The sequence below is a fragment of the Musa acuminata genome, chromosome BXJ1-2 (assembly GCF_036884655.1).
Source record: "Musa acuminata AAA Group cultivar baxijiao chromosome BXJ1-2, Cavendish_Baxijiao_AAA, whole genome shotgun sequence".
NCBI lineage: Eukaryota > Viridiplantae > Streptophyta > Magnoliopsida > Zingiberales > Musaceae > Musa > Musa acuminata.
The window spans coordinates 18,924,296-19,055,195 of record NC_088328.1 but is presented as its reverse complement, the minus strand read 5'-3'; the positions used below and the strand labels follow the sequence as shown (position 1 = coordinate 19,055,195).

At 38.0% G+C, this 130,900-nt stretch overlaps 10 protein-coding genes and 1 long non-coding RNA gene across 25 annotated transcripts; 5 read left to right on the top strand and 6 right to left on the bottom strand.

Moving 5' to 3' along the window:
- Nucleotides 1-7,506: 7,506 nt before the first annotated feature.
- LOC103969521 (pentatricopeptide repeat-containing protein At4g14170) lies at nucleotides 7,507-12,455 on the top strand. 8 transcript variants are annotated; one of them, XM_065089040.1, is made up of 3 exons: nucleotides 7,507-8,102; nucleotides 8,187-11,729; nucleotides 11,913-12,455. In XM_065089040.1, the coding sequence occupies exons 1-2, from the start codon at nucleotides 7,602-7,604 to the stop codon at nucleotides 10,068-10,070; spliced, it is 2,385 nt and encodes a 794-aa protein (XP_064945112.1). In that variant the 5' UTR covers nucleotides 7,507-7,601; the 3' UTR covers nucleotides 10,071-11,729; nucleotides 11,913-12,455. The 8 variants fall into 8 exon arrangements, with proteins under 8 accessions (XP_064945112.1, XP_064945105.1, XP_064945099.1 ...); XM_065089033.1 differs by having other exon boundaries at nucleotides 7,507-10,241; nucleotides 11,470-11,729; XM_065089027.1 differs by having other exon boundaries at nucleotides 7,507-10,262; nucleotides 11,541-11,729.
- A 487-nt stretch (nucleotides 12,456-12,942) lies between these two features.
- LOC103969514 (gamma carbonic anhydrase 1, mitochondrial-like) lies at nucleotides 12,943-18,028 on the bottom strand. Its single transcript, XM_065088981.1, has 5 exons — nucleotides 17,808-18,028; nucleotides 17,200-17,343; nucleotides 14,408-14,533; nucleotides 13,945-14,096; nucleotides 12,943-13,399 (listed from the first exon to the last, which is right to left on the bottom strand). Exons 2-5 carry the CDS (start codon nucleotides 17,321-17,323, stop codon nucleotides 13,184-13,186), a joined length of 618 nt encoding a protein of 205 aa, XP_064945053.1. The 5' UTR covers nucleotides 17,324-17,343; nucleotides 17,808-18,028; the 3' UTR covers nucleotides 12,943-13,183.
- A 4,207-nt stretch (nucleotides 18,029-22,235) lies between these two features.
- LOC135596802 (transcription factor MYBC1-like) lies at nucleotides 22,236-30,282 on the top strand. Of its 3 annotated transcripts, XM_065088965.1 has the most exons (3): nucleotides 22,236-23,405; nucleotides 27,274-27,382; nucleotides 30,265-30,282. In XM_065088965.1, exons 1-2 carry the CDS (start codon nucleotides 22,487-22,489, stop codon nucleotides 27,360-27,362), a joined length of 1,008 nt encoding a protein of 335 aa, XP_064945037.1. In that variant the 5' UTR covers nucleotides 22,236-22,486; the 3' UTR covers nucleotides 27,363-27,382; nucleotides 30,265-30,282. The 3 variants fall into 3 exon arrangements, with proteins under 3 accessions (XP_064945037.1, XP_064945040.1, XP_064945043.1); XM_065088968.1 differs by lacking the exon at nucleotides 30,265-30,282 and having other exon boundaries at nucleotides 27,149-27,288; XM_065088971.1 differs by lacking the exons at nucleotides 27,274-27,382; nucleotides 30,265-30,282 and having other exon boundaries at nucleotides 22,236-23,670.
- LOC135596798 (uncharacterized) lies at nucleotides 28,754-40,056 on the top strand. The gene is made up of 13 exons (XM_065088958.1): nucleotides 28,754-29,188; nucleotides 30,265-30,327; nucleotides 31,738-32,175; nucleotides 34,663-34,734; nucleotides 35,252-35,377; nucleotides 35,474-35,686; nucleotides 36,551-36,598; nucleotides 37,751-37,909; nucleotides 37,979-38,140; nucleotides 38,908-39,001; nucleotides 39,067-39,185; nucleotides 39,291-39,335; nucleotides 39,639-40,056. Exons 1-13 carry the CDS (start codon nucleotides 28,769-28,771, stop codon nucleotides 39,873-39,875), a joined length of 2,196 nt encoding a protein of 731 aa, XP_064945030.1. The 5' UTR covers nucleotides 28,754-28,768; the 3' UTR covers nucleotides 39,876-40,056.
- Nucleotides 40,057-53,869: 13,813 nt separating this feature from the next.
- LOC135612368 (probable carboxylesterase 17) lies at nucleotides 53,870-55,143 on the top strand. Its single transcript, XM_065108571.1, has one exon. The coding sequence runs from the start codon at nucleotides 53,966-53,968 to the stop codon at nucleotides 54,986-54,988; it is 1,023 nt and encodes a 340-aa protein (XP_064964643.1). The 5' UTR covers nucleotides 53,870-53,965; the 3' UTR covers nucleotides 54,989-55,143.
- Nucleotides 55,144-59,056: 3,913 nt separating this feature from the next.
- Nucleotides 59,057-68,739, bottom strand: LOC103969489 (pyruvate, phosphate dikinase, chloroplastic). Its single transcript, XM_009383030.3, has 19 exons — nucleotides 68,441-68,739; nucleotides 68,144-68,377; nucleotides 67,921-68,058; nucleotides 67,077-67,239; nucleotides 66,730-66,965; nucleotides 66,142-66,270; nucleotides 65,743-65,922; nucleotides 64,922-65,059; nucleotides 63,830-63,994; nucleotides 63,381-63,542; nucleotides 62,981-63,070; nucleotides 62,506-62,644; nucleotides 61,863-62,040; nucleotides 61,474-61,603; nucleotides 60,799-60,927; nucleotides 60,364-60,501; nucleotides 59,830-59,907; nucleotides 59,612-59,703; nucleotides 59,057-59,385 (listed from the first exon to the last, which is right to left on the bottom strand). The coding sequence occupies exons 1-19, from the start codon at nucleotides 68,522-68,524 to the stop codon at nucleotides 59,343-59,345; spliced, it is 2,646 nt and encodes an 881-aa protein (XP_009381305.2). The 5' UTR covers nucleotides 68,525-68,739; the 3' UTR covers nucleotides 59,057-59,342.
- An 851-nt stretch (nucleotides 68,740-69,590) lies between these two features.
- On the bottom strand, nucleotides 69,591-85,248 carry LOC135596789 (sodium/hydrogen exchanger 3-like). Of its 3 annotated transcripts, none has more exons than XM_065088934.1 (14): nucleotides 84,906-85,240; nucleotides 84,686-84,804; nucleotides 83,166-83,263; nucleotides 81,419-81,478; nucleotides 81,279-81,325; nucleotides 81,006-81,200; nucleotides 80,640-80,686; nucleotides 78,913-78,979; nucleotides 76,021-76,121; nucleotides 72,735-72,836; nucleotides 72,071-72,209; nucleotides 71,928-71,990; nucleotides 71,775-71,849; nucleotides 69,591-70,003 (listed from the first exon to the last, which is right to left on the bottom strand). In XM_065088934.1, the coding sequence occupies exons 1-14, from the start codon at nucleotides 85,080-85,082 to the stop codon at nucleotides 69,677-69,679; spliced, it is 1,617 nt and encodes a 538-aa protein (XP_064945006.1). In that variant the 5' UTR covers nucleotides 85,083-85,240; the 3' UTR covers nucleotides 69,591-69,676. The 3 variants fall into 3 exon arrangements, with proteins under 3 accessions (XP_064945006.1, XP_064945013.1, XP_064945022.1); XM_065088950.1 differs by having other exon boundaries at nucleotides 69,851-69,990; nucleotides 84,906-85,248; XM_065088941.1 differs by lacking the exon at nucleotides 81,279-81,325 and having other exon boundaries at nucleotides 81,006-81,106; nucleotides 84,906-85,239.
- Nucleotides 85,249-85,946: 698 nt separating this feature from the next.
- On the top strand, nucleotides 85,947-104,552 carry LOC103969706 (uncharacterized). The gene is made up of 9 exons (XM_065088912.1): nucleotides 85,947-86,154; nucleotides 87,208-87,269; nucleotides 89,784-89,838; nucleotides 91,496-91,594; nucleotides 92,749-92,835; nucleotides 93,598-93,714; nucleotides 102,210-102,302; nucleotides 103,538-103,568; nucleotides 104,101-104,552. The coding sequence occupies exons 1-9, from the start codon at nucleotides 86,059-86,061 to the stop codon at nucleotides 104,307-104,309; spliced, it is 849 nt and encodes a 282-aa protein (XP_064944984.1). The 5' UTR covers nucleotides 85,947-86,058; the 3' UTR covers nucleotides 104,310-104,552.
- Nucleotides 104,553-105,058: 506 nt separating this feature from the next.
- Nucleotides 105,059-117,887, bottom strand: LOC135596769 (nuclear pore complex protein NUP98A-like). Of its 3 annotated transcripts, XM_065088899.1 has the most exons (13): nucleotides 117,708-117,886; nucleotides 117,431-117,570; nucleotides 116,439-116,720; nucleotides 112,101-112,697; nucleotides 111,611-111,838; nucleotides 110,628-111,265; nucleotides 110,426-110,513; nucleotides 110,276-110,336; nucleotides 109,719-109,857; nucleotides 109,451-109,567; nucleotides 109,144-109,318; nucleotides 106,428-106,490; nucleotides 105,059-105,938 (listed from the first exon to the last, which is right to left on the bottom strand). In XM_065088899.1, exons 2-13 carry the CDS (start codon nucleotides 117,447-117,449, stop codon nucleotides 105,259-105,261), a joined length of 3,087 nt encoding a protein of 1,028 aa, XP_064944971.1. In that variant the 5' UTR covers nucleotides 117,450-117,570; nucleotides 117,708-117,886; the 3' UTR covers nucleotides 105,059-105,258. The 3 variants fall into 3 exon arrangements, with proteins under 3 accessions (XP_064944971.1, XP_064944976.1, XP_064944967.1); XM_065088904.1 differs by having other exon boundaries at nucleotides 106,440-106,490; nucleotides 117,431-117,887; XM_065088895.1 differs by having other exon boundaries at nucleotides 117,431-117,886.
- Nucleotides 117,888-121,126: 3,239 nt separating this feature from the next.
- On the bottom strand, nucleotides 121,127-122,784 carry LOC103969439 (transcription factor MYB61). Its single transcript, XM_009382963.3, has 3 exons — nucleotides 122,373-122,784; nucleotides 122,174-122,303; nucleotides 121,127-122,091 (listed from the first exon to the last, which is right to left on the bottom strand). Exons 1-3 carry the CDS (start codon nucleotides 122,503-122,505, stop codon nucleotides 121,431-121,433), a joined length of 924 nt encoding a protein of 307 aa, XP_009381238.2. The 5' UTR covers nucleotides 122,506-122,784; the 3' UTR covers nucleotides 121,127-121,430.
- Nucleotides 122,785-124,047: 1,263 nt separating this feature from the next.
- LOC135596760 (uncharacterized) lies at nucleotides 124,048-128,354 on the bottom strand. 2 transcript variants are annotated; one of them, XR_010481025.1, is made up of 3 exons: nucleotides 128,266-128,354; nucleotides 124,561-127,378; nucleotides 124,048-124,338 (listed from the first exon to the last, which is right to left on the bottom strand). It is a non-coding gene; the product is annotated as an uncharacterized LOC135596760 (long non-coding RNA). The 2 variants fall into 2 exon arrangements; XR_010481024.1 differs by having other exon boundaries at nucleotides 124,048-127,378.
- Nucleotides 128,355-130,900: the final 2,546 nt, after the last annotated feature.

Below are 130,900 nucleotides of genomic sequence, written 5' to 3'. Positions count from 1 at the left end.
TAGCTTGGGCATGATCATATTAGGTTGTGGTCCATGATCATCTGATATGATTGCTCATGTAATGTGTGATTGCTTGTATACATATTAGATATGTATATATATTTGCATGTGATATAGATATATATTAAATATGTATGTGTGTGATATGTCATATTAGGAGATCAAATCAAAATCCCCTCTCTCGATAATATTAAGTTGGTAAATGTGAGGCAATTAGATTGACCCACATGACCTTCCATCATTATAGGTAGGGATCGATTCTTGACGTAGGTTGAGTTGGTCGAGTCCCTCGAGGCTCACCTATATCACGATTCGCTATCTTGCCTATGACATAAAGATGTCATCGATGACCTAAGGATATAGTATGATTAGTCGAGTCCCTTGAGGGTATATCATCGAATCATACTCATCTTGTAACAATGATATTGACTTAATCGAACATCATGGTTGGTTGAGTCCCTAAAGACCATGGTGGTTTGGAGGATGAACAAAACAGGAATCACAAGGAGTTATAATCGGCAAGAGTTGCATACCTTTTGGGCTTAGTGTGATTGGTTGAGTCACTTGAGGTTATACTAAGATGGTGATCGAATCTCGATCCCCACTAGAAGTTTGTTAGAGACTTTCATTTTACGTGCTGAGGGTGTTAGGTGACCTATCAGAAAAATAGTGTGAGTAGATTAAGATAAAAGTTCATATCTTATTTGTTTATTTTTTAATGAAATTTGCATGTTATTTTTTTTGCTACATGTTTATTTTCATCTTGATGTCAACCGCCTCACTGGTTTGAATTATATGGATTGGCTTCGCAACTTGAGAATTATTCTCACGGCGGAGAAAATTATGTATATCCTTGATATAGTGATGCGTACACCCAAGAAAGGGGCAAGCAAGGATAAAATCACTTACTACGTGAAGTATATAGATGAATTCACTTTTGCTTAGTGTTATATGTTGGACTCCATGACTCCAGAGTTATAAAGATAACATTAAAAGATGTATGTTAAATTCATTCTCTTACATATTCGTAAACTATTTGAGGAATAGGAAATGACTTAGTGATATGAGATATCCAAGAGCCTCTTTCGTGCTGGGATGACTGAGAGGACACCGGTTTAGAACCATGTCCTAAAGATGATTAAGTGGATAGAGAAACTCACAAGTCTAGGAATGGTCTTAGAGGATACCTGTGTGTGGATCTTGTACTTTAGTCCTTACTAAATTTCTTTTTATAGTTCATAATGAATTTTAATATAAATAAGCTTGAGGTGACTCTCCCTAAGCTTAGCAATATGCTGAAGGAGGTAGAGAGCACTATCAAAAAAGAGAAGCTGGTTCTCTATACTAGTGAGACCAGAAGGAAAAGGAAGGCAGACAAGTCCCTTAAGAAGGGCAAGGGCAAGGGCAGACCAAGTAAAGCAAATGTTGCTAAACGGGACCCGACAAAGGATAAAAGTCAATGCTTCTACTATAGCAAATATTAGCACCGGAAGAGGAACTATAAAGAGTACCTTGCAGAGAGAGCGAAACAGAAGCTTGGAGAAACTTAAGGTACATTCATGATCAGTCTCTATTTGTCAGAACCTTATGATAATACATGAGTATTGGATACTGGTAGTGCTTATCATATTTGTAATTTATTACAGGTTCTAGCAAGATCTAAGAAATTGGCAAGAGGCGAGATGGACATCAAGATGGACAATTGGGCAAAAGTTGTTATAGTAGCTATTGGCGAGGTCACCCTACATTTACATGATAGAGCTTTTGTTGCATTGGATGCATGCTATTTTTGTTCATTTTATTATCAAAAAGATTATTTCCATTTCATGATAGTTAGTATCTATAAATTAATTTTTGAGAATAATAATTGTTTAATATTATTAGATGATGTGATAATCATGAGAGGAACATTGCATAATGATTTGTTTATGCTAGACACTACTCCACATATCATGAATGTATATGTCCAAGAGGAAACAAGATGAGGTGAATAATGCATATCTGTGGCATTATAGGCTAGGTCACATTCATGAGGGAAGGATTCAAAAGTCACTAAAGGATGGATATCTAGATCCATTCGACTATGAGTCATATGCAACTTGCGAGTCTTGCCTTCGTGGAAAACTGACCAACTCTCCTTTTAGTGGAAACAGAGAGAGAGAGCCACTAAGTTGTTAGAACTCATACATAATAATGTATGTGGACCTTTGTCAACTCATGTCATAGGTAGTTGCTCCTACTTTATTATTTTTACTAATGATTTCTCAAGATATGAACATGTGTACTTGATGAAGTACAAGTCCGAGACCTTTGAAGAATTTTGAGAGTATGAGAATGAAGTAAAGAACTAGATTGGAAAGAGTATCAAGACTCTTCCATCAAATCGAGGAGATGAATACTTGAGTACGAAGGTCACTCAGTTCCTTAAAGACCATGAGATTCTATCCCAATGGACACCTCCTTATACACCTCAGCTCAATGGTGTATCTAAAAGGAGAAAACATACACTATTAGACATGGTACGGTCCAAGATTAGCTTCATCGCACTAGAGACCGCAACTTACCTTTTGAACAAAGTTTTCAACTAAGTTGGTATTCTACACCATATGAGATATAGAAAGTGAAGAAGCTCGATCTTAAGGTTGTTAAGTTTTGGGGTTGCCCTGCCCATGTTAAAAGATAACCTCGATAAGTTGGAATCGATGATGGAGCAATGCAAGTTCGTGAGATACCCCAAAGAAACTTATGGGTATTATTTCTATCATTCCGAGGACTAAAAAATCTTTATAGCTAGGAGAGCAGTGTTCCTTGAGAAGGAACACATTCTTGCTAGTCATAGGTGCCCAACAAGTCAATCATGTGAGTGATGCCATGTGTGACATGACACGTAATTTTTTTTTCTTATTATATATTATATTTTATCACTTTATATTATATGTTGCATAAATATATTATGATATTCATGGATCTGTACAATGAGAATTGGATCGTGATGAGATCATGATAATGAGACTAATTCACCTTTAAACACAAATCCTAAATAATCCCGATCATAAGTTACTTGAGAGGACTATCGAGATAACCGGACAGACTAGTGTACTGTATATTGATACATATGATAGAGGTGGCTGATCTCATAGCTGCTCGTGTGGGGACACTAGGGCTATAGTGCAAGTGCTTATTGGAGAATTAGTTCACTAATTGATTTGCTCGTGAAATGCTGGATGGTTACTGATACCTCATTGTCAGACAGTGATTCTGTTGTCCTAGTGGTGTACCTAGTTATTACACTTGAGACGCTAAGGATGTCCAATATGAGTACTTCATTTTTTGATATCGGACTTATAGGCCTAAAAGTATCCAAGTACGTCAGAATAAGTTCTAACAAGTATAACTCACGTCCAGCTCAATATTAGGCCTAGAGGATCACTTATATATGGTAGGCATTGCAACGAGTAGAGGTTCGAATATGAGATATCCGTCAGAGCTCCTATCTTATTAAATATTCAATAAGCCCCTGAATTATTGAATCCTATGAATGAGATTTAATAAGAGTCAATGAGAGATTATTGGATAGAGATTCACTAATCTAAGTGACTTGGGTAGTTGAATGTAGATCCATACTCAATAGTGTAGGATTCATTATGGTTAAGTTGATATGAGACTTCTATAAATAGGAGGGAACCAAATGCTTATAAGACAGAGGTTTTTGGTTATCATCTCCTATTCTCCTCTCTCCTTATCCTCCTCAGATTGCAGGCTTAGAGATATGAGGAGCATCGTCGTAGCCTTGCTGTGTAGATCATCGCTAGAGATGAGAGCGCTTAACTTCCTTCGTCCTCTCCTACAGATCTATAGGGATTCAGGGATATACGATCTCCCTAGGTAAAACACAATCTATTTTATATATGTAGTTTTTGATTTTGCATATTTTGCGCATAAATCTTTACATGATGATAAACACATCATTAGAAAATTTAGAGATTTTTATTTTTTATTCTTCCGCTATGCATGTGATGTCACCCCAAAATTCCCTACAATTCTTGGGGGAGACAATGGGAGCGTGATATAGTTGAGCAAGGTTGGAGAACCTAGCTCAAGCACCATTCCATAGCTTGAATCTGTTCAGGTACCTAGCACACAAGTTTCACTTTACGTAGGTCCGATAGAGTATCTCATCCTCTTGAGAGATATGTGAGACATATTAGAGGAGAAGATGTTGAGGATATTGATCCTCGGACCTACAAGGAGTCTATTACAAGTATAAACTTTGGGAAGTGGCAAGAAGCCATAAATTCTGAGATGGATTATATGTACTCTAACAAGGTTTAAAACCTAATTGAAATATCCGAGTGTATTGTACCCATCGGTTGCAAGTGGATCTTCAAGAAAAAGATTGAAGTAGATGGAAAGGTAGAGGCCTATAAAGTAAGACTAGTGGCATCGTCAAAGAGAAGGTATTGACTATGACGAAACATTCTTACCTATAGTCATGCTAAAATCTATTTGAATTCTATTGGCTATTGCAACATACTATAATTATGAGATTTGACATGTAGATATAAAAACTACATTTCTCAATAGTAACCTCAAGGAGAATGTGTATATGATACAACCTGAGGGATTCATGTTTAAGGTCTGTCCACATAGGATGTGTAGTTTGCTTAGATCCATTTATGGACTGAAGCAAGTTTCTCAAAGTTGGAACATAAGATTTGATGAGGCAATAAGATATTATAACTTCTTTAAAAACGAAGATTAACCTTGTGTATATAAGAAGGTAAGTGGGAGCGCTATCACCTTCTTGGTATTATATGTGGATGACATCCTAATAATTGGGAATGATGTAGAAATGCTATCCATAGTAAAAGCTTAGTTATCTAGATACTTCTCTATGAGGGACTTAGGGAAAGCATCCTATATCTTGAAGATTCAGATCTATATAGATAGATCCAAGAGGATGCTTGGCTTGTCTCAATCCATGTACATAGACACTATTATCAAAAGATTTGGCTTAGAAAATTTCAAGAGATGTCTCAAAGACATGAGATATCGCTTTCTAGGAGTATGTTCCCAAAGACTCATGAAGAAAGAACATCCTTAGTGTCTCAAGTATGTCATGCTATGTATCAGGCCTGATATAGTGCATGCTCTAGATGTCACGAGCAGGTATCAAACAGATTCAAGTTTGGAGCATTAGAAAGCATTAAAGTATATTATTAAGTACTTGAGAAGGACTAAGGATCTTTTACTAGTATATAGAGGTAATAGCCTCATAGTTGAAGGATACACAGACTTGAGTTCTCAATTCGATATTGATGATAGTAAGTCTAATTTGGGGTATATGTTCACCCTGAATGAATGAGCAGTATGTTGCAAGAGTTCCAAGCAAGATACTACTGCTGACTCAACCATAGAGACAGAGTATGTTATTGTAGTAGAGGCAGTAAAGAAGGGAGTCTGGATAAATAAGTTCATTATAGATCTAGGAGTCGTGTTGGGCAGCAAGGAGCTAATTTCCTTATATTACGATAATAATTAGGCGATTGCTTAAGCAAAAGAACTCATGTCTTATCAGAAGTTTAAGCAAGTTCTGAGGAGGTTTCATCTGATCAGAGAGATTGTGACCCGAGAAGATGTAGCAGTAGAAAATGTTCTATCTGAAGATAACATCGCATATACTCATATTATCTTTCAATGTCATACGGGTCTTATAGGGATCAGATACATAGGTGGTTGGCTTTAGGTCAAGTGGGAGATTGCTAATCATAGGTGTCTTACAAGCCAATCACGTAAGTGATGACACGTGTGATATGATACACTTTTTTTTTTCTTACTATATTTTAATATTTTATCACTTTATATATATATATATATATATATATATATATATATATATATATATATATATATATATATATATATTGTAATGTATATAGTTCACTATGAATCAGATCATGATGAGATCATAATAATGAGATCAATTCACCTTTAAACACAGACCCTAAATAATCCTAGTAATTGGTTACTCGAAATGAACATCGAGATAACCGAACATATTAGTGTGTTATATACTCGTCTATATGATGGAGGTAGCTGGTCTCATAGCTGTTCATGTGGAGATATTAGGGCTACAATTCATGTACTCACTAAAGAATGAGTTTACTTATTGATCTACTTATAGAATGCTGGATAGTTAATAATACATCATTATCAGATAATGATTTTATTGTCCCAATGGTGTCCCTAGTCCTTGGACTTGAGACACCAATAATGTCTTGTATGAGTACTCCACTCTCTGATATTAGATTTATAGGTTTGGAAGTTCCAAATCTAATACAGCCAAATCATATGTTCTTGCTCAAACAAATCCGCTCTCGGTACTGGACTTATGAGTACTGAGTGTCGATAAAAGATCATCCGCTCTCGGTGTCATGAGAGAAATATCTCATATGTTCTTGCTTAAACAAATATATATATATATATATATATATATATATATATATATATATATATATATATATATATATATATATATATATATATATATATATATATATATATATATATATATATATATATATATATATATATATATATATATAGAAAAAATTATAGATGAGACGTTTGTTTTATCAAATACCAAAAATTATACTTAGGCTTCTAAAATTATTTTTAAGAGTTTGGATTCACTTGTCGGTCACTTAAGTAGTTCATAAAATATTGAATGTTCTTGTAAAATGGTAGGAACGCAATGGTATAAGTTATACGGGTCGTGCAATTATCTTGTATGCATCGGGAAATAATAAATTTCATTCTAACACCTTTTTCAAGTGGCGATAAAAATAATAGAAAATAGTTTTCTAGAACAATTACATCTCTTTTGTTTTTTCTTTCTCCTTATCTTTAACAAGAGTGTCTCAAATTTTTAATATATCAATTTATTTTATTATTTTACCCCTTCTCACTTTATTTTGTTGTTTTGATTAATTGAATCCGTTAAAGTGTTAACTTATCCCCTCCTAAGCATATAAATGATTTAGAGTATGTCGAATTTTAATAATTTGATTTAGAGTTCACATTTATATTCATCATATTTATATAAGTCAATCGTAGTCTTTAAGATATTTTTAATATGAAATTAAATTAAGATATTATAAATAAATTAATATCCAACTAATCTAATCCGTTGCCAATAAAATATTATAATCTACTTATTACTCTTAACTTGACAAACTTTGTTAATCCAGTTATTGACTTAAGCATAAATTTTTTTTTTATAAAATCCCAACTAAACTCAATTATTTATCAACATCAAAAACTTGTGGCAAGTTCAGAACAACTAGGGAAAATAATTTTGATGTGATGATTTAGGAGATACAGTGCTAAAAAATTAAATTACATTATTTTTTTGGAAAATATTCTAATGGGTTCGGATCCTTAGAGGATCCTATCCAATTGATGACTGCTACGGAGCTCCTACTTAGGGTCGTGATGATGAAGGTCTCTCTCTCTCTCTCTCTCTCTCGTGCTTCGATCTCTGTCTGCGTCGGGGCCTCTGTGCGAGCGATGCTCGCTGCGGAAGGCTCTGCTCTTCCCGCATGCGCTTCCCCCGTCATGGGCTTCTCCCTGTCCCCCTCCTCACGCGACCTCCGCCGCCCTCCAGCTCCTTCTCCTCTTACTCCATCCCGTGGGATCCCGTCGCTTCCGCCGTCCACGATGGCATCCTGCGAGCTCGGTCCTTTGCCCACACGAAGCAGGCTCATGCCCAGGCCGCCGCTTCCGGCGTCCTCCCCCGCCACCTTCCCTCCGCCGCCGCCATCCTCCTCGCCTACGCCGACCACGGTGACCCCGCTGCCTCCCTCCGCCTCTTTGACGACAGCCCCCTCAGACTCCGCGGTGCCTTCCTCTGGAACGCCCTCGTTCGCGCCCTCTCTTCCGCTGCCGGTCTTCACTCCGCCGCTCTCTCCGCCTACAATGGCATGCTGCGCGCCGGCGTCAGACCCGACAATCGCACCTTCCCCTTCGCCCTTACAGCCGCCGCCGCCGCGGCTGGTGATGACGCCCGGAAAGGCCGAGAGATTCATGGATCGGTGATCAAGGTTGGATTTTTTTATGACGTCTTCGTGGGGAACACACTCTTGGCCTTCTATGGCATCTTAGGTGATTTGCTGGCCGCTAAACAGGTGTTTGGCGAAATGCTGCATAGAGACGTTGTTTCATGGAACTCACTCATTTCAATGTTTTCATCGAATGGTTTATACTCGGATGCAGTAAGCTTGCTGCTGGAGTTAAAGAGGAGCGACCTTTCAGTGAATTCTGTGAGTCTGATCAGTGCTCTCCCTGCATGTGCTGCACTGCAAGATGAGGATTGTGGAAAGGGAATTCATGGTCTTGCGATAAAGGCTGGTCTGGATTTGGTAGTCACAGTCGGTAATGCATTCATTGATATGTATGGGAAGTGTGGGGACTCAGATGCCTCGATGCGAGCTTTTCAGAGCATGCAGGAAAAGAATGATGTTTCTTGGAACTCTGTTATTGGCAGCCTTGTTCATGCTGGTCTCTATGAGGATGCTTTGGAGAAATTTAAAGAAATGCTAGCAATTAAGGTGAAGCCAAACTCAATCACCATATCAAGTCTTTTACCAGCATTGGTTGAGTTGGGCTGTTTTGATTTGGGGAAAGAGATTCATGGGTATATTATAAGAAACTACATGTATTCTGATGTCTTTGTTGCTAATTCTCTAGTGGACATGTACGCAAAGTCTGGATGTTGGAATAAGGGGTCAGATATTTTCTATAGAATGGATAATTGGAATGTGGTTTCTTGGAATGCAATGATTGCAAATTTTGCGCAGAATGGAGCTGAGTTGGAAGCCATAGGGCTTGTTAAGGAGATGCAGGATTGTGGGGAATTCCCCAATTCGGTTACATACACAAATGTTCTTCCAGCATGTGCTAGAATTGCTTCACTGGTGAAGGGTAAGGAAATTCATGCGAGGTCAATCCGTGTGTGTTCTAATTGTGACTTATTTGTTTCAAATGCTTTGATTGATATGTATGTGAAATGTGGAAGGTTTGATCTTGCTCAAAATGTTTTTAATGTATCACAGAGAGATCAAGTGTCTTACAATACCTTAATAGTAGGGTACTCTGAGAGTCCATTGTGTTCAGAAGCTTTGGATTTGTTCCTGGACATGCGATCTGTAGGAATTGAGTACGATGTTGTTTCCATTGTGGGTGCCTTATCTGCATGCGGTAATCTATCTGCACTCAAGCAAGGAAAGGAGATACACTGCTTGTCCATGAGAAAATTGTTCGACACCCATCTCTTTGTGGCAAACTCATTAATAGACTTGTACACTAAATGCGGAAGGATTGCTCTTGGTAAGAAGATCTTTGATAGAATATCAAACAAGGATGTGGCCTCATGGAATGCTATGATCTTAGGGTATGGAATGCAAGGAGAACTGGAAGCTGCAATTAATTTGTTTGATTTGATGAAAGATGAAGGTTTGGAATATGACCATGTTTCTTACATTGCAGTCTTATCAGCGTGTAGCCATGCTGGGCTTGTTGAGAGAGGAAAGAGATATTTCAACCAAATGCTAGCTCAAAACATTAGGCCAACACAGATGCACTATGCTTGCATGGTCGATCTTCTAGGGAGAGCTGGACTGATGACAGAAGCTGCAGATTTAGTAAGAAGCATGCCCTTTGAAGCAGATTCCAATGTTTGGGGTGCATTGCTTGGCGCATGTCGCATCCATGGAAATATTGAGTTAGCTCAGTTGGCAGCAGAACATTTGTTTAAGTTAAAGCCAGGGCACTGTGGATACTATATTTTGCTTTCCAATATGTATGCTGAGGCGGGGAGATGGAATGAAGCAGATCAGGTCAGAGCACTGATGAAATCTAGGAAGGTGAAGAAGAATCCAGGGTGCAGCTGGGTACAGATTGGTAATAAGCTACATGCCTTTTTAGTGGGAGAAGGATCACAGGGTTCTGAGTTAGACCTATGTTATAATGAACTGGTTGAAAGTGAGAGGATGAGTTCAGCATATCTTTAGTGGCCTCAGACTTATAACTTAGGGCCTCAGGAACTGTAGAGTCGGACTTCAAATTTGATGCAGCTTCCAGATCAAAGAGAAAGTGATGATCCACACGTCATGTTGAACCTTTGTCAGGAAAATCATATTTAACAGTTCAGGAAGTACTGCATAATCACAATTAGAGAACCTGTACGTTCTACAATCATCACTGTGAGTTGATAACTTGCTATACTTTTTTTTGAATGATTAGAGAGGAGTTAAACCTCCTTGTGGTCTTGTGTTATTTTAGTCCTGCCTTGGATTTATGTACTTGCTAACTTCGACCTTTTTATTACTGTTGTTATTCCTATGTAGATAGTTTTTAACACAAATTGGAAAGAATATAGTAAATGCAAAATTCTCAAAGCCCTTTTCTCCTTTAGATGCAGCTCTATGGTAGAACCCAGTCTGGACTGCAAAATTTTGAAGAACATATCTAGTGGAAAATCAATAAGGTTTTGCTCAGGTTTTTGTCAGTTCCAGGTCCAGTTAGAAAACTTACAATGTATAGGATGTCATAATTCTGGATTAGCTTGTAGAAGTCTAATTAATGAACTTTAACAATAATCCAAGTACATTTGTGTTGAATGGTTTTGTGGAAAATATCCAACCCTTTTTATCCTTAATGTGCTACAAAAGAAGACAACTTCTATTGTTACATCCGGTAATTTTTTGTGCACAATGAAGTATCCCCTTTCCCCAGCACTAAATAAAGCTTAGTGTATTGGGTGAGTGCATTTCCCCATTCAGGTCGTTCTATATATTTATACACTCCTTTCTTGAAGGATGTGCCATCAACAGAATATTTTCAAGTATATCTATATCTTAATTAAAGGGTGTAACTCCAGGCATGCATGTAGTCTAGTATCACTGAGCATGACCTGAAATTGATCAAACAAGATCGTCATGGAATCATCATGGATGCAGTCATTGTTGTCTGACCTAGGCTACGCTATATGTAATTTTGCGAAATTTCTGGCTAAAGCTAGAGAATGCATCTTTCAAATGTTAAGTGAAGTGAGTACTGGTCTAGCTGCTTTACAGATCAAGTTGGTAATCCAAAATATCTTGATATATCTGGCTGAGAATGAGATTACATATTGTTGACCATAGTTCACATTCGACCAGGAGGACATTTTAAAGGAAATGCTCCTGCATTAAACATGAAAGTTTAATAGGTGCAAGTACTTTTGTACGTAAGACTAAAAAGAACACAAAGTCAAGTGCTCAAATTTTGGGCTTTATTTTTGTGGCAAACAACAGAAACACATATTTAACATCAACTCAAATACATCCCTAACCTTTCAAGTTCCCTTCAAATTGAAGATAATGCCATCACTCAATCTCAAAAGACCAATGCTTTCTGAATGGTTCATAGTGCAGGTAATTTCACATCAATGTCGTATTCATTAAATCTCCAAAAGCTCACATCATATTTGTCCTCTAAAGCTTTCATGGCACGATACAAAAAGTTGTTCTGTTCCATCGATGGGGAATTGCTTCCTATGGACTTATCCTCTGCAGCCACGTTATGAATATAAGCATTCCATGTTTTCGAAGAAGATGGAGAATTCTTCACAAAAAACAGCTCCACAACTTTTGCAGTGGCAAAGTCACAGGAAGGATCTGGCAACTCAGGTAATAAGCCAATGCAAGGAATCATATCCCAATCTATCAACCACAAATTATACCCTAGTTCCAGGCATTTCTAAGCAATAGTAGCTACAAGCCAGACCCCATTTATTATGTTTGTTTCATGTTTAAGATCTATTGATTTGTCATGTATAATGCTAGATACCAACCGGTCTGTGCTGGTTTCAGGATATGCTTTCCTCTCCAGGTCAGTTAAGAAGTCCAGATTGATACCGAGGAGAATGAAAGCTCGGAAAACCAACTTCTTATTGATTTCAGATCAAGTTTCTAGCAGTCCTCTTGTTGCATGGTACAAGCGTAACGGAACTAAGAGTAGGGTATATCTGATTTCATCAATTCTTTTTGGAAACACTTTTGCCAAACAGAAATACTACCATTCTAAGTCTCTTAATGGTGGCAGCTCCCAGAGTTTGAAACCAGGAGATTCTTGGACAAGACCGGATTGAGGATCAACAATCTTCCCATAATTTACCCCTACATCCCTGTGATTGATGCTGGAGGACCTTTTCTTGCTTATAGTTTGTGTAAACATAATAGTACCCTTGGGGATAATTTTATTTGATGAGCCAGAGTCCAAATTCTCTTTTACTTTCTGTATCATCCTCTTGTGACCTATAAATATTGTACCAAAAAAGGAGTCAAGGTTCTTGCAATACTCATCATGCAAAAACGTCAAATAATAGGATGGAATCAGAATGCTGAGTTTTTTTATGCTTGCTTGTGTTAACATGCTAATGATACTCCTTTTATTTCAGAAACCTCCTGTTGGAAAAGCTTAAATATAACTTCTTTTGCTGCAAATAACTAGACAGATTACCATGTCTTGCTGAATTGATTTGATTTCTTTGGTTTTTGGTTCATCATATTATGAAAGATTTCCATTCAAGGTTTTGGAATAAGAGTTCGACTTCATGTTGCAACCATCTGGTATAAGCAAATTTGTGTTCCACTGCCCATTTGCAACTTCTTCATTTTTACCTGCAGTCAATGTACAATGAGTCACACAGATACCTTCAAAGTGAACTGCAACCTTCTCAAAGAATAGCATGGACTTGGCCTCAGAAAAGACAATAATGTGAATAGCATCCAAACTAATTGCTGTGAAGAAAAAGAAGGCAAAAAATGAAACTTCAAACACAGCATGTTTCTTTATATCTTACTTTGTGATCAGTATCCACCAATCCTCCTTGCTGATTGCTAAATTTTAACTGGCCAAAAAAACACTGACCATTGGAGAAACTAAATAACTTGATTTGATATGTGAGGCATTTACACAATAAGTACATTACAACAAAGAAAAAGACTGTGTCGATCCTCGAAGAGATCGGTCTAAGAATTATTGGGATGAAAAACGAAACATAAGCTGACTACATCAAACATTTCTCTCAACACCAGTCCAGTGAAGAAGGTTGACCATCCCACCAGACCTAAACCTATTGTCAGGGACGATCAACTCCGAGTGAACCATACTCTTCGTCCCGGCGAGCAAACTTCTTCCGAAGCATCTTCTCAAACTCAATTTCATCGAATGGTTTGGCATTCTCAACAGCATGCGCTCGGGCCAGATTGCAGTAATTGGCTGCTGACTGAGAAATGAAGGCTATCTCTTCTTCTGAGAGCTTCTTGAGGACTCTTGCTGGGTTACCTCCCCATACCTGTGATTTGTTTAGAAAAAGCCAACCAAGTAAACAATAAGAATACAACCTACATCAAGAAGGTTCCCAAGAGGCTGAAAGGAATTTGATGAATCCCCTGCTTTGACACAGCCTAATTAGAAAATACTTCAAGCTTTTCAACAGAAAGAAGTCACAGATTCCATCATGGATAACCAGATAATATGATTGAACTTCAATGCAGTGAATATAAGAAAAAACAACAATCTAACTTTAAGAAATTTGATTGCATCTCTGAAAATTTCGGAATAACAGATATGTAACTGTTATTATCCATGAGTCCAACAATTGTGACCAAGAAGAGGCAAAAAATACTAGGGGTAAACTGCAGCTAGTGCGACATAGAATTTAAAGTACTTCTCACCAATACTGATCGGCTACAGTCAGTAGTAGTGGACAAGCAGATTCAGGTTAAGATAAACTTAGGTTTAAACAACTGATAAGCAAAATAATAGCAGTTGCAGAGTAGTAACTTGTAGCATATTCAATAAAGAAGACTAATAATTTAATGAAGCAAAAGTGGGTACCTCTCCTGATGGAGTTTTTGTGTTCTGTCTTACAAGGGCTCCGCCAGCAACCATTCCATGCTTTTCCACAACCACCCTATCAAGTAGGACAGCTCCCATACCAACAAATGCTTCATCCTCAACAGTGCATCCATGTAAGACAGCACTATGACCTGTCAAATTTATGTTCAAGTTGTAGGCGTGAGCTCTTTAAGAAGTTAGCAAAACTAAGCATATTTTTTGCAGCTGAAACCTAACAGAACCAACTGAAGTTTCCCAGAGTGTCCTACTCTTATATCCAGAATCAAAATACACATTGGTACTGCCAGGACAAACTGAGATGAGGATGACACATTGGCACATATAGAAATCTTGCAACTTGATGCCAAAACGTCAATGTAGATTTCATACTATAAATTGATGCCAAATTCAAGCTTGAATTAGTTGATATAAGAAAATCAGTCAGAGAAATTGCATAACTAACCCACTGTTACATTATCTCCAATTATAGTTGGTAAAACCTTCCCACTTAGATTAGATTTTGCTACATGCACAAGGGAATTGTCTTGTATATTAGTTCCAGTTCCAACACGGATGCTGTTCACGTCACCTGCAAAGAAATACATAAGTAGTTTATACGAAGCAATTGAGAAGAAAAGATAATTAGTTGCAAGGGGTCTCTTCCAATTCTCCTTAATTATGTTCATGAGGAATCAATAGCTGAAGAAAATATGAACAGCAATCAGTGACAAGGCTTCCCCACCATTCGCATACAAAGATGTACATTCTAACAATCAAAGATTTTGAAAAAAATGATGGATATAGTCCACAAAATATATTTGGGTCTATGAGAAAGAAAAACAAGAACATGATCTTGTGTGAGATGGAGGGAGGAGAAGTATGTCTCTCTTGCAGGCCACAAAAATCATTTCAGCAAAGACATCGTACAATAATATTACAGGATAGTAATAAGTATTAGGATCAAGTCGACACTAAGAGGGAGGGGGGGTGAATTAGTGCTTTCGTTAAAATAACTGGTTTGAAAAATTTTTGTTCGATGAAAAACTATATCAAAAAGATGTTAACTTAAAAGCGTATAGAAGCATAATGAATAAGTAAGTAAAGCAGTTTGCAATGAAAGTAAAGAGCTTAAAGTAAATGTAAACCGAGTTTTATAGTGGTTCGGTCGTCGTGACCTACATTCACTCCCGATTCCTCTTCCGTCGAGGCCACCGATATCCACTAACGGTCTTCCTTTAATAGGCGAAGACCAACTACTCTTACAACTCTATTCTTCTTTTGACAAGCTCAGAAGAGAACCTTTATACCCCCACTTACTCTTCTCTTAAACAAGAATCAACACTTGGACTAGAGGAGGAGAACTCTCACAAGATTATAACATAATTTTTCCTTGTTTTTGTTTTCAGTTCTTGTGTATATGACCAGGGATGAAAGGGATATTTATAGGCCCCAGATGGATTCAAACTTAGAACCTAAAAGTGTCTCATCCTCAGTTTTCGAGGTATTGGCGGTACCATCGCCTACAGCACTGACATTGGACGGTACCACCGCTCAGTCTGGCGGTACCATCGCCCAAACTAGTGGATCTCCTGACATAGTCTTGTAGACTATGTCTTGGAGACTGAGCCTCTAGCGATGCCACCGCCTGGACTGGTAGTGTCATCGCTTGATCCAACATTTGGGCCTTTTCTTTTGGCCCAAAACAGCCCCACTTTAGGTTCAATTGGCCTCTAATTGAGATGACCTAATTACATTCTAAACCAACCTAATTACAACTATTTCGATCTAGACAAATTATTACAAACAAGAATACTAAGTTGTCTGGCACGTCATTGGTTCATCAGGCGCTTCGTTCGACCTTTCGGCGCATCGTCCTCTCCTTCGGCGTATTGCCCAATTGGCATGTTGTCTTCTCGCAACATCTGATCTCCTTGGCGTAATGTCCGATCTTCTTGGCCTGATGCTCAAACTCATAGCATGAAGCCTTTTGCCGACACGTCGACCATTCCTCCGGTCTGACGTCCAATCTTTTAAAATGTTCAATTCTAGCCTAACTTCTTATTCTTCCTGCTTCAATCAATTTGCCTCTCCTTGATCGAAGCTAGTCATGCGTCACTTAAACGCACAGTAAATCACAACAATATCAATTGGTTTTATCATCAAAATCCGAGATTCAACAATAAGGTCTTTGTGGAACTTGTCACAGAACATTAAACTCCTTCAAATCTATGATGTGGCAATATGATGTAAATGTCTCTCACTCAAGAAGCATATCTCATCCGTCTGATCAGTGTTCTAGATCAAATTACAGCAACCAAAGATCTAAGAATAAGCTGGCAATTGACTTTCCGACTGCATCAACCCTTGGCAAGTACAGTACTGGGACTGAAAGCAAGAAAGGACCTGCATCAGAACCTAGAGCACCGCATGATAGGTGATGAAAATCTTACATGGTGTCATGTTTGTATAATATTAGGAAATAAACCCAATTGAACTATCGATGAACATTTAGACAAAAATTCAATAACGGGTAAACTTTTAAAAACATGACCGTGAAGCCTCTGCAATTTATCATGAGGAACTTGAGGGTGATAGCTAGGCTAATCTACAATAACTAAGGGACTATACAAAACATGGCATCAACTTTAAGCAAAGTTGGAAACTTGGAATTTGATAAAATTAATGAAATAAAAATGAGAAGAATAGTGGGATATCTAGAGGAAGTATCTAACACCATATTTTCTTTCTGAATCCACCTGGTGGTTCTGTATTACTGACATGATATAATCCGATCAAGGATAACCATGCAGGGTAAAGTAAAAATGCCAATCTGAGACCAGCACCAGAAGTAATGCCCGGTGAGTTATCTAATCATATATTTCCATGCCTTTGTCATCTGTCCATGCATATGTCCAGATTTGCATATGGGCATGGCACACAGCACAAACCCATATGCCATACCAGTCTCTAGAAGATATTGGTGGCAATTGCATTCCATGAACAATCATTATATCCTCATTAGTTCTAATTTCTTCCTAACAAAAGGAAAATGCAAAACGTCCACAAAAATAGGATGTCATGATAACAAATTGACCATACGAATCAGACCATTTGCATATACAGGGCAACTTTTCACCCATCAAGAGTAGAAAATTAAACTGCTGAAATTTTGAGAGAAAAGTAAACGTCAGATACAAGACATATTAGCAATTGTAAACTGGAAAACGAGGATTATTTGTATAAGAAATAGCATACCTCTCGGAACGCATCCATACCAAATCGAGGATCTGTGCCCCACTTCAACATCTCCAATAACAGATGCACTTGGAGCCACAAATACATCCTTGTGGACTTTTGGTACTTTGTCAAATATGTTCATGAGTGCCCGATGCCTTGACACTGAAACGACATGATATGAGCAGTGATTACATGGCGGACAAAAGCCCCAGAATTTAAAGGCTACAAGTCTAATTCGTATGACATATATAAAGATCTGTGTGCATAAAGCTTTAATTATGATAGCAAAGATACAAGAAAAGATGATGACTTGCAGAGTCTCAAACTAAACACCAAAGGGAACAAGGAATCGGCATTGTGAAGGCATAAATTAAGGAATCACTTCTTCAAGACCTAGAAATTTCACCAAGTGGGTGAAATTCTGGCCACATCAGAGAGCACATTGATGGATAAAAAGAGCATTTTTTCGAGTCAGAGAAACCCAACGAGCAAATAAACCAAAAGGCATATGATTCTTTACAAGTTCCAACAAGAACTACAAGCACATGAAGAGAACAACTTGGTACTTCAGATGTAGCGAGGCATTTGACGGATAGGATGGGGCCAAGAAAAAGGGGAAATATTACGTTGTTATTGGAAGAGGTAGTTCCCCTGGAGGCAGCAGCCGAGGCGATCGATGGCCTGGCCGGTCCCCCGGATCCAGTACCCGACGGTGTAGATCGCCCTCCCCAGAGTCCCCATCGTCTCACCGCCGCCCGATCGATCGGTTGCGGCGTCCCACCTTGAGCTCCCGGCGACGGAGAGCAGCGGCGTCAGTAGGAAGACGATCGTCGACTCTCCGAAGGGCGAGGAGGTTTTATTACGTTGGCACTGGAATTACCTTATTGCCCTTGAAATTAATAATCGGACAGACGGGGCCCACGATGATGTGGCTAACACGAAAGCGAATGTTCTCCTTGGGTATGAATCGGAGTCAATTTTAGGTTCATTTCTTTTATTATAGGGAATTGTTTTGCCTAAAATACCCTTGATATTTATCGATTACTGTACACTTTGGTTGGCGTACACAAATCGATACCCACGTAGTACGAGGCCGAAGCGCAATGCTCTTTTTGGGTACAAGTTCGGGTTAACACGTACGTCCATTTCGTTTATTGAAACATATAAAATGCTAAGCGTTTTGACTAAAATGCCACTGATGGTTATTAACTACTCTGTACTTTGGCGAACGTACACACTAAGATACCTCATCATATGTCCGTAGAACTAAAATAGAAGCATTCTGGCTAAAATGCCCCTGAAACCCAGGAGCAAATTTCCTTCTTACCAGAAACCAGATTTAGAAGATGACTACGCTTAGAAGACCTACTCAATCACCATCTCCTCGCCCCGAAGAACCTTCTCCCTCTGAATGCACTCTCTCTGGCCTGATAGGATAATATACCTGTTAACTTGATCACTTAAGTTGAGGTTGACAGTAGTATGCGGTGGGAGTGGGAGTCTACTCAAGAACCCAGGAGCTTGAGAGAGGAGGACTGATCCATTAATGGCGATCGATCTTTGAAAGAAGGGAGGGAAGGAACTCCTGTGAGAAGCTTAATGCCTTAATACTGTTCATGAAGATTGTGAAGGCATCAAGGTGGGTGGATGCTTCTTGTTGGACTCGAAACCAAGAGAGATAAGCTTTCGAGCCAAGAGTAAGAGAGATTTCATGCATGGCTGGAAGAGAAAGGCTAATGGCTCCCCCAACAAAGAAGATAAGGTGTGGAAGACAAAGGTCACATCCGTAGCAGTGTGGCACTTCATGTTGAAGCCATTCCTCATCTCCCATCGCTGCTGCAGTCCTTCCTATACCCTTCCTTGGGTTCTCAAAGGTTGCTGCAATGTTGCATGCAACTTTAGGCTATGACAACTCATTCTTGTTGTTGCTGCTGCTGCTGAAAGCTTGAGGCTATGACAATTACTGAACTTGCAAAAGCAATTCTGAGTGGAACTCATATGGCTACAGATGGGACTTTTAATCTCTCAGAGAGCTGATATCACTGAAAGTTTTGCAGACTAAACAATTCAGATTATAGAAAAGGATTTAGCTTTAGATGAACTCTGCTACATATTTAATCCTTCTGATCCAACCAAGCATGGTGTTGACTATTCCAAGGGTCAGTAGAATCTTAAGCTACAGCTTGCAACATCTTACTGACCCAAACAATCCCCATCTGTCTCCTGCATTGAAAGGTACTTGTTTTGCTGTCTGTATTCTTCCATTGAAATCACATCACATTCAGAATAACTTGATCTTTTTTCTTGGAATATCATCCAGATGTATACCGTAGCTTTGTTTTTTCCTTCCCCCCCTTTTTTTGTTTCAGAGAGAAAAAAGTATTCAACTATGTATTTCTTTTTCCTCAATTTTCTTCTGTTTAATTGAGAGTTCAATTTAAAAAACATTTCCTCCAGACTTTAATTGAGCATGACCCACTTTTTTATTTTATATAAAAATATATTGAGAGAGAGGGATATGGATGATTGGTTTGAATAATCCTATATATTTATTTTCTATCGTAAATCTATTCATCATTTATTTACCACTTTTTTATGGAACCTAAAAGGTGATATTATTGTGTGGTGAACTTGATGAATATAAATTTTTAACCTAAAATTCTTGAACTCAAACTAATAATAGTATATCTATTAAACTTTTATAAATCAATTCAACTATTCTATATTTGTTAAGATCTAAACATGACATAATCAAAATCATACATATGCGATCTAACCTAATGATGATTTTTTTAAATCATGATGTGTTTGTAACCATATTCATATGAAATCTTTACTTACTCTGGTCTCTCATCATGTCCAATGTTAAATCCATCATTTATCATGATCGACTCATGAACTATTAACTCAAAATTTTGAAGGTCAAAACAATAATCATATATCCATTAAATCTTAATATATTAATTCAAATATCTTCCTCTAAAATTAAAATATTAAATATGTTCATTATTCTTTTTTTTTTTGTCAAAACGAACTATCCTTGCCTACTTCACTTCTCATCATCTAAATTTATACTTCAAATATCTTATACCTACAAGTCTAGCATTAGGAATAAAATACATCATAAGTACAAGTTCATCACAAAAAATTAGGTACACAACATGCTTGATAACCTAAATAAATCTTGATCTGATGTAAGATTCCCAGGCTTTGACTAGTTAGGCTTAGGATCCACATGACGACATGCTTTACAATCTAATGTAGTCCTACCTAAGTTTATGCAATTTCTTGGTCTAACTTTGCAACTTGTAGTGGAGATTACATCTCCTCTTTTTAGGCCTCCACTTCACCAGACTTGCTCCAAGTTGCAAGTCTTCTGCATCAGATTCTCCAAGCATGATATTTAAAGAAAGAAGAGACATGAAAGCTACATGTTCTTGATATATGTCTCATCAAGGGCATCAAAATGGTCAGACAGATTGATATATCTGATGAGGTGGGCACCATGTTTGTGCTACACGAAAGCTATAGTCTCAAGAAGGAAATATGCTTTGCACTGAATAGTTGGATAGAGAATGATGTGTGTTGCACAGTAGAGATATCTTGTTTGCGTTCCACAAGAGCCACAATTCTGGTGTGGATATGTGTGGCTTGTACACTTGAGCAAGCTCTTCTTTTGAGATGTAATAGGATTTTAGCATGATAGTAAAATTTTTCATGTATTCATATCTTTATTTAATTTACTTATATATAAAGTTTTTCTTTCAATAGATATGATGTGAAAAAGAGAAAAAAAAATCTTTCTTTTTTTTCATAATGTGCCATAATATGATACATGATTCATTTATATGTGGTTAAATATTTTCTTTCACTTTTTTTTCCAATCATTAGCTTGTGAGATCCACATTCTCACATTAATAAATTTAAACCCCCCCCCCCCCATATATATATATATATATATATATATAACACAACTTAGTGTTATATATAGTGTTATATCTGTGAGAATAGTGTTATTAAATATTCAAGATTTTGATGAAAGAATAATTTTTTAGTAGGCAAAAAATGCTGGTATCTTAGTTCAAGGATAGAGGATGATTATATCATGTATCTCATTTTTTATAAAAGATTATACTGAATTTATCTTATAAAATCTCTCAAATGATCAAATTAATATGTGTTTGTAAGTATCTAAAACTCGTAAGCTTATTTTGTTTCTCTTTGCATACTTGAGAAGACCACTTTATACATTTAGTGAGAGAATATTTTATTGATGTGAGATAGTATTTTGTCATCTTCCATAGTTGACGTGTTCTTATTGGACTCTACATGTGGAGTCACGATTGATCGAAGATAATAGATATACTAATAATATATTAAGTTTAATGCACTAAGATAGTATTAACAAATAAATAGAATATTTTCATTACTCAATTTCTTAGTAATTTTTTTATTAGGTTTAATACGAAAAAGAATGGGGAAGAATAAATCTGGATTCTCTGCAAACAGATGGTGACAAACTGACGGCATAAAAGACACGAAGTCATCATCATCATATTGTGCCGATCATCATCAGCCGATCATTATGCGCGTAGCGTCTCCTTTGGACGAGCGCAGACTCGTGTTTGGGACGACACAATCCCACGCACTCTGCGTGCAGAACGCAAGGAAACTCCCCAGCGGTGGGCCCCTGGGAAAGAGAACGGCCCATACCAATGGCACGGAAGCCGACAAAAGAGATGTAAATGAATCCCAGTCAGTAACGTGAAGTTTAGAAATAGCATATATATATATATATTATAGACGCCCCTACCACGTTCTATATAAGACATATGCCCCTTGAAAATATTAACATATTTTCCAGGTATATATATATATATATATATATATATATATATATATAAAACATATTTTCCAGGTATATATATATATATATATATATATATATATATATATATATATATATATATATATATATATATATATATATATATATATATATATATATATATATATATATATATGGGAGAGAGAGAGAGAGAGAGAGACAGAAAACACCAAAAACAAAACAGAAAGATCCACCTCGAACGCCTCTCTCTTCTTGCTCTCTCTCCCCCCTCTCTCTTGTGTCCCTCCTCTTTGTTTCCTATTCTCTTAAATTCCAATCGATCAGATCAGGCAGCAAGCAGGAGGAGGAGGAGGAGGAGGAGGAAGTCGATTGATTGGAAGAACGTTTCTACATCAATTACCAGTACTGCTACTATAAGTACGAGATCTTGCTAGTGATAGTAAGAGGAGGAGGAAGATGAGGGAGGAGGAAGAGACGAGCTGGTTCGCTCGCTGGGAGGAGCAGCTGCCGTCGCCCGAGGAGCTCATGCCGTTGTGGCAGACCCTCATCACCCCCAACCTCGCCGTCGCCTTCAACATACCCGTCGCCGGCGCCCCCGGCGGCAACGAGAACCCCGGACTCCCCCTCCACCACCCCCGGCCCCCGGCCGCCTTCCCCCACCCCCCGACTCCCTCCGATCTCGAACCCTCCGACCTCAACTCCGACTCCGCTGCCGCTCCCGGGGGCGACGAGCCGGCGCGGACCCTCAAGCGGCCCCGCCTCGTCTGGACGCCGCAGCTTCACAAGCGGTTCGTCGACGCCGTCGCACACCTCGGGATCAAGAACGCCGTCCCCAAGACCATAATGCAGCTGATGAGCGTCGACGGCCTCACCCGCGAGAACGTTGCCAGCCACCTCCAGAAGTACCGCCTCTACCTCAAGCGCATGCAGGGCCTTGCAACCTCCGGCGGTGGCGCCGGCAGTGGGCCGATCTCCGCCGCCGACGCCGCCACCGACCAGCTCTTTGCGAGCGCCCCGGTGCCCCACCATTTCCTCAGCCGCGGGCCCGTCGCGGGCCCCGAGCCCTTCCCCCCGTACGTGCCGATGCCCGCCCTGCAACACCACCAGCAGATCGCGGCCGCCATGCAGCAGCAGCAGTACTACCATCAGAGGCATCTTGGGCATTTTGGATCGCCAACCGGGGGCAGAGGTTTTGACCAAGGGTTCCTAAATCGGGCGGTGCCCCAGTCGGGGATGCATCAGATGCTAGCACCGGCACCGGGGATGGGGTTGATGCAATTGTCGTCCCCACGAGCAGCGTCGTTCGTTGATGATTCGGAGCCTGCCGGAAGGGAAGGCAGTGGTGAGAGGAAGGTGCTAACGCTTTTCCCGACCGGTGAGGACTGATACGGCTCTTCTCTCATTCCCATATCTGCTCTAATTATTATCATGTGTAGTGAATCTCTATCGGAAAACTATTATCCTCTATATCCATTGCCGCCATCGTCGTGTTGTCCTCATGTGTCCTTGCTAGGTCTGAGTAGTTATATTTGAAGCAGAGGAAGCTAGGAAAACAATTAATGTGGTCATTATTACATTTGAATTAGAGGCAATTAAGTCACCAGAGTTCTAAATTTGAGCTCTCGTAGTTTTTATTTTCATTCAATCTCACTTTAGCAACCAATGATGTTTGCTTCTGCAACTTTGGATTTTGCTTACTCTGGATGCCTTGGTTTAAGTTGGATTTAGGTCTTGGGGGTATTACTGATGGATGACAGCTTTATGTTCTGAACAATTAACGGGAGCTGGGGAAGGAATGAATTAGGAGATGAATAATTCTAGGTTTTTCTTGTTGCTTTTGTGTGCTTTTGTTCATAATCCTCTGCTTCTGCTAATGGGGCCTTATTGCTAAGAGATTTCTTATTCTTATTTTCCCTCTCTAGTACGAGTCCGTAGGTGAATTTTCATTGATGTAGTTGTATGTCAAGAAGAGCAACTTTGATGGTGGGGTAGTCATTGCTGTATATCACCTGACTTCAAAATTCTATTGTATGTATCTGTGCTATATGCTGAGAATCTTTCTTGACACTCTGATTATCATCTAAATATTCGGAATATATTGCTGTAGTATGAAAATCCAACTGCATGTGGAATATTCATGAATTTGCCAGCCAATTCCATATACTTTCATTGAGTCGTCTCTCTGAATTTTAATGAAATGGTTTTATGTTTCAGTTAAACATCAATATTCTCTTTTCATTTATGTTGGAGGGATATATGTATGGTGCATTTTCTGCATTTATTTCCTGGAGATTTTGCTGATTGTTTGTTCTGATAGTGTTTTCGGTATGTATAACTGGAAGGACGACACTAGAGTTATTGATTCTGAGGAGAAAAGATTATTGTAAATTTTTCAGATAGATCAATTGACAGTTCTAAGTTCTAACTCCTGGACATTGGTAAAGCCTATTGTACATGTATGGAGTCAAAACAACGTCACTAAATTTAGGATGGTTTTCTTGTCAGTCATGAGACTTCTGCCAAAACTCTTGTATCATTAGTGTAATGCTAACAACATGAGGACCAGACCATCCTTAAGGGCAAGGACTGGGAAGAAATGGCTGGGAGCACATCTGGACAAGACAAATGGCAACAAATAGCTAACTAGGATTAGATATCTGAATAAAAGCCAAGTTATTGGTGAAGAATAGTGAGAAAAGGGTAGCAACTGAGCTTGTTATTTTTTGTTGTTATGTAATGATTTGCTTTTCAGAAAATATAAACATGATCACTCTTTAATGAAGCAAGATCTATTGTTTTGTAATGATCGTGGAAGGTTAAAGGTTGTGGTTATCGATTTTAACCATCAAATGAAGCAAATGCTTCAGAGTATCAAGTGACATCAGATAAGTTTGGCAACAATAGTCTGTAACAGGACATGAGGATGATAAAATTGCCGCTTGTAAACATGTTCATGTTTTTGCTTGTAAAGTGGTGCATCATGCAGTTTTGCTGAAAAATTTTGAGTGTTGAGATGATAAATATAAGGACAAAGAGAGGTGGACATGTAGAGCAGATGGATTAGAAAGCCAGAAACTTCTGGCACTCCTGAGGATTCAAAGATTCTAGGCATCCTGATGTGTATTGTAGGTGAATCAAATTGCTTGGGGGACATGAAGAAGAGGAGGAAGAGTCAACGAGGGTTGATATATATAGTAAATGATGTGTCAAGCTCTCAAGAATTGTTCTTTGGTGGTTCTTATTTCAGGTCCTCTATTGTGGTTTTCAAAATCACATTATCATGGTAGCCATGGCCAAGCCTTTCTTGATCAATGTGGTTTATTGGTGTCTAAAACTAAAAGTTTCCTGCCAAAAGTAGATTTCTCTAGTTCTTTTTGTTTTGAGTTAATTTGTGATTTCACCTAATTTAGTGTTAAACATTTTATGTCAGAATTGAGATTTCAAATAGAGTCTAGAAATCATATTGTGAGACACTAGAAAGAAGGCATAAAAAATAGGACTAATTACATATTACTTTCTATACTTGGATCTTATTAGCATCGTGATCTCTGTACTTAAAAAATTTACATTGAAATTTCTATAGTTGTAAAAACAAAACAAATAACCTCATTTGTCATAATGTCATCAGTTGTATTGACGGAAAACATAACATGTTACATTATATGCTGGATCGACACGAAAGTGATAGGCAAAAAGATCAATTCAATATCCCTTCCGTTTTCAGCACGTGAGATGTTGAAATTATCTTTTTGCTAGTAAATTCGTTAAAAACGAAAGGGATGTTGAAATTACCTTTTTTCTCCATCGCTTTCACACCGACCCAACATATGGTGTCACATATTATGTTTTCCGTTAATGTAACTGGTAACGTCAGGATAAATGGAGTCATTGATATGAGCACCATCTACCTTCCATTCCATGTCTCCAACAACTTACTTTAAATATGAACTAGTAGATCTTTATTGAACCCAAACAAAAGTAGGATGGGATCTTGATCCAAAAAAATATCTACAAATTTCCTTTCTTGTCTTCAAAAGATTGGGATAAAGCACATGATGCACAACACCAGGTGTGGTTGTGCATTTCAACCATATTTTCTAAGTGACAAATGAATCCAGGATTTTGTGTGCTGAATGCTTCACATATTGAAGTGGTTTAAAGTTCATTGGAGATTAAAAATTAGCAAAGAACCTGCTCATTCTTTCTCCAACATCTTACATCAGAGCCCATGTTTATGGATTGAAGTTCCAAACTGAACATGGTCACCGAATAGGGACCTAACAATGTTTGTACAGGCACATGGTATCCATGGCCTTGGTTTGTGGATGCCTGATGACATGTCAAACATGCCTTTTCATTTTTCAGGTGTCCGTCTGGTTTTGCTGGGAAGGTATTGCTCAAATTATGATTCGTCTTGCATGGTTCCACTGAAATTTTAGGACTTCTAAGTTTGTCATCTGAATTGAATTGTGTCAAGTACATGTGTTCTTGAGAAGTTACAGCATTTACCTGACCATGGCTAGTCTTAGGACTTCCTAGAGGGCTTCAGAGGATTGAATGACAGAGCGTCTCACCGAACGAGTTTCTCATCTTTATATAGTTGTCTGAAGTCAGATCTGTAAATTATGGTTGATATCTTTTTCGCCCATAATATGTTGCAATCTAGATTGTTATGGCTGCAATCACAGTTAAATGGATCCCATGAACTTTATTCGCTGACTAATTCTGTATTTGGCACATACTAGAGAAAGTAAGCACGGAATCTTTTATATTCCTAGTCTTTTTAACATGCTTTTGTATAAGGTGGAATCTTGTAGCCATTAGTAAAATGACATGGTCATTGAAGATAGAACCGTCTCAATAGGGAAATTGGCACAAAATTGTTTCCTCTTGATGTCCAAGAAATCCTTTGGTTGGGTAATTACTGGTTTATGCAACTAATCCTCGGAAGTTGTTTGCAGTCTTCCTGAATGTGATCATATAAGAACCAGTTTTTGATTTATTAACGAGATGTTCATTGGTTAAGTAATTTCTGATAACTGTGTTTTTGTGTCGCCATGGTCTACAAGACATTTCCCTTATGATAAGGTGATGACTAACGAGGGTTATTTCATATAGGCGAGTGCTTTTCATGCCTAGCTTCTGTTATTCTGAGCAAAAGTTCAGTGTCTTCTATGCACTTTCAGTTTGATCATTACCTGTGAGACTTTTTTCGGTGGGTCATTATGTAAATGCTTAAGCAGATGCAGTGTTTGGAGTTCAAATAAGCTGTGGCATGTTTTCCCCAAGTGTATGGTGCTTGTACAAGTCGTTGATTGTGAGCTTTGCATGAAAATATGCCGCAGCTCTGAGGTATACTGCTAGCCAGAATCCATTTCAGAGCTTACTTCAATTGTCTTTATAGCTTGATACATTGTAAGTCACATCATTCAGGCACCTAATGCTCTTCATTACTTATTCCAAGCTTGGGATTTGTTGATTGTAGTTTTCTTTTGAAGGTATGATTAGATTTACCCAGTAGCTTTATTTATGATATCAAACTATAACTGAGAATTCAGAACATTATTAGGCTATATTAGAATTGAGAACATTTCTGATATGAAGGTTTGGAGTTTCTAATAAATGAAATGCCACTCTTGAGTCTATTTCACTGGATAGTGGTAGATCTTGAGGCTCTGAAGGAGATGATAATTAATTGTTTGTAGATATTATCTAGGTAAAATATTAGTATAAGAAATATTTATTAGCAGAATATTTAATTGGGATAGCAATTTTTAGTTAATTTCTAATTTAAGTAGTTGCTTGGCTTACTGTGGATTAATAAGATGTGGAATACAAAATTCACTTAACCCATCCTCCTTGCCATATTGTATTTCTGCACTTAAATTTTGTCCCGGTTAAACATTTTAGTACACTTGCAACATAGTTGGGCTGAATCACCTTTGAAGGGTTTCATGGGTGATATGGTATCTCAAGACGAGAAACAGAGAGAGGTGACTCCATGTGGATAATTTCAAAGGTGATTCGATCATTTCGAATGAATCTTCGTGTCAAACTTTTCTCAATATCTCTATAAGTCAAAATATTTTTCTTTTTAATTTTATATCATCTAAATATGAGTCTCCAAATTTTTTTTTTTTAATTTTGTATTATCTAAATGCGAGACAATTTCAAGGGTGACTTAAGAGTTTCATGGGTGATATGATATCTCAAGAGGATTATATAACATAGAGAAACGTAGAAGTGACTCTATGTGGACAATTTCAAGGATGATTCGGTCATTCGGAATAAATATTCGTATCAAACTTCCCTTAATATTTTTCTCGAATCGTGAGCCAAATTTTTTTCTTTTTAATTTTATATCATCTAAATATGAGTCTCCAAACTATTTTGTTAATGTAAGTTTTAGCTATGAGTTGAATTAAATGTTCAAATAAAATAATGGATCAACCAATTAGCCTTATAACTTATCTTGAGGATTCCAATATTCTTATTCATCTTAAATTTTCAAAAATATGAATTAGCTTAGCCAATATTATAAAAATTAAGTTAACTAATACCATCAACTTTATGTCACAAAATATAAAAATCTAAAGCCCTCATCTCATAATATTCTCATCGCCATAAATATTTAGCTTATAATATTATTAAAGGATGTTTTAAATAAAATTTAAATATCTTCACTTTAAACCTAATTTTCATAGTGATAAATAGGTTAATTACTAATTTTGTAGGTATATGTGCGCGCCTGTATATGAATCCCTTTCATCCAAGAAGTGGGATAAGGTTCCATCAACACGACCACATCTTGTTTCCATGGCTGTCGCCAAGATTCCGTCCCTCCCTCTGTTCTTTCCCATCCAAAACCCTAACCTTAAGCCCTACCGCAGGCTTCTCCCTCTCGATCTCTCGTCCCGTTCTCCGAGAAGCCTAGAGGTGCAATGCGCGAAGCGGGCAGGGAAGCAGCGATACCCCTCGGAGAAAAAGAAGCTACAGAGGATCACCCGAACCCTCCGCGAATCCGACGTCAAGAACCGGGAGGACGGCTTCTGGAGGCTCTCTATGCTCGGCGTACCCGCGCACAAGGACCCCGGGAAGGACTTCACCGGCGTCTCCCTCCCGCTTCTTGAGGCCATTGCCAAAGTCCTCAAGTTCCCGGTAATTCATTGCCCATCGGTCTCTATCCTTGTGAGATTCGTAAGCTTGATTCTTCCTACGACGGAGAAATGATGGTGTGTAGGGTTGAGGGGCTTTGATTAAGAAACCGGCTTGTTGATTTTGCTTGCAAGTTATGTGGTGCGGTTTAGGAGACGCTTAACTGAACGACTTAATCTAAGTGTAGATTGTTTTCTTTTCTTTTCTTTTGCTCAAGTAGAAGATGTACCAAAAGTGAAAGGGGTAACCAACTTTTAGCTGTTTGAGTCCAATGGATTAGGAAGATACTCCATCTTAATTACTAAGCTAGTTATTTCAGTATCAAGTTATTTGTGTCTTTCTCTTTGATTCTCTTATCCCTTGTCGTTCTCTCTTTTCTTCTTTGTTTACCTTTGTTATGTTGCTTCTTTCTATTTTATTTCTCCTTTGTTCTGTTGTTTTAATTTGTCTTATGGGATGCCCCAAAGTGTTTAGTTTTGGCTTCAAATGGCAATATATCATCAAGCTTAGTATAAAAGCAAGGAGATTCATTCAAGAAACAAAAACTAAAGCAAGAATTGGCAAGCTTAGTTGTCCTCTCTTTAATTGGCGATATGGTCAACTTGAAAAAAGATTAGAAACCCAGGATGTGAAAGAGCTGAGGATGATATTTAGAAAAGTCCAATAACAAAATGTTTGAAGTAGAAGTTGTAGGCCAAGAAAAAAGTGATGTAGGAACTTCCTACTTATTAATATTTAATGTGAAAATATATTGCTTTTCCTCGGCAAACCTATTATGTCTATCTTGCTATCCTAATTGTTTGCCCAATATGTCTCTCACTTCTCCTTCCTTTTGTTTCTTTCTTGCCATCCAAGTTCATCCACTGTTGTTCTTTACATTGTTTTATCAATATCCAGCTCAAAGTGGTCACTCCGTTAATATACTTGTCTGTTTCTCTCATTTTCTTCCTTAAGAATCATTTATATTTGTGTCTCTTAGTACTAGTTTCTTCTATTTTCTTCATATGTGGTTTAAAATTTCTTAGTCTTGTTTACTTAATTGAGTTGTTGAAATGGTGAACTGACATCTCTGGTTGCAGGTTGCTGCAATGTTACCTCAAGAAGCCTTTTCTGTTGTCAGGAAATCCTTTGATGCAAGAAAGGTTAGTTTCAAAAGTAAAAATGTGTTTCATGACATTTTTGGGTGTTAAAATCCTTCTTTTAAACCCTTCTTTAATCTGTGTTGCATGTTATGTATGAGAGCTATCAATGACATGGGGAATGTTTCAAGTATAGGCTTGTTTAATGGTATATGCAATCTATCTTAGCATTCTTCACAATGGGAGTAATTAGAAAATCCTATCACGGAAGCAAATGTTATTCAAGCTTTTGTCTACCTAGTTTGTATGCGAGCAATCTCAATGTTTGTTTGCAGAGTTGTATATTGTACATATATGTACATGCTTTACGACCATTTTTGTTCCTATATGGCGACAATGCAGAAATTATAATCCTTATTTTAATGGATTTTTAGCATTCATTAATGACTGTACAGAAGAACTTTTAGTTGCATAGTCCCTTGATATATATTTTTGAAGAAAATTGAATTTTCTCCTTGCCAGTATTCTGACATTGGAAGGCCCTTAGCATAAGTCTTATGGTTTGTTGAGACTGGATAAGTATTTGTATTGCCTAAGCTTCTGTGCATAATAGTCATCTTGGCAACTGTCATTTCTTGCTAGCCGAAATGCTTTCTTTAACTTATCATCGTGGAACTTTAACATGTGAATATAATTCCAGTTTCCTCATGAGATCTGATCTAGTACTTTGGCAGTTTTCCAAATTTCATTATCCTTATCTGATAGTTGGATGAACAAATTCTTAAGTATTCCTGATTTATTTAGATTTTCTCCAATACATATCTAACCTATTGTGGATGTTCCATTAATTATTTATAAAGGGAGCTTTCAGAATCTGAGACAGGGAATCTGAAACAAGTTCTTGATCTATCATTAGGCTGACGAATGCAAGTAAGCACATTTTCTTAGCATGTTTTTCAAGTAACACACCTAGGTAAAATGTGGATCTAACATCACAGTTCACATATATTGTTTTTAGTTATGTAGTCTTAGATACTCAAAGTTAGATTAGTGATCGAAGGGGTGAACTATTTAACATGACCGCATTTCGAATGGATGACTTTTTTAAATGCTATGAAAAAATCAATAATAAGAACTTTTCTTCCAAGTGGATTTTTGTTGTCAATATTGAAACATGTATTCAGTTTAAGTATATGACCAAGGAATGCAACTCTTGGCATCCTGTGAGATCCGACTAAATTCATTAGATATCTAGTAAGACATATGATACTTATCTTCTTTTATGTTGTGTGTTGTTCTGTGCTAACTGTCTATCTTAAGGAGACACCTGTTTTCTTAATGTTTCTTTCTGCTACTGAATTCAAACTAAAATTACTAGCAGTTTAGTAGAACATCAGGTACTTTATCTTCTTTTATGTTATTTGGTGCTAATTGTTTTCTTGAGTAGGTCACTGTTCTCAAATGTTTCTGCAGGTGCTGAAGGAAGCTGAGTTTGTGTACACAGTGGACATGGACATTAAGAAACTTTTGAATCTGGAGCCTCGTACATGGGACTTTGTTGCTAGATTAGAACCTAAACTTGGGGTTGTAGAATATATGTCAACAGCAAAACAGCCTAGTGATTTGGTCAGCATTTTGCATGATTCAAGACAAGTCCAGGATGAAGTTGTCCAAGAAGATATGTTTGAAACTCAGAACAAAAGCTTGAACAAGGTTCTGCCTAAGAGACCAAAAATTGCAGTTATTGGCAGTGGACCATCGGGCTTATTTGCTTCTCTTGTTCTTGGGGAGCTTGGTGCTGAAGTGACTTTGATAGAAAGGGGTCAACCAGTTGAGAAAAGAGGGCGTGATATTGGCGCTTTGGTTGTGAGGAGGGTTCTACAATCAGAAAGTAACTTTTGTTTTGGAGAGGTATTCCCTAGTTAATTGCTTCTTGTCTGCTTATCTTGGACATTGAAGACCTTACACTTACTGGTAAAACTGTGATGTGTTCGTGCCACTTGATGGCTACATGGGACTTGGCTATCTCTGGCGGTGAGCTTCGATGTCTCTCAGCACTGATGAAACTTGTTGCACAGAGTAGTAGTTGCATGGAATGGAGGACCAGAGGTTTGTCATCATGTTATAAAAGATGGTAGCTTTAATCATCTGATAAGACCTGCTTCTTTGAATTGTCACCCCTGAGGACTGTCAAGATAATAGGTTCACGTAGTCAGACCACAATGTAGACTAGGTAATAGGTGCCATAGAATATCATGAAACATCATTAAAATATAAATTTACTCAATGAGACAGGACCAGGATAATGGATGATTAAGCAACTTAACATAAAGTTGAGTAGACAATCACTTGTTAACTAAGGTTTTGTCAGTAGAGAGAGCTGGGGGCATCTTAACTAGTTCACAAGCCAACTTTTATGAGATATTAGATGTGATGATATACAACGTATTGAATGATGCATCATGCAAAAAACTAGATAGGAAATTGTCCGACATGTAAGTGCACATTCAATTTTATTCTTTCTCTTTAATGCAGGTTAGTTGATCAGTGATGTATCTTGCACTGCTTGTCGTAGCTCACACTTTAATTTATTTATTGAGTTTCATATTGAAGTTTAGCTTTTCAATCAATTGTTGAAGAAAAATGATGACTAATGTTGCAATCTGTCCCTATTCATGATTTTATTTAAACAGATATGTCAAGCACAACTGCTAGGTTTTCTAATATGAATATAGGAACTTGTCTTATTTAAGTCTAATATGAATCACTCAAGAGTTGGTTTTAAAAGGTTGGATTTTCTTTTATATGGGCACTTCTGTATTCTATATTTTTATTAAAATTTTGGAGGCTGGCTAAGTTAGTGAAAGGTGTATCATGATGAACATGTTTTGTACAAGTTAAAGTTGAAGAAATTAGCTGGACAGGGAGTAGACTCAGATACCATTGAATTTTGTACAAAAATGAAGGTTATGTTCTTTCTCCATAAATTATTGCATCAGCCTACGGTCAAGGCATGGATGTGCTTGAATTTCAGGAATGGTCTAATTTTGGAATCTCTAAAGTAGAAAATTATAACAAAAGTGTGTTTAAGGGGTCCATAAACTCTAGGCTGATCAATTTAAGATGAAAAGTCCAATTTGGGGTTGAAACTACTGGAAATCAGGTCTAGATAACTGTTGGAATACCCTGGAGACAAAACAGACTTAAATGGGAGCATCAAGGATGTTTCATTGGGACTTAATGCATACTTACTAGATTTAATCAATTCACAACAGTAATTATGATGGAAATTTATGGCTGGAGAAGCAAAGCAGAGAACCATAGGTAAAGGAAGAAAGTGGTACCAAGACTGAGTCTGGTCAAATCATACACATGTCAGCATCTTAAGTCACCAAAGAATATCTTCACAAATTGTTTGAAGCTTATTAATGTATGTTGCAAAATGATTAAACTTGATAACTGATTAGATGTTATATGCTTGAAACCAAGGTAGGCAATACCGAATGATATCGCCCGGTACGGGCAGCATGTACTGGTCCGATAGCATACCGGTACGCGGATCGCCCGCTATCGGGCGGAACGAAAAAAAAAAATATTTATATTTATATTTATATATAAATATTTTAGAAAAAGGTGACGTTGTTGAGGTGACGCGACGTCGCCTTTTTCGGATTATATATATATATATATATATATATATATATATATATATATATATATATATATATATATAACTGTGTGGGGAAGAAAAAGGCGACGTTACCGAGGCGATGCGACATCGCCTTTTAAAAAAATAAAATAAATAAATAAATAAATAAATATATATATATATATATATATGTGTGTGTGTGTGTGTGTGTGTGTATAATATATACCGAGCGGTATACCGAACGGTATACCGCTCGGTATACAGTTTCGTACCGTACCGAGAGAACGTTGAAACTCCGGCATGGTACGAAATTGCAGACCTTGCTTGAAACACTGACATTTCTTATACCATGGGATATGCATGCCAAAAGAATTAGGAATCATGAATGATTTTCAACTTTTTCTCTTTTCAAATACTAAATAACATTATCAATTAAACTAATGTGATGTAATTTAGTTTTATCTTTTATAAAAAATTGGATAGCATATTTGAGTTTTTAAGGTTCTTTTTTTTTCCTACTGAGAGGCGCTAAGATTTCCTTGATATTTTTCTTGATCTGCTCAATTTTTTCAAGACACTAACTGTTGTGTGTTCTTAAGTTAAATTTGCATAGATGGTGAACAATTCTTGAACTTTTTTCTTCATATTTCCTTGGTGGACGCATGCTTATTCTTACAGCATCTAAACCTACTGGTAAAGCTAGTTCAAGATTTTGGTCAAACAAATGACAAAGTACTTAGCCACAGCAGGGTGGTGCAGGTACATGGAGTGATGGGAAGCTTGTTACAAGAATCGGAAAGAATAGCAATGGTGTCCAAGCTGTGAGAATCGGAATCTTGTTCTGGTCCTTTTTTTCATTTGTTTATGTTTTTAAGAAAGACAATTTCCATACTTTTCTTTTCATGTAAGTCTCTATCCTTCAGCTATATAGACTAGCACTTTTGTCGTTATAAAAGAATATCTTTCTTTCTTTCTTTTAAATGTGTTTCTTAGGTGTGAACAGCCACCACTTGTCACTCCTAGTTATTACGATATATATGTTTATGTACCAGGATATCTGGATTCTGATATATTCATCAACTGACTTCTTACTATATTTTAAGCTCATTAATTGCTGGAAATGAGCAAGTCATTCTTACTGTCAGATCCCAGCCTGATATATCTATTCACCCAATAACTTGGAAAACCTAGAACTACATAGCTGACAAATGCTTAAGACCAATTTATTAGGGTGTCACATTTACAAGCTCAGCTCCTGCCTTGGATAGTCATCATTGTACTGTTAGTTTATCAACCATACAACTTAAGCCTTTGGCTTACATTTCTTTATTTTTTCAGGTAATGAAGACTTTAGTTCAGTTTGGAGCCCCTGCAAATATCTTGGTCGATGGGAAGCCTCATTTGGGAACTGATAGATTAGTTCCATTGTTACGCAACTTTCGCCAGCATCTCAAAGGGTTGGGTGTATGTGACATCACTTGCGGCTTGATTACCCAGTTGTCTATAATTCTCAGTTTGACGAGGCCTGGTATCTTTCAGTGACATTATTTTTGTAAGCAGGTTGATATAAAGTTCAGCACTAGATTGAATGATCTTATCGTGGAAAACAGGCAAGTGGTGGGAGTCCAAGTTTCTGATGCATCACATAGTCCTGATTTTCACAATCAAGAATTATTGTGTGATGGAGTTGTTCTGGCAGTGGGTCACTCAGCACGCGATGTATACCAGATGCTGCTTCAGCATGATGTAGAGTTGGTCCCCAAAGATTTTGCTGTAAGTTTGTTATATTATTTTTAATTCTGTTTTTTAGACTGATCTGCTTATCTGCCAATCAAAATTGCAATATACTTATTTGAAGAATGTCACAGAATGTTAGCTTTTGTTGTATGCATGGATATATGTTGATTAATTTACAAATTTTTCCATGAAGTGTATTTCCTCATGTTATTTGTACCAATTGAATCACTAGTTAATTCATTTTTCTCATCTTGTTGACTTGGTAAATTTTTTTGGTTCACCTTATAAAACTTGTTGTATATGTCTAGTTCTTGCAGTTTGCTTGCAGTTTGGGGAATTTGTAGAATTAATCATTCTTGAGTAGGTAATCTGTTTATTTCCAAAATCTCCACCCTGTTACCTATCTCTTCCACATCTGGATTATCTATCATTGATGCCTGCTAGTTCAACTGGAATATTTCTTCATTTTCTTGGTTTTGTAGCCTAGAAGCAACTTCCCTTGCTTTTCATTGACAAAAAAACTGTTTGCTTTGGCTTGTACTTGTTAGATATAATTTTAGTTTTATATCACATTTGTACAGTGTTACTTTTCCACATTGAATGACATATACAAGATCAATGGTGCTTCAAACTGCAAACACCTTATTGATGGATGTGATTCCATCAAACAATGAAATGCCTATGCAATAATGACATTCAGGTTGCGTTTTCACTAAAAAATTATTTCCATCAGTGGAGTTTGTTCTTTTATGAGGGTATTTTTTTGTTTGATGGTATATTGTAGTTGTATTTGACTCATTCTTGGACTGTATCTATGACTGTCTATTTTCTTTTCTCATCATGCGTTATTTACTACTCCCAATAACTTGTTTTATGTTATTATAAATCACTTCTTGTCAGGTTGGCTTGCGAATTGAGCATCCACAAGAACTTATTAATAGAATTCAGGTAATATTGGTTTGTTTTGTAGTAAGTTTCTTTTCTTTCACATATATAATGAAGCTTCACTCTCCTTTCATCCACATAAGAAAGTCTGAACTTTTCTTTGTTGGCCTTGTTTGAAGTTCACACTTGAATTTTTGCTCTTTGTGAAATGGAAGTTATAGGAGATGACATAAACTGAAAGGATGAAACTAGAGTTTTATTGTACAACCCTACCACATGAACTATTGTAGGCAAGTTTCTTCATATGGACTTGCAGAGAGCGACATGATTCAAAGCAAGGATTGAAATATCGTATTGTACCAGAGTTTCAAGATTCGCTCGGTACGGTATGGTACTGGATATATATATATATATATATATATATATATATATATATATATATCAAAGTAAAAAAAAATTCTGCGACGTCGCCGAGTGGGGAGAAGAGAGACGATTTGCAGATTTATATATGTGTATATATATGTATATATATATGTGTATATATATGTATATATATAAAATACCGCCCGGTAGTGGGTGGTTCGTATATCGGTTTGCTGACGGTCTGGTACATACCGTCCGGTATGGGCGGTATTATTCGAAATTGAAGACCTTGATTCAAAGCTTATGGTGATAGTTTCTAGTTGTGGGTAAATATGAATATAAAGTTTCATGTTGAGAGTCTGCTGAAATATTTTTAAATAAAACATAAAATTGATACCCCCTATCTTCTTGTTCTCCTGTAATTCCAGTCGTTACCAATAATTTTCCTTGAGCTTATTGCAACAACAATTTCGCTTCTATTAGCCAGCAAAAAGTATTTTAGTTAGTCCTTGTATTTGATCAAATCTGATTCTCGTTTCCAGCTAAGTATTTACTGAATTAGATGCTTATATCTCACTGATCGTATTGTTGGGACATAATATTCTGAAGAGATTTGTACCTAGTGGCTGGAACTTGTTGAGAATTGATGTGATGGAATTTGAGTAACTGCTCTGTATTCACAATGTTCTTGTTGAACTACATCATGTGCTTCTTGGTGTTCCTTATATAGATAGAGCAGACCTGCAAGTTTTTATCAGTTCTGTAACCATCTGCAAAAATTTTACATTATTTTAGTATTTTGTGACAATGCTATTCTGGGAATTCTGAGTGACTCATAGTTACAAGTTTTAGTACTCTGCATTGGCTACCGAAGTTTGTAATGGGCGTGGAAGAGTACCTGTTGCAGACTACAAGGTAGTGAAGTATGTCAATGGAGATCATGATGGGACTACTGGAATAGGGGATTCATTTCGTAGCTGTTATTCATTCTGCATGTGTCCCGGTGGACAGGTAAATCATGTTTTGTTAAAGTGCCTAGCAATTAAACCATATAACTTATGTTAAAATGCATCCTGACAGGTTGTTCTAACTAGCACAAATCCATTAGAGCTGTGTATCAATGGCATGTCGTTCTCTAAACGTGCATCAAGATGGGCAAATTCGGCACTAGTTGTCACGGTTTCTTCAAATGATTTTGATAGCTTCAGAGCCCATGGGCCTCTTGCTGGTCTTGAGTTTCAGGTAGTTGTCACAATATATTCATTGCACTGGATTTAGACCCCCTTTCTTTAGCAAGTATATAGATTTCTTTTGCAAGAAGATTCATAGTCGTGTTAGTTATACGACAAGATTCATAACTAAAAGATAGCATATTTGTTTTAGTCATAGATCGAGTCACCTGTCTTTGAATAGATTGACTCGTTTAATTCATGCAATTTCAGTTACAGTTTCTTTTAGAAGTACTAAGCATAGTCATCTCTAAATTTTGACAATTGAAATCCCTTGATAGTTATACGAAAATTGTTGGACAATATTTAAGGTCAAATATATCGGACAGAGTTTAGCCATGGTTATGGTTGTATATTGTGCTTTCTGGGCATGGTCATCCCATGTACCTTTTATTTTTGTCAAAATATTTTCCATGTTTGGTCCGAATGTTTTGGGTTTTGGTTATATGGTGTGGACTCTTCCACAATGAAAATTGAAATAATTCTGCATCCAGGATCTGTCAAATAGCTGGAGGCAAGCTGATTGATCAAACCCTGATGAATGGGGTGAATGCCTTTGTGCAAAACTTGATCAACCTTTTGTCCAAGTAAAAAATGGTGGTGATTTCTTTTAGAGTAACTAGAGAATGATGTGGTTGTTTTGTCATGATTATAACCTTTGGTAGCAGTAGCACAAGTTTTTATTGTAGATTTATGCTTGTAGTTGTAGGTTTCTTTTATCTGTTCTGATTTTGGAGGAACTAATTAATTTTCACAAATATTCTGTAATTTTTATATCAGAGGGAGTTCGAAAGAAGGGCTGCTGTAATGGGGGGAGGGAACTTTGTTGTCCCTGCACAAATTGTCCCTGATTTTCTTGACAATAAACTGTCAGGTAATGACAAAGTTTTACATGCCATTGCTTGCCAACAGAGTGCACCTAATGTTGCTTTGTCTCAGAAACACCTCTACCACCATCAAGCTACCGCCTGGGTGTTCATGCGTCAAAACTTCATGAGCTCTTCCCGTCTCGCATAACAGAAGCTTTACAGCAGTCGATAGTGATGTTTGACAAAGAGGTTTGTTTTTCAATATGTTGAGGAGGTGCTTTTCATGCTCTTATATATATATATATATATATATATATTCACACTTCTGACTATGCACCTTGTGATGACTGTCAGCTGCCAGGCTTTATTTCCAAAGATGCTCTTCTTCATGGTGTAGAGGTAAAGTGGTTGTCAATATAATTTTAGATCTCATGAATTCTTTATTGATTTTTTTCTTTGTTAATTAAGCAGCAACATCAGCAATAACAAACCATAATGCCTCAGCCAATAGTATCTTTTTATCTATATTTCAGCATCTCATCTATATCGCCAACCCCACATTTTAAAGTATTTAATATGATTGGCTGGTTCCATGCGTGTGAAAAAACTTGTTCCTCGCATTACTTTCTCCTTTTTCGTTTTCCTGTAACACACCAATATGCATCGCTAATTGTTTGAGCGGTTTTGTTGGTTTGGTTGCAGACGAGGACGAGCTCGCCGGTTCAGGTATCGCGTCATGCAGACACCTACGAGAGCACGTCACTTGGAAGGTTGTACCCGATTGGTGAAGGCGCAGGGTATGCCGGGGGGATAGTCAGCGCTGCTGTTGATGGTATGTACTGTGGGTTTGCAGTGGCCAAAACCCTTGGCTTGTATCGGGGCGACATAGAATCGGTGCTGGGTAGAGCTCACCACAACACAGGGTTTGTCAAGTACTGAGTTTTTTTTTTTGTGTTGTGTGTGAAGCGGAATGTAAAAATACGATCTGCACTCGTAGGTCGGAGAGTCTCACCTTTAGGTGACCGAGTTCTGGACGCTTTGCCACTGGGCTTACCGGATATCATTGATGAGTTTATTCTGATTGGCATAAAGTTGGTTGAGCCCAGCCACCTTATTCTCACTTTGGCTGATCACGATCTTTACTTTACGATGCCTCCCAAACGAAAAAAAAAAAAGAAGGGAAAACGCACGAAATCAGAGTGGCCTGATGAGACTCCCGTGCAGGCGAGCAGAATCCATTGGCGGTAACGGGGGACCCTGCAGTTGTGGGAAATCTCGGCCCACCTCTATCGTGTATCCTAACCAACCAACCAGAATAGGGGAGACAGGGTCGAGCAAGAAGCAATCAATCATTCGTACTCTCAAACTAGTACCCAAAGAACATATCTTAAAGGGCATCGTCATAACAGGAAAAGAAACAAAGAAAAGGGAAAAACTTCTTTCTCTAGAGCTGCCAATTATCTATCTAGAAGAAACTAATATGGGGTTTCTTGGTCACTCGTCCTCCCAATATATGAACCAGACCAAGCAAGCAATCGTAGCCTTAAAACTCAAACCAAGACACCGAGAATGCATCATAAAGCATCTCCAACAAAGGACATTGTCACAACTAAAAAACATATATATAGCTGCTATTTATCCATTCAAAAGAAATCGAGTCACTCTTCGCCGGAGTCATAATAGTCTTAAACTCAAACCAAGAAGATACCAACAATCCATCTGATAAGGTATATTTTGGGTCTACGTTGCGACACGAGCAATGCCACATAGCGCTATAGCTAGGAGCACCCCCATGCGTCGAGCTAGAGACCGTCTCAAGGCGTGACTCGATACGTCCCGTCCTGGAAAACTCGGGACGGCACCGCATTGTCACGGACAAACTTTTAAACAGGATGTTTGATGTAATGCTTATGTATGTCCGTGTCTTTTGGTATGTTCATGCCTTGTACAGCATGTAGAGGGACGGCTGAAGGCTTAATAGTCCCATTTTAGTTGGGTTGGTGGCCTCTTTAGGCTTGTAAATAAAGGTTGTGTCATGTGGACACGTGTGAGATATTCTCGGTCTGTAATGGACCATTTTACCCTTTGTTGTGCAACTGTTCAGAGCTTGTAAAGTTTGTTTGTAATTTGCATTGTCTATGAAGTGTTTTTCGGAGATGTTTGCTTGTGGATCCCGATTGAGGCGTTCTCTCTAACCCGTTCTCTCTTTTGTTCGTCCTAAGGGACAATGGGAGGCTTCGGGGAGGCTAACCTTTGCGGACGGACACGCAAGGGTGCCGCACGACTTAGGCAAAACCAGCTAAATCCGTGACAGCATGGCGTCGTTCCACGCATCCCGGAGCGACGGCCGCACAAAGATACCACCTTATCTCCCGAGGATCGGCCGCTACGCCCGCGTACGATCAACCCTCATACAGTAGCATAAAAGCACCTGGCCGGTATCCGGCCAGGAGAAGAAGAAGTCGGGAAACACCCGACGACGATCTTTTTTTTTTGCAGGAAAGCTATCATCGCAAGCAAGAAGGCGCTGATCAAACCTCCGCCATCGATGCTTAAAGTGGTGTTCGATCGATCTCGACACCCAGCTCAACCGACCAGAGACTCCCGACATTGCCCTGTGGACCAGGCCGTGCTGACTCTATCATCCACAACACATCAATCCATCAACATTTTTGGCGATAGGAGGGTCATGTCATAGGAGCATCTCACAGGAGCCCTCCCTGAAGGAGAACCATCGATCGGTCACCCCTCTGCCGGACCCGGAGATCGGCCCCTCCCCACCCTTGGGGATGGGGGAATCTCGGCTTCAACGCTAGATCGATACTGGCACTTGTTCAACGACCTGGGGTTTTCGCCCCCCGGACTCACCATAGGACCCTCGGCCATGTCGCTCGAGGCGTTCCTCAACATGACCAAACAAGTACAAGCAATGGCGGGGATAATGCAAACTCTCGTCCCACTCATCCCCCAGATCTTACAGCTGACGACTACCCCCACCGACCCTACCCGGCAAAGGCCGACCAGGGAGCAAGTCGGTACAGGAGAAGCCCGAGATAGAACGGCAGATCCGAGAGGTCCGCCCGAGTAGAGTGCACCTGCGTCACACCGCCCCGCCTTGAGCCTAACACCATATCGTCCGACTCGACGGACGACTCGTTCAGGATGCAACTATCCTGGGTCAACCATCGCTTGGACGAGTTCCAGCGAGAGCTTCAGAATTTGCAGAGCGAGCCGAACAAGGGCGGCTTGGGCGGATCCCCCTTTGTTCAAGAAATACAAGAAAAACCTATACCCCTCAACTTTAGGCTACCAGCTTTGGAAACATATGACGGTGGCTCCGACCCTACGGAGCATGTTGCCACGTTTCGGGCTCAGATGGCCCTCTACGGCACTTCCGATGCATTATTGTGTCGAGCATTCTCGACCACCTTTAACATCTCTCATTTTTGAAAATTTATAAGGACTTATTTGTAAATATGAAGATTTTTTAATAATTCTTTAGCACTAAATATTTATATATATATATTGAAAGTATTGTGAGGGACCAAAATGTGAATCTCATTAATTAGAAGTGATTTGTGAAAGATTCACACTAAGAAAAAAAAAAAAAAATGGAGGACATGTGTCATTAGCAAGGATGAGCCACTTACATTTATTTTAAAGATGACACCTAAACCTCCATGTATGCTTGCCACCTCACTATTTTAGCATGAGCCAAACCTAAGTAATTTAAGGCACAATTGAGGAAAACTTTGCAGCCAACTTAACTTGAGAAGAGGAGAAGGAATTGAAGGAGAAGAGAAAAAGAAAGAATTGAAGAAGAAGAAGGTTTATCTTGGCTTAAGGCTTTGCATCAAATCCCCCACATTTGGAAATCAAAACTTTTTAAGGCAAGTGTTCTAACCCATCCTAGAGATAAATTTTGATCCTGGTTTTCACCTTGTTTTTGAGAAAAATTGGAAGATTGTGGCTGCATGTAAGATATCTATGCCGCTTATACATCAAATGTTGAATCTGAAATTTTTTTCAGATTTTGACCTTTCAGTTCGTGTGGTCATAACTTTTTGCACCAAATTCAAATAGAGGAAAAACCTCTTTTATACTAAAGGAGACTTATAGAGCTTTCACTGATATACAAATTGAAAGATTTGGAGTAAATTTACCTATCCAAAAATATGAATGAAAAGACCTTATGTATTCGATAAAATAGATACTACAGCTTTTGACCTTCTGTTACTAAATTGCTCATAACTCTCTAGTGAAAATTGTAAATTATGCAAAACTTAGTTCTTTGGAAACTAAATTCGCATATCTTTCTTTTAACATCTAATTTGAAAATTTTGAAGAATGTTTGCCTTCCGAAACATCTATTTAAATTGATTCTATCAATTCTGCAAAATAAAGATGATCAATTCTGACCTTCTGTTATTAAATTGCTCGTAACTCTCTAGTGAAAATTACGAATTATGCAAAACTTAGTTCTTTGGAAACTAGATTCACATATCTTTCTTTTGACACCTAATTTGGAAATTTTAAAGTATGTTTACCTTCCGAAACATCTATTTAAATTGATTCTATCAATTCTACAAAACAGAGATGATCAATTGTGACCTTCTGTTACTAAATTGCTCATAACTCTCTAGTAAAAATTCTAAATTATGAAAAGCTTGGTTCTTTGAAAACTAGATTTACAAATCTTTCTTTTGACACCTAATTTGAAAATTTTGAAGTATATTTGTCTTCTGAAACATCTGTTTAAATTGATTCTATCAATTTTGCAAAACAGAGATGCAGCTTTCCAATAGATTGATACAGCTTTCCAATGACATATTTTTAGTGAATTAGAGCATGCTTGGTCACTCAAACAAATCAGCAAATGTACCATTTAAATTCAGCCAGAATTGAAAACTTTGTTGAGTTTTGCCTATTCAAATTTCATCCTCTTAGAAATTTGATTTCTGCTAAATTCTTCTTTAATTTAGCTTTATATTAGTCCTTTCAAATTTTTGTATTGTTCATCCTGAAATTATTATATGTTTGAAATTTATTATGTAATGTTTTGTTTGCATTTCCTTGTTTGATAAAGGCACACGCATATTTCCGTTGTTCCGCATGTGCTTCCGATATGTGTCAATATTATTGTTCATACTATCCTTTTGTACTCTGGTGTCTTGTGGGATATTGTGAACCTTTGCCAGAAATGGTAAAGGGAGTTATGCATAGAGCCCGCGATGCTCTACCGGCCCCCATTGACTTCACTCAGACGTGGTGTTGAATCTCGTATTTTGATGATGAAACTACTTGATATATGTTTATGATTTAATCTGCGTTTTGAGTGACGCAGGATGCTTTGATCAGGATGAGACAATTAAAGCAGGAACATCATGTTGTGCCGGAGGAACATGTCAGAAGATTGGACGTCGGGCCAGTGGATCGGTCGACGTATCGACAGAAGGCTTCGGGTCGTGGACTCGGGCATCGGGCCAAGAAGAGCGGGTATTGTGCCAAGGATATCGGAGTTGCGGAGTCAACTGGCCGATTGGGCAATAGGCTGCAGGAAAGGACGATGCGCCGAAGAATCGGACGAAGCGTCGAGGGACCAATGACATGCCGGACAACTTGGTTAATTGCTTAGGATTAATTGTCTCGATCGAAGTTTTTGTTTTAAGTGTGCAGGATTAACTACGATGAAAGTTAGACAAGCAGCAGGAGTTGCGCCGGAGTCAAGTTCATAATCACGTTGGAAGTTCGAGAGTTCGACGGAAGTTCGGACGGTCGTCGGAGGTTCTGCGAGAACAGATCCGAGAAGTCCAGAAGCTTGCCAAGCGAAGCTCGTCGGAACTTGCCAAGTGGATCGTCGCAAAGTCCAGGAGTTTGCCGGAAGTCCGCAGGAGCATCACCGAGGGTTCATCGGATGATCGACGGAAGTTCGCCGGAAACTCGCCGGAAGAAGCGATTGACGCACCGAAGCAAAGCTGCAGAAATTGTCTTAGAACTAATCGTAGTTAGCACGTTGATTAAGTTGGAAAATGGGAGGTGATCCCATTAACTTAATCTTGGGCCAATTGGGCCCGAATTCGGACTGGTTTGGGCCAAGTTTGGAGCCCAACCAGTGATCTGGAATAGTGCTAGGAGGTGCAACCGCCTAGGCCAGGAGGTGGCACCGCCTGGGCTAAGCCTCCCAGCGAGACTGGGCGGTGCAACCTCCCCAACCGGGAGGTGGCACCGCCTGAGCTCAGTGTTCGAGCTAGACTAGGCGGTGCAACCTCCCTGACAGAGAGGTGGCACCGCCTGAGCTCAGTCTTCGAGCAAGACTGGGCGGTGCAACCTCCCTGGCAGAGAGGTGGCACCGCCTGAGCTCGGTCTTCGAGCTCTGCCAGGCGGTGCAACCTCTCCAGTCAGGAGGTGCAACCGCCTGATCCCGGAATTCCGGGATTTGATCGTTTTGAGCTCCAAATTTGAATTGGGTTGGGGCCTATAAATACCCCACCCATTCAGCACTGAAAAGAGTAAGAACTCAAGCCGAAATCTTGATCTTTTCAGTGGTTCTTAGAGCTCAAAACTGCTAGTTTTCCTCCTCCTTCTGTTCTTCAAGTTTGAGTTGTAAAGAGAGGAGAGAAAAAATTTGTAAGGGTTGTCTCCTGAGCCCGTCAAAAGGAGTGAATCTGTAAGAGGGTAGTTGGCCTTCGCCTATTGAAGGAAGGCTCCTAGTTGACGTCGGTGACCTCGCCGGTGGAGGAAGCCAAAAGTGGAGTAGGTCAAGACTGACCGAACCACTCTAAATCTCTGGTTTGCGTTTATTTTGAGCACTTTATCATTACTGCAAACCTCCTACATAGCTACTGCTCTCTGCGCTTTTACGAACGAGTTCTGTGCAGTTTACGTTCACATCTTAATTCCATTTACAAACTGCAAACTGCTCTCTGCGCTTTTACGAACGAATTCTGTGCAGTTTACGTTTACGTCTTGATTCCATCTACAAACTGCAAACTGTCTCTCTGCGCTTTTACGAATGAGTTCTGTGCAGTTTACGTTTACGTCTTGATTTCATTTAGAACTGCAAACTGTCATCTGCGTTTAGACACAAACTGCGTTTAGACGCAAACTGCGTTTAGACGTAAACTGCGCTTAGACGCAAACTGTGTTTAGACGCAAACTGCGTTTAGACGTAAGCTGTGTTTAGACGTAAACTGCGCTTAGACGCAAACTGTGTTTAGACGCAAACTGCGCTTAGACGCAAACTGCGTTTAGACGTAAATCTGCGTTTAGACGTAAATCTGCGTTTAGACGTAAATCTGCGTTTTAGACATAAAACTACGTTTAGACGTAAACTACGTTTAAACGTAAAACTGCGTTTTAGACGTAAACTGAGTTTGGACGTAAATCTACGTTTAGACGTAAATCTGCGTTTAGACGTAAATCTACGTTTAGACGTAAAACTACGTTTAGACGCAAACTGCATTTAAACGTAAATTGTGTTTAGACGTAAACTACGTTTAGACGTAAACTGCACTTAGTCATAAGTTATCCTTGAGTCGGCTTTTGCTTCAAAACTGATTTTTATCGAACGAACGCAGCTTTTGTTTTTAATCGCTAAAAGATATCCGCTGCACTAATTCACCCCCCCCCCCTCTTAGTGCTCTCGATCCTAACACGTGGGTGGATGGAGCTCCTAGACGTGAGAGGCTTATGCTTGATGGTCATCCAGATATGGATGAATCACATTATGTATGTGGTCCCACAGCGCCCTCTATGTTTTTGATATGATATCCAAAGCTTTGTTTATGAGTTTATATTTATGCTTTGGATAAAAATGGAATGCATGCTAAAAAAAAAAATGACATACAAGCTTGTGTTTATTATTCGGTTCACTTGTTATACTTTGGAGTGTTTCCTATGTCATTGTTATGCTCCCAAACACTCTTACGCATTTGATATGCACCTAAATGCTTCATGTGCCATTTGATACATGCCTAAATGCTTCTTTTGCCAATGAAATGCTCCAATTTTCTTTCTCCTATTGTTATGTCTAACGCCTGTTTTCGAATGAGGTAACCCTTTATGATATTTTTTATATCAAATGAGATGATTCCAAATGAATACTTGTATTTCTACTTTTGTTATCTTGATACTAAGCCTGCTTGAACTTCTCCTATCGCCATGGATATGTTAGTCGCTTGCTGAGCTCTTTATGCTCACCCCGTTACTATATGAATTTTTCAAGGTAGCTTGTCACGCACTGAAAAGCTAGAATTAGGTTGAAGCAGTTAAAGGCTAAAAGATTTTTGGGCTAATCTTTGTTGGTTGATAAGTTTTTGTTGTATAGTATACTTTACCTCTGATGTAATGTTAAGGATATGTTGATACTTATGTGTTGTAAAAGTTTAAAGGACCGCTCATGTATATATTTCCTACGATTATGGATTTGTGTTGTGGTTGATGTTTAGTTGAGTTGCCTTTGGAATTTTATGAATCTCTGAGTGAAGTGGAGTAAGATTTATGAAACGTACATGTTTATGAATTGTGAATATTAATTTTGAATGATTCTTAGTATCCTCAAATTGTTAGATTGGATCCTGGATTGAATTGACGATAAATTATAATATTATTGATTTTAGATAGGGTCACACCTCTTGAATGTGATATTTCGAGGGCCGTGATAAGGCCTCCCATGGTTGCCATACTCGCGTTATCTCAACACGAGGGCGAATCGCTCTCCCAATTCGTGGTGCGCTTTGCCGCGGAAATCCGGAGATTCTCGGACGCTCACCCTTCTGTAACCATGCAGGCATTCCTGAGGGGCTTGAGGCCCTCGAGGCTCTTTTGGTCACTCATCGAGAAGCCACCCGTGACCATCCTCGAGATGCTCCAGCGTGCCAATCAACACATCGCTGTTGAAGCCCTAATGGCAAGGAGGCGCAAGGACAACAAGAGGCCGAGGATGGAGTAAGTCCGAGGAGTGGCTCCGACGCCCCCATCGCAAGCTCGCAGGAGGCCCGATCGACCCGAGTCAGAACCTACGTTGCCCCAATCAGCACGCCACATGGCGCGATGGCACCACTCATGACAAAAGGTCTCCCCCCGATAGACCTAAGCCCGATCCGACAGACCTAAGCCCGATACATCCATAATAAAGCGTGGCTCGATACGTCCCGTCATGGAAAACTCGGGACGACGCCGCATGGCGCCGTTTCACGCATCCCGAAGCGACAGTCGCATAAAGGTACTGCCTCATCTCCCGAGGATCGGCCGCTACGCCTGCGTACGACCGACCCTCATACAGTAGCATAAAAGCACCTGGCCGGTATCCGGCCAGGAGAAGGAGGAGAGGAAAATACTCCAACCCGCCACTAACTTGATCGTCGAAGGGACCAAAGTCGGGAAACACCCGACGACGGTCTTTTTTTTTGCAGGAAAGCTGTCATCGCAAGCAAGAAGGCGCTGATCAAACCCCCGCCGCCAACGCTCAAAGTGGTGTTCGATCGATCTCGACACCCAGCTCAACCGACCAGAGACTCCCGACATTACCCTGTGGACCAGGCTGTGCTGACTCTATCAGCCACGACACATTAATCCATCAACACCATCCATCATAAAGCATCTCCAATTGATCCATTCAAAAGAAACTAACATAGTGTTTCTGAGTCACTCTTCATCCCAATCAAAGAAACATAATAGAACCAGTTGAAGCGAGCAAATCATTTACTCGTACTGAAACCAAGATACCCGAGACCATATCCTGAAAGCATTACCAACACATACATTGAAACAACCAAAACACTAAAGGAAAAGAAGGATAATCCTTATCCCATTTACTGGAGAATAATATACTGTTCCTTAGACACCCTGCATCTCAATCAGATAGAACATTATTATAGAACCAGATCAAGCAAGCAAATCATAACATCAAACTCAAACAAATATACGAAGAACATATCCTAAACCATCACCAACATAGACCAATATTATCACAATTTCAAAAACTGAAAAAGAATACAAAAATATCTTTATCCAGATCCTCTATTTATCCATTAAAACAAAAACTAATGTAGCTTTTTCTGAGTCACTTGGAATAAACAAGATGAAGCAAGCAATCGTAGCCTTGAACTTGAACCAAACCTATCCTAATATAGTGTTTCTACCAATACTACTATAATATTCCATTGGCGTCAGCTTTTTATAAATACTTACTAACATATATATTAATCAATGATTCTATTTTTCAGCCCTACCTCGATGGTCGGAGGGACTGAGTTTGGTACCCCATTCGACTTCAATTTTTCAGTTCTAACTTGAGAGCAGGAGAGACTGCGTTGGAGACGGGCTGAGGAGGCCTCACCGACAATCCCGCCATCAGAAAGGAATAAAACCGACCAAACAACCAAATCACGATTTGAACACGAAGAGGAAACCCCAAAAGATTCTCTAACCAAGACATCGTCACATCCTAACAAAAGGACATGGAAGAGTCTAAAAATCTTCACCTTCGAGCCGCTACTAATCCGTCTAAACGAGACCGATCTAGGGTTTCCGAGCCACAGATTAAGCCGGACCGAACTAGCGACGAACAGACCCTAAAGCTTTTCCATCCACTACAAGAACCAAAACGAAGCATCCACGAATCAAGAACTCGTCGTCGCCGTACAAAGAAGCGACCCCAAGAAGAAAAGAACCCGAAAGACGGATCGAATCGAAACCTGGAGGGGGAGGCGAGAGGAGAAACGAAACCGGTCGGTTTCGCTCCCTCCCTCCGACAGGCGGCAGACCGACCGACCCACCGATGCTTCCGCGGTTCGCACGGCGCCTCGAAGACGAGCATGAGCGGCCGGTTTATTTATAGACGCGCGAACCGGATCCGGGTTTCGCACCCGCAATCGTTGGTTCGGATCGGGTTTGCATTACAAGGCATTACAAGGCATTCTGGATCCTTAAATTTTATTAAATTTTTTTAATAAAATATCTTAGTGATGATCGATAATATAAAAACTAAGGATTAGTCTTATATTATCAATTAATTAAAAAATTAATAAAATATCTTAGTGACGATCGATAATATAAACCGATTAAGCTTTTGGATTGTATTAGTGATGAACTATGAGAGTGTTTTAACTATGTTATCGATTTTGATGACGGTTTAGTCTCAAGTGAGCTAAGACTACATAAACCAAAGAAATGGAGCTAAATAGGGATAAATTAGCACAACAGTCCCAATCTTATATTTTTTGAAATAGGGATAGATAAAATACTCCATCTAAAAGCTTAAACCATTAGATGCAATATGATTTAATATCCTAAATAGTAAAGGATAATATCATAAGGGTAATTTGAAGAAAAAATTACATGCATGTTGGGAATTTTCATGTGTTACTAAGGATTAGTTAAATATGTATAATAATTATAATTAGATTATGATACTCTGTCAAGTATGCATATACAACAATAATAAAATCATAATATACCAATTATTTGGAATCTCTTGCAAACATCGAACAAGATTAATTCTTGCACGTGGGAAAAAAAATCTCATATGATAGAGTGGTTGGTAGATCCAACAACTGAGCTATCCTTCTATGCTTTTGTTTCTGCAATAAAGTCCTGCATCTACCTGAGAGAGAGAGAGAGAGAGAGAGAGAGAGAGAGAGAGAGAAAATAAGGTTTTTGATATTTCTGTTTGACGATTAGTGGTCAAATGTTGTCAGTTTTAATCTAAATTTTATGTAAAGTATTCTTGCAGTAAGTTCTACAATCCTAACAGTGTTAATCTATATTTTACCCTTGTACTTTTTTGTTATACCCATTTTGTGAGACTTAGAATTCTTTTTGATGAGATTCATCTTCGGTGAAGATATGTTATTCTTGAGCAAATATCTATGATCTTGATGTTATTGTGATCCTCTAGTTATTCTAGAGAAGACTTATTGTAAACCTGTTATCATTACTATTGATAGTAGAAGTATGAGATGGACTACGGTCCCGTGGTTTTTCGGGTTTTCCATGTTAAAAGATTTGGTTTTATTGTGTGGTTGATTTTTTACTCTATTATTTATGTGGTTGATATTTCTATTTGGATATAAGTTGGTATTTTGATGAGGAACTCATTTCGATACACAAAGAGGGAAAAGAATATTCTACTTTAACAGGTTTTTTCCCAACAAGTGGTATCAGAGCAATAGGTTGTTTGGTGCTAGTTTTTCTTGTGTGATTGAAATGGAGCAGTCAAATGGTATGATTAAATTGAACTCATCAAATTATTTTACTTGGAGACGTCTGATGGAAGATTTGCTTTATTGATAAGCCTATCAAGGTTAAAGATAAACCTTTTACTATGGACAATGAAGAATGAGAAGTTCAACATAGAAAAGCTATTGCCTATATTAGAAGATAGATGAATATAAACTTGCATGAGCATATTTCAGATAAAACCAGAGCTGATATTGTTTGACAAAGGTTAGAAAATATCTTTACGAAAAAGACAGTAGGAAATAGAATTGCTCTCCTCAGAAGACTTATAAATTTGAAATATAAATATGATGGTAATATTATTGAGCACATAAGCCTATTTTAGAGTCTTGCAAACAAGTTGGTTGCTATGAAAATGAATATAGATGATGAGATGCAAGGATTATTACTTCTCAGCTCTTTACCAGAAAGTTGGGAAACATATGTGGTGACTATTTAGTTTTTTGCCAAAGCAGTTTGTTCCCTACTTGCAGGTCATTTCAAGCTTAGTTCGAAACAATGTCCGACAAGCGAGAAAAAAAAAAAAGAAATGTCCAGAGTGTCTTACTTATCTGCAGTAGGTAGTTTGATGTATGCTATGGTTTGTACTAGGCCAGATATAGCTTATGCAGTTGGAGTTGTTAGCTAATTTCTCCCTAATCTTGGAAAGGAACATTGGATAGTAGTGAAATAGATATTAATATATCTAAGAGGTACTTCCAGGTGATACTGATTCCAAGAAGTTCACTTCGGGATTCTTGATGACATTTGCAGGAGTAGTCTCTTGGCGATCTAAGTTACAGAAGTGTGTTGCTCTATCAACCACAGAAGCAGAATACATAGCAATTACTGAATCTTACAAGAAAGCTTTATGGATAAAAAAGTTTCTACAGGAATTAGGCTTGAAACAGGAAGGATATACTATTTACTATGATAGTCAGAGTGTCATTCACCTCTCCAAGAATTCAATATATCATTCTATATTCAAGCATATTGATGTGAGATATCACTGGATTCGTGATATGCTTGAGATGAAAAAATTACAATTGAAAAAAGTGTATACTAATGAGAATGGATTAGATATGTTGACAAAGTCTTTGCCTAAGGAGAAGCTTGAGGTATGTAGGCAAAGCGGGCTTAGTATAGCCCACCATATGAGTTGGAGGGAGAGAATTATTGGGTCCAGCCGATATGTAGGGGATAATTTGGGTCATAAGCCCAAATCAATAATTAAGAGAGAAAGGGCAAAAAGGTGAGGGCAGCAAATTAGAGAGAGGTGCGAGCGTGTGCAGTAAATGTGCACAGTGAACGTGTGCGACGATGTTGAGAGAGAAAACAAGAGAGAGAGAGAGAGAGAGAGTAAGGTTTTTGATATTTGTGCCCCAAATTTTATGTAAAGAATCCTTACAGTAAGCTCTACAATCCTAACGGTGTTGATCTACATTTTACCCTCTCTGAGGTATTTTCCTACTATACCCATTTTATGAAACCTAGAATTCTCTTTTGATGAGATCTAAGATATACTATTCTTGAGCAAAGATCTATGATCTTGATATTATTGTGATCCTCTAGTTATTCTAGAGAAGACTTATTATAAGCATGTTATCATTACTATTGATAGTGAAATTTTGAGATGGATTACGGTCCCATGATTTTTTTTTGGTTTTCCACTCTCACTATGTGATTGATTTTTTGTTCTATTATTTATGTTGTGCTAGTTGATATTTTCATTTTGATATTAAGTTAGTATTTTGATGAGGAACCTGATGCACAAAGAGGGAAAATAATATTTAGTTTTAACATGTTTTTTCCCGAGGATGCTGGTCTTTCAAAGCTTGAAGTTGACCCACCAAAGTCACCGTGACCAAAGTCAGTCTTCTACTTGTGAAGTTTCAGCAGTGATGCAAGCAAGCTTGATGGATGATTAAAGAAAGCATCGTATATTGATCATGAATAAAGAAAACAATATATTGAGAGCTTTTTACAAGATCACGAAGAATCTTGACTTAGCAAGGAGAGAGAGAGAGAGAGAGAGGGTTCACCACAGTTGCAGGTAGGCGGAGTTGAAGCGTGAGGAGTTGAGACACCATAGTCAAAATGACTGATAATGGCCTTCTACAGGTGCTGATTAGTTAGAAGGTTAGCATCCATTGCTTGTCATCATCAAAGAAATAAACCTTAATTTTCGGGTGGAAGGACAGATACAAAATTTCAAGTCAATTCCAGAAGAGTAGGATGAAGTTTCCAGTGATTCAAGTCAAAGAATTGTTACCTTGTCAATGTAGACATGTCCAAGTCAATGGTTTGACTGTTTCCACTGCTTTGTGGAAGGAAGAAAATGTAGGATAAAGATTCTCATGGCATCCAACTAGAATTTGCTGGGAAGACGTAAATAAAAAAAGATTGAATTCACATTCAGTGTTACATGTTGGATAATATGATATGGGAGTTGCTATCCACCAAACCTGGCGGCCTCATATTAATTATATGTAGTAAATGATACATGACATATGAACTTTCCATGCAACCCAAACCTTGACCTACTTGTTCTTGTCCTTGTCTTGTAGAATACCAATTGCTCAAAATGTTGACTGCTACTTGACTTGTGCTGTAGAATAACCATTCACCTAATGTCTTCAAAACCTCCATGCAATTGCCATGGAACAACCACAAGGAAGCAATCAACCACACCATCGCCCTATAAAACCCCTCCATCCTTTCCCCTCCCCTCTCACCTCGACCCTCTCTCTCTCTCTCTTCCATTACAGCAGCTGGTGTAGAGTGAGTGCATTGCTTTCCTTGGTTCCGATATGGTTGCGAAGGAGATGACACGCAAACGGGTGGTGGACGAGGTCTCCGGGTGGCTGCGGGTCTTTGACGACGGCACCGTCGACCGGACCTGGACCGGGCCGCCGGAGGCACTCTTCCTCATGAACCCGGTGCAGCCCTTCGACACCCCTCGCGACGGCGTCACCCTCCACGACATCCCCGGCTACCCCTCCCTCCGGCTCTACCTGCCGGAGTCCAGCAGTAAGCCCCTACCCATCCTCCTCCACTTCCACGGGGGCGGCTTCTGCATCAGCCACTTCTCGTGGTTCATGTACCACCAGTTCTACTCTCGCCTCGCCGCCGCCGTCCCCGCGGCCGTCGTCTCCGTGGAGCTTCCCCTCGCCCCCGAGCACCGCATGCCCTCCGCAGCCGACGCTGGCTTTGCGGCCCTCTTCCGCCTGCGCAGGCTCGCCCGCGGCCGGGATGGCAGTGATCCTGCTGAGAGGCTGCTCTGCGCTGCTGCCGACTTCTCGCGCGTGTTCCTCATCGGCGACAGCTCCGGGGGGAACCTGGTGCACCTGGTGGCGGCGTGGGCCGGGGAGGAGGACTCGGAGTTCTGGTCGCCGCTCAGGGTGGCGGGCGGCATCCCGCTCCAACCGGGCTTCGTCCGCTCGACTCGAAGCCGCTCCGAGCTGGAGCTCCAGGCCGACTCGGTGTTCTTCACGCTCGACATGCTCGACAAGTTCCTGGCGTTGGGGCTGCCGCAGGGAGCCACCAAGGACCACCCATTCACGTGCCCGATGGGGGACGCGGCGCCGCCGCTGGAGCAGGTGAGGCTGCCGCCCTTCCTGGTGGCGGTGGCGGAGCGCGACCTGATACACGGCACCAACCTGGAGTACTGCGAGGCGATGAAGGAGGCCGGGCAGGAGGTGGAGGTGCTGGTGAGCGGCGGCGTCAGCCACTCCTTCTACCTCAACAAGTTCGCCGTCGACAACGACCCCACCACCGCGAAGAGGACGGAGGAGCTCATCGTGGCCATCAAGGACTTCGTCGGCCGCCACTGATCGACCACCGTCGCCGCGTCTGTGTGTGTACGTACACACGTCAAGTTGACGGGAAGCAAAATATTATTATGTAGTCGATATATCTCGTATTTAAATTCGTGTAATAACTACGTGATTTAATAAAATTAAAAATTATATTAAAACAATTTTAGGTTGTTCTCATGTCACATTTCTTCCTTCAATAGCATGTGTGGACTCATAATTGCCTGTTTATCCCGGCTTGGCCTGACGCATGGATTTTATATCTAAGCATTGGGTGGAGTGGACATGCCTTCCTCAAAACTCCTCTTATCCGATGTGGTGAAAACATTTAATGCGGGCGATTTATCAACATCTAAAGACTATCGAGATAACATCTTCGATCGAGCTTTCTTATTTCTTTGGGTCAGGTAGAGCATAATCCCCTTGTCATTTGTTCGGAAGGGAAGGCTGATGAAGTCAGGCCATACCGCCTATCATTAATGTGAAGCTAGATTTATTTTACCAATTGAGAGATCGGTGAGGAGTGCTTCCTATAGACTTACTTCGAGAAGTCAGGATAGATGATACGAGCTTTTGTCGATGGTCGTAGGGAGTAAATGGCTTTAGGCCTTCGTTTAGATATTGATTATGTGTTTAGATATTGATTATGTGACAGGAGAAGCTGAGGGGTGCTAGAATTCATCCCTATCAACTACCATATCTTAATTATGACAGTGGGGCCAACGAAAGCTCAGCAGCTACTTACAGATTTGAGGATGCAAAGCATTCATTTGCGATACCGAACGAAAGCCACATTCATTGATTGCTTGGATTTATTTATTGTTTAGAAAACTAAAAGCTACCAACCACTAATTGCTATTAACAATAGTGAATTCCAGTCAGAAAGTAGTTAAATATTTAAAATGTCTTTAAAGTTTTCATAAACATAATAAAATTTTAAATTATATTAGTATTCTTTAGAGTTTCAACTAACAGTCAAATGATAGTTAGCCGAATCCAAAAGATTTACTATTATTTAGTTTAAATTAAAAAAATACTTAAATATTTTTTATTCTTACAAAAAAAATGAGTTTTTTGAAGGGCACTAATATAATATATGATATGGTTATAGCTATCAGTGGAATGATAACTAACTGATTATATATATATATATATATATATATATATATATATATATATATATATATATATATATATTAATGAGGAAGAGAGATACCAATGATAATAAATTGTAGAGGAAATGAATGGCTAGATTTATAACTCATCCAGTCTAGTGTGTACACATTCATTTTGCATTTACAGAAATAAATTCCAATAGTGGTAGCATAAAAGATCACCAAATCCAAGAGGATAACATATAGCAATTTTTGATATCAACAGTTAAAACAGTAGTTATAATAACTTCCATGAGGTAGATATCTAACCTTTTCTCTTCTGATTTGGATTTCCCTTGTTACCTTCTGATTGCACCCGAAAAAGAAGATTAAATCCGAAAATAGGCCATGTGTAGTGGAACAGGACCACAGCATTCTAGACCAGATCACTGACAAGTACCTGCTTAGCTCACTGAGAAGCTACTCAGAATCATCAAAGAACAGAGCTGCAACCTCAAGAACAAACTCAGGGATGCTCTCATCCTGCGGTCGGGGAAATCCCCTTTCCATCAGCAGAAACAGATTTGGAGAAACATGGCAAATACAAGACTCAGTAGAAAGAACAAAGAAAATCAATACCAACAAGAAATGGTCTCCATACCTGATGTTAAAGTCGATATATATCCTTTGCAAGTTTCCCAACTTCATGCTATCTCCTCTTGTCCAGACCATGCAGGGAGTAATCTACTTGATGCTAGGCAGAAGTTAACAACAAGAACAACATGAAAGGAATTGCAATGGAATTCAAATGTTCTGGAAGAGAAATTACTCACCCTTCAGTTACTGCTACTAAAGATAAGCCAAAAATTCTCATGTCTATCCGTAGTGTGTATCAGAACTCCCCAGTAGAAAGAAGAAAAGTTCAAATTAGTTCACCATATCCCTTTAGATGAGAAGTGATCCATCTTCAGAACTCTTTGTTTCCTGTCAATGAATGCTATCGTTCCCATCAGTCTCAGCTATAACAATGTCAACCTTCACAATGTGATGATCCGAAGTCCCCTCGGATGAAACCACCCCATGAGGACCAGGCACAAATTAATAGGGTGAGTTTGGTGAGGCCAGCATGTGGTCAACTCTGGTTCCATATTTGCCGGTCCCTTGCACATCTGCAATTAAAGTAGAAAACAAAATAAGCTTAGAAAATGCGACATCCGCGACTATCAAATTAGTCCTTCAAAGATTATATTAAGCTTTAAGCACAGTTGCTGGACCAGTTTCTTTTAAATTAGATTGAAGTATCAGATCACGTTGTCCCTTGGCAACCACAACAACAGCTTCACATTCCCCTGCAAAGTTCTTGGCATCCGAGTACTGCTTCCCCTTCAGGTACTTCAATGTTGGCTTACCAATCTCTTCATGATACTGCATGACATTAATACCCGAGTTTGAGTTGAAGAGAAGGCTTTCTGCAGTGTAGTCTGCTTCATCAAGAGAGTTCAGGCCTCCAGCTAAGATATGAGGTCCATCACTTGAACACAGTATTGAGTTTATCTGTTTCAGCCTCCAGTTCTCTCATCAAGGTGATCAAGATGCATACAATGGAGGCTCAATTCTCCTGCTTTTGGGACATCGATCGTGGTTTTCAGCACATTCCTGCTCATGAGTTGATCAGTTAACGAATTCAAAGATCCATGGTTTTCTTACCTAGAACTGCATTGTTTTGCAGAATAATTGTGTGAAGAAAAAGATATAATGACACAACAGCTTAACTTTCTATTTCTGAATGAACTACTTCATGTGATTTCCGTTTACTAAAATTTTTGTCACCAAAATCCTCTAGGACAGCGATAACAACACTTGTGCTTCAACCGTTCGACACGAGTAATGCATTATAACAGCACAAGAAACATGCTAAATTCCATTTTGTGCATCGGTTTTCTTGTCAGTCTTACACTAATGTTAACCAGACTCCCATCTTATGTCAACATAAAGTGTCCCTAATCATCTCTAATTTTTCTTTCAACTAGCTCAGGAGAAATATTTGATCACTCGATCATCAAGCTATTTGAATTCTGAACTAAACAGAAACAAAAACAACTCGGTAAAAATGCCTGTTAGCTGTTCTAGAATTCAATCAAACAGAGAAGAACAGCATGTTTTAACTACCAAGTACTCAAATGCAAGAAACTAATGAAGGAGACATGACTAAGCATCATCAAGCTTGAAACTTTCAAGAATTTAACTGCAACAAATCACTGAACGAAACGAGTTCTTCGACTGTTCTGCAGAAAAAGAACCTGCCTGAAGTCAGTATCATCGAAGATTTTCTGAGATTTCCACTGCTTGATGAGCCACTTCTTCCACAGTATCGCATTCCCAAACACGAACTCCATGCCCAGCCCCTCCGCCAAGTCCGACAGTGGCTTCATCCCCTTCTCCGCCTCGGCCTTCACATTCATTCTGCAGCCCAATTATATCAGCTCCCACCTCTCGAAGATTTCGTTATCAGGGAGGTTTACGGACACGCTCAGATTAGCCCTTCTTGCCACGCTCCGCTGCTTCAATACGCCCTTAGGTCTGCAATCGGCCGATCGGCACCGCACGCCCAGCGCCATCGAGAACATGGCGGCGTCGAAAGCCGCGACCCGAACCAACCGCGCCGGCCCAGTCGCGGACCGGCCGCGGGTGGCTGATTCGACCGAGTCTGCGGATCACCACGGCGGGATTCGGATTGAGGGCGATCGCGGTGAGGGCAAGAGATAGTAAATGTTTGAACGTAACTGTATGAAGCCTCATCAAGTCACGTTTATCTCTGCCCATCAAAGATAGGAATGTTTCATCCAACGTAAAAGGTCATTAGTTGGTGAAACTTTCAGGTGATGAAGTTTCTTGTGGAGCAAAGGTTGCAACAGTTGTGAGTTCACCAGCACCAATACACCACATCAAAGAGACAAGTATAATGACCAACTTCACAGCACATCAGGCCATATTTGTGGAACATTAATTTCCATGCTTTTTATTTTCTCCAACAAGTGCTTCTTGAACTACAACAGAGGGGATAAAGGCAGTTCTCACCACTGCCATGCATCACTGCTTCCTAGATGACACCACAACACAACACTAACACTACCTGGATACTGCTTTTAAGCTGCTTGCTCCCATCAGCAACTAGATTCTTGATATGGAAGCAATTAGTACTGAGCAATGCAGTACACATTCAGCATTTGGATTACATGTCCAGATGTTCAGGTTCCTTGTGCATATCTTGAACCCTGTCATACTGCCACCTGAGCTGCTGCAAGCCTTGCAATTGGGACCCTGCATGGAGAATCACAAGATGAACTGAACTGTACAGTGAGAACCGGATGCACCAGACATCCAACTAGAAAGCTATATCGGTTGAAAGAATCCAGATGATGCAAAAACCTATATTATGTGACTACAGGATCTTAAAGTACAAAATCTTATGATGTATATGCTGTAGGTTTTTTGCTGAAACTAAGTTTAGACACTGTCAATTGTGAAACTAATAATGTTGCAGAACCTGAATGGAGAACATGAGACGTAGTCCAGTCCAGTCTGCGCAAAGAAAGCAACGGAAGATGGCTCTCCACCATGTTCGCCACATATTCCTAACTGTTGACAGAATCAAACAGAACTTCCTTGTAAGAGTTCTCCCCCTCAGAAAAATTGCTACTGCAGCATTATCATACACCTTCATAGCTAGCAAACCATACGACAAGCACACTTGATGCTTCTCACCTTTATATCAGGCCTAGCTCTACGGCCTCTCTCTACAGCAACCTTAATGAGCTGCCCTACCCCTTTCTGATCAAGAACCTGATTCCACACATGAAAATTTTAGCCTCCCATAAACAGAAATTTCCATGAATTTATAACAATCAACATAAGTAACCAGCATATTCTTGAAAAAGGAAAATTCATCTGATTTTCGAAAATATTTTGTCCCAAGACTATCAAAGAATTGGAGATATCAGTGCATTCACTAGGCATATGAGAACATCGAGAATGCTTTGAAATTTCCTAGTTAACTTGCCAAGTGACGTTTCGGTTTTTTCACTATAGTAAAGAACTATCACATGGGAGGGCTCTTTAAAGATTTATCTTACCACTTGACTGCATTTCTTTTATCCTGCTCAAGGTTCAAAGTAAAAGTGGCACTTCTTTGCTTTAGCTTAAGGTATCAAAACATTTTACAATCTTGTGGAAAACAATAATATTTTTAGCTGTGTTTAGACAATAACCTTGTATTGAGACTCTTGCAAAAAATTTTACCTCAAATGGATCACTTTGGAGGATGCCCTTGGATAAGTAGATTGGCAGAAACTTGCCAACATCATCCCTACTATAACCAAATGTCATTTGTGTAAGATCATTTGTTCCAAAAGAGAAGAACTCTGCCTGTTCAGCAATCTGCCAACATGAAATTTAATACAGTCAGACTAAGCAATCATAACTAGATTTGGAGGTGCTCATGTTATCTTTAGAGGTAACTTGAAAAAGCAACCCCTGTAAGCTAGGATTATGACAAACAGCTTGCTTATCAGTGTTCTCGTCTATCTGTTGCAGACTTAACTCTACTAAACAAATGTCTCACCAGGGGCATGACATATTAATTGGAAAACCTGTGAACTAATCATGGTAGTGTAGTTGTAAACTTATAAAAACTGATTAACCTCATCAGGAAGACAGCTTCCAGTGCACTTTTACCTCGTCTGCAATAAGGGCAGCCCTGGGAACCTCAATCATGGTTCCAACCTTGTAGGTTATGGAGGCTCCCATCTCGGAGAAGACTTGCTCAGCTATCTTCCGTATTAGACTCACTTGATGCTCTAATTCCTGACACTCAAAAGCCAATGGTCAGGAGATGCAGAATTGACTGTATTTTTTTTCTTAGCAAATCTCACCATAATAACAAAATTTTCGCATACTCTACAAATTTAAATATGGTGCAAAAATTGTATGATGTGGCCTTCTTTCACAAAAAGAAAGTTCTCTAGCAACTTTGTAAGATCAAAGACTTTTTCTACAATGGGCATCATGATACAGAGAATAACTCAAAATTTATCCAGCAGTTTCTTAAGATCTTTAAACAATGGTGGCAAAAGAAAAAAAACAAACAGAAACTTCGAAAAGATTGAATAGCATTAATTTCTTAAGCACTCTTTGGCAAGTTGATATTAAGGTATATTCTTCAAAAAATAATCAGTTATATAGCAAATTGATAACAGAATTTATTCTCCTTATCTTTCTTCATTGTTTTCTACTGACAATTACCCATGGCAGCTTACAAATGAGTTTGACAATGACCAAATTGGACATTCAGAACGCTTTCTTCTTAGCTGGAATAATGAGAATGGCAATAATATATGGAAAGGTTCATACCTGAGGTGTCCCTATAAGAGGTACCATTACCTCTGGAAAAACACTGACACCCTGTTTGCTCATAGAAATAGCAGCTTCAAATATAGCACGAGTTTGCATCTCAGTCAACTCTGGATATGATATGCCAAGCCTAATGCAAATTTTTTGTTAGTTCACCATTAGAGTTATTTATATGAATAATCAACATCATTACTAAAAAAGTATCGTTCTCTTCATAGCAAAAGATTTGTTTTAAAATTCTTTATCACTGAACATGAAAGAAAGCAAATTTTAGTTAAGCATTCTATCATTAAATAACACAGGTATTACCAACAAAATTCAACCAGAACTACATCACAAGCTTGCATTATTTCAATTCCACCATAATCAATGCAAGTACTGAATCCAACCTGCAACCACGGAAACCGAGCATCGGATTTACTTCAGAAAGCTTTTCCACCCTTGAAAAGATTTCTTCTTCTTTTGCACCGGTTTCCGAAGCCAGTTCACTAACAATATCCTCAAGATTACCCTCTGGCAGAAACTCATGGAGTGGAGGGTCCAGTAGCCGGATAGTCACTGGAAACCCTGAAAATCAATAGCAGCAATGAAAGATTACATGAAGGCTCCAACTAGATGTACTGTAACAGTAACTGGTAAGTCATCAAATGGTTGTAGAACCTACACCATGCAGAACAAATCAAACACCAAACCTTTCAAGAGGGCTTAAACAACTGTTAGTATTTCTAAAAGATGAGATCATTGCATATTCTAGTACTTCTCCTCACATTCAATGGCATCTTTTGATAAGACAACTCAAAACTAGGATTAAAAGTGAAAGTGATATACACTAAATCCAGGAAAAGCCATAATCTTACAATATGTTGTTCCACGTCTCTCACAGAACTAAGTACATAACTAAAGAGGGCAAGAAAAAAAAGAAGAAAACAAAAGAGGGCAAGACGGATGTTATATAGGATGTGCAATTAACATCTATTAGATATTATTTGGTCCTTCAATGTCAAAGAGACTTGCTTGATAAGAAAATCCTACCATCCATGGCATGAAAGATTCCTTCAAAGTCTGATCTCTGATAGGGCAAGAGGAGGTTTAATGCTCGTTGTCTCTGTTCAAGATTTGATGCCATTATCATTTGTCTGACAGCCTTTATCCTTTCATCTGAAGCAAAGAACTGACCAACATTTGGATGTCAAATACAAAAAAGAAGGTAAAACATATACTCTAGTTTTACACTATCAAGATTCAGTAATGCTTCCAACTTTATAGTTACTGTATTAATCACTCAAGTCTGTTCTTGGATTTATTCTGTTCACCTCCAAGTCAGAACAAGAATGATGTAATTTCAAGTGGAACATCAAACCACATAAATAACAGCCTAAAATATCCATGTGATCAATAAGGTAATTGCAGATCTCATTTAGCTTTAACATTTTCATCATGTCTGGGATGAATTGTCTATGACATCTCAAAAAAAAAAAAAAAGAAGAAGTGGATTGAGTAAACTAACCATGTGCTCTGTCCTACAGAGTCCAATCCCTTGTGCACCATTATTTCTTGCTGTCAGAGCATCATCAGGCGTATCTGCATTTGCCATGACCTAGAATGGTCATTAGATAACATTATTAGACTCTCGAGTGAAATAATCATTTGCAATATAATGAAATCATGAAGCAGATGTTACCACAATTTGACTCAATAATTATTTCTATTCTCATCATGGACGGAGCCTGTCAGTTTTGAACATGAACGCCATGCACATGCAAGTTGACTCAAAAGGAATGATCAGGCAAAGTGAAAGGTAAATCTTGAAAGAAAAAGGCTTCTGACCAATAGAACAATCTTAAATTGTTTTTCAAACATTCAGTTGAGTGTCAATAATATTAGTTTGTCTTGACATTGAGTGATACCTTAAGTTGCCGTATCTCATCAACCCATGACATGAAGGTTCCCAAGTCACCACTCAGAGCTGGTGGAGAAAGTGGTTGCTTCCCTGTAATTACCTCTCCAGTTGATCCATTGAGGGATAGCCAGTCACCTTCATGTATCACTTTGTCTCCAATAACCACCACCTAGAAGTCATAAAATCGACAACAAAAAGCTATTTAACAATAATGATGATCCACATTTTCTTCTTTTCACAATATTAGATCTTATTATGAAAATGAGAAATTGTCCACTGTGGCTGCTAGTGAAGCTTAATCCTGGAAGCCACCAAGGAACTAATGATGGTTGATTTGAGTCAAATTGTTACTTGGTGGTTGCAAAAACTTCCAGGTTTTGGAACTTTAATCATGACCAAGAACTGTTTTGTGTATATGGCATACACCTTTCATACCACTGTTGAGGACTAACTCACCTTATCTGCATCATTTACACGAATATCAGAGCAGCCAGAAACACAGGATTTTCCCCACCCACGTGCTACAACAGCTGCATGGGAAGTCATACCACCTCTAGCTGTCAGAATTCCTTCAGCGGCATGCATGCCACCAATATCCTCTGGGCTAGTCTCTGTCCTCACCTTCACTCACAGAAAAAGTAATGGCATGTCAAAGAAACTAGAGAATGACAAGGTTAAATAAATCTGCACTCTGTAGCCATCATCAATATCTAATGGAATAAGAATGAATGGATGATCATGTAAAAGTAGTAATTTATTGATCTTTCAAAAGAGTAGGCAATCTACTGATGAAAGGAAGGATATAGCAGATATAGAGGTAAAGGTTCAAATGACTTGACATATGTGACAAAGATAATAAACTTACATGAATTGAGTATGATCTTTATAAATCAATAGATTAAAAACATTTGAACAATTGGTTTAGTAAAATGTGACATAATGTGCATATTACTCAATCAAGTACAAGCCTCCATTTACAAAATAACTTGAGCCTGAAACATGTTATTGCAATTTCATACATAGAAAGTGAGAGAGATTACAAAGCTCTAGTACCTGTATCACCATTAAAAGTGGCTAATAACGGGTAATGACTTTGCTAAGTAGATACTAGAAGAGAAACATGATTTTTCTGAGAAAGGCCGCAATCGGCTTAGGAAGCTAGATGTAGCAAATATAAACAAATAACCGTATCATCATTGATCATAACACTATTGAATAATGGCTTGGATTCATTGTCGTCTACAGGTCAGGACTGAAGACAATATGATCTTTAAAAGCATAAAACATATTTCATAAGCTAAAAGGTAAATGGTGGAGATCAAATAAGACACAAACATAGTTGAGATTGAATCTATGTAAAAGCCAAGAATTTCAGAAGGCGCTCGGTCCATGATCAACAACCTAGTAAGTAGTAACCATAAGGTGCCTCTGCTTAACAGTTCAATTGGATCATCCATAAACTCAAAGAAGCTTCAGTATGTCTTTCCTATAAATGTCAAGAAATAAAAGCTGTCTTAAGAAGATTATGCAACAAGAAAAAGAAGTTACCAGAATAACAGCCTTGCCCTGAGCATGCCATGCTTCAGCATCATCAGCAGTGAAGACAACTTGACCAACTGCGGCTCCTGGTGATGCAGGCAAGCCTGTCGCAATCACTTTGTCCTTGTATGCAGATGGATTTTCAAACTAGTCCAAACAAGAAAATAAAATAAAATTCAGCCGAAGAAATCTTGACTTCGATAGCACATATATAAAGTTAAGAGGCCAGCAGGAAGAAGACATCCTTATATCCTTCCACATGTTTGACCACACAGAGTCACAGAGTACACATTTTTGGTTGGTTTCTAGTATCCTAATGAAAAGCCAGGTAAAAAGTGAAAATGATAAGGAAATATATCCATAAACGTTTATGCTTCAATAAAATCACTTTTGTAAAAACTCCACATTGCAACTAGTTAAAAAAATTAATCAAATCCATATTTCTTAAAATATTGATACACATGCATAAGTAAGAATTTACCTACAAGTTTTGGTGCTTATCAAATTACAACATGTCATACAGCTGCATATACCTATGTATACTATTATCTTTGTGAACATGCATATCTTTACACATGCAGCAGCACACAAATGTATATTACTAGAGTTTGTAAGCACTATATAGTCATACATGTGTTAGTTACCATGCACAACAACTTTTCCGTGCTCAGCAATGATACAATGATCTAGGTACCATCCTTATGTTGGTATTTTGGCATTGTAAAGGCTGGTCTGATGAACACCGAAATGAAGTTCTCAACCCTCTTGAGTATGTTAATGGTTTAACCAACCAGAATTAATCAGTTTTAACCTTGGAGCAATTGGTATACCTGTGGATGAAGAAGTTGGTCCACATGACCTGGCTCCACCATCTTAATAGCAGAATGAATATCAACAAGACCTTCTTTGACCATCTCAACTGCAATCTTCACTGCACCATTTCCAGTGCGCTTTCCTGCTCGGCACTGCAGCATCCAAAGCCTATTTTCCTGAACAGTAAACTCTATATCCTGCAACAGTGTAGTAAAAGCAACACAGGTTTAAGGGGAAACATTCTTTCTCTAAGATAGTTCATTTATCTCCTACCAGACCATGATCATGAGACTTGTGAAGCTTAAAAACATCTTAAAAGTGACATATATTGTCTACATTCTTATTTGAATGTCTATATCATGTTTAAGGGGAAACATCATGCTAATTTAAAAGTGACCGTGAACAAAGAATCTAACCATCATGTCTTTGTAATGCCGCTCTAGAATTTCACAATTCTCCACAAGCTCATCATAAGCGTCTGGCACACATTGCTTCATAGTGTCCAGATCCTGTGGAGTTCTGATTCCGGCAACAACATCCTCACCCTGAAAAGAAAATGGCATGATCTGTCACTATTCTAAGTGATTTGTCAAGAAGTACGAAAAACTCAATTAACTGCAACATTTCCACACATATATCAATTAACTTTGCACACTATATAAATGCTTCAGGCGACACTCTGGCTCGTTTTCTCTATTAAGATGATATCAAGTTCAAGAATCGCCTCAGACCCCATGTTAGACTGATTAACGACTAACTTCACTACTTGCCATTATACTTGAAATTTCCAGAACTTCGCTTAAATTGTATAGCAGATGATACGGCATCGCTTTAAATTGTTCATGAATACTTGTCTATCCATGACTCGGATTTATTTAGTTAATTAAACTCACCAAATTTTTTGTTCTAATCCTTAAAAATCATATATGTGCTTTTGTAGTAGTAGGCCATGCACATGAAGAATAACAAGTGATACATGTAATAAACAACACAATGGTCAGCACCTGAGCATTGACGAGGAACTCCCCGTAGAGCTTCTTCTCGCCCGTGCTGGGGTTCCGCGTGAAGAGCACCCCAGTCCCCGAGGTGTTCCCCATGTTCCCAAACACCATGCACTGCACATTCACCGCCGTCCCCTTGAGCCCCGTGATCTGGTTGATGCTCCGGTACTTCTTCGCCCTCGAGCTGTCCCACGAATCGAAGACGGCGATCACCGCCAGGTACAACTGCCTCTTCGGATCTGCAAACGGCGCAATCTCTCAAGATGGCACGCACCAAGGTGTTCGAAACCGAGACCCGCGCGGCAAACCGAAGTATAAGAAGAAGATCGGAGGTGGGAGCTTGGTTCTACCTGTAGGGAACCGCTCGCCTTTCGCGTCGACGTACACGTTCTTGTACTGGGCCACCAGTTCCCGGAGGTCCGCGGCGCTGAGGTCGGTGTCCTGCTTCGCACCTTTTGCCTTCTTCAGGGCTTCCAGCTTTTCTTCAAACAGCGAGTGTGCGATCCCCATCACCTACAAAAACCAAATCATATATCGGTCTCAATTTGGGACGAGCTTGATCGAACCCAATCCTAAATTATTGCTTAGACCGCGCTCGAGTCAATCTTAATTGGCCGTTTGCGAAACGGATATGGACGAACCACTTCCGTCTACATCCGTCCACATCGCAGTTACCGTTGCCGCTTCAAACACGGCACCAAACGCGTGCATGTCATGCGTGCAAAAAGGGTTCGGATCCAAATCATGTTTACATGAGTCCGATATATATCTTTAAATTATTCGATGATAGATACATAGAATGGTCCAATTCAGGATAAACGGGTTCGGGTCGAAACCGAGTGATGAGATCCGATAATGTGCGACATGGGGAGGATGGACCGTATCAACGTAAGGAGGAACGGTCATGACGTGGTGTTTGACCTCAAGTGGATGATGACGACGTGTAGCTTCAAGTACACGTTGGCTTCGAGCGTCATCATTCTTATCCATATCTTTCTTCCTCACAAATCCAAACTGAGTGAATCATCAGATAAACATAACATTTTTACCATAATATTTACGTTTTGATGGACAACATAAGAAATATATTCTGCAAAATTAAGCTTTCTAAACACTAAAAAAGCTAAGCAATAAACAGTGTGCTCAATAGAGAGAGAGAGAGAGAGAGAGAGAGAGAGAGAGAGAGAGAGATACCACATTCCCAAACATGTCCAAGAAGCGGCGGTAGGAGTCGTAGGCGAACCGGTCGCCGCTCTTGATCGCTAGCCCCGCCACCACCTCGTCGTTGAGGCCCAGGTTGAGGACCGTGTCCATCATCCCAGGCATCGACACCTGCACCCAATGCATTGCCACCGTCAACCACCGCCACCCTCTACGCTACATACGACACCAGTTCATGCGATGGCTTCGTGATTACCGCGGCGCCGGAGCGAACGGAGACGAGGAGCGGCCGCGCTGGATCGCCGAGACGAGCCCCCATGTCCGCCTCCACTGCAGCCAGGGCGTCCAGTATCTCCTCCCAGAGGCCGGCCGGCAGCTTGTGGCCGCACTCCTGGTACTCCTGGCACGCCTCCGTCGACACCGTCAGCCCCGGTGGCACCGACAGCCCGATGCTCGCCATCTCGGCCAGGTTCGCTCCTTTCCCGCCCAACTGCACCACCCACCCATCATCGCATGCGTCACGCAGATACAAACCTAACACACAGATACTCACCAAAGCCTTCATGTTCTTGTTGCCTTCACTCTTCCCCTTGCCGAAGGTGAACACCCTCTGATTACGCAGATTAGCAGGAGCCATCGGTAGCAGCTCACCAGAGCTTAGGAACAGAACAAGATGAGTGGCTCCCCGGGGAGGGATCCCTGTTTATAGAGATGGTGAGTGGAGGAGATACGAACTCCCGGGGGAGGGAACCCTATTTATAGAGACGGTGAGTGGAGGAGATACGACCTCCCCGGGGAAATGGACTGTGTGAGAGTTAAGAGGAGACGGCATTCGTCGTCACCCCCATGGCTCTCCGGCTCCCCGCCGTTCCAAATGAGTCCAAACCCTTTTGTCTCACCTCCTTACGTGGAGGGATAGACTCATACGACTCCCCCTCCATGCACGTAGACAAGTGCACGCCGGTCGAGGTTGCTTATCCACGTGCATCCGGACCTATCGCCGTCGGGTCCCGCAGCGGGACCCACGGGAAAAACTGCGGGCGAAGCTCGTAATCCGCCTGGCTAAGGCCACATTTAATCCCTCGTGTGGCCACGTAACCTGTCGCCATTGGACGACATGTGGATTCTGCACGTATCTACATTCAATGAAGCCGACATGTCGGGCGTTTGTCTCGTGGCTTTTGATTCGTGCACTTCGGAATTGGCCTCTTTCGCAGTGTCACCTGTCACGGGTCATTGGTCACCATCGATGGATCCTGCATCCTCTCACATGCTTGATCATGGGAGCGCGATGGGGTACACCATAGATTTCAAGAGAGGACTAATTTGAGCCTCAATTTGAGACCTCATTGACTCAAACGAGAATAGAGGGTAAGAGATGACATACATGATTGATCAAACGCATCCTCATAGTACGCTTGCTTGTACCTTATTTTATGTTTTGTCTCAGGAATAAGAGGTTTGGTCAGCACAGGAATCGATTCTCGGGAGATTCCTTTCACACACATGCATACTGCTCACTTGACATAGTACATCACGCATTACTCAAAATATTAAATCGATATTATACATATCACTGTACAAGAAACATTCTTCCTTCCAAGTTTTCTGACATAAGCAAAAGCAGCTGAAGAAGTACTAAATCTAAATGTCGACATGCTTATACTAGCAAGTATTATTATTACCAGGAGAGCTTTATCAAATCAATTTATATAAGTAAATAGCTACTTGTTTTTTTTATATATTCTGAGAATATTATCAAATAATTGTGAAGAAGAAGAACGATGACTTAAACACCATCAGCCCCGTCTGGGGAAGTGAGTGTGGAAGATGAAAGAAGTGGGACGAAACCGCGCCCACCAAAAACAGGTCTCATATGCCTGTCATCAAACCTTCTCCATAAGTAGTGAATGGTCGAGGTGGGATGCATTATCAGCATGCCAAGGCTGCTCCTGGGATTTGCATGGCTGGTGTCATTGCCGCTGGTTCTGCAATTATCAGGAAATAGGATGTTAATATCTTCCAGGCTCGACAAGTGAGCGTCTTCGCCGTTTGTTGAAGTCCAGTTATGGCACAGCGCAGCTTTGATTAAAGGCTTTGTCACTGATCCAAAAACCTATTCAGATGGTCAGCTTCAAATTGATAGCAAAGTCGAAACAAAGTGCTATTAGGTTATCTCTACATATTATTGTCCAGTGTGACTATGAACTCATGAAGTCAAGAACAGAAAAGCATCAAACAATCAATATAGCACCTAGAAGATATAAGAAGTGGTTGGCAAGTAAAAAAAAGTCAACATTTCTATATTGAAGAAGATGATTTTTTTTTTGTTTAGATATTGAATATGATGCTTAGAGAAAATAATTTCTCAGAACTTTCAACTACCACATCTACGCATCTAGATCCACATATATGTATAAGAAAAACTTGTTCATACTTCTTACAAGCTGCTCCAGTGGCCACATACGATGCAAGTACAAGCCGACGTCTATCTTTGTAAACAGATGTGCTTGAAACAATGCTTAATTATATATTCTAATATTAAGAGAAATTGATTCTTTCACAAAAAGTTGTTTGCTTATTAGCTGTTCGATTACATAGCTGCTCATACTAAGCATTTCGGAAGAAGAGCCACAGGAAATTTAAAAAGAAGATATGCCACTATGGAATACAAGGAGTTTAAGCGTGCATGTTGAACAAAAAATTTCATCAAAATATTGGACTGTAAGAGTATTCACATTAGAGCTTTATATGTTCAATTTTAATCCATTTGTGTTTCCATGTCAAGACATGAGATAATATGGATTTTTATTGGATATTGAAGAAGATTATACCTGCCAAAAATTAGGTTCGATAATATTTTTATAGCTATGAGAAGAATCACAGCAACAGAATTGTTCTCGATTGGACCTGCAGTACTTCCAAAGTCAAAGAAGACATCATGGACAAGGTTCTCCCTTGCTAACGAGAGAGAACACTTCGTATGTACTCTTCCCGATGTAGGTTTATTCATTTTCTCCTTGATTTGTTCTTCTGTTTGCACCTATTTTCTTCTTTTTATACTTTATTTATCTCCCCCTTAGAAAGCCACTTATGTAGTTCATGTTATTTTCCCAATGAAAAAGAATTAGCAGGCTTGTTCAATTTCTCTATTAAAAGAAAGTAACATAAGATTTATAATCAAATTTGTCAAGGAAACCTATCATATTTTCTCGTATATATACAAAATATAAAAATTAGCTTCATTTGGTAAATCTAGCATTAATCATTTGATCAACTGGTGTTTAGAGAATGATGTCATTTGTTGACTAAATAGACAAATCAGAGACAAATGGTTACACCTTATCGTAGTTCATTGCCTCCACTATGTAAGAAAGAAGGAACAAAGAATCAATGGAGATGCAAGCAGTCTTTTGTTTCGAGTATGAATCTCTATTCAATTGACAGTGATCAGTAGTTCTATAGCCATTTTGATATGTCAAATCTCTTCAACGCAAGGCCTAAATTGATTTCATCATCTGAACTCTGAAGAGTTAGTCAATGTTTCAGGAGTGAGAAGAACTATCATGTATTATTTCCTCTTCTTTGGTCCTTTATTTCCCAAAGTAGAACACCTTGCAGTCCTCCCACAACTGCTTTGATATTATTCAATATTCATGCTTAAATTTGTCCCATTTAGACAACAAAAGACGGGAAAAAATAATAATTAGGTAACTTTACAATAACTATGACAGTATAAGCATGATAGACTAATCTAAGCAGAGGATTACTTCTTTTGTTGAACTAAGACCAAAATTAAAAATAGATAAAACTGATCAGACATCAAATTAGAAACTCTCATAAATGAATCATGGAAATTATATGGCAGGGTGATGTTGCAGGCATACCACAGTACTGAAGAGCACTACAACGATTGAATTAGTTATCATGAATGCTCCCTCTTTGGATGAACTTGTCGAAAACTACAACCAAAAAAGCAGGGTATGACTCAAGGAACCATCACCAAGTGAATGTAGAAAGTATAGTGATCAAGGCAAAACCTGGTTGTATGATAAAGCAATGGTGACAGAACCTCTCATTAAGCCAGCCCACCATATTACAAACTGAATGAAAGTTAACATTAGAAAGCATTTGAACAGTATCATATTCATGTTAAGTGATCAAATTAACGCATGGTAGATACCTGCTGCCGAAGGTCAATCTTAGCATCAGATGCATGTCTAAAAAAATTTGCAAAATTTGCTAATGAGAAGACAAATATAGCTCTTCCAACCATAACCAAAGCAAACAACGTTCCACTAGCAGCAACTGTTGTTCCTACACTGAGCAAAAAAGTGTGACAAATATGAGATTTTCCCAGAACATTTATATGGACGTCACTGAATTTTATACGACATAATGCATAAATGGTCACGAAGATGTTCCAAAAACAGGCTATGCAGCCACATATGCCACCGCATTAGTGCATGTGGTCATAAGCCTCCATCTTGGTTCGGTGCTGATATTTGGTCAACCAGGACCAGGGAGAAAGGAGAGGAGGGGAGGAGGAAGAGGCAGAGGAGTAGACTATTGGTAGCAGAAGGAAATGGTGACCTGGACGGGAGGAGATAGTAAACTACTGAGGCAAGGCGGTCGTGGCGGGATACGGTGGGGAGGAGTAGATGGTGGAAGAGGGAAGGGAAAGAGGGCACATGAAAGGAAGAGAAAAAGAAAGAGATGACATAGCTTCTTAATGTTTATATCCAAAAAATTTGAAACAAAATGTATTATTCAAACATTAGATATATTTTATTATGAGAAGCAGTATAAACTAGTACTATTGGAACACATTTCAGTAATTTCCCTACCTAGCATCACTTCTTTTCCACTTGTCAATGTCCAAAGCATCCATACCAACATAGAGAAATATGAAAGTTTCTGAAATGAATGACATTGCTGCAAATGCATGCCTGTGTCAGCATAACAAAAACAGAACTTAGGTTTCATGTATTTGCAGCACAAAAAAAGCTTATAAATGGATATGATGCAGAAATAATTATATTTCTAATGACCTTTTCATGGGAGATGCATGTGCAAAATAAATATGCAGAAGGCAAAGAAAATGCATTTCATTCTACAAGTATAAATAAAGATGTTACAAAGAGTTGCACGGTCTCAGGATAAACAGATTATTGATAAGTATGTTTGAAATATACAGGTTTAGTAAATTAGTTTAACCTTAGTGTTTTATGCATTAAATAAGAACTTTATGTTAAATACAAAGTTCGCAATACCGTACCGTACCAGTATTTCGACCTGGGCTCGGTACCGGTATGGTACGGTGTACCGAGCGGTACACTCAGGTGTATCGAGCACTGTAGCACTGATACAGTGCATTGCTACAGTGCACTGCTGCAGTGCGGACCGGTACTGGGCGGTCCGCGTACCGCTGGCCTGTCGGACCGATACGTACCGCCCGTACCGGGCGGTATGATTCGGTATGGTAGACCTTGGTTAAATAAGTAATTTAGGTGAACAATTAATTATTTTGTCTCAGGGGTGGGCCTGGTAAGGTTGTTCCTTTGAGACCTAGATAATCAAAGTTGAGTTGTGGAAACCATGGTTTGCCCTACCGAACAGTACCGCCCGGTACGGGTGGTACGTACCGGTCCGACAGACTTACGGTACGCGGACCGCCTCTTACCGTTCCGGTACTGCTACAGTGCTCGGCACACCCGGGTGTACCGCTCGGTACACCTCGGTATACCGGTCGGTACACCCGTACCGTACCGTACCGAGCGCGGGTCGAAACGCCGGTACGGTACGATACGGCGAACCTTGGTGGAAACAACCTCTTTATATAAGATAAAGCTGCAAATATTTACTCTCCCATACCCAACGTTGAGAGAAACCTAGTGTACTGGATTCATCCTTTAGTTGATGTTTTTCTAATTCTAAAGACATCTCAGATCTTTATAATTACTTCTAGTTACAAGAACTGTACATCATGCATGAAGGGCAATTACCCAAGGCAATTCTTCAGCCATGAAGATGTTGTAAAGAAATGTGGGAAGTTGCTTATTTACCTCAAGCTAATACCAAATGATAGGATATGACCCTCCTATTGTGGAATCCTTCAATTTGAGGTGAATAGACCCCTCAAGGAAGAACAAGAGAAAACACAATATTTTTATAGTGCTATTAATGTCCCAAACTCCTAATCATGTTACCAATAGAAACATGTTCATGAATCTCTATTAGTTAATAAAATAATATGCTTAGATAATAATGTAAGAATAATTCTCAATTAACCATGCTGTTATCTTCTTATTTGGAGGTTTTCCTTTAACCATAACCAAAGGCAGAGCCAACAAACGTATCTATGCAGACTGTACAAATGTCCATGTGGGTTGCCTATACATTTTGTCTAGACTGCAAGTTTTAAAGCAGAACTGTTTGATCCCTTTTCCCTTCTTGATTAGGACAGATTTTATCTGTAAGTATTTCCATGCAACACTCCTGTCTAGTTCCACATTGAAAGTAAAAGGAGATTTTTGGCTATATAGTTGCAGACCTATTAAGTTAATGAGTCAACTATCTTATTAAGATGGATCTGGTCATGACAAATATAACAGAGTAGATATAGTATTAGGCATAGTGATAGCAAGGTTCGCAATACTGCCCGGTATGATTTGATCCAGGCTAGCACAAGTTTGGGTTCCGAATCTGAAATTAAGATCACTATGGGATGCAAATAGGTAAGGTGTATCATGGATAAAAGGCTAGAGATACATCATAATATGGAACTGCCACTGAGCAAGAGCCTCATGTATAGTATACTAAGGCTTAGTTATGGGCTAAGTTTAAGAACCTTTAGTAAGAGAGATTGTAACACCTCAGTTTGGTTTTATATTTGAAGTGGAAGGAGAATCGAGTTGATTTATAGATTTATAAGACTAGATACGCTTAATACTATTGATTTAAGTCCAAGCATTTTGGATCAAATGATTCAGTCCTATCAAGTTAATGGATTAGTAATCAATGCGATTGGATTGTGACCTTCCACACCAATGAGCTGTAAACACATATCTTGAAATTAAGAAGTCCTCACGGCTTCTATCTTTTGAGGCTGGTTAGCTTGATTGACTTGAGAGGGATTCCGATTGGATCCAATCTATCCTGTAACATCTGACAAGCCACATAAGAATAAGATCTAATAAGTGACAATATCCTCTAATCGTGCGCTTTTAATATACTCTGGATCACTTCTTATCCATCGAAAACCATATTTGTCAAATGTACAGCCTTTGTGCAGCTTACTGCAAATATGTGTTCTACTTCTACATATTGGTAGTCCTTGTGGACCTTCGCTTTGTCTTGTGAAATCAGATAGATACCTCTTGAAACTTCCAAAGCTTTGTCATATTGAACCTGTAGCTTTTGACCAATGTCTTTTGATCTAAGTGTCATGGAGATTTTATGCTTCACTTTTAACAGTATGTTTCATCATCCAAATATTCTTTCATTTGAACAAATAAATCTTTTCATTGCCCTATTTTAGAGAACCATCAAGACCAGAAAAAATAGGTTTAACACCTTGCATAGAAGATTGAAGTTTTAATTATGGTGCTTCAAATGATGATTCAGTTGAAATCTTAATGTACATCCCATGTGTTGCATATAATTTAATTCTGAGTTAGATTTCTAAACTGCAAGCATTATTTTACAGTCTTATCACATTCAACAAAGAATTCTATAAAATAAGTTTGATCAACTAATAAAGCAGTACTAAATAACAACTTATTCTCTCTTGCTTATATTGATCAGACATATACTACATACCAAGGATTTAAATCAACGTCCAATATCATTTAGGTGGATGACCGGTATGGTACCAATATAACAGGTGGAAGACAACCTACACTACCCGGTAGCAATCCAAAAATTGATAAAAAAGTTACCTACCGATACTGAACCTTTGTTGGATCATAAATACCAGTCAGTAAGCATCATACTCATCGCTATTTGAAACTATGCTATATACTATCTCATTTGTAAGTAATCACTAGTTTTCTCATGCCAAATCTGGATTAAGGGAACATGTAACCAATTTAGCATAACGAAGACTATGTTCAAATTGAGAACATCCTTTACCTAGTTGTTATTCTTGACCGTTCAGTAACATTATGCCATGTGTAGTGTGACATGATGATTCCACAGAAGAAGATGGTCAATATTCCACTGAGAGAAAGGAGCTGCCACATAAAAGAATACATCAGTTATGTTCTGGAAGAAACCAATAAATTGACCTGGGACAAAATATATCTAGGCAACATTAGGGTATATTACTTTAAAACTTTAAAGAATTAAAAAGGTAGAAATGTGAAGTGATTGAATATGCTTTAGGTATATTATCTACATGAGCTGTATACCATCGTTACTATCTCTAGATCTAGTGCAGAAAAAAGCTTTTGCCAATGGCACAAATCATGATGCATATTGAGATCATAACACAAAAATAATGAAATAGATGATGAAAGCAAAAAAGAGATTACACAGATAGGATAGTCACTGGATGACTGCTAGGAATAATGATTCTCCCTGGACTGACTAATGGAAGTTTCTAGAGTATATGCAAGACTAGTGATTTCTCAAAACTTCTCTCATTACTTTTTCTATATTCACCAGCAGCTCTCATAATCCAGCAACACCTCCATTTATCTATCCTCTTCACCCAAGCATCCAAGATAGCGACCTTAAGGGTAATACTTTTTGTCCAAATCATATAAATTCACCTCGAGACTTTCTTAGCAAAAGATGTTTCAATGGTATGTGGCTGGTCAGTCATAAGGATCATTAGAGAATCCATAAGATCAATTTTCCATCTCTTTTTCCCTGAAATCTGCCATGAGGGGATTCTATTATCAAGAATTCAACTATATTATACTACATTGGATTGAAAAGCTTTAGAATAAGAATAAAGGCTTCCGATGAAAAATTGGAGTTTGAGAAGGAAGCAACAGAGGACTATTCTGAAGTATCCCATCTCCAAACAATTCTTTCACTCGTTCAAGATGTTAAATAGTTCCTAAAATTGCTGAAAATTGAGGTAAATTTATAACAGATGGACTGCAAACACGAGTGCATGACTTGATTCAAAATTTTTCTGATATCAGTAATTTCAAAAATTCAGAGGCAACTCCTACATACTCTGATTATAAAGGCCTATATCCTTGCTGCAAACAATCCAAAATCTGATTCATTCACCATTTCCGTAACAAATTCAGTGCCACACTTGAAGTCTGAAACTTACAGCTAATTATGCCTGTCCAATGAGAAATGAGATTCTCTATTTTCATTGTACAAATACGCAACGTTATCAGTGAACACTTAGCTTGGGTCATTTTAAAACCCTCCACAACACTTCTTCCAGATTGATAAGCATCCATCATTATTTCCCTGGAAAGCTGTATTTAACTCTTCTAAGTCAAAAAAACCATAATTCTCTCTGATATTCATTCTTGCACCCTCTTGTACCTCCTGATTTCCACTTTTCCTTCCATGAAAAGATCTGAGTTCAACTGTCTTTAGAAGCCAATCAATTAGAACCAATTGAATGGAATGAAAACAATCATAAAATGAAGTAGTATGCTCAAAAGCACTGAATTAAGAAAAAAACAACTTTCATGCAGATAAAAGAGCCAAAATTTCCGCCATCAACCTAGTCTCCGAGTTATAAATTTATTGGCAACCAATTTGACATTTATCTGGTCTTAAGAGAAGGTCCAAATAGGTAATTGAAAAATTAACAAGACAATAGCCTAGGATAATAATTACAACCTTATTCTATCTCATGAAAGTTAATAGACCACAGATACAACTTCAAAGTGGAATAAGAAATGTCTCAAACTTATTAAAATGTCCCTTGAGTTGAACAAAAAAGCATGTAATATCTTTAAATTGAAGGAATCCAAATTCAAGCATGTTTCTAGCTGCCCTATTACTCTAATCACATTAGTTGCTCTACCCATGAGTAAAATTCTAGACTGTAGCAATACATGAAAATTGGAGAGAAACATCAAGGTATACAGTTTCGAATGATATCTCCCAGTACGGGTTTATTGTCGGGCCGGTACGTACCGGTTTATTGTTGGACCGATATGTACCGGTTTATATATATATATATATATATATAAAGGCAACATTGCCTCGTTTTTCTAGGGTGACGTCGCACATTTTATATATATATATATATATATATATATATATATATATATATATATATATATATATATATATATATATATATATATATATATATATATATAGAGAGAGAGAGAGAGAGAGAGGCGACGTCACGCTCGCGTGGGGGAGAAGGGAGGCGACGTCGCCGAAGCAACATCATCGAATTTTTTTTACTTATATATATGTATATATATATATATATATATATATATATATATATATATATATATATATATATATATATATATACCGAACTGTATACCGCTCAGTATCCAGTATCATACCATACTGAGAGAATGTCGAAACTTCAATACGATACAATATTTCAATCCTTGAGAAACACTATAACCATTCCTCAGCGCTCTAGTCACCTTCCATGTGAAGCATTCACCAGGTCAACCAACTTAAGGTGAGAAATGTTATCTATTTAGCTGATCCACATGGCTCTAAACCTTTGTGTTTAAGGACAAGAATGACACCCATTTGTTCATATTGAAGCTTTTTCAAGTCCACCTTATGAGCCAAATTTTATACTGCATTCTTAATACAAGATTATATGCCATTATAGAAAATAAATAAAAAGAAACAAAACTACTCAAAACAGTAGAGAAGCCTTTTTTAATTGTTGATGTAGCTACTTTCAGCAATGCAAAGTAGAGTGTGTCATCTACTAAGGAACACCCTTCCATATACACAGACTGTATATGCCTCCCATAACCATCAAGTGTCAAATAAAGACTTGAGAGTAAAGTAGATATTTCTAAGATTAATTGGAAACAGTAAATTATAAACCATGTATACCTCGGCAATCATATAAGAAAGATAAGCCAATAGCAGCATAATTGCAACTTCCCTGTTTGTAGAATGCCTACATAAAATCAAATACGCCTCATTAACAAGTGAACCAACAGTGACTTCCATGCAAGCGAAGAATGCGATATTTATAATACAATATTTTATTTCTTAAAAAATATCTGCACACAAACATGAAGAGTTTGGAGAAATAACTATGGATCTTGACACCCTTTTAAACTATCATGAGATGAGATCAGTCGAAAATTTAGGTTGAAAGTTGAAACAGGTTTCTTATTGTAACTAATACCTATAGTTGGATGACTAAAAAGTACGGAGTCAAAAATAAACAGAACTCTTAAAATAAGTAACATGATAGAATACGTAGAAACAACTTCCACCCAAGCATGAAATATCTAAACAAAAAGTGAAAAGGGTATGATCATGTGTGCATTTCCTTTTAATGAGACTAAAGGAATTTAACTAGCATTACTTTTGAACTTAAAAAATATAGTTTAGAGCAAATAAAGCAGTTATTATATATGGCTTAATGGATAATCCTCATTACCAGCAATAGATAAATCGGTATCATTGTGGATAATTTCAATGGTTTTTTTCTGATAAGATCTAAAATACTAAAATCTAAAATTTATTCCTTTCATGGATTAAATGGTTGTTCCTAATTCTCATTAATACTGACTGGTACAACTACAGATATAGTATGAGAATTTGTCATATATCCAAGAAATAGCCATAGTCCTTGCCGGATAGTTTTCAGTGGTTTTATCATTTAACATGCATATAATTATTCATAGGTTTTCATCTTTATATATTTCATTTTTGTCAAAGTGGAAGCAAGCAACCAGCACAGTGCAAAAGTGTTTGTCTACATCATCCATGCTAGCTAGCATCCATATCCATGGAGCTATGAATAATTCCATGATATGCAACCTAGGTATAATACTATGATGACATAACTCTACAAGCCTTTTCATCAGTAAAGAAGTGTTTCATCACAATAAATGACCTTTCCATATGTTCAGAAAGGGCTGCTAATATCCATCACCAATTTTTTACACTTTCAAATCCAAACAATTGGGACACCAAGTTCAAAACAGATGCAACCCAAATGTAACGTAGCTAAATTCAGCTATTACTTTGTCTCTTCAATACACAATTTTACACATTTATGAACTGTAATTTGCTCTAAAAGCAGATAGATATCACCATGTCACATTACAGACCTTTTTTCAGCTAACATATGAAAGAGGACACTTCAAAATTCATGTTGTGCCATATATGACATGGTACCGGATAGAAATATTCACTAGATGTTTAAATAACAAGAGTTAATGATACATTTTGAATATTTTATCAATATATCATCACACAATAACTTGACCACTGTCTTTTGCTAACCATCAATCTACACAAAACCAATTAAGATGTACAATCATAGAGCTAGCCAAAAGTGCCATCTATAAAGTTATTGCCTAAACAAGAAACTAGCTTATCAACATAATCTGTTCATGACAATCTCCCTAAGCAGAACTCAGTTACCTAGTTTAGAAGTTCGTTTTGGTAATATGTATGCAACAATTATGCAAAACATGATAAAAGCGAGAAAAGAAAAAAACTTCGAATAAATTATATGAAATTATAAAAAATAATCAAAAACAGTTGTGCAAACACACTTCGTACAAGAAGAATCTAAAAAGAGAAGTTGCTAAACTAACCTTCCAAAGTACAATTTCTTTATGATATATGCACTCAGGAGTCCAATCTAAAAGGTACAAAGCACAAGTAATCTTAATAAGAATGACTGGTACTGGGAAGGGGAACTATCACAAAGCATGATCTCAAATAACTGATTGAAGAAACTACATTCCTCATGACTTGATAATATACATTCTATTTGAAATGTTAAGAAACTTCATTCTAAGAGTCAAGTCAGTTGCTATTTCTACATTATACAAAGATTAACACTGAGATAAATCATGCAATAACCTGGCGAGGACAAAACTGAAATAGTTGCCAACACTTCTCAATGCCACATACATGAATTAACATATTAGTAATTTCATTTTGTAATTAAAACTTACCATTACTCCAAGCGCAGTGCTTGTAAAGAAGAGATAAAGAAAGGTTCCAAATAGCTTTATTGCAGTCATGGCTTTAACATGGCTGAGATTCAGTGATTGGACTGCATTGAAAAGTACAATTGAAGTAGCATCATTAGCAACTCCCTCTCCAAACACAAGACTGTAAAGTAGGGGTGTTTCATCTTGGTTGAGAACCTTTTATATTAAAAGGGAAAAGAAGAATTAGCTAGCAGAGGTAAAAGAAAGTTGTTGATTCATATATAGTAGTTGTACCTGTAATGTGCACACTGAGTCAGTGGCTGAGAATATAGCCCCAGTAGCTACAAGTGATTTAACTTCAAATGTTACAATGGAAAAGCAAACTAAATACAAAATGCAAATATAATGCAATAAGAAAATTACTTGAGACATACCTAGGTACTGTTGTATCTTCAAGGATGTAATGCCTATTTGCTTAAATAGAAAGTATGAACCTGTTAATTAAAATAAAATTATTATAATTTACATGAAAGAGTTTTGTAAGTCAGTTGCATTGCATAACAGTACTTGACGGTAAGGTGAGACAATCAAGAATGTAATTTTCACCATGCCTCTCGCCAATAACTTGTCATCAAGATGATGCTTGCTAGCCAGCCTAACACGGCATGTGGTTCATGCCAACTGTCACAAGCAAATGATGCATCTCATGTAGCCATAATATGGCACAACCAATATGATTGAAACTCACACCATTCTTGCAATTCAAAGCTAAAATTCTGTCTACATGAAATGCCATAAAACAAATACAAGTCATCTACTACTACAAATGGATATGAAACCCATGGTTAAATGTTAGTATAAACTAACTCAATTTCTGCAGAAGCAATTGCTACCAATAAAACAAGGAAGGTAATTCACAGGAAAAAAAAGGAAAAAAATCTTAATTTGCATAAATACCATATCGAGTTCTGTGGAGATTGTTCAGAACTTGACACTATGATAGACCAATCTATTGAATACTCTACCCTAGATGACACAACTGAAAGAACTGATGATCGATGACAAAAGCATTATAATTTTTAGCTGTTTCCAGAATGAAGTTCAATTGCAGAGATTACAATAACATGCTTGTATACACTGTTTTAGACATGAAGAAACAATTTAGTGCATGCACATGCCATATATCACTCTGTGGGTGCCTGAAACAGAGGGTTATAGATATTTTTAATACATAACTAAGAGTATTTCTACTGTATATAGCATCGCATCAATGTTCATTTCAGTAGTAAACCATTATACATATGGACAAAAATGCCCATAATAATTTCTCTACTTTTTCTAAGTTGTCCATGCCTCCTGTTTAGAATATTTCTGTCTCCTCTTCTTGTCATCCAATGCTCACTAGGAACAGGCCAAAAAACCAATTTCCTACTCCCAAATTCATCTTCATTATACAACAGACTGGAAAATTAGTTGATGGGCACAAAAAAGGATAGAAACAATTATACTAACAGGTACTTGGCCTAAAGGCAAAGGAGTCAGTTGATGTTTTGAATGAGGTTTATTTGTAAGTTGGGTTATATTCCACCATTTTTTCCAATGGAGGCAAATAACAGAAGTGAAATGTGAATCATTAGGATATGTTGGTTTCTTCTTGATAATAGTGGAAATGCTATGGATGAGATGTAAACAAGCCATAATAATGGGATTTTTAGATAACACATCCATTGATTTAAAGTATGTTCTCTAACATAAAACTACACTAATATATGGAGAAAAATTGTCTCCACTGATTGTTGGGTCTATGGCCTTTTGTGTCATACCTTTTCAAGATTTGTTCCATTGGAGATGTCTTACTAGAATTCCAAGATCGTGTCCATGTTTGATAGCTCATAGGTAATGCCAAAGAAATAATAAAAGTAAAGTATAATATAGGTTGTATTAGACAAAGAAGGTAATGTTAATATCAAATAGAAACAATAAAAAGGATGTACCCAGTGCACGAGGGGATGTACATTAAATAGAAACAATATGCAAATAAATTGTAGGTTCACAATGTTCCTTCATCTCTTCACATATAAATCAAAAAATGAAAATTGAGAGAGGGGATGTGCATTAATCATAAAATAACTGAGTTCCAGATTTAAGTTTGTTGACATTCTAAGAAACAACACTTCTTACCTGTGGAGATGATGCAAAAGGATATTAGTGTTCCTAGTACACCAAACAGTAGAATTGTTGAGAAATTTCGAAAAAATTGTTTTTTCTTGACCTGAAAACTGCACATAAATTGGGCTCAGATAAGGGAAGAAATTTGTCTAGAAAGAAAACTACCATGACACTGAAATTGGTATTTGCTTAATAACGCTTATGCAAGTAGCACACCTGAAAATTAAGTTATTTAACTTGTAAGATTAAGTAAACGATCTCAATCTCACCAATTCTGCATGTAGATAAAACTGTGCCTGTGTGAATAGTCACTTAAGAATCCCTCAAGTGCATGTAAATATAGTTCAGGACATGTCATATTGCACAAATAGAATTCAAATTCAAGCATGAATAAGTATATGTGCGACGATACACCCTGATTAAGTCTTTGCTCTTAACTAAGTCATATCACTTTGAAGAATCTTTTCTCTAGTTCATTGCTATCTTTTTTTGAAGCATTCACCACATCATTTTTCAGCCAAGTTTTTATGAAATTTAACTTTGACTCCACGATAAGGTTGCATACCAAGTTTTTATGACTTTGGGTGTCAAAGAGTAGGGTATTCACATATATTGCTAAGTATAATCTTGAGAAAAAATCCATTATTTTTAGTCTCATGCTCTTCTGCAGATACATGCTCTTAAACAGTGTTTTCCTTGGCATGTACACACCATTACGTGATCAGCTGCTGGCATGATGCATGTCATAACTCCGTGCCGTGCCATCAGTATGAATCTTGTCATCACTGTGCTGATAACAGCAAGTAGTGGCTTTTGAGAAAATTCCATTGCTTTTAGTCTCATGCTCTTCCATGAATACATGATTTAACCAACTGTTTTTACTTGCCACGCACTCACCATTGTGCCGATCAGCTGCTGACATGATGCATGCACCAAGTATATGCAATGCTATGAATCCTGTCATCACTGTGCTGACACCAGCATATAGTGGCTTTTTAGAAAAATCAATTGCTTTTTAGTCTCATGCTCTTTCACGAACATATGCTCTTAACCAAATGTTTTACTTGCCATGCACACACCATTGTGCCAATTAGCTGCTGGCATGACACATGCCACAAGTATATGCAATGTCATCAGTATGAGTCCTGTCTTTGTGCTGACACCAGTATGAAGTGGTATTGAGAAGGGAGGATTAGAAAGAAAAGATAATTATTGAAGTATTATGTCATAAGAGGGTGTACCGCTGCTGACAGTGTATCAGCAGAGAATGTGCTGTCCCAAATTAAAAATTGTGCTCTTGGTTTCTACTTTAGTTTCTTTCGGCCTAAGTTTTCACCATGAAGAAATTTACATCAATATATAAAAATATACATGTGCCAGATAATCATGGGTTTTATATATATATATATAGCAGAAAGGAATGAGAAAATTGAGTAATTTCAGTAGAAATGATCATCTTTGGTTTTCTTTTATGCTCGTATTGTCCTAATCTACCAATTAGAAGAGTCAAAGACTACAGTAAGGGGAAATACCCGGCGTTGAAGATGATGGGAGGCAACAGATATATGAAGAACAGCTCCTCATCAAACGTGAGGATGCGGGACCTCTTCCATTTGGTAACCAACAGCATCACAAGACCAGCACACAAACCCTAAAAGAAAGAATGAGCTCATGAGCGTAAATAAAGCAGACCCCAAGCTACAAAGCCTCAGCTCTAAAACCAGGAGAGGAGAAGGGGGCGGGAAGCCAAACCAGGAGGAGGGAGGCGATGGACTCGTTGGCCCAGCGACTGCCCTCGAGGAGGTGACCGATGACGAGACAGGCGCAGAGGAGGGCGACGAAGACGGTGATGGAGACCACGACCGAGGCGGTGGCCACGGTCGTCGGGATGTCGGAGGCGGGGAGGGAGAGCACGGTCGAGGTGGCCATGGCGGTGGCTCTGCGATAGGCGTGATGGGAGGAGACTCCTGGTCTGTGGCAATGGGTTTGGCTTTTGCAGAGATCGATGAGAAGGACACGGCAAAGAGGGAAGGAATGGCAGGTCGAGAGTGCGATATATACTTACCTTTCGTCTCGTTTGAACGACCGTTCGTATTCATGGCTTACGGCCCTCTCCATCAAAAATAAAAACATAGATGATAGAAACATCGGGTAATGGATGAGAGGGTAGAGATTACCAGAGATAGAGACAGAGACAAAGACAACAAAGGATGAACATGAGTAAAATAAGAACAATAAATGGGTAATATTATCTTTCACAAAAAAAACAAAATCCTCTTATCAAAATTTTTGAAAACGAGAGCATCAATTTCTCAAAAAGTAGAATTTTTATTTCCAAAATTTATCCATTGCAGATTACAATTCATCAATATCATCTGTTATTACGGGAATCTTAAAGTATCTCGTCGCTCTCCTCTACCAACTTTAGCTTAATTTGTCAATCCCATTATATCCATATTTCACAAATTTAAATTAAATGTTACAAGTGGATCCCATTGCACTCATTCCTAACTTTGTACACTCAATCATCACCTTAGCACTCATTTCAAACGGTGAGGTGCTTTAAGGTTCGTGCGGCACATCATGATATTCCCCCGTACGTACGTGATCTGTTGATTCCTTTTATCCAAAGAAACAGCCAACAAACACATTCGTCCGTTTGTTATGTATACGCTTACGTATGTATATAAAAGAATCTCCGAGAACAGAAATGCGAGTGGAGAGCCAGCGAAACCGCCGCTTTTATTGGAAGTCCTTTTTTATTCTAATATAGGCTTTAGCTTTGAGCTTTGGCGAGAAAGAGAGAGAGAGAGAGGGGGATTGTGGCCTTCGCCTTCCTCGTAGAGAGGCGGAGTCCGGCCAAAGTGGTCGTCGGGGGAGGGGGAGGGGGAGGGGCGGGTTGTCGATGGCCGTCTCCTGGTCCTCCGCCATCAGGATCTCCCTCCTCGTCCTCCTCGTCGCCGCCGTCGTCGCCGCTTTCTTCACCCTCCCTGTCCAAAAGGTGACCCACATTTCGTCTTGCTCTTGTATAAACCGGTCTATCTGCTGCATCCGTGATCTTCTTCATCAGACACGGCATTTTCATAGTAATCGCAGTTTGACAAAGCAATCGTGGATTACAATTTATCAATTAGTCTCCTGTGACAATTTTTTCAAGAGATTATCGAGGATCTCTTATATATGTCTTTTGTGAACTTCTCGATACAAGGAGTAATGTCACTTTTCGTTGTCAAGTTAGACTGTGTAAACAACGCCAACAATTTACTAACTGATATTATTAAGTAAATGGACAAATGGGAAACATGTTTGACTCTCCCTGACAATTTTCGGGTAAACTAAACTATACTATGTTTAGCCTCAACTAGGCTTTGGTTGCGTTGGTAGGAAGAATGTCTATGCTTATTGAATCAAGCTGTGTATCAAAACGGGAGGGGTTGAAAAATACCGCTGCTTGTTAGGTTGGACAGACATGGAACTTACATAAATTTACAGATTTTAAGGCCATCCTCATTGGCATTACAGTTATTATTCAACACATACTAGAGAGGCTCGGCTACTTTGCTGTGCTGGAGAAAATTTCCCAACAGATGTGGTTCAATCAAGTTCAAACATTGAATTGGAAATGTGATGAACGAAATTGATTCAAATTGTCTAGAATGTGGGGAAAAATAAAATTACTTTGAATCCCTTGAGTTTGCATTAAGAGCAAGGACCATCATTTAATGCGTAGACCTAGGCTAGAAATTTATTATCATATGCTAACAGCTGCATCATCGGTCAGCATGACACATGCCATTACCTTTTCAGCATGGTATTATCCCATGCTGACATGTGCTGATCAAAACATCAATCCTTCATCAATAGAACTTACAATTAATTGAGGTAGTGAAACTTCAGAGATGCTATTTCTCCCTACTGACATATATTATGTGCCGGCATCCTTATGCGTTCAAGATCTTGATACAATAGAAAACATCATACACCAAATTATAGAGTATCCTATGGTGGCCTTTTTAGTTGACTAATAGTTGTAACTAACTTGGATTTCTTACAGATTTTGAACGACTTTTTGGTGTGGATAAAGCAGAATGTTGGTCCGTGGGGTCCTGTTGTGCTGTAAGTCCCATCTTAATTGCTAGGCTTGACAATTTTTATAGATGGTTGTTGCAAATCATTGGTTTGCTTTACCTCATGTTTACTTATAATGCTTTCTTTTATGGGTCCATTTTACTATTTTTCCATGGTTATTGATTTTATCATTGTGAAACATTCTAACTATACCTAATATGTGCTTTGGCATGCAATTGCTGTGACTCACCAAGATACAGCATGGCAGAGCAAATCAACTATAGAATGTATTTATCATTGTATTTATTATGTTGTTGCTTATATGCACTTGGAGTCTAGCTCAACAAATCCCTGTTTATAGAAGGTATTAAGTTCAAAGACCAATATGATATGCTTATCAAATTATTTTATTTTTATTTAAAAATAATATCATCTTCTGCTAGAAGTGTGAGTTATGATTTTTTTTCTCTTTTCTTTTCTTTGGTTCAAGAAACATGAGTTGTAAATCATATTTTAACTTATTTTTTTGGCAACCCTGACTGTTAACAAATTATGGACAATCATGATAGACTTCGAGACTATGTGATCTAAATTTTGGCATGTCAGATTGCCATTAAACAATGTACTATTACTGAATTCAATAGGAAATGTTCCAATATATCTTTTATATTTTGTACTTATTCTCATATTTATATAACATCTGAAAACATATGCACAAGAAACCTAACAGTAGAGTACACTAAGATCCTCCATATATTCACCTTAAGGATGAAAACATTGAAAATTGAATTTCTTACTGCCAAACACCCCACATAATGGTAGTATAAAAACATTTATTTTAGAACTAATATATTACATGATGTAAATTTGAAGCCATATGTTTACCATAAGTAGTCAACATTTAGTAATTAGATGATTTGTGATATACAGAACAAGGTATGCAGCTTCGAATAATACTGCCTGTATCGGGTGGTACGTACCGATCCATCAGCTCATCGGTACATAGACCGCCCATTACCGGATGGTATATATAATATATACAAGGTATGCAATATCGTACCATATCAGTGTTTCGAGGTTAGCTCGGTACGATACGGTACCGGTGTACTGAGCTGTATACCAAGGCGTACTAAGCGGTATACCCTGGTGTACCGAATAATTTTATATATTTTCTTCATACTGTAACACTGTAGCGGTACCGGGCGGTCCGCATATCGGTATATCGTCGAATCGATACGTACTGCCCGTATCGGGCGGTACCATTCGGTACTGCATACTATGTATATATATATGTATATATATATATATATACATATAAATATTAAAAGGCGACATCGCCCGGAGAAGGAAAAAAAATAAAAAAATATGTATATATATGAGGTGATGTCGCATTTTATAAAAATATTATATATAAAAAAATCTTTTATATATATACACATATCGAGCGGTATACTTAATGATATACCGCTCGGTATACTGTATCGTACCGTACCGAGCGAATGTCGAAACGTTGGTATGGTACGATATTTCAAACCTTGATACAAAATACCATAAATATGACAACATGGGATAAACCATCAATTAGATATAATGACTCCAAACTTGACTATATTTTGTTCAAAGAGGACCACAAAGGAGTAAAGAAGAGACAAAAAAGGAAAGAAGAAAAGGAGAACAAGAGGTAGGATTGGAAGAAAGATATGGAGAATCATGACAATATAATTGGCATAAATAGACCTAGTACCGCGAGACCATGAATGAGATATTCTTGACAATCCTGTTCATTCTTTGACATCGTGATGTGCTTTCAGAATGTTGACTAAGTAGAGTAGATGTTCTTTGGGGCAGGAAGAACATAGTTGATGAGATCGTGCACTGGTCAAAGGTACAGTTACAAGGCATGAACATTTTTACCAGAGAGGATATCTTCAGTATGAATCTTTTCCTATGAGGGCTAGGCACATGAAGAATAGATCATAATCTTGCTACTGTTAGATTGTTTACTATAAGTGAGGAGCATTGTAATATGTTTCTTATGATTAATGGGTTTGTTGGTGGGAACTAAGAAATTTTCATGAGTCTCCAGCCTCAATAGGACACTTAGTCTCTGTAGGATCTGTATTCAAAGTGTCAAGCAGCTTTATATACAAGCAAGGTGTAGCTTGGGTTGGCCTTCTATTATTTGTTTCACAAGTCATAGTTGATGCAGTTAGAAGTATGTGAGCAACACCTATAGCTAAGTTACTATTGCAGCTAATGTTAAGTGCAACTATGACTTGCCAGATTTTGTTTTTCGTTTTTTGCAGTTTTTATGTTTATCATAAAGCTCTTTCTTTGAAATTTCTGTTGGCACTTATGTCTTGTTTCGGTTATTTCTATTGGTTAAAGACTATTGGAATTCCTTTACAAGTTTTGGTCATCGTTTGTGTAAAACCATCTTATGAAAGCTTTCATGTCATGTAGCATATCATCATATGTACCGTTTTCTTAGTGTTTGATACCAAAATTTTACAGCTACTTATCAAAGGAAATTAACCTTCTCAATTTGTTCTTTATAATCAGGGCTGTTGCATATATTCCTTTGACAATTCTAGCTGTTCCGGCATCAATACTTAGTGTAAGCACAAATTTCTCTTAATATTATTAAAGTTTACTTATTTGGACAATTACACTTCTTATTGATATGTAGTATATCTCAATTAATGAATATTTTCCATCTTGTATTTTGCTTGTTCTTGGGATGAGATTTTGTGTATATGAAGTTTTGAAGTTTGTTTCCCTGTTGATGTAGACACATATTTTATGCATGTATTGTATTAAGCAAGTACAGTATGGTCCATGAGAAATTATGACCCTTCCAGCACTGTATTCTTATGATAAGAACTCTTGAGAATACCGTATGAATGTAAGGATCACTGTTTCCAAATATTGTGTAACTGTTTCGATTTATCTCATTATTAAAGAACAATCTCTAGTCAATATGGTTGTTAGGGAACAAAATGCATCTGAAGGAACTTAAATTGATTATGCATAATTTTGGATCTTTACGTTGCAGCAGATCACAATTATGCTAAGTGCCAAGCTCTGATAAGCAAATCTATGATCACATTACAACTTTTGTTCACCATCACCATTCCATGACTTCTTTCTTTCAACCCTCCCTACCCCACCCAAGTTAACAACTTGATGTCGTGAACTGGGAGTAGCGCGAAATCATCTAGGTGGGTCTTCTCAAGGGAGGGATGAAGTGGCTGAGACTGAGCGGGGGCTGGCGAGGGTGATTCCAAGGTTATCTCGTGGTGGAGTTGGAGTAGATTTGATCTTCGTTGGAACCTTGCACAATAGGTTGATGTCGGGAGGGATTCTCGACCCAACCCCTCCGATGCTTAAGTTAACTGATGGGGAATTGGTTCTTTATCTAGTGAGGATTTTTTAGGATCAGTCCTCTCTTTATGTATATATATATATATACATGTATATATATATATATACATGTATATATATATACATGTATATATATATATACATGTATATGTATATATATATATACATGTATATATATATATACATGTATATATATATATATACATACATACATATATACATATATATATATATATATATGTGTGTGTGTGTGTGTGTGTGTGTGTGTATATATATATATGTATGTATATATATATATGTATGTATATATATATGTGTATATATGTATGTATGTATATATATATATATATATATACATACATACATACATACATACATATATATATATATATACATACATACATATATACACATATATATATACATACATATATATATATACATATATATACATACATACATACATATATATAAATACATATATATAAATACATATATATATATACATATATATATATATATACATATATATATATATATATACATATATATATATATATATATATCGGTGAGATTGAATCCCTGCGGGATATGAACTTATGACAGTTTTCCAACTTTTGATGTTCCTCTATGTTTCTGACTTGATAAACAATTATATGTTATTTATGGCTGTCCTTGCATTGCTTATGTAACAATTAATATATTCCAATATTATTGTGCTTTCCTTTTGTTTCTATATCAGCAAATCAGATAAGAGAGCCATTTATGGTATTTTTGTTCTTGTTTAGCTTATGATGAATTCTTGTAGGCCAATGGTGATAAAGGTTAAAGATGCACATATCTTTTTGTTTCTGACTTTCAAATTCTAATATATGCTTTTCGTTTGCCAGCTTGGTGGTGGATATCTGTTTGGATTGCTGATAGGCTTTTTTGCTGATTCAATTGGATCAACACTTGGTTCTGTAGCTGCATTTTTACTTGGTAGAACGGTAATAAAAATTTTGAATCTGTGATGGCCTGTAATTAACAAATTAGATTCCCTCTTTACCCTAGTCTACTTTTGTCATCTGAAGCAATAGTTTTTCTCATATTTATTGTTTCTTTGGGATTGAAATTTTGGAGGTTGTTGATAACCATGGCAAAAGAAGAAAGAACTAAAATTATTGGATCCTTATGTTGATTTGGGATCAGATCTAAGTCATTGAGAATCCAATAACCTAAGCTGTCCAATTTTCGTGAACCACATGAATTTGACTCATTTTTAAGTTGGATAAGATGTGCAAACCTGATAATTTACAGGTATTAACTATAATATAGAACTATCTCGTATGGTGTAATAGTGATAAGTCAAATGCTAAGATCTAGCCGACAAACTTATTAGAAAAACTAGTATATATTTTTTCCTTTTGTTTTTAGGTGAAATTGGAGCTTTGTATTCCAATGTTTTGAGATGATGCTGTTTATTTCACTTAGGAGTTTTACCTTGCATCTATTGTTAGCTGTTTATATTACACTTCATTATGATTTTCAATAAAGGTGCATGCTTCTATAGCAATAGTATACTGGATTGTGCCATAACTTAGAAGTTAAACATAAGTGGGCAAGAATACTGCTTGATAAAGGCATACTTGGAAGTCCTCATGTTTCAAAATCCATCATGGTGTATCCCTAAATTGCAACTGAAGGGTAGATTCTGTGCTTTTTATGGTGCTCATATGTACTGTGAGTTAAGGTGCTCTTTTAAAGATGTGAAGAAGAGGGACCTAATAGGGGTTATTGCAAGTGAAACCAAAGCAGTGTCAATGGCTAGTCCATATGGGCGAAGTCACTTTCTAACCTGATGCAAACTGTGTCTACGGTCTCCTACCTTTGCAATGGATGTATCTGCTTTATTTTCTTCTAACAATAAAGAAAATTATGGAATTACATGGCCATGTTCTTTATTTTGTATTCATTACTCGTATCCTCTACCTCTGCTCAGTGATAGGTTTATCATCAGCGCTTGTCCTAATGAGATTTTTTATTTACTCATCCAGTATTCCTATGTGAACTGCATCCACCAAACAATACTGATTAGTTTATGGAATATTTGATGTTTCTCACATGACTCAATCACTAGCATCTTTCTGTGATTCTTTTACAGTTAGGAAGGTCTTATGTTGTCTCCAAGTTGAATGATTATCCAGAGTTTCAGGCTGTTGCTGCTGCAATTCAGAAATCTGGATTTAAGGTTTTGTTGAAGCTCTTGGAGCACTCCTTGCATCTTGCCTACTTTACATATGGCTTATGATAAAACAACTTTTCAAAAAGAGCACAAAATGAATTTGAGTATTTAAAATTGTTCCTAATTCTCATGATTTTTTTTTCAAACAATACCAATTTCATTTTAAAAAGAGTATATCTCTCTGGTTAAATCATGTTAATATACTCACGACTTTTCAGGATAAGTTTGCTTTATCAATTCACAGAATTCCAGAGTAAAATAGGCTGATTTTTTTTTAATCGGAAATAGTTCTTATGAATTTGCTCCAGTATGTCTGGTATATAAATTTTTTTAGTAGGATTCACATGATAAACACCCTTATACATGGTCAAAAATCTGTTTTAGAACTAGTATTATTTAATTCCAGACTAGATATTTTTTCAGCATCTTTAGCTCATGCTTGAATTTTTTATTATAGTTAGAATTTGCATAATCCATCCATCTAAGAAGTTTTGATATTTGTGAAGGTTAAAAAGAGATTTTGAATGTTTGCTAAAAAAAGCATCAGCTATACTTTTTTTCAGTTGCTATTCTGACATGCATTGCATGGTTTTGCTTAAATAGCCTTTTTCCATAAATTATATGACAAAATATACTGGCGTGAGTCGATATTTGACTAATTGGATTTTCTTATTGTTTCATACAATTAATCCAGTGAAATGGTACCATACTGTGTTTGAAAATAATTTAACTATGCTGACACTCAGTTTCACTTTTCTCTTCCTGCAGATTGTATTGCTGCTTAGGCTTGCGCCTTTACTTCCATTTAGCATGTTGAACTACTTCCTAGCTGTGATGCCTATTGGCATCAGGGAATACACGATGGCGTCCTGGCTTGGAATGATGGTATCCTTATTTAATCTTTTCCATGCAATGATTGAAGATGCTAATTGATAATGTTATCCAAAGTTGTTTTGCCTTTTTTGGAGTTTGTTACACACTCATTCCCATTTGCTTGCTTGACTATCTTATTAAATCATATATGATGAAATATATGTCATTTCTTGGTGAATAAAAAACATTTATTCCTTTATATTGGAAGCTTCTTATATTGTTTAAGATATTCAAAGGTTCAAATAGTTAATTCTGTTACAAATTGAATTTTATTTTGTGAGAATCATAATAAGTTAACTAATGTTTTGTTTCACTAATATGCTTTAGAAATATTTTACCTACTATTTTTGTACTAGACATAATTTAAGACAATAATCGAACACAAATAGTTAAGATTTATGACTTTGTTGTTGTTGTATATAATTTAAGGCAGTTGTACTGGTATACACGATATCAGTACTTCAAATCCTCACGGGCCCCATCATGCCTTTTAGGTTTGTTATGAGTGTCCAACTGGCTGTCAACAAACCTGACCTCGATTTACTAGTCACTGATCACATGAGATTTGATTAAAGAATTAGATTTATGTTATGTATAAAATGTTTAAAGAAATTGTTTCTTTCCTTTTTTCCCTCATCTTTACTCTCGTTTCTAATTTTCCTTTTGCTTTTTATTTTATGGTTTTTGTACTATCAACACGAATGTTGAGATTTACAGTTTTATTGTTGTTGTTGTACTATCAGCACAAACAATAGAAATAAGACATACATTTAATGGTAAATGGAAAAAAACTAGTTCTTCAACTTACTGATGAAAACAAAACAAAACTGGTGTCTTGTATTGTTTGACCTAGATCTTCCTTATATTATGGAAGCAATTTAGCAAACTCATTGATTCATGTCCTCTCATCTAACCCTTAGAAATACATGTCAAGTGGTAAAAAGTCTTTAACATTGTATTTTTTAGATCTAAATTGTCACATACTGTTTTTTTTTTAACACAACAAAATATGTGAGCATCATTCAAAAGATATTCACCTGGAGCAATTCTAGAATAATTCAATTTATTTAAAAGATAATATTTCATATTTCATTAGTCATATTAAAGATAGGAAAATTGTCTTAAAAACAACTAAGAAGCTTTAGTAGCTCAAGCTAGGAATCACAAAGAGCGAGAACTTCTAGTGACGTTAATAAGTGATATAAAAATATCTATTTCACCAAAGTCTTATGATCTAGATTGTTTAAAACAAGAATTACAATTTCGAATAATATCGCCCGTACCGGACGATACATACCGGTCCATCAATAGACCGGTATACGGATCGCCCACTATCGAGTGGTATTATATATAATATAATATATATATATATATTATATAAATATGTGATGTCACCGAGCTAGGCAGGAAAAGGCGACATCGCGTCGTCGAAAAAGGCGACGCGACGTCACCTCAGCAATGTCGTCGAAAAAGGCGACGCGATGTCACCTCGGCAATGTCACCGAAAAAGGTGACGCGATATCGCCTCGACAACATTGCCGAAAAATTCTTTTTTTATATATAAATATATATAAGATTTTTTTTACTTATATATATATATATATATATATATATATATATATATATATATATATATATAGGCTACATCGCCATGGCGACGTCACCGAATTATATATATTATATATATAATACCGCTCGGTATATAGTACCGTACCGAACGAATGTTAAAACTTCGGTACGGTACGATATTTCAATCCTTGGTTTAAATTTTAAATAGTAAATATAAAATAAAATATTTTAGTAATCATGCTAGAGTATGAATCTTTTAAAATCATAAATCCACAAAATCAAATTTATTTAAAATAATAAGTAATCTCAAGATAATATAAATAAAATTATGCATACATCAATAGGCAATATCATTTTGTATATACTAAGTCTATTGTCACATTAGCATTAGTCGAACAATTGAAGGTGCACCAAGACCTTACTCTGATTCTTTATTCTTCTAATATTTATTCTTTTAATATTGAATGAAGAGAACCCATATTATACTTATTTAGAATAAATGGAGTGATGTTCCTCGCTCATCAAAGTGGCAGCACATTCCTTTTCCACTTAAGGATCATATTCGACACCCTACTCAAGGTTGGCCTTATTGGTTCGTATTAGTGTGTCGACCAGCTATCGGTACGATACATACTAAGTTGTACTGAGCCATACCAAGTGTACTGACACATGATACATGGGAACATACTAATGTATTGCCTATATTGGTCCTATATTGGATTGGTACGTATTGCTCGCATCAAGGGGGGAAGTTGTTAGGAAACCGCAGAGAGCATCATATACGTAACAAAAAAATAAAACAAAAACAAGATTCCCAAAATAGGTTTATCGAATTGTTGTGCGACGATCGGGAGTGTAAAACTGGTAAAACAAAAAACTACGTAAGGTGTGTAAGACGATCTCACCTAAGGGAACTCGTATATTCCCAAACAATACAGATCCAAGTCCGCGGATGAAGGAGATCTTGTGTTCTCCTCTCTAGCGGTGATCCATATGGCTGATGAAGTAGTGACACACCTCCGTTTGTAGCATGTGCTTTTCCTCGCTTTTGCGCACAATAAGGCAGTAGCAATTCAAGAAGGGGTCAATCCTTCTTGCTGTCCTCACACCCCAAATAGGGTTGATGGCAATGGAGGAAAGGACCAAAGGAGTCTAGCCTATAAGCCTTTGGTCCCTCTCCTATTTATAGAAAGGCCTCTCAAGTTAACCCTGGGATCTTTCCTTTTGAGTTTTGGATCTTCATACAATAACCCCCTAGCTTAATGGATATTGGATCTCCATCTAATAATCATTCTAAGCCCTATTGGGTCTCACCCAAAAGATTTAGTGAAACAGGGGCTTATTAGACATCATATGTCCAATCCTCTATTCGTCGCGTCACCTATCATATGTATGTGACCCTCTAGGTCCAATACCGAGCTGGTCGTGAGTTACACCTGCCAGAACTCTTTCTGACTCAGTGAATTATTATCCTCATAATAATTCATTTAATTTATCTTCTATAGATATACTAGGCCACTACGCCATAGTCCCCAAACGGTACAGGAGGATCTAATCCATTGGACATGTTTGCCCTCAGTTACCGTGTATCTATGGTCCCTCATCTATCTAATATCTCAAAGATCGTATACTGGGTATAGCGTTGTCAGGCCCATATGAAATCAATTCAAGTCTCATTCTAATCGGATTCTCTCGGAGAACTCTTTTTCTCTCAATCCGAATCTCATACTTATTGAATTCATCATGATCCGATCAACTCTCGCCAAGGATTTGCCTGAGTGAGAACATACGAGATATTCTTCTCATGAAATCGAGAGTGGATGATCCTCTATTAACACTTAATTGCCTTCGTAAAGTTGGCTATCACTCTCGATGACCGACTGTGTTAGATCTAGAACTTTCAAACCTATAAGTCCAGTGTCAAAGAGTGCAGTACTTATACAGGTCATCCTTTGTATCTCAAGTCTAAGGACCAAACACGTAATTGAGATTATAGAATTGTTGTACGACGATAAGATATCATTAAGTGGATCATTTAATAAACTCATTCTCCAATGAGCACCTGTACTATATCTCTAGTGTTCCCACATAAGCAGCTATGAGATCAATTGCCTCATCATATGGGCGAGTATATAGCACACTAGTTTGTCCGGTTATCTCGATATCGCTCTCAAGTAACCCATGATTAGGATATTTAGGGTTTGTGTTTATAGACGAATTGGTCTCATTATCATAATCTCATCATGATCTAATTCCCAGCACAAATCCAGGGACGTCACAATATATATTCATCATTAATATAAAGTGATAAAATTTCATAATAATAATAACAAAAAAGATTGTGTAGTGTTACATCACTCACGTGATTGGTTTGTAATGCACTTGTAACTAGCAGAGGCAAGGGTTTAAAAACCCTTTTTAATAATTTAAACGATTAATTTGACCATTTGAAATAGGGCGATCTTAGCCATTGATTGGTAATGATCGAAATTTGATCATTATCGCTAGATACAGACCTCATATCACTCGATACGAGATCAGATTATGGTACCACCCAATAGAGGGCAGTCCACGTATCGATCCCCTGTTGGACCGATATTTACTACCCATACAGAGGGGTATATGTTGCTCGTTTTGTATCGGTCCATGCAAAATGGAAGTTTATGCTATATATAACTAAAATTGGATTGAGATTATTTAAATTTGATTGGATCATGGTTCAGAAATACTTTAAATCAGCCTGATTTTGGTTCCTGTCGAATTAGGCCAACAGGTTTGCATATGCTTGGCTACTCAAATTACATCGAGTTATGGGTCCTTAGCCATGCCTGATCGTAAGCCATTAGTCACAACAACTGAGTTGCAAGATACTACAGCATCGCATTGAGCTGTGTGGTTGATGGCTCAATGCTAGGCCTTTGCGTTCATGGTGTAGGTCAAGTTAGACCTCAATTGAATCCAATCCATACTAGATCAAAATCCAAATTGAGCTAGGATCTACTCAAACTAGACTAAATAATCATCCCTCACCATTAAATTTGATTTTTTTTTTCAATTAATCTATAATATGAAGACATTAATACTATTAAATATGGTTTAAAGACAAAAAATTTTAAATAGGATGTATAAAATTTTAGAATAATACTAACAACAATAATAATCTAATTAAAAAATATAAAGACATGAATATCATTAAAATATCAAATAAAGTTTCTAAATTTTAGATCTTGATTCAATCAATTAAATTACTATTAATTTATAATCTAAATTAATATGTGAAGACATGAACATCATGAAATTTCTTAAAATGGCTTTATTAGCTTTTATGCAATGATACAAGACTTAGAAAATCAATTGAATCTAAAATATGCTTTAATTTTTCTTTGCATTAAAATCTAAAATTTATCAATATCAGGAATTCATGGAATATTAAATAATTAGAATATCAATCAAATATATTTTAAGGTTTATATTAAGAAAAAAAAGTTTGAGATGGTATTGTTTTCCTAGGGCAATGACTTCTATTAAAACATTCTCACAATCAATCCCCAACCTAACCAAGATAGATGAAAATGGAGGAGTTCACCTAAGAAAGGATACTAATAAGCTATGAAATTTATTTTTAATTTTAATTTTATTTTAATTAAAATAATTAAGTTCTTCCTTATTCAGGTGTTCAAGGTAAATATATATATTAATTGTTGTATTAAAATTTTGTTACAAGGGCATGTAGATTAGGAAGTAGATAATAATATTTTGATTAAGAATGAAAATAAAGATGATTATATTTTTCTTCTTGGAAGAATTTGGTCTCCAAATTTGATTTACCTTAAAGAGAAAGATGTTGATACTTCTGTTCATCATCCTCTTTATTTATCTAAATGGAATCTTTATATATATATGGTGTTTGTTAACAAATTTTCACAAAATGTATCATCCTATTTCTTAGAACATCCTCTTTTGTTTTTAGAATTTAGATTGGATGCTCTTAGAGGACAACATCATTCAACTATGAGGGTCAATATAAGAAGATATAAAGATAAATCCACAATATGCCTTTTGAATATTGACATATAAAACATATCATGTGTCGTGTTAATGTTTTGAAAGTGTATTTTGGATCCATCCCATGTCTTTTCATGCTAACCTCTATACCTCCTATTTGGAGCAATCAGTCTAGATTTTAGAAAGGAAGGAGTATTTTCTAAGAAAAAAAATGATACCTTTAGTAAAATTTTGTTGGCAACACCACAAAGACAAACAAACCACTTGAAAAGTAAAGATGATGTTAAAGAAATGATCTATATGTTTTTTATTTAGGGTAAATCAAATTTAGGGATCAAATTCCTTGAGGATGAGAAAAATAATTCTTAATAAAATATGCCTATATACTTTTTAATCTGCATGCGCTTGTCAAAAAATTTATTTCAACAATTAAACATTCAAACAAGGAATAATTTGATTATTTTTACATATGATAAAAATGAAAATAAGATGTAAGTTTTTATAGTTTATATGTTATTAGAGATCCTCCTCATTCTTTTTATGAACAAGGTAAACTTCTTCCTTTTCATCCATCTTGACTAGGAGGGAATTCACTTGAGGGAGGTCATCAACCTAAGTAAATGGTGGGTTTTCCCCTTTTTTCCCTTAATTTAATTTTTAAATTATATTTTATTGATATTTTAATTATTTAATATTCCATATATCCTGATATTAATCCATTTTACATTTTTAATGTAAAAAATCCTGATATTAATCCTTTTCATCCATAAATCCTATTTAAAGATTTTCGTCTGTTCAAACCTTTTTTAATAATGTCAATATCTTCATGTTATGGATTAATTGAAAAACCTCATATTTAATTGTGGCTGTTGGGTTCCATCTGGGTTGACCTTGGCTCAATTTGGTTTTGGCTAGGATTTGATCTGACTTGGGTCAGACCAATTTGGGGCAGACCAGACCCAACTTGGGTTAGGTCAAACCGGCTTTCAGTGGGGGCCGATGCTCCGCATTGCCCAAAGACCCAGTTAGACCTACTGGCTCACAACCAGCATGACCCATCTTGTGTAGACCTATCGATCTAGTGCGATTGAACTTGAACCGGGCCCTTCTAGTTAGTTTAGGTCAGTCTTGGGTAATTCTAATATATCGATTTTGGCCAGTTCAAGTTGATTCAGATTGTTTTGAGACCAATTCAATCTGGTTCTATCAGGATCTAGATAATTTCAGTTCAGTTCAAAGTTCAAGCCAGATTTGAGTGTTTTCTAGATCGGTTCAAGCTGGATTTGGATGATTCCAGACTGATTCAAACTGGTTCAGCTCAAATTTAAATTGGTTCAGTTGGGGCATCATGCCAATCATTGGGCTAGTGGGCGTGGTGCCCCTCTATCTTTTGGTATAGTGAATTTAAAGCAATTTCTTTAGTGGTGTATGATGAAATATTGTGATTTGATCAAAGTTAATTTTATAATATGACTTTTTTACTATGTAATGTGTACATAAGGTTATTGTGTGGATCCAAGTTGGATGAGCAATCCCTGAAAGGAGCTACGAGTCTATCATGATGCAGACGATTGGATCCGGTCTCTCATACCACATACCAAACATGGTCTATCATTTTTTATACATATTTAAATTTTTTCTTGGCTGCACAGAATCACAATGAATGAATACATATTGGGTCCACACTCCCTCTACTCTGGCATTGACATGAGATGCTTCTGAGACTTTCTATACAACAACATGCACAAGAGTGCTAATCAAGATTTAGGTGGATAGGCATTAGCAGGAAGCTAAGAGATGAGTATGGATGAGGAAGGCAATTAGAGCAAAGATATTGGTTCTAGGTTTTAATTAGTATGATATGATCAACAGGTTCTACTCGGACAGGCTAGTTTTGAAGCTGTTGTTACCTGGTTTAACTCTTACCCACACAAATTACGGGACTGGAGTGATGTGAGTCTGGTTCCCAGTTCTTCTAGTTGGACTGGACAGTCTGATCAGGTTCTAAAAATTATTTGTTTTATCTACTGACACTATTGGCCTTTCTTAACATGCTTATTTTATGCATGATAAAACTGTGAAAGCTATGTAAGTTTAATTATTTGTAAATTCAACATTGAATGTCATGATAAATAGAATAACTACTCACTCTAGGGCACCATAATATGTCATTGCTAAATTCACTGTCACAGGTTAAACTAGTGCAAAAGATCTGCTATGGATACACTATTTATTATCATATTATATTTGCCCTTTTTTTTATTTTCACCACTAATAATGTGTTTAGTTTATTTGACTGATCCCTCAGTAGCAAATGCGGTGCAGTTTTGTGCTTGTTCTTGGTTAATCCGTACATGATTCTGTCGTTGACTCGGATGATTGTAAAACTTTGTGGACCATTTTTCAGGATTGATCCTCATCATTTTGTTCACAGTCCTAAAAGTTTTGAGTACTATGTCATGGGATACTGCTGTATGTTAATGTGGGTGGCAGCTGCAACTAATGATAGCTGCAATGAAGTCTCCTGTTGAGGATACTAAACTTTGTGCTGCTTTAGTGAACAGATTAGTCTTCCAAGAATCTCGTGCATGCATTTGAATGCAACTATTTGGTGCATGCAACAATAGTTGATTTTCGACTTATATGCTTGTTTTCTTTTCTCGTATCTTTCATGCATAGCTTTTCCATATTTTTGTCTTTATACATGACTTAGCACTAGGTTTACTACTCTAAAAATGACATGGTAGCTAAAGCATCATCAGTTAGACTGTTAGACAAGAAGGGAAAATATGCTTGCTTTTTGGCCTATATTAATGTCATATCTGTGCTTTTCAACGTGCATTATATCAAGGCTCAAAAGAATTTGATGAGTAATGATTGATTGTGTTCATAATAATTAAATTTGTGATCTAACATTTTGACTTTATCTGAAGCCGATTACTCTTGCGCTAGTGTATGTCGGTACTACTTTCAAGGATCTAGCTGATGTGACACATAGATGGAATGAGGTTTCATCTACTCATTGGGTAAGCCTTTGCTACTTTTGATCACCCATATATCTTCTTTTAAATGATCATGAATCAAGTCTTCTTATGGTAACTGGAATGTGTTCATCACTAGGTGTCAGCTTCCAAAATGTAATTCCTATTTTGGCTTTCTTTTTAATCTGACTTCCTGAATTCTGAAGTTTTACATGCCAGTATTTGATGTATATCTATGCATATGGAGATTGGTATATAACAAGATCCCTAGATGATATTAGATGTACGTATTTCATGCAAGCAAGACACATACCATGTATCCCCAATCCTGAGTGGCAAGAGTTTTGTTCTTGGTTTCCTCTTTACAGATTTCTTTTTCTGGCCAATAGTTGGATGAAGTACAATCTTTTATAAATTATATATGATGCAAATATGTTTTTACTAAGCTCTAATTCAGCTGCTGCCTACTAGGAGATACGGCTTTCTCTTCTTTTTCCCCTAACTTTTTAGGCTTCTTTTCTTTTCTTCTCTTCTCTTCATCTCTAGATTACCATAGTCAATTTAAAATTGACCTTTGTTTAGAATATCCAAAATCTATTATTCCTTTCACTGTTTTCATAATTTTCTTTGGTCTTCTCCCTCTCTAGAAACCTCTAACTTGAATTGTTTTATTTGTGGAACTTATCATACAAAATGTGAGTGACACAAGCCATACAGTGATTATTTTGCTGTGTCCAACTGAAGTTATAAGACAAGGAAATTTGTAATGTACATTTTGGCTACTAATGTTGACAATAACTGAAAGACTTCTATGCCTTGTAAAGAAACAACCAAGAATGTGATTATAGTAATAATGCCTTTTTAAGTGCAAGAACAATCAACTTAAAAGATTACTCGATCCTGTATCTAATAGGCTAATACATCTTAAATCCGTGATATAAACTTAATTTACTCTGACCGGTGTAGTCTCTAGATTTCTTGTTGCTTGTCTTGGTAAATATATGAACTTATTACTCTCTCATCATGTCCTATGATTGTTTCCTAACATCCAAGCCTAGGGCCAGTGCTAATCATCATAAAACATGGCTGTACTTGACCAGGAGCAAGATGATTGTCAGATCTTTGCACTGGCAAGTGAATGTTAGAATTAACATTCTTTTAGCTTCTACTGAGTGTACAAAACCATGAAGTCACAAGGCCATAACAACAGAAAGAGAAGATCATTTATACCCATATCCATTTTTATTCATTTGTGTTCTGACATCTTAAAATGGATGCAGGTACTAATGGTAACTGGGCTGGCAATATCTGGTAAGAAGCCTCTTGTGCACACAGACTCTCTTGGCATTTATATCTCACTTTGTTATGGAACTAGCAAAATCTGCCTATCAAAGGAAAGGTGAAAGTAACAATAAGTTTGAGTTGCAGGTAGTAAGTACATCACACAAATCCACATTTATACAAGAATTTCCTCTGTTCTCATATGAAATACATAAAGCTTAACCACCCAATCTCTTTGAAATCCCTATTTAGGTCAGTACTATAGAGGCTCAATTTTGACAATTCCCACAATTAATCATTATGCCCTGTATGCTCATGTAGTTATTGATCTTCATTTGTTGGCATATTGTCATTTTGGTTTCCATGCAGAATGGTGATTGTTTCCATTAGTTACTTGTTCCTATAACCATTTGAATCCTTTTGTGATCCTTGTCATACACGACTTTGTCCACTCCAGTGGAACTGAAAAAGAAACAACTTAGTCGATAAAAGAAACAACTATAACATAGCTTGTCATTTGATTAGTTATGTATTTCCCCGTTTTTTCCTTGTTCTTTTGCAGCTATCCTTATGGTATGTGTCACGAGAGAAACGCATGCATATTTGGATAAGGCATTGGTTGAGAATACAGTGGTAGAGAACATCCTAATCATCACGACTCCACCATCGTCACCTCCACCGCCACCACCGGTGTCACCCGAGTCACCCTTGCACCTACAGCAACCTCTTATGATCAAGATGGACACTTCAAATGTCGATCGCGTGAAATAATTTCTTTCTTTTTCTTTTTCTTAATGTAAATTATTCCCCCATCATTTTCTTGGGGCCCTCATAGAAGCTAGCCTTGGTTTTCAAGGAACCACCACAGCTCTAAAGCAGCAGCAGATACATGCTGCTATTTCTTTGTTAGATAACATAGGTTCTTATCTAATGTAACTCTTAACTTGGCCACATGTATTAATGTTTTACCGACACTATTAATGCAATTAACATCTCCTCCACGGCTTCCTCCAATTTTTTTTTTTGGGGGCCACTTGATATGGATATCTTTGTAACATACAGCTGTTGTAACAGCAACAGATGCATGTATATATTGGGTTGTGGTTAGACGTTTCCGCTTGTGTTTTGATTATTACATAATTTTCATCCCTTGGAACGATACATATCACTGGCAGACTTGGGATCGACCTGCATAATTTTATCACACATTTATATATAATAGGAAACTCAATAAAGCCAATATACTTCTTTGATGCATAGAAGTGATACATATCACTTGCAGACTTGGGATCGACCGGCATAATTTTATCACATTATATATAATAGGAAACTCAATAAAGCCAATGTACTTCTTTGATGCATAGAAGTTGGGATTAATCTTCAACAAATACAAAATGTTTATCCATACAAAGTTTTCAAGTTGGCACGAACATTAGAGGAAGAGACCCAAAACAACAACTACACGAGTCTTAAGCATCTCTTCAAAAGAATCATGAGAAAAAAAGAAAGGAGGAACAAGGTTTTAAAAACAAAAAGGCATCACATATTGGCACAATCTGTACTTCCAACAGAGAACAGGATGATGCTGTAACAATTACAACTGACAAGGGTTAAAACACAAGACTAAAGAAACTACAGGGAGGGGAGTTTGAAGAAACTAGAGGAAGAAGATGTCTGATCATGGTATATGAATCGCCACCTTCCCAGCCAGTAAGTAGCCTTACGAACAATCCGTCTCTAGAAAGAACTCATAACAGCTGAAGTGCTTGACCTTGAACTTCCACTCTCCCTTGACGGGATCAAAGGACAGGAACTCAGCCCCCTGCTCCTCACCTTTCAGTGTCAGCATCTCCTTGTACTTCTCGACGTTGGGCCCCTCCGTGTACTGCTGCCCTGTCTTCTTGTTCATACACTTGATGTTGAGAAGCGTAACCTCAGCAGGCTTGTTGAGACCCTGCCCAACTGGGGGCTTCTTGCTGTCATCGCTGTAAACAATCACTTCGCGGTGGTTGAACTGGACGATCGACTCTAGGTCAAGCCCCCTCACATCAGTTTCTCCGTAAAACTTGATGCTGCCATAGCCATGCCTACCAACCACAAAATCCTTGACATGGCGGCAGAAGCCTGGCTCAGCGCGCTCTTTTGCAGCGAGTTCCTGGATACGTGGTTCGGTATAGTAATCATCTTGGCGGAGCTTTGGCATTAGCGCCTCGATGTCTGCACCATGCTCGTACACGATTGCAGCCTTGCCAGCCCTGTGTCCCGATATTTTCACATAAGAAGAATCGGTTACCTTCTGCATCTGATCATCACCATTACCATTTTCCTTCTGCAAAGACTTGGAGGCTGAGACGGTCGTGCCAGTATGCTCCCTTGTATGGCCATTCTCAGTAGCATACTCTGCATCATTTCCAGAACAGTAACATAAATGATGGGAAGAATGTTCTATTGGTTGAAGAAATCTTACTAATAAATGGCTGTGATCTGTTCAATCTGCTAGCCTGATAATTTTACAGAACAATTACTTGGGCTCTTACAACTGAAAGTATGCCCAATAGGTCCTGAATATTCACCCAAACTAACATCTCTGGGTGCGAGATTAATTAGCTTCCCAACAGACCAAGGAGTTAAGAGGGACAATGCAAGACAAGACAAATCAAATCATACATGAACCTTCCATGTTTTCTTCTCCTAAAGAGTCTAACAAACATGTTTGTACTACATCTAGAACGATAATGTTTAGCACTAAATTTTCACCCTTTTAACAAATCCACATCGAACATCTGAAAACTGATTTTAAACTAGTAACAAAAAGTGCATTCTCTGCTTGTAAAGAAAGAATTTCAACGTAAAAGATTTTCAAAAGAAAAACTGGTGAAATAAACTTACCATCATTATCACCTGCATACGTCTCCTTGAAAGCCGGAGCAGATGGCTCTCCTGATACTTTACCTGGAGAGTATCACAGTAAAAGAAAAAGGTCGGAGAACAAATAGAGTACGCTAACAACCAAACTGACATAAGAATCTAAGCTAAATCATCATAAGTGAGCATGCATTCAGCAAGGTAATATTAATGAACACTTTTAATGTGCAAGACTATCTATCTAAAGAATAACTTGACAGAGATAAGAAAGATCCATGATAAGAAATAATTGGTTTTCAATGAGACAAATTTTACATAGTACACCTCTAAATATGACATCATATTGAGACTAGGAAGTTCCAAGAGAAAGTAGATTAAATATCTCTGTATCATTGTCTTCCTAAGATATCCAACAGAATAAAAGTAGATTAAATGGCAAAGTAGATGACATTATCCAACACAATAAACAACAAGAAATCCAAAATAAGATCTGTTCCTCGGATCAGCATTAGCATGTCATGATTACCATGGTTCAACAACAAGAAATCCAAAATAAGATCTGTTCCTCAGATCAGCATTAGCATGTCATGATTACATGGTTCTTGCATGCCCCCTTCAAACAGCAGTATGGTATCATAAATGTGTTTCCAGTATTCACCAATCATGATGTCACCGTTAGCATTTTTCCACTAAGTGAAGTATCCCATATCAAAATACTATGAAGTTCTAAACACTAAAAAGCTACATCTTATATGGTGTCCCATTCTTGTTAAGAAGGAAAGTTGCCATTGAATATAATTTTGGAATAATGCTGAAGTATGAAATGTTACCGTATCATGTAAATGCTACAAGAACTTAAAAAGGTCTATAAGTCAAATCAACCTTTTTCTTGTGTGAAAAAAAAATAAATCATTGCTAGATTAACTTGTAAACCAACAAATTCTGGAACAAAATCATATACTTAAGAAAATATATTCAAACAGCTAAAATAGAGGAAATAAGAGCTTTTGCATGGATACTGTGTACAAGATAAAAAAAGAGATAATTATCTTCATCAATGGACAGCCCCACAGTATTTGGGTAATCAGCCTATGGTTCTCAAGATCACAAGAACCGATCAAGACTATCTAGGATTAACTGTGACTGCCAGGAGTCAACAAGGATTGACCAACAACCAAATTACAAACATGTGCAACCAGGTCAAGGTCAGTTCTTGGCCAATTCCAATATAGTGATGGATCTCCAGATTCAATGGGTTCTCAATGATGGACCTACGGGACCTGCACTGATTGTTTACTTAGAAACCTTGAAATAAGTGTCATATAATATTGGGTGTATAATTTGGAATATAATAGCAATGCTGCCTTCCGTTGGAAGGACAACAATTTTACCTCTCCACCACAGGAAAAAAAAAATCTTGGCGTATACCTATAGTCAGCATCTTGCACAAAATAATGCCCTACCACATTAACATCATGATTCTGCATTGTAAAGGCCAATATTACCAATAAAACAAGGAAAAGTTCAGATCCAACTAATTCCACCTACATCTCATAGGAGAAGTAACACAAGCTACTCCAATTGTTTGAGGTGGCACATTTCTGGCTCTTGTGCCATCCCAAAATTTCGCAATCTTTGGAAACATTTCAAGTGGATAGAACTGACAAAAGCAGATTCATCTGATGCTAAGACAATGTAATTGCTATGGTTTTGCTCTTCAAAAGCATGCTGGCTTCTTGGTCAAAAACTGCCAAATTCGAAATTTTGCTATATTTGCACCTATTATGATTGCAGGGTTCGTAGGACAAATGAATCATTGATTGATTAACAAATGTGGCCCTTGCTTTTCTTGTTTCTTCTGCTCTAGACTTCCACTTTTCATCCTATAACTTGCTTATGTATAATCTTTTGATTCCGAGCCAAAATTTATCTGAAAAAACCTATAATCACTCTCAAATTTCTTTCTACTTTCCAGATTTAACTCCATTACCAAGGTCTTTTTCTGTAGATCAGTCCCTTTCAAGCATATATGTAAACAACCTTCTTTCTAATGTCTAGCCATAAACATAGGACATCTTGCTGAGTGGTGACCCAGCAATAAGCATAAGGTGTTTAAGGAAATCTCAAAGAACAGAGACCTTACACCAATCAAGGTTGTAACAGGCACCCCAAGCACCAAGGATGCCATAGATTGATATTGTTCATTTAGCGACCTGTTGGCTTGCATAAAAAGGATTCTTAAATGTGAACACCTAATCTTAGATTCTTTTACACTCAAATTTGTTGATTAGTTGGCTTCATTTCTAAATTATTCTTCCCATTTCATTGATCATCTTTTAAGTTATAAAAGCAAAATAGGTTAAATCTAAGCATATATACAGTGATAAACTGGTTTATGCTTTTGCATAATTTACAAGTGATAAGACAAATGGCAGCAAATTTACAACATTCAGCTCTTCTATACTAAAAATAGCTATTTGTCATTAGGAAGCAGCCCAAGCGGTCACTTCGTCTTGGCATTTCGACAATGCCATACTGAAGCTCACCCTCTGTTTTTTGTCCCTCTATAAAGGGTTATATAACAACTTAACTGCAACAAATGGAACTAGCTGCATCATGCAATCTCCTTTCATGATAAGATAGAGCATATAGACAAGCTACGCATTCAAACAAGACTCTTCAACGATATTTAACAATAACTCAAATGTTCAAATCATTTTAAGTTGGACAGGAACATTACCATTTTCGGCAGCTGGGATCGATCCATTTTTCATGATATTTTCCTTTTCCATATTACTTCGTGGAGGCCATTGCTCAATTGGACGAATGATCAGTGCCCTAGGATTTTCTCTGGGGACAAAATATGCATCTGCCTTTGGTGTTGATTGTGTTTCATCATCAGCAAAAAAAGCCACCTGAAAGTAGAAAGATATTGATCCTCAGAAAAAAAAATGATTTATTAAAAGAAGGAATATCTGCAGCTTGCGTCTAATAAAGTTGTAATCAAATTATTATAGCTGTACGCTCTCCCAACAATGATTTCTCACCCTTGGGCCATCATTTTTTGCGGAATATTTCCTTGGAGGTAGTTTGATCCTTCTCTGAGATAAATGTCTTGGAACTAGCATTGAGGAAGCCCTTAATAAAGTAGGCTTGTCAGCAACCTGTTCCCAGCAAAGGTCACAAATTTGATTCACAAAGCATGATAGTTGATAATAGTACAATTAAATGGGAAAATCACATCTAGGTTGAATGACAAGATAGACCCACACACTCCTTACATATATTTGTTGTGTTGAAAAAAGCTAGACTTACAGGCATGCTAGAAATTCCATACTGAATTGAAGGGGCAGAGCCCATCCGACCAATTGACATCTGAGGCATTGCTGGAAGTGTTCCAAAAGGATTTGTCACAGGAGCTGGTTGCATGACCATATTGGATTGACTAGCAGCACTGTTTCATGGACATATAGGAGAGGACAATTAAAAACAAAAAAGAAAACATGAAGAAATGAGTCAGGAAAAGAAAAGTATTCTTGTAAAGCATTACATGCTAGCCTTCTTAAAATTAAAAACTAAAAAAATTTCCATATAGATTGTCGGTCTGCCCTACTTACAAAACAACTAAAGACCCTGTGCTATTGCAACAAGACAAGGATGAGCTACAAAGTAACCAAGGCTCTCTCGATTGAAATAATATATAAAATGTTCTAAATCAGCTAATAGTATCTTTTTACTAGAGTATGTTAACCTGCTATATTACTTAAATTTTACAATCTACTATCAAATAAAGAACCAAGATGCTCATAACTACACTGTACAAAAAGAAAAACAAAATGCACAAGGAATAAAGAAAAAGCACAATAACATACTTCTGTGTGAAGGTGCCTTGACTGAAGATGTTTGAAATGCTACCAAAGCCACCAGAAGAGGCTGAAGAGTTGAAGAACAAAAAAGAAGTTGTAAAAACAGAACAAGAACAACTAGCAAGCAAAAAGACAAGGCAAATCCCTTAAATGTACCTGGTTGTGCCTGGCCTACATTTGGAAAAGAAAATGTACTTGATGTCTGGGCTACTGGTGCCAGTTGAAAGGGTGTCTGCACTGAAGGCTGCAAAAGACAAGCAAGAACTTAACTCCAAAATAATGCAAGCCAGCCAGATGTCAAAAACTATCATATGAATGGTGTAAATATCCCAATATTTATTCTTATGAGTATACTTACAGCTGTTTGCCCAAATCCGACTGGAGTGCTTGAAGGAAAGACTGATGGCGTTGAACTACTGAACAGACTTCCCCCAAAACCAGTGGACTGACTGGCAAATTGATTTGATCCGAAAGTAGACATAGCTTGTTGAAATCCAGTATTTGGCTGCCCAAACAAGGATGACGCCTGCCCAAAGGGTGCAGCAGAGGACTGGAATAACCCAGAAGATTGAGTGTTGCCAAAGCCCAAACCGGTCCCAAAAGTTGAAGTTGGCCCCGCCATTGAAGAACCAAATATTGAAGGCGTAGAACCGAAAGCAGATGATGATGTTGTCCCACCAAAAGCCATGGATGACAAACTTGAACCAAATGTCGAACCAGTAGGAGCACCAAACATTGGACTGGTAGAGGAAGTTGAACCAAAGGGGCTCGATGAGGATGTGGTGAATGGTGAGCTGAAAATTGAACTAGAGGTAGAACCAAATCCAGATGAACCAAAACTGGGAGGTTTAAGTGCAAAAGGATTTGAAGGCGTGGTGGAGGAGAAAGGGTTTGTGGAAGATTGACCAAATGTGCCTGCAGAACCAAAGGGGCTGGTTTGAGATGAAGCCGAAAAATTGATGGCACCTGCAGGCTGCCCCGAAGGATTTGGACCACCTAGAAATCACATTAACCAGGTCATTATTAGGTGAAGAAGATATAGGACGAAAAATATACTGAAAATTGGCATAAAATATACCATTTGAGGATTATAAAAAATAAGAACACATCTAGTGTGAAGCATGCTTTAGAACATACAACCAGCAATCAGAAATATACTAATACATGAAGCCAAAATCTCTTGAGAAAGAAAAGCCAAGGGAAGACTAAACAATTTTTGCCTCACAAAATAAGAAGGGGATTTATCTACATGCCATAATGAAGATGCCTTGTTATATGCCCTGAAAAAGTATGTATACCCCGAGAAAAGCCCCACAACAGTACTTAAAGGTTTGTTCTTACCTTTATCACCACGTTGATAATCCTCCCATCTTAGTTCCTCATGACTCCTATCTTTATATGCAGGCATGGCAGATATTGACTCCATCTTGCCAGCAGGCTGACTACCAGTGCCACCATCAACCTCAGGCGTTGGGCTAAATGCTGCTGCTCTTGTCCCTCCAGGTTGACCCCCAAAAGTTGATTGTCCAAATCCCGGGCTACCAAATGTTGGTGTTGTTGCTTGAGCACCTGCAAAACATCAATATACATGTAGGTGAACAAAAAGCCCAGAGAATAATGATAAGAGCATAAATAAAAGGGTAATATAGGGGAAAACAAGAAAAAAAGGACATGAAAAATGAGCATTCTTTCGTTCAACATCCAAAGATAGCCAACTATAAAGCAAGTTTACATATGTGAATTTCAAACCGACAATACAAACAATGCTTTTCAGGTTTCCCGCTCTCAAGGAACAGAGGGCTTCTGGGTAAATGGAAAAAAAGTAACTTACCAAATGGGGAACTCTGAGCACCAAAAGGAGATGGTGATGCTCCAAAAGGTGTGCTACCAAATGCAGATGCTGACTGTCCAAAGGAAGGGGTGGAGCCAAAACCAAATGAAGGAGTACTTGATGCACCAAAACCAGAAACTGTTGGAGAGCCAAATGTGGGAGCAGTAGATGCCCCAAATGCAGGAGTGCTTGAGGACCCAAATGTAGGGGCAGTCGGAGCCCCAAAAGATGGTGTCACTGTTGAACCAAATGCTGGAGAACTTGAGACCCCAAAAGAACCTCCCGTAGTACCAAACGGTGATGTCGATGTTGACCCAAATGCTGGGGTTGCAGTAGAACCAAATGCGGGTGTGCTTGTGGCACCAAAAGTTGGGGTAGTTGTAGCACCAAAAGAAGGGGTGCTAGCAGATCCAAAAGTGGGGGTCGTAGTGGCACCAAATGCAGGTTGACTGGATGCACCAAATGGTGATGTGGAACCAAAAAGGCTGTTCCCAAATGCTGGCTGTGTTTGCTGAAATGTACTACCAAAAGGACTTGATTGGCTAGGAGATGAACCAAAGCTTCCAAAGGCCGGCTTCTGACCAAACAAGGAAGAACCTACAAACAACATAATCATTTCAGCATAAGGTGGCATTTCCAACAACAAAATGACAATAGAAAACAATATAATACAAATAACTACCATAGAGAAGCCAAAAATTAAACTATAATGTTTTTTAGGGTTCAACTCATAGCAGTGAAATCTCTCATAAATATTTGACAATATTGATACAACAATATTATAGCCTGGTAAGAAAGTATAAGAATCCAGTATAAGAGTAAAAATTTGCCAAGACTTAAAAATTTAACCCCCTACTACAAGCTATGTATTTACAAACAAGCATCATTACCAATGCAAATATCCAGTATAGAATACAAATTTAACAGAACCTGCAACATGAAGTCCAAACCAACTATAACATACTTACATATAAGCTCATCATTACCAAAGCAGATACATGAAGAGATCTAGAGTCCTCCTACCAGATGTTGCCATCAAAGAGTCTTCCACAAAAGAAGGCTCCACTACATGATAAAACTCCAAACCAACAAAAGTTCTCATTTTTATATAGTGAAGAATTTTCATGAGATGTTACAACACCAGGTGTCTCCAAGCAGTGTATTGATTGCTTCCAAAGAATTAAGACGAACAGGTCCTCATATGATGGGCAGCACACTAATTGCTAACAATAAGCTATATCATAGCTAAGCAGCATGGACACACAAACACGACATGACACGGACACGACGACATGCTATTTTTAAAAAAATTAGGACACGGACACATCGAGGACACATGTATCTTTTAATATATATAATATTCGATTAACATGGGTTTTATAATATTTGTACATAAATTATATAAACTCAGCAATGTGAACAAATAAAATCTTAATGTTTGCAACTATTTGAAATTTTAGATCCAGACGTCTCCTGTCAGGGTTTAAAGATGCAGTTGATATTTTTGTTGCAATTCGGATCCGTATATGGAGATTTCTTAGAACCCCACAGTTAAAAATTTCCCATGCTAACTTTATCTAATGCTCATTTTAAGATGTAAAAACATATTTGGTAGTAATCTGTTAGCTTGGATATATGATTAATTTTACATGAATTGCCTACTGCTATATGTTAGTTCTTGATAAACCTCTAGACATTACATTTCTGCTTGAAATTAATCATAGGTATAATAAAAACTTATTATGCAGTTAATAAGAAGTAAAGGAAGTGTAATTGTATAATCAGCTTTAGATAACATATTTTTTTTCTATTACTAACAACTACTGTAGTATGATTCTATAATCAATTAAGAGAAATTATTAATTAAAACATATTAATACAGGTTCCTTCAGTTAAAAGTTTAGTTCAAAAATAAATCAAGAAATTATTAACTAATTAAGATCTTAGTTTAGAATTGATCAATAATTTAGTTTTTTTCTCTAGAGTATCCTAATTATTTAACTGCAATACAAAGTGAGGGGAAACGTGCCACCATGCATCCCACCATGGTTTGGGTCAGCATTGTAACTTGTGGTGCAAGAGAAATCTGACCTACAGAAATGCGAAATCTGGGAAAGTAGAAGGCTGGTGAACTGTGAAGGATGGGTCATGGTCAGCATCGTACCATGCGATACTGTTCGCCGATGAGGAAGTGTGGGTCGAGCACTAGAAGGTGAGGTAGAAGGCTTCACCCATGAGAAGGCTTCACGGATGAGGAAGAAGGCTTCGTGGGTGAAACGAGAGGTTGTCGAGGCCCTGAGGGCGAGCAACGATGGCTTCAACTAGACGCAGGTGGGCTTGGGACACTAGGCAGAGCCACAACAACGTCGTCAATGTGCCTCCCCGAAGCTAATGGCCCTCATATGAGGGCCACGCGAGTGCCACGCTCATGTGGCACATGAGGAAGGCCGCGGGAGAGGTAAGGAAGGCCACAGGGGCGGTGCTTGTGTCCAAAAATAAAAATAAAGACGTGTCCAACCGTGTTGGTGACGTATCCATGTCTGACACGTGCGACACGGATACGCCCACCAAATTGACGTGTCTATAATTCTTAGGATCCTAGGAACAATCTCAAATGGAAACAGCTACAAGGATTGTAATGACATCATATAGATTACAGCTTACTCACATAAACCTATTTTGTTTAATGAGTCAAAGGCTAACAGGATTCCTTACAATTAGCAACTTAGCATATGGGTTGCATTATCATATACAGATCAAATCATCATATCAATGACATATTAGCTATGCAATGAAAACACATATTTCAATGGTAATAGGTGTAGCTCGAGGCAGGGAAACTCCAAAATAATCAATGTATTCTAAGATTAGCAAACGTAACACACCAATTTCAAATTAGTGGAGTTTTAACTTATTTCTACTTTCCCTTTTTCTTAAACAAAAAGAGCAGTTGTTTCAAATACTGGTAAAAGCATATAATGACTAGGTCAGGTCCACAGACATACTAAAAAATGCCCTGTTCTGGACACAATTTATTGCATTCCTTCCTCACTAAGCCATCTGTCACAATAGTGCACTCCCAATTACATCAATTGGTGTTGTCTTAGAGCCTTGCATACATCCTGATTTTCTAGGGTACAATTAGAGTTAAGATTTTTAATTTCTGATTAGGCAACCCCATGACACTACACAAAATTGTGCAAAAAAATCGTTGTACTTTATGCCATTTTATAAGAAGTAAAAGAGAGGATAGATGGTTCTCTTGTTAAAATTAATGTGAAATAATGGCTATATTGTAGAAACTGATGGCTTATTTGTTTCCTATGATGTGTCTGCAAGTACATGCCAAAAGACTTTGTCTTAAGGAAGATGAATGAAGATATTGGATGCAGCCCTTGTAAAGCCAGTTGCTCTTGTATGTCCGAAGGTCATGCAATTCTGGAGGAATTGAGAAAGTTGAGGAGCTCAACCATTCTATAATTTGGCTTAAGTAGGATGCACAGAAGTCTTAAATTTTGTCAAGGGGAACACCTGCGTTCCCTGGTCTCTTAGATCTATCATCAAAAGACATTAGATATTAACAGGGTAGATTGAATGTTGTAGAATTTTGTTATTTGCCTAACCATGTTGGTCATTGCAAATGTTGGCAAATCTCAGTGTACTCCTTTATCTGCAAAGGTTGCCTTGAATAGTTAAGAAGTAACAAAAGTTTATTTTGAAAAAAAATTATATGTATAAAAGAGTAAGAAATGAAGTAGCATGTCTTGTCCTTCCAAGGAAGCTATTTATTTACAGAAAGACTACTAACAGCTGGTATATGAATCTTGGTTGCACAAGCACTGGGAGATATAATTCCAACGGCCCTGTTCATTAAGGGCTAAGCGTCTGAATAAGCATTTATTTCGTAATGACTTCCAGAGGAGACTTCTTTCTGAGATTCAGTAATGAGAATAAGCTATCCGGTCACGAGCTAAATGAACTGGACAAACTCTACCAAAACTCCCAAAAGACAAAACTTACTTACTCCTTGCTAAGGAGACAAGAAATCATAGTATGTTGTTGTTATTCCTCATAAAAACTGCCAAATATCAAGGAGCATAAACTATTCCTTTAATATTATTCTCATGATAATTTACTTTATACTTTGGATACTCAAAACCAAATAGACACTAAATAACCATATCAGAAAAAGACTCACTTGCTCAAGTTGTCTGTAAGATTAATTCAATTAACAAGAAACATACAATTTAGCAGGGAGCCGGTGCATCATACAGTTAATAATCAATGTGAAAGACTTGGCTGCGATTTACTAACTATTTTAGTCCCAGATATACTCACCACCGAAGGAAGAGGAAGAGCCGCCAAAAGCAGGAGTTGATGATGCCCCAAAGGCAGGCATGGAACTCCCAAAAGCTGGAGCTGATGAAGCACCAAAGGCAGGTGTAGAAGGCTGCCCAAAGACACCAGTAGATGTGCTGCCAAAGACTGAACCTCCTGTCTGAGAACCAAAAGGATTTGAACTTCCAAATGGTTTTGGGGCAAATGGATTATTGCCACTAGAGCTTGTTTGCCCAAACACTGACTGGGAACCAAAAGAACTACTTGAAGACTGACCGAAAGCTGCACATCCAATTAACCACACTCAGAAGAAGAAAAGAAATAATCATATATACAAAAACATAAGATAAACAGCCTCATAGTACAAAGAATAAAAATTGTAACTGAGATAACAAAACTCAAGGACAAGCAACAAAAAATATGCTTCTCATCGGCGCAAAAAAAAAAATAAATAAAAATACAAGCCAAAAACTATAAGATATAACCATAAAAGCGATATTACGCCTGCCATCAGAATGATTTTGAGAATAAGAAGGGCTGGCAAAGGCAGCGTTTTGAGTTGCGGCCTAGAACATCAACTTACTAGTACATGCAAAAGCAAGTTTATAATACCTAATGAATATACCATTCAAAGAAAAAGAACGGCAAACGCAGGAAAACAAAAGAACATGAAGAAATCGAGAGCAAGATATCACGGATTTTGCACGACAAACCCGGTGAACCCCACTGCATCTTAAACACCAACAAGTTACCACCAAGTCAAACGACACCGATCCTAGAACGAGCTTCCACAACCAAATCGACGGAATGAAGTAACCTTGACAAGGTAACAGCATATGCCACTCACCAAGAGATCAAAAAATATTCACAAAGCTCGGGATTAAACAAAAAGGTGGAATCTTTAAGAACCCGATCAAAATGCTGCTACAATAATCCAAGGAAAGGAGAATATGCGAAACGAATCGATGCACCAGGGAAAATAAGCAGCTTACGATTGGTGGGACCGAACATGGCTGCGGATCCGATCGAAGACAAATTAGAGTTCAGCAACAGAGAGATGGATGGAAGCAAGTGAACGCAGTCAGCTTATATGCTGCGGATCCTGCCTCCCGATCGAAGACCAATTAGGGTTCTGAAACAGAGCGATGTATGGAAGCAAGTGAACGCAGTCAGCTTATATAATGGTCGAAAGATTGCTTCTCCTATCAACGTAGCTTGATACCAACGCAGTTCGAAGTAAAAAAATGCACAATCAAATCCAACACCGACGTCAATCGAACGCGTGATCCGCGTCCCTCCCCCGCGTTCGACGACGCGCCGGTACCAGCCAAAATCCAACGAAAGATCAATGAGGAGGAGGACGAGGAGGAGGAGGGGAAGGGGGGGGAATCGGAGAAAGATTTATTAGGGCATTCGAAGGGTGCGATAGGGGGGTGGAGCAATGGAAGGGCAAGAATTAGGTTTCGGGCAGGCGGTTTGGAAAGGGTTTACCGAAGAAGGTGGGGAAGAGAGCGGGTGTGACGGGGACAAATCACGGGACAGGGTTTTATTTCCCATAAGCATACATGAACGTGGTCCGGCCCCACAAAAGAAGGACGCGTGGATGGCTTATGGAGGTTTATCTTTAACTACTGTGTTGGGGGAATCAAAGCGAATCTAAAGTTCTCAGGGACGGTTCGTGGGCTGTAATATCTGACCCAGCCCAACACGTTATATCACATGAGAGAGCGGACGAGGGGAAGAATCCACGGGACAGGGATGTGTTCACAAAAGACCTTTATGACGGTGATCGGGCCCACGGAATGGAACACGTGGATGTCTTCGGGAGGTCGACTACAGAGCTGTGGTGTTTTAGAGATCAAAGCGGCTTCGAAGTCTTGGGGAAGGACCCCATGGGCCGTAATCCCTCGATCAGCCCAACACTTGGAACCGCAGAGTGGTGAGGGAGAGGACGAGAAGAATAATTCACACGACAGGGATTGGTTCCCCACACACTGGTTAGTCCCCGCGCATAAGACACGTGGATTCATACAGGACGTCTATATTGAAGTATGGTGTTTTGAAGATGAAAGCGAATCAGGTTGGAACCACCCATGGGCTGTGATACCCCATACTCTTCGTTTGAATCATACACTGTTTTGGGATGTAACATGTCATTGTTCGACAAAATATGGGTGATTTTCTTGAAAAACTTTACATTTCCTTCTTCTTCTTTTTTTAAAGAAAGCATCTTATGTTTTTTTTTCATATAATATCCCTATTTGTTATAATTCTATAAATGCTATTTCTTTCCTATCTTCATCGTCTACTTATTTACTCGTCACCTTCGACTCATGCTCCTATTGCAAGGTCTTATCTCTATATGATGTTTTTCCCACTAATCACATCGATCGTTTTCGTCTCTTACGTCCATCATGAGGTATTGCATCCTTCTCTGTCTATTATGCTTGTTATCTTCGTATCACGAAATAGAGGATATGTGCCTTCATTTGTTTTTTCTTATAACAAAGGTAATTAATGTGATGGACACAATAAGTGAGGAAGGGACAAAGGCGACAAACATAATGATCAAGCAAGGTGTCGCATAGGCTCATGATAAGAGTAAAAGCCAAAGGCGATAAGTTAGAGCAGAAGCGACAAGCAGGGAAGGAAAATACTTATATATAATTAGATAACATATAGGAAAAATAAAAATATCAGGTGTTTCTCGGAGAAAAAGAAAAAAAAATATTTTTTTTTTAAAAAATTACTCATAAAATAAAGCAAGGAGAAACCTTTTTATAATGGAATACAGAATATATTGAGAGCAAACGTAAGAATTAACATATTTTTATTCAGTAATTAATAATATATTTTAAATGTTAAATTATCTATTAGAACAGATCTAAATATCAAAAGATAAGATCTAAAACACAAAATTAGAACGTTTTAAAACATAAGCTAGTTGGACTGCATGGAGCTGTTTGGCCAATGAGTTGAGTGAGGCAATTGAGTCTCAGGTTCTAGTCCACGTCAATTTAATATTTTAGAAATATTAAAATGTTTAAACATAGAAATTCAAGTCATGCAATTGCAAACATAGGTTTTAGAAATTCTAAACAATAATTAAATATTTTTAAATATAAATGACATGAATATCAAGAAATTTATATCAAAAAATATGTGCTAGCAACCAAAAAAAAAAAAGAAATCATGGATAAGTAACAAAAATTTAATACTATAAATTGTACACCATATAATCAAATTCATGAGCAGACAAAATCATAAATTAAATATTTCAAAAACAATAATTAAAATATTAAGGAGAGATGGAAAATCCACATCAATACAATATGAAGAGAGCTTGAAGTCTCTTGATTAGAGAGAGAGAGTGTGTGTGTGTGTATATGTATGCTATACTCCCTTTAAAGAAAGGTAATAACTTTTGATAATTTGAATTATTAATTAATTAAAAAAATTTATTATTTGATTCCTAACTCTCTCGTAGGTATTGATTTCAGGTTACTCATGCAAGGAAATATATTAACTTGTAGAAAATTTCAATTTAGAAAAATAGGGAATAAAATCTGGTTATTACAGTAGTAAGTAAAAAACAGGAGATGAACACTTACAGTGGTGAATGGACATCAGCTTTACGAAGCTAATTTATGGTGACAGTCTCCTTTACTCCAACGACGCGTCTCGAAGACATGAACGCCACTGTGAGAGGCCGAAGCCATGGCTGGTCTCAGGTGTTGAATCTCCTCGCAGACATTAATATTACAGGTGTGAGATTATGTTAGAGAATCTAATAATGGAGTTCACATGCCTTTGTTTGCGTCAAACAAACAAGAAGACCAGCTCAAGAAGACCAGCTTATGATGTGCTCCATACTTTGTTCGAAGGTATTGCAACCCGCCACAGATGTACTCTTTCTTATTGGGTTAAATGATTGGTGCGTTCATGTTATAGTCCATGATTTTGTCTCTGGTTAATTATACTCACTCATCTTCTATTTTACAAATATATTTTTAATTACTTCTCGATTATAAAAGGGTCCATAGTCTCTGTCTCAAGTGTTGTGGACATCCAAGGTATAATGTGATGAACCTTTTTGACAATGATCTGTCATGAAGGCTAAAATTTCTATCAATTTTCATGTTCCTTGAAAGCTCATTCTTTTGAAAGCTCAAATCATCTTTACAATCGATCATTAAGTTACATCATTTAAGATATTATATAATTATGTGTGATAAGGTTGATGCCAAAATGTCTTCATCCACCATCTATGAACTGTTTCATGGCAAGCATCAGCATGTGGTGGCATCTTGTTTCATAGGAGGAAAACAAAGCCAAGGACAAGAACTTGGAAGTGAGAAGGAGATGCTTCTCAGCAAGAAGGCTCCATTCACCATCTATTTGGTCATGAATTCTCTTATTTTATGCAAGCAATGATCAGCATGTTCATTATGAGTCTTCATGCACAAACTTCAGTCAATTCCATTGCAGCAATTAACTTAGTTCCATAGCTTCAGAATCTGATCAAAGTTGCTTGTACTGCAAACTGAAGCTGAGGTGATTTGAGTAGTTATCATGTGATCGAACAAGAACAGTGATGTGCAGTTGTCTTTGCAGATTTGAATGCTGACTGCCAAAAAGCTAATATTTTTGTCTCTCAGGATTTGTGATATCATCAGCAAAAGGAAATCTGAGGGGGACTTCAGATCGCTACAGAATTCTTTATTCTTTACATGATAGAATGACAATTGAATTGATGCGAGAAAACAGATTAACTCTGGCGAATTGTTCACAGACAACACAGCTAGCGACTGTATCATGAGTTCCTGTATACATGAGAAGAAGCTAAGTATTGGAAGAACACTTCTTCCTCCGAATCCAGAACTCAGTTTTCTTCTCTTTTGGCTTTGAATTCACTGCATCACAGGCTCCATGAGGAAGCTTTTCCCGTCGAGTTTTCGATCTTGACAAGTGTTCAAAGGCTGTAGTCATCGTTTACTGGATCTGAAAGTTCTTGCCATGCATCAGAGAAGGATGCAGCAGCTGCTGATCCTGGTGCCAGGGATCCAACTCCTCTCCTCCTTTGCCGACTCCATACGAGCACCGGATCTCCGCCGATGTAATGGCGGCGCCGTTGAGGTACTCGGACCATTTCAGATCTCCTGGCTCTTCTTCAAGATTGTGCGGCAACAGCTCTGGCCATGGCAAGATGCTGCTCTGCAACTCGACCCCGATGCTGCCGTTGACGCTGCTCGCACTGCTGTTGCTCGGGTTGCCAGCCTCCAAGAACTGCGAAGGTGTCAGCAAAGTGTCGTGTGGCAGATGGAGCATGGGCTTCAGCTGCAATGAGCTCAGTTCGGGGATCACATTGAGCAGCCTACAGTTCTGCTCGAACCAGAGAGGCCCATCCGACGCTTTCTCCTCGCCACCACAGTTGGAGCTGTAAGGGGAATGCCGGAAGGAGCCAGTGTGGCTGCCGTCGGAGATGAAGAGCTTCGACTCGCTCGATCCCGAGGCCTTGTCGGCCTGGTCGAGCGGCTTGTGGGTGCTGGGATCGACGCCGCTCTGCTGCAGCTTTTTCTTCAGGGAGGAGTTCCAGAAGTTCTTGATCTCGTTGTCCGTCCTCCCCGGCAACTGCGACGCGATCTGCGACCACCTGAAGGCAAGAGAGGTCACATCGTATTAGCTCCTGAGGACAGGACACAGAGATCAGCAGAACCGCCACGGAGGGCCGGTACCTGTTGCCCAAGACAGCATGGAGGTCGACGATGAGGTCCTCCTCCTGCTGCGAGAAGGTGCCCCTCTTGAGATCGGGCCGCAGGTAGTTCATCCACCTCAACCTGCAGCTCTTGCCGCACCTTTGCAGACCTGCAACTGGTTGCTTCATCTTCCTGCGAGGAGCCATTAACTCTGAAGCAACAGGGAATGACTAGTTACCTGCTAACTTAGGCACGGAGCTCCAGCATCCATGGCCGAATCTGGTGATATGATTCAGCAGCTTCTCATCCTCCTCCGGAGACCACAAGCCCTTGCGCAGCTTCGGCTTGTAGCAGGAAGAGTGCCTCCCCATGTCAGCCTGAAGCCTCAATGCGGAAGCGAGTGGGAAGAGGAATGAGGTAGCGAGGGGTGTTCTTAAAGGAAGGGGAGGTCACAGTCAAACAGCTGCTTCCATGGGCAGATGAGATCTGCATGACTTCAGAGCTGGGCCAGTAAAAGTGAAAGCAGGCATTGGCCGAAGAAGAAGATGTAGTCGGAGTGGATCAAAGCAGTCTCGTCAGAGCTTTGCCTCCTGTCTTCCATCATCATATCCTGACACAGAAAACAACCACAAACCTTGACATGCTGTAGCTAAACGAGGAGTCCATGGTTGCTCATCCCTTTCATGGAAGACCCATGCAAAGAACCTCACTGTTAAAGCTCACATACGTACTTACGTTTAGAGAGAGAGAGAGAGAGAGAAAGATTGTTCTGTCATTACATCTCTGTGATTATCTCAATCTTCTACTGCTTGATTTGTCATACAATGGAGTCTTACAATGACTCACAAAGTTTAGGATAAATGAGTTCTGATGATAACTTTTTGTTTGTGTTAGATATGGTAAATGTTATATTCTAATGGACTACAGTATCTTCCGAATCAGCCAATTCATCTGCCACCTTAGCATCAAATTTTAATAGAAATATATCAATAATCAAAAAGTAAATCTTTCATAAATAAATATATATATGCTCAAAGTCGGTCCGAATCTAATTTGAGCATGATTAATTTTATAGGGACTCCACATCATCCTCGGGTTGTCTATATCGAAAAAAAAAAACTCATATCGAAAATATTTTTACATTCGATGATAACGAAAATAAGCTACATCAAATCAGATTGGACGTATCGGCCTAATGATCGAATTTGACACTACATAGCAATGGAAACATTTTGCTTGTCTTGAGATGGATAATTTGCAGGTATCTTGTGCAGCTTTTCAAGTTCAAAGATAATTTGATTTGAATGTTCAACAAATCCTAGTAAATAAAGCAAATTCTTTGGTGAGTTTGTTGATATAAATCAATATGCTTGGAAGTTCAACTAAAACAATTAATGATAAATGGAGGTCAAAGTCAATTAAAGATCAATGGAGGTGGTAGAGAGGATGGTTGATTCATCTTGTCATCAATGATTAAGATGTGTTTGGTGGCATGATTGGGTTCATGTGATGGTTGGTAACTGGGGATTAAACAAAGAATGTGGAAGATCATATTTATCCTGTTCACAGATTCTGACCATCTCTTGTATTGATTTGGGACCCCTCCATTAGAGGAGCAGCTTCTTCTTTAATCATTCAGCATTCATGTCCTTGCTGTGTCCAGCTTACCTTAGGTAGGGGGAGGGGGCCTTCATCTGTCTTTGACCATGCAAACCTTACAATAAATTTGTTGACGTACAAAATTTTCAAGCAACTGATACATGATGATCAAAATCATCTGTTGATTTATGAGGTTTTTTAATTAGCTGTCATGAGCCACACAAAATCCATACTGTATTCTAGTAAAAGTTCCTGTGCAAAGATGATGCAATGATATTTTGAGACTGGTTGTAAGGTGCCATGCATTGCTTGAATTGACGATGTGTTCTCATCTTAAACAGTTTCTCAGCAGTTGATGAATGATCAAAGACATCTCATCCAATTTTCACTGCTAATGAATAGAGGCCAAACAAAACACCATTGTTTCAATGTTGCAGTTGATGATCCATCAGAGGCACAACAGATGAAAAATACAGTTCCAATGATATGCCCGAGGATTCGTGTTCTTCATCGAACAAGGAGGCACATTTGACGCAGAGTCCATGAACAGCAACAGTACATGATGCTTCTTCTACCACTCAAGTTTAGTGAATCACCAACATCAACTGTAGTATAATAGTTGTTAGTCACAGATCTTTGAAGAGAAGTACACAAGCAAATATAAAGTAATTCCTGGGCACAATAGTTCAATATAGATTTGGTTTGCTTGTTTAGTCAAGTCAAGGTTGGCTTTGCCAATAACAAAGATGAGATCAATGTTTTGACAAAAGAGAAAAATATGTGGTGGCTTTGACTAGCACTAAAATAATGTCAATCTGTGAACCCACCTATAGCAGCAAATATTCCATACATTGTATCCATCATTAAGCATCAAACTAAGAGTATCTTCATTTTATACTTGCACTTGTTTGCAGCAAATATTCCATGCTAGTGATCCAATGAAGCTGACCTTGCCTTTGCCGATGTTTCCTAGTGAGTGCAAGTGTATCAAGAGAATAAGAAAACATTTCCTAAATAAAAAAACATTGTGAATCACAGACCTTATCACTACAGCCAGCCATGGAATATCTGTGAAACATCAATTTAATCGTGCAAGGGGTGATGATGGTGGTAGTCTATGAGGATACTAGTGAAACATCAATTTGGTTACAGCTAAGGGACAGTGAAGTAGCATATTGGCATGTCCTGCTTGGGTATCAAGGAAGACCAATGTAGCAAAGATAATGTTGTCCTACTATGATCACTACACAAGGCTGTGAGCCCCAGACCTTATCTCTTTGTCTTGAAGGGTGAATAAGCCAACATTAGAAGGTGGTCCACATTGTTTCTACAAGTAGTCCATCAATTAGTAGGGAGTACTGCCAAAAGGAGCTTTTACTCTCAATGGATGAGTCCTAAGATCATGAAATGAGGTCACCAAAGTGTTTCTCTGAAAATATGAAAGCAACTGGGATAGCAACTGATGCATGATTAAGAATACCACCTTCCAAAGACTGGAAGATTGCAGCAAAAGAAGAAGAGCAATGTGGTGTAGAATCTTTGTACCTTTTTCACTTTTCAATATAGCAGAACTAAACAATTTCTTTCTCTTCTCCCTCTTTTTGTTACTAGCAAAATTATGGTCGAAGAATTATCATCTGCATATACGACCTTTATTCTTGACACAGTTTCCCTACAAGAAATTGAGCATGTGCACGCTCATATCTGTACATCAGCAATTTAGTTTTGGGAGTGCCTTAGTCCTCAAGAGCTGTCATGTCCATCGGCATTAATAGAAAAGGAAAGATGATACCTAATTCCCCAATTTCTTGGATTTTGTCTCCTTCCGTACCAAAGCACATTGTCCTAATAATACGCAAAGTGCTCAAGAATGACAGACATACCTCAAAGTTTACTTTGGATCATTCTCAGTGCAATGGCCCCATCTTTACCCCTGTCGCTCCCTTCTTCCTATCAAGCAGGAATAACATTCTTATGAGTTGGATTTTCTTACCTTTGTTTCATACTAGTAATCCACAGGCTATCCTACTGTTGGTTCTTCAAATGGCATGGAGACCGGAGTGCTGTAGGATTTCCTTCATGAATGATGGGATGTGCAAGGGTCCCAACATATGATGGCAATTGACCTTAGTAAGAACAAGGAAGAAAACATTGGGGATTCTGCATTGAATAGTTTTACTAATTATATATAATACTTGTTGTTGGATTGACAGTGCCACTTTTGTGCCCCCACAAACCATCTAAGAGATCCAAGTTTCACTCAGTTTTTTAAATGAAAATGGTGTCTGTCATAGATGCATGCATCATTCAAGTGCTACTTTCTTTAGAAAGAACAATGGCCACAATTCATCAGTTAAGATGGGGAGCAGTGTGTGATAGAAATCAAATTGAGGTATAATCCTGCAAAATGCTGGTGAATGAAGTTGCTACAGAGACAAAGAAATCAACAAAGTGACATGATGATCATCACCTTATTTCAAACTGGCCAGTGTTTTTAGGGCGTGATTCTGCTCATTTAGTAAAACTAAAAGTCCAGAATTATCCATTGACATATTATTAAGTTCTCAAACTTTTAATCTATGCATGGACCTAATCTGATTGCCACCAAATAGGTGTGGTGAAGCCTAAGCATCACTTTTTATTGCTGAATCGTCCAGTATTATTGGTGCTTGTAGGCCCTAAGATATGTCAGTGCCATCACCTATCACCACTAAGACAACCTAGAAGTCAAATTGACAAATCACAAACCTTTATGGCAGACGTCCAAGCACTTAAAGATCCACAAAGAAAGAGCTGGTCAAACAAAAAACACAGATTAAATCATGTCTATGAGGAACCAAATAAAATGTTGTCTCCATCATTTTAAATAGTAAGGGAATTGTCAGAGTATGGCATTTCATATATAGGACCAACCAATCATAATGAGTAGAATTGATGGCTTCAAACAGCTCAAAATAATGATCATGTGCAATGAGGCAATAAAGACTAACACATGGATGAAGACTGTTCATATGATTGAAGAGGAGTGCTCACCAACAGCTAATATAGGAATTGAAACCACAAGCTTATGTTGTCTTCACACCAGCGGCATCGAAAGCTTAAATTATTACCTGTCTTGAAGATGATGGCATTAACCATGTAAATTAACTATACTATCAAAAACTGTGGCTACCCTTCTTGACTTGATTTAAAGACTGAAACAAACTGAAAGCAATAGATAAAGATGAATGTTTAAGTGTAATATTTACTTCAGAATTTTTTAGGCTTTTCATGTTCCTGAAACAAAGGATGACATACTTGTGTCAACCAACCTTTTAATGTCAATGAAAAGACACCCAATGTATATAGTCTGTCAAGCATCCAACATCACAAGAACAGTATTATGAACTAATGACAAGACAGATCCTTCATAACATGAGATGAATGTAAGGAATCAGCTTTCCATGCTTCAGAGGTTAACATCAATTAAAAATGCAGCAAAACACATAGGAAGCATAAAAAGTCAGAGAGCCAAACTTAATGATAGTAACATCTGATTATTGTGGTTATCATAGATGACAGAGCTAAGAGCTTGGTGACTATGCCAATCTGTGACTTAGTAGACAAAAGTGGTGAGATCATCTACCATGTCTTTTATTGTAAATCCTGAGAAAAAGCAAATGTGAGGCTAGATCAGTACAATAATTAACCAATTTGCTTCTAGCATTTAACCTGTATATATATGGTTTACAAGAACTGACTATGCACAAAGTGGCTACTTTAAGGCAAATCATAGGTTTCAGAATCCACAATACAAAATCCTGTAGTGATCTCAGAATAAACTGCACAATATATGCCATCAATAAACCAACCTAAATACAATAGCAGGATAATCAGAGAATAATTATGAAAGTTCCTGTTGTTGAAGTGACTGAAATTATGAGCTTAAAAAGCATGATGCAGACAGGCAAGTTTTATTCTTAGGAACTGTTTGTTGTCAAAAACTATTTAGCAGAATAAAAGAGGTCACTGATGCAATGCATAAAACCAAGAGATTAACAGCGCATGATTTTATGGTAATTTGTTTGCTTAGTTGCAGTCAGACAATTGATTTGAGCATCAAAGTAACTACGATTTACATGGCGTTATTCACCTACCAAAATACAGCAATCATCAATAAAAAACCTGTTAAAATGATTACAGAAGATAAATTAAAATTCAGACTATGTAAACAAATAGAAATTGTTGCAAACAAAACCCTTGAAGTATCTAGATACAAGCATCATGTATGACCAAGTAATGGAATGTCATGAATTCTGAGACATCTGGTTACCATATAGGACACAGTAATAGCTTTCTATGATTCCAGTCCTTAAGATTGAGATGCAGAGCACCTAAGAAATTAGTGAGAAAAAAAAAGATTATAAATGCATGAGTGGAAATGCAATGTATGCCTCATAGAAATATTACAAACAAGAAAAGAAATAATCATAAGACTATCTACAACATATCACAAATATTCATTTATAATAAAAAAATCTGAAAAACAAAACCTTCAAAATTTGCGATGCAGGATGAGGAAATTCTTTTCTGATGAAAGCATATTAAGTTGGCATCTCAGGGTTGCCTCTGAAGTCCTGACACCTTAGTATAGGGATGGTTGAGTGAAACTTGCCAGCTACAAGAATCTTACATCAATCTATTAATAATTGGTGCTTGTTCCCTGAGAATATGAAGTCAGATATATCAGGGGCCTGCCACGGACCATCAAGTATGGGGGCAAGTATATATACTCTTGATATTTTCATAACCATCACATGCCATAACAATAGGACAAGCGACATGATTCATATGTTGCATGTTCGCCCTTGCCATATTATGCATCATCTTGTACAAAAAGACAATTACCCTGGACTGCATACACACTTATTTTTCAGGTTCATGAATCCTCTCTCTCTCTCTCTCTCTCTCAACTTATCCTCTTCTCTCTCCCCTTTGCTGTAGCAGTCTCCTCTGCCACCATCCCAGTCTCCTATTTTCTTTGTTCTTGTTGCCTCCTCTTTGATCTGCAGTCTCTCTCTCTCTCTCTCTCTCTCTCTCTCTCTCTCTCTCTCTCTATATATATATATATATATATATATATATTCTGCTGCACCAACCAGGATCAGCCCATACCAAGTGTCGGTATATTGACCTGTATTGGTACCATACTAAGCCAGCCACTGATTGGTATCAGCACCGAATTGAAATTTGAAACCTTAGTTTGAATTATTTTATTATGTTTTTTATAGAGAAAATGTATGATTCTTCTTGGATACATCTCAGAATACCTTTTTGTAAGCTTCATAATTTTATACCGTACTAACGTAATGAAACATATAGACGATACGCCAGGATGTATCGAGCAATAAGGATTTTAATTTTGAATAATATCGTCCATACCGATCCACCAGTAGATTGGTATGTGGATCGCCCGCTACCGAGAGGCATCAGCCTGGCTGCGATGAGAGAAAAAAAAAGTGTCAAGAGAGAAGAGGGTGAAGGCGCTCGAAGAAGAGGGAGAATCGGGAGAACATCGACTCTTTCCAATCCAGTGCTACCCTCCCTCGACGATCCCGATCCAGAAGGTGATGGAGAGGCGACGGCTCAACTTCTTCTTCACTACATTCTTCGCCAAAGGCCGAAGACACCTGCAACCTTCGTCGCGTTCTTCACCAAAGGCTGGAGGCATCTATGACCTTCGATATCTTCGTCAAACGTTATAGATGAGGAGAAGACCGATCTTTTCCTCGTTTGACACAACGAAGAGAAGAAAAGGAGGTAACGTCGCCGAGGGAATATACACCTCTTCTTTATATATATATATATATATATATATATATATATATATATATTAAGCGGTACACCCTAACGTACCGCTCGATATGCCAGTACCATATCATACCGAGCAAAGCTTAAAATACCGGTATAATACGAAATTACAATATCGATAGAATATAAAATACCTTTCCAAGCAATATGCATAAAATAGACATAAAAAACTCCAAAAATACTTGAAAAATAGAAAAAAAATTAGGATAAGATTTTAAGTTAGAAATAAATATACGTTTAGTATAGTTTTAACAAAACTAATGTAAATTAAGTTAGGATAGTGCCACATATCTTTTTCGGGTTTTAAGGAGTAACATTGTACAAGGTTCCCAATTTTTATTTGTTTCCGATCATTTTTCTGTTAATATTGAATTATCTAAAAAAAAAATTATTTGAATTCTTAAATTATTTTGTATATATCTTAAACTTTAAGATTGAAACGAATTAAGTAATCACATGTGTAGATATAATTGAATTTACCACCAAAACGAACGAGGGGACTCCATGGGTGGTGGATCAAGGTCTTCGATCCTATGTATTTGTATATTAATATAATATGTTTGTTGAACCCAATCCTAAAATTGATTATACGACATAGTATATTAATATACCATATGCCAATGATGCATCAATGTGGTGATGGTTATAGGTTGATCGTTGTGAATCATATGTGTCCAAGGCGGCTCTTGAGGCATGTGTTGGTAAATGTCAGAACTTCTACTTTCACTACTAATCTGCTACTTCATAACATACTGTTGCTTGAAGAAGTATGATAAACTATCACCATATTGCTATTAACCATAAGATTCTTCATAATACGACAACTATGAATGCAATGAGCTTCGTTTTATGTTTACGTCATGTAGGCTCTGTCATATCTACTGAAAATCATTCACTAGCTTCCCCTTCCTCTTCCGTGCATAAACTTGACTAGTACCTTGTCGAGCTCCATGATCTGAATCTTAGGTGGCATGTGTAAAATACTAATCCTCAGTTCATACACTACCCCTAAATTACGTAGAAGGGACCAACGACTCCATAATGTCGTCGCCATCATTGGTCGAGGCATTGCTGCCTGCATCGCTGCCATGTTTCTGGACCAAGTGAGTTACTGAATGCGATCGCGAAGGTGTCTTATCACCCAATTCGATTCTTTCTAACAATGTAGCTGATGCTACTACTTTTCCTTTTACCTCTGCCTTTGTACGCTGGGTGGACAATTGTAACGATTAGGTGTCTATAGTTCTTAAAGTAATTTGACTCATTGTTATCTGGCTCCTTTCACCACGTTTCGACTGAGGGGGATTTTCCTCCTAC

Excerpts from the sequence above, each read along its gene's own strand:
- LOC103969521 (XM_065089033.1), top strand. The coding sequence starts at position 7,602 with ATGCGCTTCCCCCGTCATGGGCTTCTCCCTGTCCCCCTCCTCACGCGA.
- LOC103969514 (XM_065088981.1), bottom strand. The coding sequence starts at position 17,323 with ATGAACATATTTGACAAAGTACCAAAAGTCCACAAGGATGTATTTGTG. Across the intron at positions 14,097-14,407 it reads TGGAGATAATGTAACAGTGG|GTCATAGTGCTGTCTTACAT; the intron begins GTTAGTTATGCA and ends TAAATTTGACAG. Across the intron at positions 13,400-13,944 it reads CAAAAACTCCATCAGGAGAG|GTATGGGGAGGTAACCCAGC; the intron begins GTACCCACTTTT and ends AACAAATCACAG.
- LOC135596802 (XM_065088965.1), top strand. The coding sequence starts at position 22,487 with ATGAGGGAGGAGGAAGAGACGAGCTGGTTCGCTCGCTGGGAGGAGCAG. Across the intron at positions 23,406-27,273 it reads GCTAACGCTTTTCCCGACCG|ATGCAGTGTTTGGAGTTCAA; the intron begins GTGAGGACTGAT and ends ATGCTTAAGCAG.
- LOC135596798 (XM_065088958.1), top strand. The coding sequence starts at position 28,769 with ATGTGCGCGCCTGTATATGAATCCCTTTCATCCAAGAAGTGGGATAAG. Across the intron at positions 35,378-35,473 it reads AGCATCTCAAAGGGTTGGGT|GTTGATATAAAGTTCAGCAC; the intron begins GTATGTGACATC and ends TTTTGTAAGCAG. Across the intron at positions 39,186-39,290 it reads TAGTGATGTTTGACAAAGAG|CTGCCAGGCTTTATTTCCAA; the intron begins GTTTGTTTTTCA and ends GATGACTGTCAG.
- LOC135612368 (XM_065108571.1), top strand. The coding sequence starts at position 53,966 with ATGGTTGCGAAGGAGATGACACGCAAACGGGTGGTGGACGAGGTCTCC.
- LOC103969489 (XM_009383030.3), bottom strand. The coding sequence starts at position 68,524 with ATGGCTCCTGCTAATCTGCGTAATCAGAGGGTGTTCACCTTCGGCAAG. Across the intron at positions 62,645-62,980 it reads TCTGTAGGACAGAGCACATG|TTCTTTGCTTCAGATGAAAG; the intron begins GTTAGTTTACTC and ends AATGTTGGTCAG. Across the intron at positions 59,908-60,363 it reads TCCAAAGTGATCCATTTGAG|GTTCTTGATCAGAAAGGGGT; the intron begins GTAAAATTTTTT and ends GTGTGGAATCAG.
- LOC135596789 (XM_065088934.1), bottom strand. The coding sequence starts at position 85,082 with ATGGCCACCTCGACCGTGCTCTCCCTCCCCGCCTCCGACATCCCGACG. Across the intron at positions 72,837-76,020 it reads CGGTCAAGAATAACAACTAG|GCATGCATTTGCAGCAATGT; the intron begins GTAAAGGATGTT and ends ATGCTGACACAG. Across the intron at positions 70,004-71,774 it reads TAGTGCTCTTCAGTACTGTG|GTTTTTGGATCAGTGACAAA; the intron begins GTATGCCTGCAA and ends CCATCTGAATAG.
- LOC103969706 (XM_065088912.1), top strand. The coding sequence starts at position 86,059 with ATGGCCGTCTCCTGGTCCTCCGCCATCAGGATCTCCCTCCTCGTCCTC. Across the intron at positions 86,155-87,207 it reads TCACCCTCCCTGTCCAAAAG|ATTTTGAACGACTTTTTGGT; the intron begins GTGACCCACATT and ends GATTTCTTACAG. Across the intron at positions 91,595-92,748 it reads CATTTTTACTTGGTAGAACG|TTAGGAAGGTCTTATGTTGT; the intron begins GTAATAAAAATT and ends ATTCTTTTACAG.
- LOC135596769 (XM_065088895.1), bottom strand. Across the intron at positions 111,839-112,100 it reads TGCTCAGAGTTCCCCATTTG|GTGCTCAAGCAACAACACCA; the intron begins GTAAGTTACTTT and ends GATGTTTTGCAG. Across the intron at positions 111,266-111,610 it reads TTATCAACGTGGTGATAAAG|GTGGTCCAAATCCTTCGGGG; the intron begins GTAAGAACAAAC and ends TGTGATTTCTAG.
- LOC103969439 (XM_009382963.3), bottom strand. The coding sequence starts at position 122,505 with ATGGGGAGGCACTCTTCCTGCTACAAGCCGAAGCTGCGCAAGGGCTTG. Across the intron at positions 122,304-122,372 it reads CTCCGTGCCTAAGTTAGCAG|GTCTGCAAAGGTGCGGCAAG; the intron begins GTAACTAGTCAT and ends AACCAGTTGCAG. Across the intron at positions 122,092-122,173 it reads CATGCTGTCTTGGGCAACAG|GTGGTCGCAGATCGCGTCGC; the intron begins GTACCGGCCCTC and ends TCTTGCCTTCAG.